At 41.5% G+C, this 144179-nt stretch overlaps 1 protein-coding gene across 2 annotated transcripts; it reads left to right on the top strand.

Moving 5' to 3' along the window:
• Positions 1–82079: 82079 nt before the first annotated feature.
• On the top strand, positions 82080–143028 carry CCDC68 (coiled-coil domain containing 68). Of its 2 annotated transcripts, none has more exons than XM_055417400.2 (11): positions 82080–82195; positions 102114–102242; positions 103985–104071; positions 105882–106022; positions 107229–107354; positions 109153–109281; positions 116284–116366; positions 126573–126678; positions 127977–128060; positions 137321–137397; positions 140245–143028. In XM_055417400.2, exons 2-11 carry the CDS (start codon positions 102123–102125, stop codon positions 140300–140302), a joined length of 1011 nt encoding a protein of 336 aa, XP_055273375.2. In that variant the 5' UTR covers positions 82080–82195; positions 102114–102122; the 3' UTR covers positions 140303–143028. The 2 variants fall into 2 exon arrangements, with proteins under 2 accessions (XP_055273375.2, XP_055273376.2); XM_055417401.2 differs by lacking the exon at positions 82080–82195 and adding an exon at positions 82214–82339.
• The last annotated feature ends 1151 nt before the right edge of the window (positions 143029–144179 follow it).

The following is a 144179-nucleotide window of genomic DNA, read 5'->3' as shown; positions in this document are numbered from 1 at the left end:
GAAAAAGCGGGCTAATCAGTGATGTGGCTCAGATGTTCTGATCCTCCAGTATATTATGTTGGTGGCTCTCCAGAGTCACATTTGAATTAAAAAAGAGCAAAGCAAAAACCAGAGCAAGTCAATTCTTTTTAAATACCATTTGTTCTCTTTTGCATTCAGTTTGATTCTTTCAGCAAGTACAGATCTAAGGATTTAATTTTACCATCTTCAGCTTCCCAGGAAGACAAATGAAAAGAGCGTATTTCTCTAAAAAAAAAAAAAATGGTTCAGGGGAAAGGATAACCTTTGAAGTCAAGTTGTAATTTTTCTATCAGAATAGGTCGTCCCATCTGGCTCCTAACTACTTGGGTGTATCCAGCCTCCTGGAACAACTGGTCCTTTAGTCAATAACTCACCATCTGTAGCATCTCGGGCCTTTGCCTGTTTTGCACCCTCAGAAGAGGCCCCTTGTCTTTCTGGAAAATTCTTAGTCATCCTTCAAGATGCAAATAAGATGCATCTCTTCAGGATGCTGTGCATCCTCACCTTTCTCTCTGCAAGGGCAGACTTAGCTTCTTCTCCTCTGAAGTTCACAGTCTTTGGGTATTTACACATCTGCTTGTGTCCCCAGCCCATTGTGTCCAACTGCTGATACATTTACCACTTCTACACAAGTGTACAAAATGGCCTGAATTAGCTATTTTAATCTTTTACTCTTGACTTTTGAAAACATTCTAGAGTCAGCAAGCATGCTCAAAAGATACTTGTTGAATGAATGGTTACCGAGAAGCTCCCAAATGGTATATGGAAAAGGGACAATTACGAAATTGTCAGCAGTGATGACCATCACAGCACATTGAAGACATAGTAGGAAAGCCAAGTGTGACGGGGATGTATTACCTTTTAGCTCAAAATATGCCCTTTTTTGTCTGCTACTCTATAATAATTGAGGTGGGATTTGTAAATGTTTCTCCTCTCCCAACTGGAAAAGTATGAAGAGTTTGTCATTAAAGAGGATGCTGGCAGGCCAGTGAAGGGAAAAGGAGTTTTGCGTCCACGATCTGGTGTGCCTTGCTCACCAGACCTTTGAAAAACATTTATTCGTTTTTAATTTGTTTATTTATTTGGCTGCGTCGGGTCTTAGTGGTGGCATGTGGGATCTAGTTTCCTGACCAGGGATCTGACCCAGACGCTCTGCATTGGGAGAGCAATCTTAGCCAGTGGATTACCAAGAAAGTCCCCCCCTTTTTTTTGGCTCACCAGGTTTTTCCAGGCACAGTGTCCCCAGTACTTCGCTCCTGGGGCGGAGGGCTATTCTAGATCTCAGTTCCTGAAGCTCCGAGTGACGCACAGCAGCCAGCAGCCCCGGGAGAACCTCCTCTAAGGCTTCAGAGTGGAGTGCTACTGGCAAGGCGCACACACATGCGTATCCTGTCGCGCCGCTTTTTCCTGGGTGACTTGACAGTGATTTCCGAGCCTTGGCGCCAGCCGGAGGATTGCTTTCCCCAGCACCTCAAGAGGACAGATTTCCAGCAAGTTCTGCCAGCGTGGCACCTCCGCTACTTCTTATTCCTGGAGTTGCAGCCAGATCCTCTTCCGTGGGGTCTGCATCTCAGCCGGGTTTGGGGAGGGGTCTTTCTCGGAGCTCCGCCTCTGTCGTGGGCACCGTGGCTGTTCCTGTCTGCTACCCTGTATTCGCTGTTGTTTGCTCTAACTCCTACTAACCCAGCCCCCGTCACTCCAACTCTGTGAGTCGTTCTGTAAATTACACTGCCCACAAAGGTTTACTGTATGGCACGGGGAACTTTAGTCAATATCTTGTAAATGACCTATAATGGAAAATAATTTAAAAAATAATATATGCATATATGTATCACGGAATCACCTTTCTGTGCCCCCGAAACACTGTAAGTCAATTATACTTCAATAAAATATATGTATTAAGAAAAAAATATTACCGTGTGGTTTTTGTCTCCTGCTTGGGTTGTGATTAATACAGCAATGGCTAAACACAGGCGTGAAGAAATTGTTTTTTATTTTGGAACTTTGGAACCAATGTCAAGGTATAGCAAAGTCTGTGGGTTTATCTGGGGCTTCCCAGGTGGCACAGTGGTAAAGAATCCACCTGCCAGTGAGGCGATCTGGGTTGGATCCTTTGGTGAGGAAGATCCCCCTGGAGGAGGAAATGGCAACCCTCCCCAGTATTCTTGTCTGGAGAGTTCCATGGACAGAGGAGCCTGGAGGGCTACAGTTCATGGGGTTGTAGAGTTGACCATGACCGAGCAACTGAGCATCAACACCACCTTAGGTATATCTATCTCTGCATAAGACATTTAATGTTTATTGTACTAAATATTGAATGCTGAATTTGGAAGTAGTCTCTGATCACACTTGGAAACTAGAGAGGAAAAAAATAATGAATTTAGACACTCTCAAATTTAAATTTCTAATAATTCGAAAATCTCCTTATGAAAAAAAAATTTCTTCTAATCATTATAAGTGAACAGCATGATCACATCTGCTGTTTTAAAATTGCAGTCTTACATTCAGATATAGCCAATATCTTAAGACATGCTGATGATACTACAACTGATGGGATGAATACGAGCAAATCTTTCAGTTCATTAAGGGAGTTTTTCTAGGATCTTCTTCTAAGATACATGTAGTCTTCCTAGCTGAGTTTACTGCTTCTACATGAAAGTCACATTCCTAATGTTTATAAAATAACCTCAGCCATAGTTACTTCAAGTTAGTGTTGTATTGCTATTTGTAACTTTTGTCATTGTTGATATTCTTTACAGTTTGTCAATGCTAATTTTAAGAATGCATTGAATGAATATAAATTTTACTGAAATAGCAGACAGAAGAAAAAATTAGTGGGAGTTAACCTATACACTCTAGCCTCTTCTGAGAAATCAGAGTCACATTAGAAAACTAAATATCATTTAGATTACATTACTGAGCTTGGGTTTCATATCTGAATCAATTAGTGGCATTAGTGAAGACATCCGCCATTATTAAAACCTGCTTAAGGATCTCATTCACTGCCAACTGCTACTCTGAGACTTCCAGGGGAGATGCCCATGTGATTGGGAATAATTTACCCTTATGTTGGTTTGGATGATACCATGCGTTTGCAATGGCTCATTCTGTTTTGGCTAAAGCATTGTTTGTGGACTTTTCTTCTTCATGTGCAATTCTCTTGTCTATAAAATCAAGCACGGGCTTGCTTACTTATGATGTGGACTTTTCACCTTTGATACAGTAATAGCATGCTTTTTGTTTATTTATTTTTTTCTCTTCACTTTTCCAAATCTTTTTCAGCACAGTTTCGGCTGCCCAGCCCAACCTTAAGGACTCTCTCTTTCTCTGATCTACTTATGCAACTTTATAATTTCTAGAAAGAGTCAGCAAACTTTTCTGAAGGCCCAGTAGTGAATATGTTAAGCTCTGAGCCCTATTCAGTCTCTGTTATAACTATTGAGTCATGAATTTGTGGTGTAAATGCAGCCATCTACAATACGTAAATGAATGACCATGGCTGTATTCCAATAACATTTTATTTACAAAAGCAGCCAGCAGGTCAGGTTTGGCCCATAGGCTACAGTTTTTTGGTCCCTCATCTAGAGTCTTCACTTCAGTTCAGTCGCTCAGTCGTGTCCGACTCTTTGCGACCCCATGAACCGCAGCACGCCAGGCCTCCCTGTCCATCACCAGCTCCCAGAGTCCACCCAAATCCATGTCCATTGAGTTGGTGATGCCATCCAACCATCTCATCCTCTGTTGTCCCCTTCTCCTCCTGCCCTCAATCTTTCCCAGGATCAGGGACTTTTCAAATGAGTCAGCTCTTTTCATCAGGTGGCCAAAGTATTGGAGTTTCAGCTTCAAAATCAGTCCTACCAATGAACACCCAGGACTGATCTCCTTTAGAGTCTTCAATGTGGGACGAAAGGCTTTCCAGAAAGTGTCTGGGGATGGCAACTTTCAGGGAATCACTCTTCTGATAATGAATTTCAATTGCATTGTCCCCTGCAGTTAATCTGCCTGAGGTCTGTGGTGGGGCAACACTCCTTTCCAGCTTCCTTTTTAGAAATTGTTCCACTTTATGAAAGAAATGCAAATTTCATCCATTCTAATCTTCTTGCCCCATTGTGAAAGCCTCTGGGTCACAAAAATCATTGCAAAGGATGTAAACACATGTGTAGCATAAAACAAAAGTGTTCCTTATGGATGTGTCACTCCTAAGAGACAGTTCTTTGAGATCCAAGCAAAAAGCTGCTTTAAGAAATCTTGAAGAATGCTACACCTTATTTCATCAAGGTAAAAAACTCAGGGCAAAACATCATGCCTTCTCTGTCATCTGTCTGTCCACCTATCTATCAACAAAACTATCTAGCTATCTCAGATATAGTTAAAGAGAGAATTCAGAAATAAAAAGATTGCCATGCGGACATTCATTAACATTTTATTTGAATTAGAAAAATAAAGTCAGATTTCCTTTTTCTAGCATACAGTAAATCTGATTGGCTGATTTTTTTTTTTTTTTTTGAGAATGAGGACTTACAGACTATTTGGTTATATGGCAAATATTTTCCACAAATTGAGTGAGCTAAATCTGTAATTTAATTTATATTCATAGCTCAAAATAAATATATTAATTAAGAGCACTTAGAGATTTTGCAGTATATTTCAAAACACAGTTTTGGAATTATAAATATATAATACAATGTATATATGCACATTTAAATTACTTAAAGGGGATACATATTTTTTTAAAATTTTAGCAGTAACATAAACAAAGTATTTGAATTTTCTGGTCTAGAAAAACCTCTGACAATCATTCACTCCTTCACTGTGCCTGTATATGTGTCTTGAAACTTACTGAAATTTTTTACTGTCGTGATATTTTCCTGTGTGTTGGGTATTATCCCCTAAATGAATCAGAAGCTTATCTGTATTACCATTTCTTGGATCTGTGATCTCATTTTCTTTTTCTTTCTTTCTTTTTTTTTGGCCACACCAAGTGGCTTGTGGAATCTTAGTTCTCCAATCAAGGATTGAAGCTGGGCCACCCAGTAAAAGTACTGAGCCCTAACCACTGGACCACCAGGGATTCCCTGTGATCTCATTTCTAAGTTTCCATCTAATAACAAATATCTGTTATTCCCCATCACCACCATGATTAATTTGGTATCTGACCCCAAATTTTTCTAAAATGTCTTCCAAAGGTCCTCAGTGGTCTCCTGTCCCATAAATCTCTCTCTCTTCTAATTGCTCATGCAACAGAGGAAATCAGATGTTAGTTAGCACTAGTAAGGTCTACCACAAGAAACTTTCCTAATTATGGATATGTGCAAAGGTTTATTTAAAATATTCAAGTATTACTTTAAATTTTCCCATAATATGAATAGTATAAGTATTCAGCAATGAGAATTGGTTAACTTTAGTTACACTGTATCTGCATGACAAAATACTTTGCAGTCATTAAAGGACATCCGCTTGGTAGGCTGCAGTTCATGGGGCCACTTCAAGTCAGACACGACTGAACGACTTCACTTTCACTTTTTACTTTCACACATTGGAGAAGGAAATGGCAACCTACTCCAGTGTTCTTGCCTGGAGAATCCCAGGGACGGGGAAGCCTGGTGGGCTGCCGTCTATGGGGTCACACAGAGTTGGACACGACTGAAGTGACTTAGCAGCAGCAGCAGCAGCAGAATAATATTTAGCAACATGGGAATATGTTCATGTTAAAACATTAAGTGGAAAAGAAGACTATAGAATAGTAAACTTAGTGTAATCATAATTTGGGAAGAAAAATACAGCCAGATAAGTGTGGGAGGCTAAGCATCAAAATGTCATTTTTGAATTATGGGATTATAGGAAATTTAATTTTTGCTGGTCCTTTCCTCTATTTTCTAAATCTTTTGTAATTAACATGTATTGATTACCAGTAAAAAATATTTTGAAAAAGTATTTTACATATATTTGTAAAAAACTCGTGCAATATTTTACTTTTTCTTTGTTTATCTCTTGTATGCCTCATTCTTCAGAACTACCGTTAAATCTCTTCTTTTTTTGCCATCCTACCTAGGGAGCCTAGGGCAAAACCAGCCACATAATCAGCTCTCAGTGGTGATTGATAATAGAGGGATTTTAAAATCCAGATTAGAAACAAAACCTCCAAAACGGCAACAATGACAAAATAAAAACCCATAACACCTTGAGAAAGTTCAGACTAGTCTCTATTTTCAAAGTATGATCATATATTTAAATAAACATAAATCAGAATCTAAGCTCAACATTCTTCTGAAAATGACCACAACATTATTTTTAGTAATCTACAGCTATTCCTGGAAGTTCCAGTCTCCTTTGGAAGAATTTTGAGGCAAAGATGGAAAGATATATAAATCTTACGAGTCAGTGTGCTCAGAATTTGGGACAGATGATTTATTTAGTTCTGAGATCAAGATAGATATTATAATATGGTGCAAATTAGAATGAAGATACTAAATAATTTACGCTAATGCTCTCAGTTATAAAGATAACTGCCTCACTTTGCAACTGATATAAATTAAGAGAATATATTTAAATGTATATTTTAATCAATCAAGAAAGCTCATCTGCCAGCCGGTGTCAGATGCTAATGCCTGCTCTCCATGAAACGGTCTGTTTATTAACTAATTAAATGCCAACTGAGTCACTGAATTCAGACACAGAAATGGCGACAGGGGACCGTTCTGGTCACTGGGTATGGCTTCACGACATGAAGTTCAGTCTCCACCCAACTCTGAAACTTAACTTATTGCTCATGACCTGGGCTGTCATTTATCCAAAGTATGAGGTGTGTGATGGAATTGGGACCTCCCAGGTGGCTCAGCAATAAAGACCCAGCCTGCCAATGCAGAAGATGCAGGTTGGATCCCTGGGTCGGGAAGATCCCCTGGAGGAGGAAATGGCAACCCACTCCAGTCTTCTTGCCTGGGAAATAACATGGACAGAGGAACCTGGTGGGCTACAGTCCGTAGGGGCACAGAGAGTCAGACACCATTGAGCGACTGAGCACTCACGCATGTGTTGGGGTTAAGAGATGTGAGACATCAGAAGTAAGAATATCCTGCTGGAAGAAGCATTAGGAAGAGCTTGCCTTAAAGGAGACCATGGATTCTCTGCTTTTGCTGACCAGCTGCCTAGCACATAGTAGGTTGCTCATCAAAGGTTTGCGGAATTGAAGCGAATGAAGCTGAATGTTCTATCCTAAAGAGCTGGAGGAAGAAAGACGTCTTTTCAGGAAAACTTGGGGACTTGATAAAAGCATACCTAAATAACTGCCAGCATCAAAAGATGCAGAGCAATAAAAGAGATGGAAAAGCACAGGTATAGGTACTGAATACTTGATTTGAAAGAAGAACCGATGAATCAGGATGCATTAACAGCTTGGGAGCGTAAAACGTGAAAGAAAAGGCTTTTGAAAAGGAAAGCCAGAAGAATGAGACCAACTAGAAACTCACAATCAGGACCATTTCCGTACTAATCAAAATCCATTTTTTCAGCTTTTGATTTTTTCTTCACTGGCATTTTTCTCTCACATCATGGGCATAGAAAATAAAATCAACCAGGAAAGTGGCGGCTTCTCCACAGAACCAAGGAGTTGCTATCAAACTTAGGTTTGCTTTCAGGTCTCTTCTTGTTTGTAAATTTGCCTGCTTTATTTTTGAAATGAAACAGAAAAACCCGAAGGTGGTCTATATTGAATCCAGCCTGCTCACACATGTATTAACTGAAGAAATTTCTCCTATCCAAATTTCATCCTCAAATGAATTGCCCTTTTCATGATATGTTAATCTTTTCGCATCTTAAGGGCTCACAAAACACTTTAAAATGAAGATTAGTATACTGACTAGAATGCGATTATGTGAAATGTGGTAGTCATTGAACTTAAAACAAATGTAAATACAATTTCAGATTGAAAGTAGCTAATATCTTTTTCAACCATATATTTGAAAGCTGGCTCGAGGCAGAAAACCCTAAGTGGCAGATACTTGACAGAATTCTTAATATCTATAATTTTTGATGTTTTAATTTTTGTCCTTTTATCTAGCTATGTTTGATTCTCTATACATCTTGGAAAAGCTTCCACAGAAGGATCACACCAAATTGGAAAACTTATGTAAAGATTCCTTTTTCATGAAATCTAGATTTAACTGTGTTCTTATCGTGTGGTCACTGGCCCTACTCTGATCACTGAGGCTGACTTGAGTAATACATATCTCTAGAATCTTAAATGGCGACTGAACTGGCTTCAAAAATTGCAGTGCTTTTAAAAATTTTTTATTTCTTTAATTTGTATTGTATTTTTGGCCATGCCATGTGGCATATGGGATCTCAGTTCCCTGACCAGGTATGGAACTTGCGCCCCCTGCATTGGAGGCATGGTGTCAACCTCTGGACCACCAGGGAAGTCCCTGCTGTGCTTTTTTTTTTAGGAATTTTTATTTAGTGAGAACCATAAGAAAGAGGACAAGTTGACAACACCTAATACTAGTACCTTAATTCTTCTAACCTTCAATAAATACCCAGCACAAATTTAGTTGTGTTTCTAGTAGCCTGTATGCAAGCTCAGTTGCTTTGATTGTGTCTGACTCTTTGCGATCCTATAGACTACAGCCCACTGGGTTCTTCTGTCCGTGGTATTCTCCAGGCAAGAACACTGGGGTGGGTTGCTGTGCCCGCCTCCAGGGAATCTTCCTGACTCAGGGATAGAACTTGAGTCTGCTGCATCTCCTGCATTGCAGGCAGATTCTTTATCACAGAACCACTGGGGAACTTGGAGTTATTCCCTATGTTAATGACAAGTCCTGGATTCCTGAAAGTCTAAGTGAATTATGTAAACAGTTGAACTTCAGTTGGGATACTCAGCACTCAAATTTACTTCTGTACATAAATGATGATAAAGTTGCTCTTTCCAAACCTGTTTCAGCTTAGGAAAACATGGAATTTCCAAGGGATGTGCATGCTTCTTTTGTGTCCTGTTGGTCCTGGGATGATAATGTTTAAGTCAACCAGAAGAGGGATCCTTAACAATGCATAGTAAGACTTAATCAGATCAAGATCAGTCACATTTTCTTCTGCAGTTCAAGGGTCTCTGAGCCCAGTCATACCAGCCAGAGCCACATTAATTTTGCTTTCGGAGTGGAGTCCCAGGGCATTGCCATTTGAGTTACTCAGCTTCTCTTTATTCCCTTCCAGGAGTACTAAAACTGCTGATAGTTCTTTGCAGGTTATAAATGGCACCAAGGATGAAATTGGTACAATCGATTTTTACTGATGAGGTGACAGCTAACAAGGAGCTGGATTCCAATGACTTTGGATGTTCTTAGCATTTTTGCCTTCTATGTCAAGTCTTATTTCCCAAGGATAAAAATGTGTGTGATTGAAAGGAAGGTTTGGTAGGAGATAGAAAAGCAGGACAATTTGTTTTATGTGCACGACATTAAAAGTTTATGTCAAATCTATCTTATTTACTTTCCCATTTTAGCCTTGTTTTCTCTTTTTATTGTCCGTTGAACAAGTCAGTGTAGCATCATGTCATTGGTGTATGAAGTAAAATATTGAATAGATATTTTGGGTACCCAGAGTTGCATCAGATGCTTTATATCCAGATGTTTCCTTTTGAGGGTAATAAATATTGCCTTTCATTTTGAACTGTAGGAAGAGCAAATTGTTTCTGTTTGTAAAATTAAATGCTATTATCACAGAGCTAGTGGTGTTGAGAAAAACTGCAGTTGAAAATTGGGAGCATCCTTACAAATTAGATCTCTCTCATCTTATTTGATCGATGAAGAAATTGAAACCCAGGGAAGGCAAGTCACTTGTTAAAAGTCACGTCATCTAGTGAGTGGATACGTGTATATGTTTGGTTGAGTCCCTTTGCTGTCCACCTGAAACTTCACAACATTGTTAATCGGCTGTGCTTCAACATAAAATAAAACAAGTTGTTTTTCTTTTTAAATCACCGCATCTAATTAGCGGTAGAGCAGGATTTGGTCCTCGATCTCCTGACAGTATGTGTCCCCTTTGTTTCACTGCTTCTTATAATAGTTATTTGAGGATATGTGAGATCCTTCGGAACCTTTGTCCCCCTCTATGAAAAAATATTCATAGGAAAGAGGTCTGCTTTGAGCTGAAGTTCTTCTTTCTATAGTTGTATTTAAGATCAGCACTTTATTTTGCCCTGAAATGAAAAGAACAAATGCAGAATATTACATGCTAACATTTCTAAAGCTCCATGGATCACTGGAAATGATACAGACGCGGCAACATCGATATAGTCTGTGCCAATTATCGCGCCTCTCATATGGGATAATTAGGAGATGCTCACTGAAATATGCTTTTCATTTCCATTCACTGGTAATGACCATGCACTCCTTCAGAGAAGATTTATTTTCTCTCCACCTCCGCTTCTACCAAGCTAAGCACTTATTCTGAACTCATGCAAATGAAAGGTGTGTATTTGATGCAAGAGAGTGTGTGTGTTTGTGTAATTAAGACGTACGTATTAACTTTTTAGCTGACACAAGGAGCTGCAGCTTCAAAATATTGGAAATTTGCTCCGGATAGAACACATCTTCATATCCTCTATTCTATATAAAACAAGCGATATTTACAGGAATAATTCTCTATGTAATTACACAATTATTAAAAACATAGTAGTGAAGTAGGAGCTTTTATCAAGTCATTCAAATTAGTGCTATTTCATACTAATCACCATCTACTTGAACGTGTATTGCTTGGATGTGACTGTAGAAAGCTCATTAAATAAATTTTCTTTAAAATTTAATTACTGGGAACTTCTTCAGATAATAATGATTATGGGTATAATTAGGATCTTTGTTCCTCTTTGTTGTTAGACTAAAAGGTACAAAGACTCAGAGAATAAGAGATCGAAATTGCATATCCCACACTTGGTGAAGTAGTTGTCACGGGCGTTGTAGAATATTAAAGAGCCCCATCCCGCAGTGGAGCAGCAATATCGAAGTATGGAAATTGTAACTCGGAATTTAGTTATTTTGTCTTTCATTTTCTTCCTAAATTGCCTGGCCTGCATTAGTGAACTATAAGAGAGAAACAATGAAAGCCCATTTCCTTTAATGTTGGTCCAGAGAAGATGTTGGAAATTTATAATGTCTTCACTTATAACCACCGTAGAACCCAGATCCTGGACTTTGGGAGTTTAATAAACGTACATGGGAGGTGCTATGTGTTACCTTTGCATGTCAAGCGAAACTAACATATGGGCTCCCTGGAGTTCAGGCCTTTGATCCTTGTCATTCAGCTAAAGGCGCAAACACTCTGAGTAGTGAAGTTTCAAGACCTTTTTAGAATGGTGATTGGACTTTTCTATGAACTGAGAGTTATAACAAAACATTTCCTAAGATCACTTCCTTTAGAAGTAATATACACTTTAAGAAGAATTACTGCATATAATTTCTGGGTTCAAATGCTGTAACGATACCCCAACTCTCCAGACAAAGACCATCCAGAGCGGTACACAGAAGCGTTCTCTCCTGTAGAACTCTGAGCTAAGAAATGAATCGTGACTATTTTGTCAGAGACTTCTAACAAACGTAAAAAGGGAATATGTGTCAGTTATCTAAACTTGATGCAAATTATGTTTGTAAAATACTCAGCAGAAGAAATGAGACAATACCTTGGCTAAATAAGGAAGCCTCTTATTAGAGTGAAGATGAAGGCTAGAGTCTCATTGCAATGTTAGTGCTAAAGCCCAGGATGAAGGGGGTTCCAAAGATATTAGCAAAAATAATGAATTTAGGTAGCAAGTTTCTGACCTAGAGTTTCCACATTGTCTGTCAGCTGGGACCTTTGTGACTAGGCTGCTGAGCTGGGAGTCTCATAAACCAGTTCAACTCACAGCCAATGGAAGGGTACAGAGAACCAAAGTGTCACCGGGCAGATCAAAGCAAGTCCAGAAAAACATAACTGGCTGTGCAAGAGAGAAACCAATCAATATTTGCATGGTGTCTGAGTTGTTCTTAGCTTCAGGAGTTACACAGTTCACTTAGGGTCCCTGGAATCAGGTGGACTGAATGACAGCTACTGTTTTCATTTGAATGAATCATAAGGAGGCATAGGAGGAGGAGGAAAGGAAGAAGGAGAAGGAGAAGGAAGAAGAGGAGGAGGGAGAGGAGGAGGGGGAGGAGGGGGCGGGAAAGAAGGGGGAGGGAGAGGAGGGAGAGGAGGAGGGAGAGGAGGAGGAGGGGGAGGAGGAGGGGGAGGAGGAGGGGGAGGAGGGAGAGGAGGGAGAGGAGGAGGGAGAGGAGGAGGAGGGGGAGGAGGAGGGGGAGGAGGGAGAGGAGGAGGGAGAGGAGGAGGGAGAGGAGGGGGCGGGAAAGAAGGGGGAGGGAGAGGAGGGAGAGGAGGGAGAGGAGGGAGAGGAGGAGGGAGAGGAGGAGGGAGAGGAGGGGGGCAGGAAAGAAGGGGGAGGGAGAGGAGGGAGAGGAGGGAGAGGAGGAGGAGGGAGAGGAGGGAGAGGAGGGAGAGGAGGAGGAGGGAGAGGAGGAGGAGGGGGAGGAGGAGGAGGAGGGGGAGGAGGAGGGAGAGGAGGAGGGAGAGGAGGGGGCGGGAAAGAAGGGGGAGGGAGAGGAGGGAGAGGAGGGAGAGGAGGAGGAGGGAGAGGAGGGAGAGGAGGGAGAGGAGGAGGAGGGAGAGGAGGAGGAGGGGGAGGAGGAGGAGGAGGGGGAGGAGGAGGGAGAGGAGGAGGGAGAGGAGGGGGCGGGAAAGAAGGGGGAGGGAGAGGAGGGAGAGGAGGGAGAGGAGGGAGAGGAGGAGGGAGAGGAGGAGGGAGAGGAGGAGGGAGAGGAGGGGGGCAGGAAAGGAGGGGGGCAGGAAAGAAGGGGGAGGGAGAGGAGGGAGAGGAGGAGGAGGGAGAGGAGGGAGAGGAGGAGGGAGAGGAGGAGGGAGAGGAGGAGGGAGAGGAGGAGGAGGGAGAGGAGGGAGAGGAGGAGGGAGAGGAGGAGGGAGAGGAGGAGGAGGGAGAGGAGGAGGGAGAGGAGGAGGAGGGAGAGGAGGGAGAGGAGGAGGGAGAGGAGGGGGGCAGGAAAGAAGGGGGAGGGAGAGGAGGGAGAGGAGGGAGAGGAGGAGGAGGGAGAGGAGGGAGAGGAGGAGGGAGAGAAGGGAGAGGAGGAGGGAGAGGAGGAGGGAGAGGAGGAGGGAGAGGAGGAGGGAGAGGAGGAGGGGCGACACCACCACTTTGCTTGCAGCCCCTCCACTATTCTTGCCTGGAGAATTCCATGGGCAGAGGAGCCTGCCAGGCCACAGTCCACAGGGCTACAAAGAGTCGGACACGACTGAGCAATTGAGCGTGCAGGCAGGTTATCACCTTGGACGGTTTGTGTGTTAATAGATGGTAGAGCATCAAAATAGTATTTTTGAAGAGATAATATTGTAAGTGGAAGAGAATGCATGAGATAATCTCTTAGATGTCTTCTGAATCCAATATTGCTTGGTTTGATCATGTTGAGTCTGCTACCACAGACTGGTACCTCCTCAGGGCAGTATATGATGCTGAGGGTAGCATCTTACTGTTGTAAGAACAGTAAATAAGGGGGAAATGCCAAGACAAAGGAAGCCTTAAGCAAAAATTAGGTGAGCATCCAATATTTAACAGATACGCCATTGGGAAATTTGTCCCTTCCTTCCTTCCTTCCTTCTCTTGATTCAGATTCTCAGCACTCGGCTCCATCTCTAAGTCTCACCTTTGCTGGGAGCCCCAGGCGAATATCATCTGTTGCTTCCAGGATGCCTCAAAGCTACATGTCTGTAACTAAACTTATCATGGTTCCAGCCCAAACCTTTTATTCTCCTGTTTCCAATTCTGGTTCTTGTAACACTGAACCACCAGGTTTCCTCTTCCCTACTCTTGTTCTCATCATATCAGCCCTCCCCTCTAAATCTGCCTGATCTTCAAACCTGATCACACTATTCTTCTTTTAAAATTCTTCATGGATCCCCTTTGCCTCCAGAATAAAGCCTGAACACCTTGGGATGCTGTCTGAGACTTTTCATCATTTGGTCTTCATTGACCTTTATGGGGGTTTGAATCAAGGGCACTCTTCAGAGTGAGTTCCCTCTCCATACTGGAAGTTTTATAAGGTTCAGAACTTCACCTGTTTTGTCCTGCTGTTGCCTGGTCCCTAGAAACCACTTCGTAAATATTTATTGAATAACCAGTGGAGTGGATGAATACATGAGTGTCACTCCTTACCTCATTTTTGTTACCTAGTAAAATCAATTGGTTTGATTTCTCAGAATTCACCTTCTGATCTTTGCTCCACACCTTAATATCTTTGCTCAACCTTTCTTTTCCTGGGTAATCAAGTTCATCTGTAAGAATTAGCTCAGAAAGTGTTTTTTATGAAGCATTCCCTGAACTCCTAGGTGAGACTAAAGGACAGAAATGGTATGGACCTAATAGAAGCAGAAGATATTAAGAAGAAGTGGCAAGAATACACAGAAGAATTGTACAAAAGAGATCTTCATGACCCAGATAACAATGATGGTGTGATCACTCACCTAGAGCCAGACATTCTGGAATGCAAAGTTAAGAGTGCCTTAGGAAGCATCACTACGAACAAAACTAGTGGAGCTGATGGAATTCCAGCTGAGCTATTTCAAATCCTGAAAGATGATGCTGTGAAAGTGCTGCACTCAATATGCCATCAAATTTGGAAAACTCAGCAGTGACCACAGGACTGAAAAATGTCAGTTTTCATTCCAATCCCAAAGCTAATGCCAAGGAATGCTCAAACTACCGCACAATTGCACTCATCTCACACGCTAGCAAAGTAATCCTCAAAATTCTCTAAGGCAGGCTTCAATAGTACATGAACCATGAACTTCCAGATGTTCAAGCTGGATGTAGAAAAGACAGAGGAACCAGAGATCAAATTTCCAACATTCATTGGATCATCGAAAAAGCAAGAGAGTTATAGAAAAACATCTACTTCTGCTTTATTGCCTGTGCCTAAGACTTTGATGGTGTGGATCACAACAAACTGTGGAAAATTCTTAAAGAAAGGAGAATGCCAGACCACCTAACCTGCCTCCTGAGAAATCTGTATGTGGTTCAGGAAGCAACAGTTAGAACTGGATATGGAACAATAGACTGGTTCCAAATCGGGAAAGGAGTACGTCAAGGCTGTATATTGTCACCCTGCTTATTTGACTTATATGCAGAGTACATCATGAGAAACGCTGGGTTGGATGAAGCACAAGCTCGAATCAAGATTGTCAGGAGAAATCTCAATAACCTCAGATATGCAGATGACACCACCCTTATGGCAGAAAGTGAAGAAGAACTAAAGAGACTCTTGATAAAAGTCAAAGAGGAGTGAAAAAGTTGGTTTAAAACTCAACATTCAGAAAACTAAGATCATGGCATTTGGTCCCATCACTTCATGGCAAATAGATGGGGAAACAATGGAAACAGTGACAAACTTTACTTTTTTGGCTCCAAAATCACTGTAGATGGTGACTGCCGCCATGAAATTAAAAGATGCTTGCTCCTTGGAAGAAAAGTTATGGCCAACCTAGTCAGCATATTAAAAAGCAGAGACATGACTTTGCCAACAAAGGTTTGTCTAGTCAAAGCTATGGTTTTTCCAGCAGTCACGTATGGATGTGAGAGTTGAACTATAAAGAAAGCTGAGTGCTGAAGAACTGATGCTTTTGAACTGTGGTGTTGGAGAAGACTCTTGAGAGTCCCTTGGACTGCAAAGAGATCCAACCAGTCCATCCTAAAGGAAATCAGTCCTGAATATTCGTCAGAAGGACTGATGCTGAAGCTGAAACTTCAATACTTTGGCCACCTTTTGCGGAGAACTGACTCATTAGAAAAGATCCTGATGCTGGGAAAGATTGAAGGTGGGAGGAGAAGGGATGACAGAGGATGAGATGGCTGGATGGTATCACCGACTCAATGGACATGAGTTTGAGTAAACTCTGGCAGTTGGTGATGGATAGGGAGGCCTGGCGTGCTGCAGTCCATGGGGTTGCAAAGAGTCAGACACAACTAAGTGACTGAACTGAACTGAACTGATATAACCACAAAATTAACACATCATCCATAACTTCTAATTGTTTTCTTGTGCTCTTTTTGTCTCTCATTGTATTCCCTTCCCCAATCACTGATTGCCTTTTTGTCACTACAGATTCATGTTCTAGAACTTTATACAAGCCGAATCATAAATATGTACTCTTTCCTTTTGTCTGCCATCTTTCACTAAGCATAGTTTGAGTCCATCCATGCTATTGGGTTATCGCTAATTCAATCCTTTTTATTGCCAAGTAGTATTCCATTGTACAGATACATCACAATTTGTTTATTCATTCAACAACTGATAGATTTTGAGTTCGCTATTACAAATAAAGCTACTATGAGCAGTTATATAATAATGCAAGTCTTTGTATGAACAAGTTTTCATTTCTCTTATATAACTGCATAGGAATTGAATGGCTGAATCATACCATTGTAGGTGTATCTCTAGCTTCTTAAGAAATGTACAGGTTGTTTCCAGAATGTGTGTGCTCAGTCCTGTCTGACTCTGAGATAGTAGCCTGCCAGGCCACTCTGTCCGTGGGATTTCCCAGACAGGAATACTGGAGTGGGTTGTCATTCCCTTCTCCAGGGGATCTTCCTGACCCAGGGATTGAACCCGAGTCTCCTGCATTGCAGGCAGATTCTTTACTCTCTGAGCACCAGGGAAGCTGCTTTTTCAGAGTGGTTGTATAAGCTAATATTCCCATCATAAGCGCACGAGAGTTTCAGTTGATCCACACCTTTGTTAACCCTTGGGGTGGTAAGTGTTTAAAAATTTCAGCCATTAAAATAGCTGTGCAATGATATTTCATTGTGATTTTAATTTGCATTTCCTAAGGATGCTAAAGCTGAAACTCCAATACTTTGGCCACCTCATGCGACGAGTTGACTCACTGGAAAAGACTCTAATGCTGGGAAGGATTGGGGGCAGGAGAAGACGGGGACGACAGAGAATGAGATGGCTGGATGGCATCAACAATTCGATAGATATGAGTTTGAGTGAACTCCAAGAGTTGGTGATGGACAGGGAGGCCTGGCGTGCTGTGATTCACGGGGTCACAAAGAGTCAGAGACGACTGAGCGACTGAACTGAACTGAAGGATGAATAATATCAAGTATCTTTTTAATATGCTTTTTTGCTCTCTGAGTATCTTTGGTGAAGTCAGTCCAAGTATTTTTCCCACTTTAAAAAATGTTGTTTTCATATTATTGAGTTTTGAGAATGCTTTATATATTTTGGATGCAAATCTTTCAGCTGATATATGATTTGCAAATATTTTTTCCCATTTGGTAATTTGCCTTTTCATTTCCTTAACAGTGATTTTAATGACAGAAAGTTTTAATCTTGACAAAGTGTGATGCATCAATTTATTCTTTTACAGACCATGCTTTTGATATTGATCTAAGATATTTTTATCTATCCCAAGGTCACAAAGATTTATTCCTCTATTTCCTTTTAATGTTTTAAAATACTAGATCTTACATTTACATCTGTGATGCATTTTGAATTAATATTTATATTGGTATAAATCAAAGTAAATTTTATTTTGCATTCAGAAATTCAATTGTTTGGCATCATTTGTTGAAAAGACTATCCTTTTTCCATCTAATGCTTTTGCACCTCTGTTGAAAATCATTGGTTCACATGTATATATATCTTAGTCTATTTCCTGACTCTGCTCTCTTCCATTGATCTCTTCTACTCTCTCCATTCTCTTATCTTTGTCCCAATTGCCACTTTTTCTTGATTACAACGGCTTTATAATAAGTCTTTAAATCACATAGTGCTTGTTATCCAATTTTGTTCTTTATCAAAGTTATTTTGGTCACTGTTTTTCCCAGTGTATTATTTTACCCTCGTTTTTGCAACAGAACTGTAAACTAAAAGAGCTGGCAATATTTTATTCTATCTTGACCACCCAAAAATATTTCACCATGCACATTAAGTACTTAGTTGGGTTTTTTTGTGTGTCTAGCAATTTTATCTGACATGCTTTTCCAATAAACTTAGATAGATGGCAGTCTTCCCCAGTTTCTTTGGAACTTGTTCTTCCCATTTGCCAGAATGCTTTGAGAATTTCTGAAGTGTGACAGTTTCCCCCAACTTTACTTAATCATACTTAAAGCACTCACATACTGAAAACCAGTGATTCTATAGGTCAGGAGGCATGTTTTTGCCATACAAGAAGAAAGAGGAAGAAAAAACCCACACACAGCAGTGACAATGCTACAGGAGGTATTTTCCTGAACTCCAGACAATGAACGCTAATGGATCATTTATGCTGTATGCCGAAGCCTTTTGAATTCACAACAAGAGAAATCATCTCTGATGATGCTTCGCTCAGCCAAGTTCTCCAATCAACCAAATTACAAAAACTGAAACTTCAAGGAATGAGACCATCTTTGGAAGGACAAAAAGTCTGCTTGGCAGCTTGACTACTGAATAGCATGTGCAACAAGCTGGGAAATTGTCTAGAAAGGTACACACGTACCCACTATTCTGTGTGTTAACATCATCTAGTCCTTTGTTTATTGTTAAATAAGTAGTCTTAACACTTCTTTTGTAATCCAGGAATAGTGAGTTTCTATGACGTATCTATCCCAAGCCATTGGTCCAGATTCTAGATGTGGGATATGACATGTGGAGGTTTCCAGAAATTGGTAGATGTTAAAGCATATTTTTGTTGTCCTAGTCAGTACCTCCTGCCACCAAATTGAAATCACCGCAACCAATTCAAGTGGTTTAGGAGCAGAAAATCCTCCTTCTCATTAAAACCAAAATGGAAACGTAAAATCTAAAACACCAGCTTTGTTTTAGAACCTAAGCAAGGATTGGTGAACCAGGGTCTTGCCTTAATCAGGCTACCACACAGATGATGGTAAACACTTTTGAAAGGTTCTTTGAACGGTATGTCTTGCAGATGGCTGGTGGATGGCTGACGGCCAGTCCTGTTCTGATTCTTTTGTTCATCTATAAAATGAGTCTTCCTTGCTATTACACACTGTCAGAGATCGAAGCAATTTTATCACAGATTTCATTTTATTGTGGTATGAAAAATTGCTTTTTGGAATCTCTTCTTTTAAAGTGCTAAAAACTTTAAATATTTTAAAAACCAGGATTCTCTAGCTTTTTTTCTTATACTTAATCCTAAAGTAAGGCCACTGAAAAATTAACTTATTTTTCAAAAAAATGGTTTTTCTTCAGTGTAAACTGACTCAGGCATCTATCAATTTTACGAATGTTTCATATCAATAGAAAGCTCTATCTTGAGGGGCTTATTTAATATTGCTTGCATTTTCTGTAACGGATAACTCACCCATTCAACAAATATTAATTGAACACGTATTGTGAACCACTGTTGGGCCACTAGGAATGCAATAACAGATAAAAGTTCATGGACAAGCATTTGTGTTGTTATTTGAGATGGAGGAAAACAGAGGAAGTTAAGAGCTTGTCAGTATTTTCTCTGTGAAGCTGCAGCACAGTTTTAAAGTTCTGATGGTCTCAGTGGCAGTAAATGGTTTACTGTTGTTTTGTGGTTTTGAATTCTAAGGTCTGCAAGGGAAGGCTCCTGCGATTTTCCTACAACTGGATGCTGTGCTGCGGTTAGGCACTCAGTCATGCCCGACTCTTAGCGACCCCATGGACTGACGGTAGCCCGCCAGGCTCCTCAGCCCATAGGGATTCTCCAGGCGTATTCTGCCCTGGGTTCAACACGTGTGTGTGCTCTGTTGCCCACTTGTGTCAGTCAGCTGTGTCTGACTCTTGGTGACCTCATGGACTGTAGCCCACCAGGCTCCTCTGTCCATGGTGTTTTTCAGGCATGAAAAACATACTGGAGTGGGTTTCCATTTCCTTCTCCAGGGGATCTTCCCAAGCCAGGGATCAAACCTGTGTCATGAGGATTCTTTATCTTTGAGTCACCTGGGAAGCCCCGTTCTCCACCTTACCATAACTTAAAAAAATCCCACTAAACACAGACACAATCACTCAATTATCTTATTGCTACACTTGGGAAGAGCTAGAGATTTGGGCTGGGACCCTGGTGGTGAGCCCATGGCCAGAGGTACAACCATGTTTAACGTGGTCCTTACTGTGTATTAAGGTGCCCTTTAAGTACTGAACAATATGAATAAAATAAAAATATTTCCTGAGGTCATGAAACATAAGGTAAGAAGCTGAGGGTTCTTAGAAGTTCAGTGTTTTGGTCTGTGTAGCCTGGGCAAGTGTCAGATAGTCTAATTTAACCTTATCCCATGCTTTTAATTTTTTAATTTGTTGGTGAAAATCTTTGACATAAAACCAACATTTGGGAACCGAGGGTCTATCTTTGAGTCCACAGTAGTAAAAGGATGGCCTTTTATTCTTGAGTATCTTCCCTAATAACACATCTTTATTAAAATACCTTTTATTATGGGTGAATCTGATCAACATTATTGTTGTTGCTCAGGCTAATGGTATTTGTAAAATCCAACTGTGTAAAACTCAGGCCTGATCTTGGATGGTGTGTTGGGAGAGAAAAAGCCAAAGCTCTTACTTGAGCATTTTTCATCTGGAGATGAATCATAGGCAATTAACAGGAACAATTCTAATTAACTGACATAATTAAGAAACTAATAATGTTTAACATTATTGTTTTATACAATGACATTAGCCTTAACCGCCTAGCAACACATCAAGGCCTCATTTCCATAGTCACAGAGTATATTATTTATCCTGGGTTTCTCTGGTAACCAGTTTGACAATAGTAATGGCAATGTGGGTTCCTAAATTGTTTTGCCATACAGCTTTATAATTTATGCCATTGGCAGTAATTGTAATGTCTGTATAATTTCCTTTTAATTATCAACTAATGAAATTTACATTCATTGGGGTAAAACAAATATTCACATTCAACTTCCAATCACCTGTCCATGCTTTAATTTAATTTTCTCAAGTTTGGTGCCTTTTATTTATATTTTTTAACATCAACCTGTGAGAAGAATATTAAAACTTATTTCCTGATTAGTGCTTAGGGAAATATTGATTATGTGGTTCTTTTCTCTTCTTTGCCTTTAAATTTTAGTGTGTGAGTTTTTTAATTCAAGAAGATACATACTTCCTAGTTTTTTTCACATTAAACTCCAAGAGTTTAAGTAGAATTAATTTAGTAAACTTTAATTGCAGAATAATCTCTGCCTGTTCCCTTATCTCTTGATTTATTACAGGCATTTATTTCTACTTTGAAAAATTCTCATCAGTTTCCCAGGGAATTAATTTAGATTTCTAAAAAGAAAAAAAAAAAAACAACAACCCAAATTGCATCTAAATTCAAATTAAGATGCTAATTACAATAATTATTTCATCACATTATATAGAAACTTTGTACATATGAGTATAGCAATTTTGAGGCAAAAAGTATTATTTTTTTCACAATCCTAATTCTTGCAACTTTGAACAGATGAGCTTCTTAGTTTAATTGGTTGTATACAAAGACACTGTCCCTCCAAAGAAGTTATGCTGAATGCTAATCAACTGCTAATCTGAAAAACTGATAATAAATCATCTTTATAAGTGAGCTGAGTGCCAATATGAACCCACTAAAGAAAGATGAGCTTGAGATTAGTAAACTATGGGGGTCGATCATTAACAGGCATGAACAGTATGCTTTGGACCATAGAGAGCCACACTCATGGACTGCGCTTTTCCAAATGTGGAAAAATTTATTGACAGAGTGATTATAACTTTATTATTATTATTAAAATGAAGAAGACTTTAGGAAGACCATTTGTTTATTCGGCACCTGGGCCCTCATCATCTGATACAGTCCCCTGTGTACCCAGTCCCTAGATGGCCACAGGCTCCACACGCAGGGTTTAATTCTGCAAAAGCAACTGCTGGGAAAACTGATGAAAGGGCATGTGCACCTCAGTACTTACAGAAGGAAGATTTTAGTAGTCCTGGCTTGTTCTATTGATTGGGGAAAATGTCAAGGATTTTTGACTCTGGTTATTGTTGTTGTTTTGATTAATTCAAATGATTCCTTTTTGTGCCTCCTAAGATAAATGTTGGAGAAGGCAATGGCAACCCACTCCAGTACTCTTGCCTGGAAAACCTCATGGGTGGAGGAGCCTGGTAGGCTGCAGTCCATGGGGTTGCTGAGAGTCGGACATGACCGAGAGGCTTCACTTTCACTTTTCACTTTCATGTATTGGAGAAGGCAATGGCAACCCCAGTGTTCTTGCCTGGAGAATCCCAGGGACGGGGGAGCCTGGTGGGCTGCCATCTATGGGGTCGCACAGAGTCGGACACGATTAAAGCGACTTAACAGCAGCAGCAGCAAGATAAATGTAGACTTGGTGCTTACCCACCCCCATAGATAATAGTCATGCATTGAGAGTAGAGTTAATAGATCTGTTCTTATGCATTCTTTTATTTTTTTTCCCACTAGACTGCTGACAAGTGCGTTTTAACATATTCGTGCAATGTTCCTATTAAAATTATCCTTCATTTCACCTTTCCTGTTCAGTTCAGTTCAGTCGCTCAGTCGTGTCCGACTCTCCGCGACCCCATGAATCACAGCACGCCAGGCCTCCCTGTCCATCACCAACTCCCGGAGTTCACTCAAACTCATGTCCATCGAGTCGGTGATGCCATCCAGCCATCTCATTCTCTGTCGTCCCCGTCTCCTCCCGCCCCCAATCCTTCCCAGCAGTCATATTATTAACTATCCATTTCCCCCACCAATTTGATTTTACTAGAGGCTGAGACTACACTGTGGCCTTTATAAACAGTGATTAATAAGTAGTTGTGTATTAATATACAAAATGAACCCCCACTTGCTAAAAGAGAAACATAGGCAATGAACATCTTGATGATTATGTGAATAATTGTTTTAATGTTTAGAATGTCTATGACAAATTGCATTGGTCATTGTAGTCTTGTAGGATTTATATTTGGGTTCCATATTATTTGTGCCATTTTCCTCTTATCCTAAGAAGGGGTGGTTGTTGTAGGGATTTCCCAGGCAAGAATACCGAAGTGAGCTGCCATTTTCATCTCCAGGGCATCTTCCTGACCCAGGAATTGAACCCACATCTCCTACACTGCAGGCAGATTCTTTACTGCTGAGCTGCCAGGGAAGCCCAAGAAACCTGGAAAATAAAAGCACTGTTAGCATCAGTGTCCTTTTTTGCTGTTGTCATACGTCATTTGCAAAGCTCTCTGACACAAAAACATCGTAAATAGAAACACTGTCTTTTGATGTTTGAAAAGTGTTTGGAGGACAAAGGTATACTATGTGGGATTCTGTTCCTTAAGATTCTTTTTTATTAAGTTTGGGGAAGTATCCTAGCAAGGTAAAAAAATATATGAAGTAGCTTATAGCAGTGTAAGATGAATGATAGAAGTAATAAGTTTATGGTGGCTTTTAGTAGGTTTGGGGCAGAAATATCAATTTTACTTTCTTACATCCTCAGAGAAGCAATACTTGTTGAAAACACAGGATGCCAACCTGTGCATCCTTACTGGCATCCCTTACTAATATCATGACTTTGAGCAATTCATTTTCTTTGTGTCTCAGTTTACTCATCTGAAAACAAAATTAATTATAGTATCTACTTGCTAAATTATCATTTTATGTAATATTATTATTTTTAACCATAATTATTTTCATCTTCCAGATGAGAAAACTGAAGGACAAGAAAGATAAGTAATTCACCTGGTAATATGCCTGGGATTTAAACCAAGCTCTTAAACTCCATGCTATTTTGCTTTCCAGGAACAAACTCTTGTATATATAAATGCACAGACCACCTCTGAAAAAAAAAAAGTGTATTTCCAATTTTAACCCAGGTGGTAAATGTATCCCTAAGTTATCACTGAGACTTGAAAATCTGGAATTCCTGGGTGAAACTCAACAATGGAAGAAGCTCCCAATTTAACTGAGAAAACAGGCTTAATCCATGGAAATAAACAAGTTGAATTGCAATTCATGCTTTAAATATGAGTTTAAAACAATGACAACAAAGCATCAAACGTTCTTAATGAATTGCAAATTAAGTGTTCTAGCTAATAAATATTATACTAGTCACTATTTAGAGAAATCAAGAGAGAGTCCCCCTCTTCCCTGATTAATGAGCATACTACAAAACCCAAGAGATTATTCCATCCTCTCCTCAATTCAGGTATGAGTAATAGAATAACTCTAAGTAAGAGTGACTTAAGCAAGTTAGAAGTTATTTCTTTGTTACCTCAGGAAATCATGAGGTCCAGAGCTGCTCTGGTAAGACACGGCATCATTTCCTTCTCTCTCTGGCTTTCATTTGCAGTAATCCTTATGGTTCACAGTGGCTGCTGGAGCTCCAGCTATAAAGTTCATATTTCAGCCGTGAGAATGGATAAGAGAGGGAGAGGAAGGAGGATCTTCCTCTTGTCTTTAAGGATGCTTCCTAGAAGCTGTACAGTCAACTTTTCCTCTATTGTACTGGACAGAAGTTAGTTGCCCGACTCAGCAGATTGCAAGAGGCTGAGAAATAGTCTTTTCTTTTTTTTTTCTGGATGGCTAAATGATCAGATAAAAACATGAGGGAAGTGGAGAAGACAATTGTTAGTTTCTGCCACACTGCTCCTAAATCACCATTTGTGGGCACCAGCCCCTATACTTTTTGACAGGCCAGTCCACATCCTGAAAAGATTTAAAGGTAAGAAAAATGGATGGAAACTCTGGCCATTTTCACACCGACCATCAGTTTTTTCTTGCCCTGGTTGGGTGACTAAATGGCTTGATGGAGCTACCATTACCCCGCGTTTACTTCTCTTCAAATTTGAAAGCGTCGATCAAGTACACTAGAGTTGCACTGAGAAGGACTAGTGAAATGACCCCAGATAAGCCTTTTTCAAACAATATACTGCGATCTCCAGGTTTACCAAGAAAACTGCGGAGAGATGAATTCTCCACTTTGTTCTCAAAAATTGAACACATTCCCACAGTCTTCTTGAGAAAGCTCGAAATGTGCAAAAAAGAAAAGACGTGCATGGATTTGCAAAGTATTTGCAGAGAAAATAATAATAGCACATATCATAGGCCATGTTCAGGCCTGTGTTTAAATAAGAGACTGATTACATGAACAGACTCTGGACTGAAACGGAGTCCCAGATCTCAACTTGTAGTTGTTTTTGCTTTACTGGTGTTCTGCGTGATCTTGAAAGATTTATTTAAGCTCTGTGAATGTCATTTTCCTCTTCTGCAAATGAGAGACCGAAATTAGTACCCTATTTCTTTCCTCACAAGGGAAGAAGCTAATTAGTATAAAGCTGGGGCAATTATTTGAGCTCTGTAGAGAAAGATATAAGCGATTTCTTATTGATTCCTACAGGGAAGACCATTATTATTAATCTATATGTTTTTCTCTACCTAGAAAGCTCTTCCAATCCACCTGTGCCATCCATCTTTCAGGATGACTTCACTGATATCCCCTGGTTATGTATAAATGTGCTTCTTCCTTCTGTAACACTCATGTGGTTCCTGACCCTTGGAGGATGTATTTGCACCTGTCACATGACTTTTTATGATCCTATCATGGCTTTTCCCTATGATCTATTGGCTGGTATAGGGATTAAGCACTCAGGCTTTGTGAGCAGAAAACAACTGAGTTCAAACTCCCGATCTGACACTTGCTAACTCTGTAAACTTCGGTAATTTAACTTCTTAAGGCTCAATTTCCTCAACTGTTAAGCAGATATAATTAATACCTGTTTCATGGGACTGTTTGAAGAATTAAGGTGATGCATATAAAGCATCAACCCAGCTCTACAGCAAGAGCCTAATAAATGAATGCTATGCTGAAGCTAAAGCTCTGATACTTTGGCCTCCTGATAAGAAGAGCCAACTCATTGGAAAAGACCCTGATGCTGGAAAAGACTGAAGGCAAAAGGAGAAGGGAGCGGCAGAGGTTGAGATGGTTGCATGGCATCGCTGACTCAATGGACATGAGTTTGAGCAAGCTCCAGGAGATAGTGGAGGACAGAGGAGCCTGGTGTGCTGCAGTCCATGGGGTCGCAAAGAGTTGGATAGACTGAGCAACAGTCATTGTTTTAGTGCAGTTTCAAAGATAGGGACTCTTCTTTATTGCTATGTCTCCTGAAACCTAAATATTAATTGGGCGGTAGTTAATGAAAATATGTATCTTTTGGTTGTGTATGATGACTGGCAATGATAAGATCATACAGTTTAGAAATGACAGGGCTGGAATTTGAACCCAGGTGGTCTGATTCCAGACTTCCTACAAGTAGTTGCCACTCTCTTCTGCAGACCACTGAAGCTCTTACACGGTAGCACGCAGGGACCTCCAAGAGTTCTTCCTCTGCGCTGGGATCGACAGCTAGTCTGTGGTATCTCCTGAACAGCTCTATGTGCGTATTCCGAACACCAGACTATGCCACTTCAACTTGACCCAACCTTTGACCCTTGGAACTGAGAGGTGGGGCTGGGCCTCCCCACTTCAGGTCTATGTTTTCTCCAACACACTGGGACAGTCATGGGGTCTAGCACATTGTGCCCTGCACTGCTGCAAGTCACAATTGCTGCCGGGACCCTGGCTCTGCCAACGCTCTATCAATAGTGCCCATGTGGCAATGCCTGCCTGTCCCCATGATGGGGGCTGACTGGTCTAGCCATTTTCTCCCCTATGGACTGGGACCTAAAATGTACTACTATTATTATTATTCCTATTATTTCTCAACTATCCATGCTATTAAGGGAGGCACACATATTCATTGAAAATATTACAACTGACTTGGTGTGTGCAGGATAAATAGACTTAAAATTATGCGATAGTGTTATGAATGTGCCAACACACAGACACACACACACGTATGCACATAGTGGATCCTTCTGGGACATCTCACTGCCCCTATTTCTATCTCACTCTCTAGGGAGCTGGGGCAGAGGAGTCGGGAGTAAGGGTTTCGAGAGATGGAGAAATCTTTTGAGTTCACTAGTTGTGTAATACACGTATATGTCATTAAATGGCTGTTACACAGGATGAGACATGCCTGGAGACTGAACTGAACGATCTTTGCCAAAACCGACCAGAATGCCTACAGGCATCCCTGAGTCTGCAGGACTCTAATCCTCCTTGGTGGTCTATGAAACTCTTTGAGCATTTTATCTTCATCTGAGTAATTTCTGTCTTCACAGAGAGAAACTGGGGGAATATATGCTGCCATCATTTTGCTGTTGGCCAAAACTGCTTAGAAATTCTTTATTAGAATCACAAAGCTGGGACACAAACTTTTATTGAATCAAAGAGTGCATTTTAAAGTTGATTTCTCAGTTTTAGAGACATCGTTTGAGATCTCTGGGAGGTAACTTTGGGAGACAGAGTAGTAGACCAGGCTGGACAGTAATATTTAAAATTAAAAATAACCAGGGAGGACAAAATCATGTCGTTTTTCTGCAATGCTCACCAGATTATTTTGAGGTCGGTCTTCAAAGATGAGTTAGAAAAATATGCCTCTGGTGATGGTGTCACTGTGGGAATAAAAGTATGTGAGTCTTTTAGAATATTTCATTTGAAGGGGATCAAACAAACCTGAATATACAAAATCTGAAGTTTGTTAAAAACTGACAGCTCTTCTTTAGAGATGTGCTTTATTCTCTTAATACTTCTTTGATTTTTCAAATCAGTGGATGACTCTCTTTTCTGGAGAGACTTAATGTGAGGACTTTTAAAAAGTAGCAACAGAGCAGGGATATTACACCAAGAGATGGAGAACATGTACTCTGCTGTTCTGCTCTCTCTCCAGAGTGTTAAACACCACTCTGGTTCAAGTCTCTGGCTTAAAATCATCTTTTCCCCAAAATCCAAGCCATTTGGTGGGGAAGCAGATATGAAGCAAGCAGCTTTAAAGGGACATGGTTTTCTGACATTTCTTCCCCTGATTATAGTATTATACTAAGACATAGCTTTTTTTTTTTTTTACTTTTTATTTTATATGAGTATAGTTGATTAATAGTATATATTGGAATATAGTTAATTTTATTTTATATTGGAGTACAGTTTCATGTACAAAGTGATTCATTTATACATATACCTGTATCTATTCTTTTTCAAATTCTTTCCCCATTTAGGTTGCTACATAATATTAAGCAGAGTTCCCTGTGCTATCCAGTACGTCCTTGTTGGTTATCCACATTAAATATAGCAGTTATAAACTCCCCAAGACAAAAATGATCAACTTTCATGAAAATCAGTCATAAACCCATTACCCTGTATGACATGAGGCCCACAGTCCCTTCTATAACTTAGCGGCAATATTAAAGTTAATTAGCACCATTTTGATAAGAAAAGATTTCTTAAAGGAACTTTACAATCATTACACACCCTGTTTTTCTGCAACATCTGATTCTTATCTTCTAGAAAACTATCAATTTTTTTAGTATCACTTCATAATATACCATGATTTGTTAATTATATTTTATTTCTATAAGACAGGGAAAAAATCATTGGCTGTACAATGAGCACGAGTGTGCGTGAGCTTCAAGTCTGCAAAGGGAAATTTGATTAAACGTCCCCCAGACTTCAGAGCTTCTCAAATTTAATGTGTGTAAGGATCACCTGAGGTTCTCATTCAGTTGGAGATTTGGATTCAGTTGGTTTGACTGGAGCCTTTGTTTTCCATTTCTAACAAGATCCCACAAGATGTCCATACTGTTGGTCTGAGGGCTGCTCTTTGGGTAGCTAAGATCTCAGAAAATGTTCGTTTCTGAGGAGTGCTTATTAAAAACAAATAACGAGAGGCACAACCTCCCAATTAAAACTTCGACACATGCCTGCAGTGATTCACGACATTCTAGGTTCTGGAAGTCATTAGGAGACTCAGTACAGCGATGTGCATATTTCTGTGTGTGCAGCGCGTGGGATCAATTAGCGGTGGCCGGGACCAGGTGTCGTCTGATTGGTGAATGTTTGGGGGAAGGGGCCTTTGTAGTTATTTCAGGTGTGAGTGTATTCTGTTTTTAAAACAATAAGGATCAAGGCTGGTGGTTTTGAGGATCCAAAAACTCAGGGGCATATGGTGCCTTTCGGTAAGCACATAAATCTTCTATGTGAGAAAGGAAAGGAACTCTTGGGTTTAATTAAGAAATTTGTTAAACACAGAAACCTTGTCAGATGTTTTGCTTTGATGTGAATTCTTCGACAAAAGTGGGGACTTAGGCATGATGAAGATCAAGGTGGTTGCAGAAAACAATGCAAACCATGAAAATAAGGACTTCTCCCTAGGGAGGCCATCAGGATTTTTCTCTACATTTGCTGTTTTACTTACTCTCCTATGTACTGGGTTTGACGATACTATACCAGGATTAGACTTTTGTATCCAAATGTGCTTCTCCTATCAGAGAAATTATCCAATCCTTGATCATTGTCTTAAGAATGGTAGATACAGGCTACCATGGCTAAATACTCTGAAAGCCCAGATACAAAAAATGCTATTTACACACTGCTGTAGAATCTGAGCAGGATGGTTTAAGAGCATGTTTAGAGAAGTGAAATGTCCAACATCAGTATGTAATAAGAGTAGAGATTAAAAAAAAAAACAATGTAGAGCTATAAGTTATTGCAAATTTCTACTCATATTTTCTAAAAACGCTCAGATTGACAAAGAACTTGAGTCGTGTTCTACATATTCTTTGAAGGATGGAGCTAATGTCCTAGAAGCTTCACAGGTTGGTCAAATCGTGTTTTGCTGGAACCCTAGTCCCACAAGTTTACTTCTGAAAACATGAGTCCCCTTTTCAAGTGTATTTGGGAAATAGTGCAGAATATATGTTCCTTATCAAGATTCACAATGCACTCTAATCAAGTGAATATGCTGAGACATCCTGTGATGTTAAGAGCCCTATTTACTCCTGTTTCTCACACTGGTAAACTATTAACATCCTGTGCAACACTTCTGAAAAACAAAGGGCTTCTGATCAAGTGTATCAGAGGGGTGATTTTTATATTTTAAAATATCTGTGATTTCTATTTGTTGTTTGCAGCTTTATTATGTTCACTATATTAAAGATTCTAGATCATTTTAGAGAGATGAAAAGACTAGTGGAAAGTTCCGGGAAATTTTCTTAGCTAATTCCATATACATACATAAGTAATTTCTAATCTCTAGCATATGGTTATACAATTTCAATCTCTTGTGAATATCACATTTGCTCACTTAGATAGAAATCCCTTTAGAGTGGAGTCAGGAGACTAATATAATCCTTCCTATAAAGGTGCAATTAATGTAATTTTATCAATTGATTGACTAAACGTGTCTGAGGCGTAGCAATTACTTTAGGTCTTGAGTTTTACTGGGTGCTTTGGAAAACACAAAGGACAAGATTTCTGACTTTTAAGAACTGACAGCTTAATTGGAGAGATCAGACCGCCACCCCCACCTTCAAAAGTTAAATATAAATAAAGATCACGTCTATTTATTTATTTTTTTCACTTTGATATAGTCCCGCTTCTCTGCTTTGCTTGGTTTATTGTGCTTTTTTAAAATCTTTTTTCTTTTTCAAATGTATTTATCTTTTAATTGAAGGATAATTGCTTCACAGAATTGTGTTGGTTTCTGCAAACATCAACATGAATCAACCATAGGTATCCATATGTCCCCTCCCTCAAAAGTAAAGATCACTATCTGTTTAAATGTCACATGCATGATAAAGATATTTGGGACACTGGATAGTTAGAGAAACAGGGTTTTGCACACTCCTGGAGAATGAGACAGCTTCTTTCTCATCCTTTACTTATCCTCAGAACTTCCTGCAGAGTTGTGTGGAGCTGCATTGGTTGGGTTGAAAGGTCAAAGAGAGCTTCATGGGGGACAGTGGGCTTGAGAACATGCTCATTTGAGGATCCTGTGATTATGGGCTCAAAAGACTTTCCTCCATTTAGGTTATAGGAGCAGCCTCATGGCAAAAAGAACTGGCGCAAGGGCAAGCAGGAATCTCAGAAGAAATCATAGGAGAAAATAAAGCTCAACCTTGCGAGGGCTCAACGTTTGACAGATGAGCTTAAGTCAGGGCTAGAATCCACAAATAAATTCCCTTATGCAGAATGCTGGGAAAGCTAACACACAGCTATTTTTCTCTCTCCCTCAAATAAATACTATCCTCAGCATCCACTTCCATAACCGTCAATCTTGTCAATCTTAAAGCTTCACCTTGCATTCCAAAAAATACACTGTACATCTGACAGACCCTCGTGCGTTCTCCACACATGTATCTGCCTTGTGTGGTATTTTCATTTTCTCTGAAAGGTAGGAACATCTTGCCTTGCTTTCTGTGGATTTAAAGTTATTTTTTATTTTTTTAAATTTTAATTTTTTTATTGAAGGATAATTGCTTAACAGAATTTTGTTGTTTTCTGTCAAACCTCAGCATGAATCAGCCATAGGTATACACATATCCCCTCCCTTTTGAACCTCCCTCCCATCTCCTGCCCCATCCCGCCCATCCCACCCTCTAGGTTGATACAGAGCTCCTGTCTGAGTTTTACTGCCACTGTGATTGTTTCGCTAACCTGGGACTCATTACAGAAGAGATCTCTGACAAGGAGAATAAGGGAGAAAGATGAAGAATTATCTGGGCCTAAATGAACTACATCTAGTCACCTATCTACTGATTAAAATGATCTGTTACTTGGGGGAATAATTGGTTTCTGTTGGGTTTTTTGCCTGTTGCTTCCATGCAGGTGTTCAAATTCCATTGCATCCATAGATCCACGGTGATGCCTTTGACTATATTTTCTCAGCTCTTGCCGAGTTAATAGACCATGGAGAAGAGCGTGCTGAATTGATGAGATGGGAGTGTGAGAAGAGGACCACAGTGCTGGTGGTGGGATTGCTATGGTGCAAGGGACTTGGAGGGGATGGTGCTTCAGGGATCAATTCCATTGACTCCCAGCTTCTTGTAGCTTCACTGTTCCCTGTGACTGGCCGTGGGATCTTTGAAAGTTATTTAACCTCTCCGAGCTTCTTTTTCACAATGGTGAGCTTGAAATGATGCTGTTTACTAGTTCAAAACAGGCTTTGGGATCCCTGTATGCTGTCAATTGCTTGATATTAACAATAATTGCCTACAGATTTTCCCAAACCATTTGCATGAAGAATATTTGCACTAGGAGGTTAAATTACAATATGCTAATAGTCAATCAAAGTGGAACAGGATACTTTCCTTCACTGAGCTGAGACACTTTGCTTGCTCAAAGCAAGTGCATTCCATTTCAGACTTGCATTTTCTATTTTTTTTCCTATTTCAAGCTTACAGCTGTCTTGGCATTCAGTTCAGTTCAGTTCAGTCGCTCAGTCGTGTCCGACTCTCCGCGACCCCATGAATCACAGCACGCCAGACCTCCCTGTCCATCACTGACCTAAGTTTTCTATACTTCCATTGTGCCGCGGTATTTCGGAAACCATGCCTGTATCTCCCTTCCTGAAGCAGTGATGGACACATTCCTACAGTCGTGTGCAGCTGCGGTGGGATGCTCTCGGAATTCTTGTGAACAAAGAGAGCTCTGTGCTGAAATGAAGCTTAAAGCAATGGCATGAAGTGTGAGGAAATGTGCAGGAATCTACCCAAAGCAGAAACTGTAGAAACTAAACGTCAACCAAGAACAATGTAAATAAATCCAACGTGTACAGGCTGAATAAACCAGGGCGCGAGCAGAGAGGACAGAAATGTGAGTGACCTGGTTCAGGTTTGTAACCTGCTTGGAAGGACACACGTGGTTGAAGGTGAGGGAGAGGCTGCTGGAAAGGTATTTTGGGCAAAATTTATAATTTCCCCTCTTTGGCCAAGAAACAAGTCAACAAACAGGACTTCATGATAAGATACCAAGTGAAAAAGTAAAGGCCTGAAAGAAGCACATCACATTCTCTTACCTTGAGAACCCTACACTTTAGTGGGTGAAATGAGATAATCCCTCAAAATGGACTCCCTAGTCAAGTTCCTCCCTTTGTTGGGAATCGGTGGATTTCACGAAATCATGCCTCTTGGATGAAGAGCAGGCTTATCGGGAGAAGTCCATGGCAGAGTCTGAGTTTCCCAGAGGTGGAATATCATTCCCAGTTGTTCAGGGACTTGATCAAGTTCATCACTATATTCCCTGCACCTGGAAGAGTTCCTGCTATATAACATTCAATATCTGTTGAATGAATGGATTAATGAATAAAAGTGTGACTGAGCAGTAAAAGTATGAAAAGTGAAAGTGTTAGTAGCTCAGTCGTGTCTGACTCTTTGTGACCCCATGGACTATAGCTCGCCAGGCTCCTCTGTGGGATTTCCCAGGCAAGAATACTGGGGTAGGTTGCCACTACCTTCTCCAGGGGATCTTCCCAACGCAGGGATTGAACCCACCATCTCTTGTGTCTCCTGCATTGGCAAGCAGATTCTTTACCACTGAGCCACCAGAGAAGCCCGTCTAGCTCTGTGGCAATGTGCAATTGGTTTACCACTTGTAAGACTTAGTGTCCTCTTTCTGTACAACAGGATAGTTATAAATTCACAGGCTTTTAAAAGATTTTACAAAATATTGTTTGTAAAATATTCAGCCACATACATATGTATGAAATGCACACAAAATTGAATGACCAACCTGTTGACATATGAAAGTCAGAGGTTTACATTGATACCAAAACCAGGTCAGATAAGCATTTGTGTAAGTGATAGAGTTGTTTTATTACAACTGCAAATTGATACAGATCTTCACTGGAGTCAACATACATGGCAAAATGTAGCTATTTCCCCTGAGATTGACAGTGTACTATTTGCTGGTCCCCAAAGCTGCAGCAGTGGTCATGAGTGTGGATATTAAGTCTGGATGAGTGAAGGTCATAGAAGGCTTTCTGGGAACACAACTAGCTCTTTCTGAATCCATCCTCCTATACCTAGGAGCTTTCTGCCTTTGTTAGCCTGTGTCCTGCCAGGCCAGCTTACCTGGGCCAGGAGCAAACCCTCAAACTTGGAGTTATGCAGCGGACTGTAGACTCCAGGGTTCTATAAAATGCAGGCATAAGCAAAGACCCTGCTTAAACCACACCAGGGACTCAGCAGTGAAGTGCAAGCCATGCCCAGGGCATCACTAACTCAGGCCACAAACTAAAACGAAAGCCCAGGCTTCAAAATTCAGTTCATTTTCTAAGAAAGTAGACTGACGGTGGTCGTATAGTAAGATGTGTTAGCGATTTCTTTTTAAACAAAAAGTATAGGAGGAGCAAACTGAAAAGTAGGATTTACAACATTAAACATAATTAGAGTGATGACTGATGGGCCACCTGTGTCTCCCAGTCTCCATAACTCACACACATAGACTTGACTTTCCGCTGCCAGAAACTCTTTCTTGACTACCAACTGTTTAAATATAAGGAGGGTTGTAAAGCTGTTCAAAGAACTAGATATTAAGACTACTTAGCAAGAAAACTCAGGTATTTGGTGAGGTCAGTCAGTGAGGACGCAGCCACGTCTGACTGTCTGCGACCCCAGGGATTGAAGCCCGCTAGGCTCCTCTGTCACGGGATTTTCCAAGCAAGAATACTGCAGTGGGTTGCCATTTCCTTCTGCAGGGGACCTTCCCGACCCAGGGATCAAACATTGCAGGCACACTCTTTACCATTTGAGCTACCAGGCAATCCCCGTATTTGGTAGGTATCAAGGTATTTGGTAGGTAGCTAATTTTTAAAGTTGCATATAGAACGTTTATCTTTTCTCTAATATGAAAAAAATAATGGTATTTTAGAAAAGGTGGAAAATATAGGAAAGAAAGAAGGCACCCAAAAGTCTATAATCGAAAAATTTACTAATTAGCAACATGTATACATATATATTGCTCTTTACAGCACCGGACCTTGCTTCTATCACCAGTCACATCCACAACTGGGTATTGGTTTTGCTTTTGCTCTATCCCTTCAACCTAGATAGCATATTAAAAAGCAGAGACATTACTTTGCCAACAAAGGTCCGTCTAGTCAAGGCTATGGTTTTTCCCGTGGTCATGTATGGATGTGAGAGTTGGACTATGAAGAAAGCTGTTCACTGAAGAATTGATGTTTTTGAACTGTGGTGCTGGAGAAGACTCTTGAGAATCCCTTGGACTGCAAGGAGATCCAACCAGTCCATTCTAAAGGAGATCAATCCTGGGTGTTCATTGGAGGGACTGATGCTAAAGCTGAAACTGCAATACTTTGGCCACCTCATGCGACGAGTTGACTCACTGGAAAAGACTCTGATGCTGGGAAAGGTTGGGGGCAGGAGGAGAAGGGGATGACAGAGAATGAGATGGCTGGATGGCATCGCCAACTCTATGGACATGAGTTTGAGTGAACTCCGGGAGTTGGTGATGGACAGGGAGGCCTGGTGTGCTGTGATTCATGGGGTCGCGGAGAGTCGGACATGACTGAGCGACTGAACTGAACTGAACTGAACTGATACATATATATATATATATATATATAAGCAATTACACTATTTATTTCTAAGTGCCTGCAATGGCTAACATAATAAAATGAACATTTTATTGTATTATTAAATACTTTTTACCAATTGCATCAATCAACATGCTGTCTAAATAAACTGACTACTAAAGCAAGGGAACCAATTCATAGTTCCACCTGAAATGTTAAAGTGTATTCACTATTTGTAAACCTGCAAGCACTAAAGATTTCATTTTAAACAAATAAAAATTGATACCAGTTTAATTCCCAGAAACCATTTATTTGATTAGTGGAGACTGAACATTTCTCCATGCACCTGTTGACTAATTATACATTACGTGTGTACTCTGTCGCTCAGGTGTAGCTAACTCTTTGTGACCCTGTGGACTGCAGCCCGCCAGACTCCTCTCTCCATGGGATTGATTCTCTCAGCGTGAAGACTGACTGGGTTATCAGTTTTACCTCCGGGGATCTTCCCAACCCAGGGATTGAACCTGCGTCTCCTGTGTTGGCATTTAGAATCTTTACCACTGAACCACCTGGGAAAACCAAGTATATATTACCTTTTGGACATTACCTGATCCTGACCTTTATGAAGTTTGAAGGGGAGGGTGAATCGGAGGTTTTATTGGCTCCTTACTGGTTGGTAAGACCTATTTCTGTAAAAGAATAATAAACTGTCTGTCATTTATTGTCAATATCTTTCTCGGTCTGTTATTTGGATTTCTTGTGGTCATTTCTCGGTCACAGAAATGTAATATTCTCTTGTGTTCAAATCTCAGAGACTTGGAAAGAATGACAAACGCGAATGCATAAGTAAATAAATCTTTCTAATCAGGACCTTCCTAAAAGAGTTCGGAAATGGGGGTGGGTATGTTTGTGGACACGGGTGGCTGCAGGCCGTCGTCAGTCCAGCCCCAGCCCTCTGATGCTGGCAGGGTGGCCAGGCTATAGTCGCGTTCCCTGCCACCGCTCCCGGGGATGGCACAGGCTAGGTGCCCTTCCTGCTGCTCGGAGATGGATAACCTCTCGAAGAACCCCGTCAGAGAGTTACTTAAAACAAAATGAGGGGAAGACTTTAAAGAGATGGAACATCTGCGATAAACTCATTTTCTGTGTGAGCACCCATGGAGACGCCTGTCTGGGTCGGCTGAACGGCATTTCTAGAGCAGTTGAAATTCATTTCATTTCATTATTGGAACTGTTCAAGCACCCCGGTTTGGATCAGGGAACGGCTTCTTAAACCGGCAGGAAGCTCATTTACCCCTGCTGAGGCTCCAGTTCCCTCTCTTATGGGAAGGTAGAGAGGACTCGCTTACAAATCCTGGCAGATACATATATAGAGAGATATGTCTCTCTATATCTTCCTTAATCATATAGACAGATAGACATATTTGTATTGAAGGAATGTGAACATTTCCATCTCAAGCAGCCTTAATACTATCCTTTTTCTGTTTGATTTGGGTCTGTTTCAAGATTACTTTCCCAACCCTCTCATCTGTTAAAAATACTGCTCTCGGAGCATTGATAAACAGAGAAGACACCTCTGAGGTGACACACAGCAGAACAAAGAACAGAGCGTCAATTCTCCAACAGCTAGCAATGAAGCAAGTTGGGGTATTTTTCAAGCAGCAAACACTGATAGAAAACTTTTAAAGAATCCCAGATGGCATTTACAGAGTCAGAACTAAATTAATAGAGGGAGGGGAAAAAAAATCCATATAGCTTGAAGCCTTTACAATGAGAGCCATGATTCTACCTCTTCTTCCGGTGTGAGGCTCCTGGCCTCAAAAGCTGTACCTACAAGCCTTTCACCCTCCGCATCAGAGAAGGAGCCCAAAGCCAGCAGACAGTGGGAAGAGGCGGTGAAGGGACCGAGCCCCGGAGGAGGGGGCGCGATGTTAAGGATGGGGGCGTGGCGATTGGGATAACAGGATGACAGAAGGCAGGCAGCCAGTTACAGCAATTCTGCGTCCACAGAGAGGACTGGCAAAGAGAGAGAGGCAGCAAAGAGAGTTGATCAGTGGGTACCAACATCCCCGAGATTGGGGAGCAGGCGCTGCTGCAGGGGGACTCCGGACAGCTGGGGCCCAGATCAGCGTGAGAGAGTTTAGAAAGTGAGTGAGTTTAGAAAGGGGAGTTTCCCAGGGGAAATGGAATAAGATCTCCATCCCTCTTGAAAGCAGAACCGGACAGGTCACTGAAGCATGGGACTAGGCTCAGGAGAAACAAGTCAGAACCCAGGAGAGATGGCTCCCAAAGACAGTAGCAGACCCACTGCTGAGTGTGGGCAGGGCAGCTCCACAGAGGGGTCCACCTGAGGCCCCCTCTGCACGTCTGGGTTTCCAGACCCTTCTCAGGTCCCTACTAAATATAGGATCAGTCTTATACCTCCAGACAGCTACATCTGCAGAAGAGACCGAGACAAACAGAGATGACAGAGAGACGAGAGTGTCCCGCTGGACTAAAGACGAATCCATATCGTAGTAATGTGGTCAAGTTCGATGACTCAGATGGTAAAGAATCTGCCTGAAATGCAAGAGACTTGGGTTCGATCCCTGGGTCGGGAAGATACCCTGGAGGCAGGCATGGCAACCCACTCCAGTATTCTTGCCTGGAGAATCCCATGGACAGAGGAGCCTGGTGGGCTACAGTCCATGGGGTTGCAAAGAGTCGGACATGACTGAGTGACTAACACTTTGTAGTTTAAATTGAAAATTTAAGAATATTTTTACTAATTTCAATGCCTGGTAGTAGGTGTGTGTGTGTGTTTAAAACTGGACTTTCACGTCAGAGTTGATTAACCTTTCCCAATGGAAAGACCAAATTGGGAATTAGTAGGCAAGGGAAATGGCAACCCACTCCAGTGTTCTTGCCTGGAGAATCCCAGGGATGGGGGAGCCTGGTGGGCTTCCGTCTATGGGGTCACACAGAGTCGGACACGACTGAAGTGACTTAGCAGCAGCAGCAGCAGCAGCAGGCAAGGGAAGGCGGGGAGGGTAGGAGGACTCAGAAGCCCAGTGTGCACTGGAAAGATTCTTGGTGTTAAAGGCTCTGTTAATGTTTACTTCACACCCCAAGCTATTTCCATCCTCTAAGTAGTTTATCTGTCCTGGCCCTGGGCGTACAGTGGGAGCCTTCTTAATGCACATTGCTGGACTGGAGGCATCACAGAAAATCAGGGAAGCTGGTCTTGTGGCTAAGCAACTGGAACCAGTTCTGGTCCAGAGAGAGCTCTGCCCTGCTTTGTGGGATAAAAGAGCAGGTCATGGACTGAAGGAGGGCCGCGTCAACAATGAAACCGAAGCCGACACCCATTGTGTGAAATGTTTCGTGAGCACTGGGCCCTTTGAGATGGGTACTGTTTACCATTTTAAGTGGTAGAGCTTGCACACCGATTTCTCTGGCTTGGAATCTTCTGGCACTGGATGCTGTAGAATGTCTTCTTGGTCTGGCAGTATTTGTTAGGTGGAGGGTCAGCCTGGTGGATTCATCGTGTTTCTGAAAGTACAGGATGATGAATCTGGCACAGGGTATTTGATCTGAATTCCCGACCTTCAACTGATTCACCTTTTGCCCGCGTGAAATTAGTAAAATGGCTACATTAACATTTCTTTCAATGCTTTCTTTTAAAGAGTACATTTTTAAGCACGGAAATAATGCATTTAAATGTGCTCTACAGAATGCGCCTTGTTTATAATAGACCAAGAAAATTGCAAGTGCAAAAGTACAAATTGTTTTAGACATGAGCAATTTTTGTACTTAGAGTACTTATAACAGCCTAAAATGCACATTTTAGTGTATAAGTGCTGAGAAATGTCTTTTTAAATGTTGACTTGTGATATAGACATATCAAACATTCTCATTAATTGCAAATACATCTCAGTTACTCTCTATTTCTTGAATTAGAATAATGCCTGCCTCATTTTGATGACCAATATAGGGTAATTCACACATATGTAATTTATGAGTAGGAAGCAAGATGGGAAACAAATGTATAAAATGCTAAGTCCTTTACCTCAGAAGACAAACACCTTTGTTTTATGTATTTGAACAACTGAGCTTGTTGTTAGATCTGAACCATAAAGGTGGAAACTAAAAGAGAAAGAAACTAAAGGAGAAAGAAAAATAGAAAGGAAGGAAACATAGAATAATGGTGCGAGTTTGGGGAAATGACAGTTATTTATCCATATGACAAATAAAAATGAATGATTTTTTGGCAGAAATATTTCATTAAGGTAGGGTTGTGCCTTTTTTACTCATTTATATTAGCCTCAAATGCCAGAAAAATGTTATTATTTTGCCTACTCTCATTTATTAAATCATTTAAAAATGTAGTTCCCAGACTTCCATCTGTCATATCAGGAAATAAGTTAATTTTCTCTTTCCTTTTTTTTTTTTCCAAACATACTAGAAGAAATTAGATAAACTAATCTAATGTAGTTTATTATATATATATATATGTATTTTTTTCTACTGTATAAGAATTCAAATCCTTGTTAGAAAACCCTGAAATATAGAAAAATTGAGGGAAAAAATTCATTATTCTCACCACCCAGAGGGAACAAATCTTAACATTTTAGTGAATTTCCGTCCCTCCAGTCTTTTTTCCCCCCATAACCACTTAAAGGCTTAAATCAGCAGTTTTGCAAACCACTAAAATATCCAGAGTTGAACGATGATTAGATACATTCTTCTTACTATTTTCTCCCAGATCGAAAAGAAACAACAAAACATTCATGCATCTTGCTCTGAGGCCCACAGAAATGATGCTTTAGTCTACACTGAGTTAATTTCAGCCTTGCATCCCTCACTGCTTTTGATGTATCCAACCATATGTGCCACAGAGCAGAGCCTCCGTATACTGTTCCCAAGCCTCTCTCCCCAGTGCCTCGTAATGATGATGGAACCATGAAAGCAGCGTCAGTGAAGAACTCGCACCATTCAGAGTGTCAATGTAGAATAAATCTAATGAACTGAACGTCTCAGGAGGTATCCAAGCGTTCTAAAATTGGAACATAATACATGGTAAGAATTTTCTTCCCAGGAGACGTTAGCCAGTAATAGGTCTGTTTTAATTCCATTAGTTTAAAGCGTAAGTTGCTCTTTGCATGGCTTAGTCTTTTACCAAAGATTGATGCGACGAGCAGTCGATGTCTTCCAAGTGAAGGGTGGTGTGGCTCATTCCGTGGGAAACTCAGGTTTCAGGAGCGGACTTGGCCCCTGACACACCTGAGCTCTGTGCGGTGTGGCTGCCTGAGCGAGGATCCAGGAGACCTCGGAAGCTCAGCTCGGACCACCGGTCCCTTGGCCGACTGACCTTTATTCTGTTGTCTCCAGTGGAGGCACAAGAGAAGTTATTCTAAATTTGCGAATGCAGATTTGATATTAACTATCACCCATGTGGTTTACAGACTCAAATTATGTATGCTTGTGTCAGTGTTGGCGTTGGGAGCCTTCATACATGAGTAGCCAACTCTACCTGAGAGAAGATGATTTTCTAGCTTCGGCAACTTTGTCCTGGAGTCAGAGGTTTCTTCCTCAGGAAAGCAGTTCTGGTCTGACCTCTCCTATGACTTTTTGTCTCGGGAAGGCTCTGCTGTCTCAATCTTTCTGAAGACTACGTAACGCAGCCCCGAACATCATCCAATTGTTGTCTCTGGAAGGCTGCTCTTGCATCATCTTCACATACTTCCCAAGAGGTTGACACCTGCTTTTACCGAATCAGAGAACTAGACTTTGGGGGAATACTCTACGTTCTATTTGCTCTGCCTAAGTTGTGTCATAGTGTCAACACTGTTAATGTACACACGTACCTTTTTAGGAGTTGTGTACATCACTGATTCATTTCTGTGTTTTATTATTGCCTTGGGATACAGAACTACTCAGCATGCAGATGGTATTCCTTGTTTGCCTTGGTTGATAACACGAAACTTTATTGTACTGTCTTCCTCATTTGTTCCCTGTTCCTTCAATGCGATCCTTACTCTTGCCCTCAGATAAGCCAGCTTCTGTTTATTCCTTGAGGTTATTCTGATCAGGTAATCACTGCTTCTCCCATGGTTACCACTACTGTTTTGCTTGCTAACTAGTGAACCAGGGTCATTGTCAGACCATCACTTCCTTTGGTATTTCTCTAAATACTGGATTTCCTTTAGCTCTAAAACATTCTTCCCAAATTCCTTGTATTCCCTTTTTAGTCTGGATAGGGAATTGTAATTTTATTTTTCCTGTGGAGGACCATGTAGTAAATATTTTAGGGTGTTCTGATGAAGCTGTCTCCGTAGCAACCACTCAACTCTGCCACAGCAGCACAAAAGCACCGCAGACAACATTTAGACAAATGGCTGCAGCCGTGGTCTAATAATACATTATTTACAAAAAGGGGCAGCAGACCGGATTTAGCCTGTGGGTCACAGTTTGCCCACCTCTGTTCTGGGCTATCACCTGTCGGGTCAGATTGGCTGGTCTCCTATCCCACTTTTGGCACATTCAGAAGTTATAAATATTTACAAGCACAGTTATGTTAATTATTAGCCATTGACAATCTAATAATCATAATAATGACAAATTTTTGGACACTCAGTAAGTCTTAGGCACCATGTTAAGCATAGGAGGTGAACTGCCTCATTTAATTAGCACCGTGACCTCATGCAGTCGATTCTAATACGAGTCTAATTTTTTCGATGGGGAAGTTGAGGCACAGAGAGGTTGAATATCTTGCTCAAAATCACCAGTTGAAAGGATTCCAACTGGTCGACCTCCAGACCCCATGCTGGTCACCACTGCTCAGGGCTGCCTCCAGCATATCCGAACACATGACTCCAGGCATGAGAACTATAAATCCAATGACATCACAGGGACAGCGGCTGGTCTGGTGTCTTTGAGCCAACTGTAACCACAGAGTAACGACGTCACCATCGGTGATCGCCCGTTCGCCGGTGATATTAAAAACTGAGTATCATGACCTCAGAAACCACTCTGACGTACTTTAGCCAAAGGTAACTGCTTTTCCGTCTGTCTTTTGATTCTCCACAGAGAATCCGAGGGGAGAGGGACTCGTAGGTGGAGAACCTCTTTATTCTATGGTGCGCTGACATCACTTGGATTTCCAGTCACTTGATCAACATCAGTCTCAGGTCAGATAACTTTTAAATTTTGGCAGAAATTTGGGGCTGGAGGAACACATCCTCAAGGATTTGCTCTGACTGAAGCCTGTAAACAGCACGTCCTTACTCAGCTTTGTAGAGTGCAGATACAAGGTGAGGGTCAGTTAGCCGTGTTATAGTGTCTGGCTATGGTTTTTCCAGTAGTCATGTGTGGATGTGAGAGTTGGACTATAAAGAAAACTGAGTGCAGGAGAATTGATGCTTTTGAACTGTGGTGTTGGAGAAGACTCTTGAGAGTCCCTTGGACTGCAAGGAGATCCAACCAGTCCATCCTAAAGGAGATCAGTCCTGGGTGTTCACTGGAAGGACTGATGTTGAGGCTGAAACTCCAATACTTTGGCCACCTGATGCAAAGAGCTGACTCATTTGAAAAGACCCTGATGCTGGGAAAGATTGAGAGCAGGAGGAGACAGGGTCAACAGAGAATGAGATGATTGGATGGCCTCACTGACACAATGGACATGGCTTTGGGTGCACTCTGGGAGTTGGTGATGGACAGGGAGGCCTGGCATGCTGTGGTTCATGGGGTCGGAAAGAGTCAGACATGACTGAGCAACTGAACTGAACTGAATGCCTTACGTCACTTACCCTCTATAATAAATGAGTGCCGATATATTTTTTTAAAAATCTTTGTGTATATAAGGAAGCTACCAAAAAGCTTTCTCCTTTCTTCTTTTTAGATTTTTTTTTAATGTGGACCATTTTTAAAAAGTTTCTATTGAATTTGTTACAATATTGCTTCTATATTATGTTTTGATTTTTTAGCTGGGAGGCATGTAGGTTCTTAGCTCCTTGACCAGGGATCAAACTTGTACCCTGTGCATTAGGAGGTGAAGTCTTAACCATTGGACTGCCAAAAAAAGTCCCTCCAAAAGCTTTCTCTTAAGTGAAATAGTTTAAAAGCAGCTTGTGTAGGGAAAGGTCCTCAGAATATTTGTGAGTGTCTTTATGTAAAAATAAATAAATGAATGAATGTTCTCTGAGCATCTATTACATAAAATATGTATTCATTACCTAATATAGGTATGGTTGAGTGGGCAGTAAGTAGTTCATCTATGATACAGTGTTTAAAAGCCCAACAACCTTAAAAAACCTGATCACAAAAAAAAAATGTTCGGTGTAGAAAATCTGAAGAAAAAAAGGAAAGAGGACAAAAATGAAAATCCTCTTCAATTGCCCATTCAATGAGAACCATGGACCAATTTCTAGTGTTTCCTACTTTTCTGGGTATAGTTTACATGTAGATCATTTTTAAAAAGCAGACCTAAAGATCTAATCTTCCCTGTACGCACTCCATCTGTAGATCATTACTGAAATAGTGCAGAATATAGATTTGCCTCTTTTCTGCCATTCACCATTATAAAGTGAGCATTTACCATATCAACGACTCAGCTTGGTAAAGAATCTACCTGCAATGCGGGAGACCTGGGGAGACCTAGGTTCGATCCCTGGGTTGGGAAGATTCCCTGGAGAAAGGAAAGGCTACCCACTCCAGCATTCTGGCCTGGAGAATTCCGTGGACTGTATAGTACATGAGGTCGCAAAGAGTCAGACACAACTGAGAGACTTTCACTGCACTTCACCGTGTCAATAAATGTCATGCAAAAGTATCATTTAAATTGGACCTTCTAATTCTTCTTCACCAGGTAACAGGATTCCTTCTCACAATTATCTGGTGCTCACTCGGCTTCCTCGTCAGAATGATTTATTTAAGATGTGAGGAACATTGGGATCTTCCCATTAAAATGATTAAAATAAAAACTTTATGGGTTTAATGTTGGTTATCTGGAAAACTTCCTTATGCCAAACTCATAATGGTAGATGAATGAGCTGTTAATGAATGCATATCATGTTTGGTCCAAAAATGTCTGTCTACATGACAGAATACGATCACTATTCCTTTAAATCAATGCAGAGCAGTCGAATCGGTGTCTCAATACAGGTGTATTTCTAAATGAAAATCCAAGAACTATGGATACCTAAGTCAAACAAAAAATAAAGTGATTACTTGGTAAAGCGAATTAATATGAATTATTACTGCAATTTAGACATCCAACAACTTCTTTTTCAGATAAACATTTTCAATCTTGCCACTTCCTCACCCTTCAAAATACATACACTCATCTGACACATACAACACACAACACACAAGCCACACAACAAACACACACACTTGCTCACAAAAACACGCTCCGATTCCTGGATTAGTCAACCGAGTCTCCGTTTTGCTGTCGAGTTTAATCGTAAGATTTAGTGACAGATATTTTTCATATCTTGTCATATCTAAACTTGTAGAATCACGTACATATGGTGAATTTTGGTACAGAGTCATGACCAGATTTTTTTCTAAAGCACAAATCAAAACATTTTGATCTTTCATTTAATATAAGCAATAAACCCCTTCACTTTACCTTTTTTTGTAACTTTGTAAAGCATGTGATTTGGGTGGGGGTGCTGGGGGCTGTTTCACTGTGTCAAAAAGCATCTTGAATCCCTCTGCCTTTTTTTCCCCTCCTCCTAGAAGGCTCTTCAAGCTTGGAATTCAGCTCCAAATTGGAGTCTAACTAAAATTTAATTCGGTTGTTAATCCCATAAGGGAATACAATAACTGCTACACATGCTGGCGGATTCAAAAATCTACAAATTTTTACTTTTAATAATGTTTTCCCTGTCTCTAATTTCCTGTGTAAGAAAACATTCTCTTGGACAATTACCCCCGTAATGGCCTTGCCAGAATCAATTTCAACTTTAGCTGTCTCAAAGAGTTCAGTAGCAGTCTGAGATTTTTTCCCCTACCATTTTCGTTTTGCTGCATAAGAAACCTGTTTCCTTTTTCCTTGCCTTCTCAAACACTCTCACATATCATTAAATACACATAGGAGGTATAAGTCTTAGCATTATGGAATAGTACAATATTCAAACTGTCTCCAACTCCCCAATTGGTTAAGTTCTAAAATCCCTTTAATCAGTCATTTAAAGCATGTTACACATCTTCCCCAGGTCTCCCTGGTGGCTCAGTGGTAAAAATCTGCCTGCAATGCAGGAGACAGGGAAGACTGTGAGTTTGATCCCTGGGTGGGGAAGATCCCCTGGAGAAGGGAATGGCAACGCACTCCTGTATTCTTGTCTGGAAAATTCCATGGAGAGAGGAGCCTGGTGGGCTACAGTCCGTGGGGTCACAAACAGTCGGACACGACTGAGCACTCACACACACATGCACGCACACATCTCCCCAGAGAAACAGTGGTAGCCTTAAAGGATAGAGTCCAAGAAAAACACACACAGAAATAATTTAAACCATAATGCATCGGTTTAAAACACTTTCAGCAATATTTTAATGGCACCGAGCCGCCGTGATGATAAGAAATTCATTCTGAATTCCAGTAACACACACCAGAAACACATCACTCCCCCACATTCAATGGTTTCTCTGCAGGGGACAGAAGAACCGGCACGCGGGGTTAGGGTGGATTGCGTGACAGAGGCGAACATGGTCCCTATGCCAATATCTTGTTAACACTCTACAGCTTCAAAAGGAAACACATTTCTCTGGATAAATCACACCCCAGGGGGATCCAAGCGGAGGGAAAAAAGGATAAATTTATCCAGAAAAAAAAAGGGAGCTCTAGTCTTCAGTATATTCACTGGCCTGGACTTTGTCTATCAGGCTCTTTTTTATTTTCACTGAGAAGAGGGTGAGTTTTTTTGGGAATAACCTTAAGATGTAATGACATGCAACTTGCGTAGTGTCGGGGGCTCATAAGCTCGTCTCCAGTCACTGTTGCATTTGCACGTAAGACTGTCATCAGCAGAAGTGACCGCCAAACTGACTGTAAGGGACCAAATGGCGACTTCATGGCTCGGAAGCAGCCTTTCCACCTCCTGTGCCCCGTTCAGACATCACTCATCAGTTGCTCTGTGTGACCTGCTGAATCTGAATGAGGCTTCAGAATCTTTTCCTACAATGGTGCCATATTTTCTTCATAAAAACATCCACTGAAAAACAAACAAACAATCAATATAATCTATCATATTATCATACCAAACCAGAAAAACCCTGTGATCACAATAAGAAATGCGTATGTAAATCTAACTCTAAATGGATCATGGACTTAAATGCAAAACCCAGGAGTATACAACTACTCGAAAAAAAATCATAAGAGAAAAACCTCTGTGACTTTAGGAACTTTATGTATGAGTCCAAAAACATAACCCATAAAGGAACAAGCTGATAAAACAGACTTCATCACACATAAAAACTTCTGCTCCAGAAAGACACTGGTTAAGAGAATGAAAATCTAACGAGAGACAAAATGTGACAAAATATTTGTGCATCATGTATTTGATAACGGATTTTTAGGTCTAGAATATATAAAGCACTCTTGAAAATTAATTATAGGAAACAAAAACCCTCATTTTAAAAATGGGAAAAAGATTTGTACACACTTTTTACCAAAGAAGACATACCAATGCAAATAAACTCATGGAAATATGCTCAACAGCCTAAGCCATGAAGGAAGCTCAAACTGGAACCATAGTGAGACAACACTAACCATCAAATAAGGTGGCTAAAATGAAAAAGTCTCACCGTGCCAAGGGTAGGGAGGAACTGGAAGTAACTTCCTGCTGGGAATATAAAACAGTGCCACTTTTTGGCAATTTCTTAAAAAGTTAAACATACACACATCATATGATTCAGCCATTTGGCTCCTAGGTATTTACCTAAAAGAAATTAAATATCCATACAAAGCCTCGTATATATGAATGTGTAAAGCAGCTTTATTTATCATAGCCAAATACTGAAATCAATGGAGATGTCTGCCAAAAGGTGAATGGATAAACATTCACCTGCATTATATCCATGCAGTGGGGTGCGGGTGCTGCTGCTGCTGCTGCTGAGTCACTTCAGTTGTGTCGACTCTGTGCGACCCCAGAGACGGCAGCCCACCAGGCTCCCCCGTCCCTGAGATTCTCAAAGCAAGAACACTGGAGTGGGCTGCCATTTCCTTCTCCAATGCGTGAGAGTAAAAAGTGAAAGTGAAGTCGCTCAGTCGTCCGGCTCTTAGCGACCCCATGTTAGTAACAAAAAGGAATGAACGACATGATGGACATGGAAGAATTTTAAAATGATTTTGCTGAGTGAAAGAAACAAGGCAAGGAGAGTATAGAATGTATGACTCCATTTACATAAAATTCTAGAAAATGCAAACCAATGGAGAGTGACAGAAGCAGATCTGTGGTTGCCTGGGGACCGCGGGGGCCAGAATAATAGAAAGAGTTTACAAAATGTTCAACAAAATTTCAATATTTCACCATTGCAGTCACATTCAGGGGCTTCCCTGGTGGCTCAGACTGTAAAGAATCTGCCTGCAACGTGGGAGACCTGGGTTCGATCCCCGGGTTGGAAAGATCCCCTGGAAAAGGGACCAGTTACCCCACTCCAGTATTCTTGCCTGGAGAATTCTATGGATAGAGGAGCTTGGTGGGCTACAGTCCATGGGGTCACAAACAGTAGGACACTACTCTGAGCGACCTTCACTTTCATTCATATGTCAAGTTGGAGCAAATTGACATTTTGAATATCTTCTGCTTACTGAATGTTAGTTGTACCTCCATAAGGTTGTTATCAGTTGAGTTCAGTCGCTCAGTCATGTCCCACTCTTTTTGATCCCATGGACTGTGGCACGCCAGGCTTCCCTGTCCATCACCAACTCCCGGAGCTTACTCCAACAAGGTTGAGGTGTTACAAGGTTATAAGACTTTGGGGGTGTTATAAGGTTTCTATAACATCCCAAAATAAAAATCGTCAGCTTTATAGACTAATTCAATCCTTTGGAGAGAATCCAACTGGATGGATAGTTCAGTTTCATGCAAGGAAAGAGTATTAGTTTTCAAGAATGGTTTCTAAACTGATTGGAGGTCAGAGATGGGCTTTATGGTGACTCAGTGGTAAAGAATTGCCTGCCAATGCAGGAGATGTAGGAGACTCGGATTTGACCCCTAGATCGGGAAGATCCCCTGGAGGAGGAAATGGCAACCCATTCCAGTATTCTTGCCCGGAGAATCCCACGGACAGAGGAGCCTGCAGGGTCATGAAGAGTCAAACAGGACTTAGCGACTGAGCATGCACATGTTAATCCTGTCTAACTTGGCTAAGCGATCAAATAACACTGATCATTTTTAAAATAAAAAATGCAAACGAGCTACTTATTAGCAAGAGTGGAGAGAAAGGCAAATGTTCGGATCTGCCTGAGCTTTCCCCACTGCTGCTCTCTGGGCTGAAGGCAATGGACTTCCAGGCATCCCCAGCTCAGAATCGACGTGACTGGCGATGGCCAGTCTTGGACCTTCAAGACTCCAGATGGGAAGACAGCATCTCTCATTCTGTATCTTTAAAGAGACAGCACAGCCCTCTCACTTCCAGACCCAAACCCAGCTCCTTCAATGCTCCTGTTAGTCTCTCTGGTCCTGCCAACACAGGCCACTCTGAGCTGTCCCTTCCTACCCACGCTCAGGGCTCAGGTCCTCGACTGACTCCCTCACAGAAAGCTTACAGGTTCTAGTAGCTTACCCTGAGCTGGGAGAAAGAATTTAATCTCATCACTACTACATTCAAGTCTTGCTGACCAGCTCAGATTGATAGCTAAACCACATTCTTTTTAAAAATTGTATTTATTTATTTGTGGCTGTGCTGTGCCTTTGTTTCTGCACGCGGCCTTTATTTAGTTGCAGCGAGGGGCGGTACTCTTTCTCGAGAAGCGGGGCTTCTCACTGCATTGGTCTGTCTTGCTGTGGAGTTGCTCCGCAGCATGTGGGAAATTCCCAGATCAGGGATTGAAGCCATGTCCCCTGCATCGGCAGATGGATTCTTAACCACTGGGCCACCAAGGAAGTGTTAATCCATGTTCTTAAAAAAAAAAAAAAATCTATAACCAAGCTACGGGCAGGTTTTTTACTACTCCTAAATTTCCAGGTGAGGAAATCCTAAGCAAGCAATATACTCTGTAACAAAGTCCTTAGAAATAGCGTCACTCATTCTTCTTCCCTTTGATTCATAAATGAAAGGGAGCGAAAAGAAAAGAATCTTAAGGAGTCTTCTAAACATGAAGAGTCCGTACGAGCTTTGGGTGAGTCACAACTTGTTAGTCTTTGATGTCCCCAGCTGTAGAAATGGAAAGATTATACAGAAAGATCTCGAAGGTCTCATTCAATTCTATGCAGACACATATGTTCGCAGGCCTTAGTGGGTTTGCAATCTGGTAAAAGTGGAAGACTAACCATCCTGAAAACACAGCAAAGATTGCTAGAAAAAAAAATACAATTAAGTATCCAATTATGTGGTACAAATTCTGGATATTCTAAGGATTGGGTGCACAGTCATCTCTGAGTTTGCAGAAGCAAGTCAAGGTTCATGGAGAAGTGGCAGCATCCTCTGGGTCTTAGACATGACTTGTTAACACTGTAATTCCAAAATCCACTGGGGCAGTGGCAAATTTTGTGGGCAGGAAGTGTGTCTTCCTAATGGCTGCACTTCTCCCGAGAGCTCCCAGTCTACACCATTGGATTTAGCTCCAAATCCAGTCTGTCTTGTCCTGTTTACTGTGGACTCATGCATGCTAGTCCAACTCTGTTGTAAGGTCTTTGAGAGCCAGGTCGAGTCTCTACTTTTCTGTAACCAGATTCACTGATTCTGTGGTTCAACACCAAAGGAAAGCCTATATTCATTAAGTCACAGCCCTTTCCAAACCCTTCTCACAGATTTAAAATAAATGTAAACTGTATGATAAAGGTACATTTCAAAGGAAAAGAAATTATTCAAGGAAAACCCAGGAGTCTGGAGAGAGGGAATGTGGATTGTAGATGCCTGTCTGGTGTATGCGTGTGGGGGTGCTATTCTCTTCAGTCATGTTTGACTCTAAGCCACCCCGTGGACTGTAGCCCGCCAGGCTCCTCCGTCCATGGGATTCTCCAGGCAAGGATACTGGAGTGGGTTGCCATGCCCTTCTCCAGGGGGTCTTCCCGACCCAGGGATCGAACCTGTGTCTCTTATGTCTCCTGCATTGGCAGGCGGGTTCTTTATCACCAATGCCACCTGGGAAGCCGTGTCTGGTATACACACACCACAAGAAGTGCATATATGCAATACATGAACCACCCTTTTGAGGCCATAGGTTGAAGGATATGAGCCTCAAGGTTTTCGGTTATTTGGCTTATGTTGTTTGTGTTTAGTTCTACTGTCTTCAATCCTGCTTGCTGTCTTTTAAAATCCTTCCTCCACACTATGTAATTTGGGTACATTATGCTGACGTCATTAGGGAATTATCGTCTTGTGAAAACCGTGTCAATATCCCTTCCCCAGCCTCCAGTATGGAGCTGGGCGTAGAGTGGTGCTTTATAAGGATATCAATTTCTTCATCTATTTATTTCTCCCTTATATTTGATTTTCCTTAGGTAATCGAAAAGTTCTTTGCTTCATTAAATTACTGTAGAGTCAAATTTCAGAGCATGGCTAATTCTGGCACAGCAGTTGGCTGAAGCCAGAGGCTCCCTTGAACCTAGACCTGCCTGAATAGTATAGAAATTTGAGACATGATGGTTTAGAGTACTTGAGTTAGAGTATGGCTTATGTGTAGTTTCTATGTACAGCATGGGCCAGGAGAGGTGTAGGAGATTATGTTAATGGCCCCAAGTTTTCTGTGATTGAAAAAAAAAAAAAGTTGGGGCCATTAACACCAGCTATTAAATCCCTCCTGTTGAAGCGGAAACTTTGGCCACCTGTTGAAAAGAGCCAACTCATTGAAAAGGACCCTGATGCTGGGAAAGATGGAGGGCAGGGGGAGAAGGGGACAATAGAGAATGAGATAGCTGGATGGCATCACCGACTCGATGGACATGAGTTTGAGTGAACTCCGGGAGATGGTGATGGGCAGGGAGGCCTGGCGTGCCGCAGTCTATGGGACTGCAAAGAGTCAGACACGACTGAGCAACACGCACTTTCAAACATTCCTGATTCCTTCCTGAACTTGTGCCCTCTGCCATGTGAAGCTGCACGTGCAGTCAAGGGGGAACTCTGTTCCTGCCCACCCACCTTGGGTTTGGGCCGAACTTGAGCTCGCTTTGGTAAACCGATGGCGGAAGTCACAGGGTGATGGTTCCAAGTCCAGGCCACAGGGGCCCAGGGTGTTTCCCCTTGTCCTGTCTTTCGTCCCATGCGATGTAGATGAGAACATACTTGGGGGAGCCTGCTAGAAGCTGTGATATAGGAATGTTTCTTTTAAAATCACACATGCAGGCCCAGAAATTCTTAAATTTCTGATTTTCTGGAAGCGTGGTGATTATTAATTTGTTTGCTTTAGTTTGACTTTTAAATTGCATTGCCATTTTACTGACCTAATTGCATACACAATTTAATTATTTCTCATCAGCATAGACCCAGCTACATTATTTGCAAATTATGAATTTTGCTTGGTTGACATAAATTACCAATCAATATTAAAAAAAAATCTCTCAAAGGATCCCCTACATCATTTTCAGGGCAAAGTAATAACTGAGCTGAGAAAACCAACACACCACCAAATTGCTTATCAAGTGTTTTAATTTTAGATATATCTAAATTTTTTTTAAATTTAATAAATTTAGTTAGTGACTTTCAGATATACCTAAATTTATTTTTATGGGGCTTCCCTGGTGGCTCAGGTGGTAAAGAATCTGCCTGCAATGCAGGAGGCGTGGGATTGATCCTTGAGTCGGGAGAAGAGAACAGCAACCCACTCCAGTATTCTTGCCTGAAGAATCCCATGGACAGAGGAGCCTGGGGGGGTTACAGTCCACGGGGTCGCAAAGAGTCAAGTCAGACACAACTGAGAGACTAACTGGGCAAATTTATTTTATTCATACAAAAAATGTATTAAATAAATACCACAAGTCTGGTATTGTGCTGGATACCAGAAGGTATGGTATTTTTTTGTTTGTTTGTTGCACTTAGGAGCCTGTGTGAGGCAGAGGTGTAGGTGATGGAAATATTCATTATAACAGAACCAAGTGCTGAAAGAAAAGGCTCACACAAGCTGCTGTGTGTTGGGGGAAAACACCGTTTCTCCCTCATTCCACATGCAAATTCCAGCCCCAGTAGGCAGACAATCCTTTGACTTCTTAGATTCAAAGTTTCCTCTCTTCTACTGCAGCAAGAGGGGCTGGTGGGGTTTAGAAAAACAGGCAAAACTGGGTTAACTCAATCAAATATTCACAGATTCTGGATTAGCTTCCCAGATAACGTCTTGGCTCCTAAAACGTGACCGCTCAGTGACTGGACAGCAAAAGTTTGAATTCGGGAGGTGCTTTGCTGCAAAGCGGTGAGGAGGGTGTGGCTACAGTGATCTGACTCCAGCGGGGCCGCCTTCTCTGCTCCAGTCCAAGGAACTCACTGCTTGAGGGCTTTTGGTTTTCTTTCTTGGAAGCCTAGAGCTACTCCAAGTATCATATTGTTGCTGCTGTTTTTCAGTCACTCAGTAGTGTCTGACTCTTTGCAACCCCATGGACTGCAGCACACCAGGCTTCCCTGCCCTCCACTGTCTCCCAGAGTTTGCTCAAACTCATGTCCATTGAGTCGGTGATGCCATCCAACTATCTCATCCTTTGTCACCCCCTTCTCCTCCTACCCTCAGTCTTTCCCAGCATCAGGGTCTTTTCCAATGAGTTGGCTCTTCACATCAGGTGGTCAAAGTATTAGAGCTTCAGCTTCAGCATCAGTCCTTCCAATGAATGTTCAGGGTTGATTTCCTTTAGGATGGACTGGTTTGATCTCCTTGAAGTCCAAGGGACTCTCAAGAATCTTCTCCAGCACCACAGTTCGAAAGAGTCATATACATTCAATAGGAAGCATGAAATCACCTCACCCTCAGCGTCGTGTTTTACTGATGGCCATTCCCTATCTTTTGTACAAGATAACCTGGGAGAGGGAGTGATCTCTGTTCAGTTGAGAAGCTGGGCTCTACGTTCAAACCACAGCTGCACAGCTTGGGACCAAGTGACTGGGGTGAGTTACATAATTCTCCTATGCTTTGGTTTCTTAATTTGTAAAATGTGGAGATAAGTATGTCAGATGATCTCATAATTGTATAAAATAACCCAGGTAAGCTTGGGACAAAGTAGCTGCTCAATAAACATTAGGCGTTTCTCATTTCTGTCTTCTAGAGTTGACACTTGATTTTCCAATGCAAATGTGGATGATTCTAGCGCCTATGACCATCCTGTGAAACCAGAGCACTGTTCAGGGCAGCGTGAAACGTTCTCCTGAGTCCTGGGTTTTATGATCCTGAGTATAATCATGACAACAGAAACCCGGATCTCTAGGCACTTTCTGAAATGTCCACTAGGTGGCGACATGTTGTCATATTTACTGTCTTCACTGTGAATTTGAAGCAGGAATCCTGAGTTTTGTACATTCTCCTCAACTGATAATTAAGAATCTTGTTATTAAAAAAAAATGCACTGGCTACAGTCATCATTAAAAGAAAAAAAAACCTCAAATTAATGACTTATTGTTTAAAAATAATATTTTTTTATTCACATGTTTGAATTAGTTATCCTTGTTTCATAAGAGCAAAATTATTACACTTTAGGATTGTCTATTTCCTAGTATTGGGCTCTTATTTATTTAAATTTTGAATGTTCTGTTTTAGATTGATGGTTTCCTGACAAAGGATGAAGAACTTAAGAGATGTTCTTATGCATGATTCAAAAAAATTCATTGCCTGCCCTTCCTTTTATTTGCCATGATATTGACAAGCTAGAGTGGCAAAGGATGAAAAAGTTACCTCTTCTCATGGACTTTATGATCTTTGATGAAAATATTAATGCAGACCAAAAAAAGTCAGAAACAGCACACGGATTTGATTGTGTGGTAAAACAAGGCTGGCACTTGCCCCCCCAGAAATATCAAAATAATCTTTCCGAAGTGACTTCTCCTTTACGTTCTTATGCAATCCCTTTGGGCTTCCCTGGTAGCTCAGCTGGTAAAGAATCCGCCTGCAACGTCAGAGACCCCAGGTCGATTCCTGGGTAGAAAAGATTCCTTGGAAATGGGATAGGATACCCACTCCAGTATTCTGGCCTGGAGAATTCCATGGACTAAATAGTCCATGGGGTTGCAAAGAGTCTGAAATGACTGAGCAACTTTCACTTACAATGTGTTTATGTGGAGAGGCACGGAAAAGCCACAAGGGAGAAGAAATAGATGAATCTGACCCGAAGCTTTGGGAAGCATCTATCAACATGAGAACAAAGATTAAATAAAAATGTTTGTGGATAAGATAGAAAACATTTCTAGTGATTCCAGTTGGCATTAAAAATTTATATCCAGAGGAAGGGCTTAGGTTTATAGGGAAAGCATAATTATATAACAAAACCATTATAAGAAGATGGTTGGAAAATGTTTGCATGATGAAACTGGTACTTTACATAATGTACCTTTGAGGACATTGTTGAGGGTGCTTTGCAAGTGCCGTGACACGTTTGACTGCTTACTTATATTTACTGTAAAGCATTAAGTGGATAAGGAGTAGTTGACCTTAATGAATGAAGTTCCAGAACAAGTGCTGTCTGTAGGCATTGCTTCTGAAATCTCAGAGCCTAGAATAAAAGAGTAATACATTCTTGATCAATACACATGCCAAGTCTTTGCTGCTGCTGCTAAGTTACTTCAGTCATGTCCGACTCTGTGCGACCCCATAGACGGCAGCCCACCAGGCTCCTCTGTCCCTGGGATTCTCCAGGCAAGAGTACTGGAGTGGGTTGGCACTTCCTTCTCCAAGTCTTTACTTTTTCATTAAAAGTCATTCATGATCCAACTATTGCTTGAAAATGAACCTCTTGGCCTGTTTAAAACTGTCGTTCTCAAACTCACATTTTTAAGCAGACTTTCAAAATTACTTTTGCCTTTATTACTGACGGTACAGGGGCCATAGTGGAAAGGGAGGTTTATTGATTACAACGTGTATTATTGAGGAAGGATTAGCTAGCATAAACTTCCAATTAAATTGAAAGTCATCCTGTGGTAATGTATATAAATATTTGCAAATGCTGTGAGGCAGGGCTTTATCTGTTTGTTTTGTACAGAACACCCAGTCAGTACCTGAATGGTTTAGAATTATCTAAAGCCATAGTTGCTGAGAACTGGAAACTTAGCCTTGGGACAAAGTAAAGGGTTGGCCAGAAGGTTCATTTGGGTTTTTCAAAAAGCATCTTATGGAAAAACCTGAACGAATTTTTTGGTCAACCCAATATATCATTGTTGATTAAACAAATACTGACTCTATGCTACAGGCTTAAGACGGTAATGCACATCAGTGTCACATAGTGGGGTTTCCCCCATTTGATTTGTACGGAATGCACTGTCGGTACTTGAGTGGTTCAGAACTACTGAACGTTGTAATTGCTGAGAGAAGGAAGCTTAGCCTTAGCAGGAACAAAGAACATCATTGTTCCTTCAACAAATATTTACTGACTTCCTGACTTAGGTGAGTCCAAACAGCCATAGCCTCTGCCCTCACAATTACTCACTGATTTTAACAGGGAAATGGGCAATAGGTAAACATTTGTAACACATGTAGCAATGGTGGGAAAGCAGACTGGTGGAGATCTGAAATCAAAGAAGGACGTTTGCCCAGAGTACAGACCTGTAGGGATATGGACGGACCTAGAGAGACTGTTAGAGTGAAGGAAGTCAGAAAGAGAAAAACAAGAATGGTATATTAACGTATACTCGCGGAACCTAGAAAAAAGGTACAGATGAACCTGTTTTCGAGGCAGTACTAGAGATGCAGATGCAGAGAACAAACGTGTAGACACAGGCTGGGGAGGTGAGGAGGGATGAATCGGAAGAGCAGGATGGACGTGGACACTCTGCAACGTGTAAGCTGGATACTGCTGCGAAGCCACTGTCACAGCCCAGGGAGCTCAGCTCGGCCTGGCGTGATGACTTAGAGGATGGGGAGAAGAGAGCCGAGGAAGGCCCGAGAGGGAGGGGGGTGTATGTGTGCACACAGCTGATCTGCTTTGCTGTGCAGCAGAAACTAACGCAATATTGTTAAGCAACTATACCCCACTGTAAAAAAGAAAAAAAGAACATAAGTCTACTAATGGATGGCATCACCGATTCAATGGACATGAACTTAGGCAAACTCCGGGAAATGGTGAGGGACAGGGAGGCCTGGCGTGCTGCAGTCCACGGGGTCGCAAAGAGCCAGACACCACTGGGTGACTGAACAACAGAGGCAAGTCCACTAAATCAACGACTCTTGAGCGTAAAACAAACAGCCCCTCACAAAACCCCGTGCCGTTTAATATAACCAATGATCTTTCAAATAATCAGTAAGGACGTCACATCACCAATTTGTTGGTACCTGCTATCCTTCAAGCTAGCACAGAATCTACAAAACAAAAAAGCAAAACTCTATCTGATACCCAGACTGCTGACTCATTGGGTTTAATTTCTAGTGTCCATCCCATTGATAAAATCTATGAATATTACTCCCTGACTCTGGAAACTGGCAGCTGGTGAGGTATGTCTCTAGAACCCCCAGACACTTCCACTTATACGAGTGAATTGTATGCTTATTGAGTAACAATTACATTTTCCCCAAACCTGTTTATGCCAGTTCTACACTACATTTTATTTTTTAAATGTATTTAAATAGTACGCAAACTGATAAAATAGCATTAAAAAAAGCTCTTAAGATAGGTACAGGTAAGAAAACTGATGCGTTAGGAGAAACAGTAAAAATCTAGAAGGGTCCTATCCTTAGATTGCTTCATAAGCAAGTTTAAGTCTCTGCTTTTTTAGAGGAACTGAATTTGGACATTCTAGGACATGACCTTTTGAGTATATGTATTTAGAATCAGGAAGGGGTGGCAAGAACACACAGAAGAACTGCATGAAAAGAGTCTTAATTACCACGATGGTGTGGTCACTGACCTAGAGCTGGACATCCTGGGGTGTGAAGTCAAGTGGGCCTTAGGAAGCATTACTACAAACAAAGCCAGCGGAGGTGATGGAATTCCAGCTGAGCTGTTAATAATCTTAAAAGAGAATGCTGTTAAAGTGCTGCTTTCAACATGCCATCAAATTTTGAAAACTCGGCAGGGTCACAGGACTGGAAAAAGTCAGTTTTCATTCTAATCCCAAAGAAGGGCAATTCCAAAGAATGTTCAAACTGCCTAACAATTGTACTCATTTCACATACTAGCAAGGTTATGCTCAAAATTGTTCAAGCTAGGCTTCAGCAGTATGTGAACTGGGAGCTTCCAGTTTTACAAGCTAGGTTTTGAAAAGGCAGAGGAACCAGAGATCAAATTGCCAATTAAATTGATCAAATTGATCAATCAGAGATCAAATTGATCAATGATTTGTTGGATCATGGAGAAAGCAAGGGAGTTCCAGGAAAACATCTACTTCCTGCTTCACTGACTACACTAAAACCTTTATGTGGATCACAACCAACTGTGAAAAGTTCTTAAAGAGATGGGAGTACCAGACCAGTTTACCTGTCTCCTGAGAAACCTGTATGGAGTCAACAAGCAACATCTGGAACCAGACATGGAACAACTTGCTGGTTCAAAATCAGGAAGGAGTACAACAAGCCTGTGTATTGTCACCCTGCCTACTTAACTTATCTGCCCAGTACATCATGGGAAATGCTGGGCTGGATGAATCACAAGCTTGAACAACATTGCCAGGAGAAATAATGACCTCAGATATGCAGATAGTGCCGCTCTAATGGCAGAAAGTGAAGAGGAACTAAAGAGCCTCTTGATGAGAGTCAAAGAGAAGAGTGAAAAAGCTGGCTTGAAACTCAACTTTTAAAAAAGACTAAAATCATGGCATCTGATCCCATCACTTCATGGCAAATAGATGGGGAAAAAGTGGAAACAGTGACAGACTTTATTTTCTTGGGCTCCAAAATCACTGTGGACGGTGACTGCACATGAAATTAAAAGATGCTTTTTCCTTGGAAGAAAAGCTATGACCAACCTAGACAGCGTATTAAAAAGCAGAGACATAACTTTGCCAACAAAGGTCTGTATAGTCAAAGCTATGGCTTTTCCAGTAGTCATGTATGGATGTGAGAACAGAAAGAAGGCTGAGCGCCTAAGAATTGACGCTTTTGAACTGTGGTGCTGCAAAAGATTCTTAAGAGTCCCTTGGAGATCAAACCAGTCGATCCTAAAGGAAATCAACCCTGAACGTTCATTGGAAGGACTGATGCTGAAGCTCCAATACTTAGAGCACATGATGAGAAGAGCCGACTCATTGGAAAAGACCCTGATGCTGGGAAAGATTGAAGGCAGGAGGAGAAGGGGGCGACAGAGGATGAGATGGTTGGATGGCATCACCGACTCAATGGACATGAGTTTGAGTGATCTCTGGGTAATAGCGGAGGACAGAAGAGCGTGGCGTGCTGTAGTCCTTAGGGTTGTGAAGAGTGGGACACGACTTAGTGACTAAAGAACAACAAAATTTAGAATCAAGATGCCCCGTGATGATTCAACTGAATTCAGTCCCTTACTCAAAGACTTGGACTCTGACTCAGAATACTGATGAATAAAGGTATACTTGCGTTTTAGTTAAAGTAAAATGTTTAAAGTACTTACAAACCATGTTTCGTGATTCTACTTTAACCCACTTTTTGCATCCCACTGTAATTTTTTTCACCAAAAATTCTTTAATGATAGTCCAATACCCACTGCTTCCATGTTTGAAAGCTTCTTCCTCCTTAAACCCTCAAATCAAGACTTCAGTGAAATCAAATGGTTCTCCTGACAGCCCAATACAAATCCAAGGGCCTGTGTCTTTCATTTCATTTTTATTCACTTTCCATTCCCTGTTCATTCCATGTTCAGATTCTCAGATTTTGTAGAAGGCTCCCAGCTAGCCTGCTGCCTCCAGTCTGCCCTACACGTGGTGGTCAGATTCCTGTCCCTAAAATACAGTTCTGTTCAGTTGCTCAAGTCCTTCTTGAAAGGTCTCTGGGGCTAGGCAGGAGTAGGTTTGATACTGGGGGGGCAGGTAGGGGTGAGAGAGGAGGACTGGAATAGGGGTGCATGGAGGGGATCCAGAGGCAAGCTGAATGGACCATGTAAAGCCAATCAGAAGAGTTTACGGGAAAAAATAATCCAAACTGTGATTGAGGAAGAGCCAGGAGAAAACGGTGCCAAATGTGAGGGCTGAAGGGTTGCAGGGGGAAAGCCATGAAGGGAAATAGGGTTGGAGAACCGGAACGTGGAATTTATATTGAATGTGGCCCGAGTAACAAGAAGGCTATGAAATAAGGAGTGTGTGGCTGGCTTTCTTTGAGCCATTTGAGCCAGTTGTTGAGCAATCCTAGGATTGTGTTGGGTCACCTGGTAGCTCCATTTTTAGTTTTTTTAAGGAACTTCCAAACTCTTCTCCAGAGTGGCTGTGGTTTAGCTGCTGAGTGGGATCCGCCTCTTTCGATCCCAGGGACCGTAGCCCTCAGGGCTTCTCAGTCCATGGGATTTTCACAATCCTATCAACAGTGTAGGGAGGTTCCCTTTTCTCCACACCCTCTCCAGTGTTTATTGTTTGCAGATTTTGTTGTTGCTGTTGATGGCCCTTCTGAACCCTGTGGGGTGATACTTCACAGTAGTTTTGATTTGCGTTTCTCTAACAACGAGTGATGTTGAGCATGTTTTCCTGTGCCTGTTAACGTCTTTTCGGTTGTTTGCTATTTTTGGAAATTCCTTGCAAAATTATCTGTCCCCACTGCTTGCATTCTTGTTGGGATTGTCCACCGGGATGCTGTTCCCAACTTTAGCGGGACAGTGAGCAATGACTCATAGAGACCCTTAGGGTTCTCTGTCGTGGAAGTTTGAATCTTGGGTGGAGAGAATCTTGGGTCCTAATTCATTTTAACAGTGTCTTGGAAACACTTCCTATTGAAAGTGCTAATTCACTTAATTCAGTTGCAGGCTGCCTGAGAGCACCGACTGATTCTTCGGATTAAAAGACTATCCTGGGGCTTCCCTGGTGGTCCAGCCTTGAAATGCAGGGGCCGCTGGTTTGATCCCTGGTCCGGGATGATACCACATGCCTGGGAGCTGCTAAGCTGTGTGCCACAACAACTAAGCCTGTGCTCTGGAGCCCAGAAGCTGCAGCCACTGAACCCTGAGCGCCTAGATCGTGTGCTCTAGAGAGAAGCCACCTCAATGAGAAGCCAGCCCACTGCATCCAAGTGTAGCCCCCGCTTAGCACAACTAGGGAAAGCCTGCGTGTAGCAACAAAGACCCACCAGAGTTAAAAAAAAAAAAAAAGACTATCCTGGCCTGTGCCTATGGAGCTTTTCTGTCCAAACAATCACTGATTCCCTCTGATCTGGCATGTTGCATTCATTTCTGGCATATTGCATCCATTCATATTGCATGAATTTCAAATAATCCATTTCTGAAGCTTTATTTCCTACAATTTTTCCTATTTATACTCTGCTCTCTAATCAATAAATTACCTGATATTAGCCAGCTGGGGTAAATTGTAATAATAAAGATCGACAGAGAAACACACCCCTGGTATCCATGCCGTTTTGGGGAGTCCCTCATACATTAACACTGGATTTGGTCGTGTGACTTACTTTGGCCAATGGGATGTTAGTAAACTCCCCGAAGCTGAGACTTATAAAGAAAGCCCCTGTGCACTGGGGTTTGTCCTCTTAGAACACTGCTGCCACCAGGTGATGAAATCCGGTCTAGCCTTTTTGAGGTGAAAGAGCAGGCAGTTCTGACCCCCATCAATCCTTCTGCTGAAGCCTCTGAGTGAGCAACTCACAGAAATACAGTTCTAAGACTTGATAAATGATGGTTATTTAAAACTAATAAATGCTAGCATAGTTTTTACATAGCAATAGATAACTATTCCCATCTCCTTAATCAGAGCCATAGTTCATTAGATACATTTAAAAATTGTTTTCTAAGTATTACTTTTTTATATTCCAACAGAAGAGCCTGGCGGGCTACAGTCCATGGGGTCGCGAAAGAATCCACGTGACTTAACAACTGAACAACAGCAGCATCGCCCTTACTGCTGCTCCAGCCTCTGCCTGCCCTCTGGTTCAAGAGTCAAGATCCCGTGTTTTACAAATGTTCATTTCCTTTCAAGGCAGCATTTTCAGGACCAGTTTTTATCTCTTACAAAATACTGCAGTCATGTTTTTTTTTAATGTACGACAGCATTTAAAAAATGCCACTTCTTCCATAAAGCCTTTCCTCCTGGGACAGATGTGGCTTCTCCCTTTTGAGACTCTCGCAGTCCGGTTACTTGGAACCTCTTCCCTGATGCGTGGTTGTCTTCCAGGCAGACACCTGGGTGGCATTGACCAGATGTCAAAGCGCTGGTCTCTGCACTCCTTCTGCTCTGCTTCTCAGACTGTGGTCCCCAGACCAGGAGCAGTGACATCACTTAGGAGTCTGTCAGGAAGGCCAAATCTCAGGCCCCACCCCCAAAATACTGCACCAGAATCTGTGTTTTACCAAGACCTCCAGATGATGTGAATGCATATTTAAGTTTGAAAGCATTATTTTGATGTAGGAGCATGCAGCTGAGCATTAGAATAACTTGGGATTAAAAAAAAAAAACTATCCCAATGCCTGGGGAGCATACCAGATGAGTTAAATTAATTTACAGTCTGGGTTGATACCCACTATTTTAAAGTAGAATCACCAGATTTAGCAAATAAAATACAGAAACATCCAGTTACATTTGAATTTTAGAACAACAGTAAAGCCAGTAAAGCTTTTCTATTTTTTAGTATAAATCTGTCTCTAATATTGCACGTGACATACTTACACTAAAAAATTCTTTTTAGTTGGTTTGAAATTCAAATGTAATGGAGCATCTAAATTTTATCTGGCAGCCCTAGTCTAATGTTTATTCCAGAGCACCAAATGATTTTCAAATCATTGTTCAGTCACTCTGTTGTGTCCAACTCTTTACAACCCCATGGACTGTAGCACACCAGGCTTCCCTGTCTTTCACTTTCTCCTGGAGTTTGCTCAAACTCATATCCATTGAGTCAATGATGCCATCCAACCATCTCATCCTCTGCCACTCACTTCTCCTTTTGCCTGCAATCTTTCTCAGCATCAGGGTCTTTTCCAATGAGCCGGCTCAAATATTAGACTGCAATAGAACCCCTTGGAAAGATTTATCAATAGAGTCCTAAGCTTTACTCTTCAGAGTTTCTGATTCACTGGATTTGGGATGAGGAAGAAGAATTTGTAGTTCTCACAAGTTTCTGGGGGAAAACTCTTGCTCTGGAAACCATATTTAAGAGCCACTGGTCTAGGACTTCCCTGGTGGTCCAGTGGCTAAGACTCTGCACGCCCAATGCCAGGTACCCAGGTTCAATCCCTGGTCAGAGAAGTGGATCCTGCACAGTGCCACTAAAACATTGAGCAGTCAAATAAATAGATTTTTTTTGTTGTTTTTTTAAACCACATTAAAAAAAAGGAACCGTTGGTCTCAATGGATGCTTTGGCTGGCTAGCTGGCTAGTCACTTCAGTCGTGTCCGACTCTGTGCGACCCCATAGACGGCAGCCCACCAGGCTCCCCCATCCCTGGGATTCTCCAGGCAAGAACACTGGAGTGGGTTGCCATTTCCTTCTCCAATGTGTGAAAGTGAAAAGTGAAAGTGAAGTCGTTCAGTTGTGTCCGACTAGTAGCGACCCCATGGACTGTAGCCCACCAGGCTCCTCTGTACATGAGATTTTCTAGGCAAGAGTCCTGGAGTGGCTTGCCATTGCCTTCTCCTCAATGGATGCTTTAAATGTATACAAATCGGTGATTACGAAAAAACCTCTGGGTAAATACCACAGTTACCTTCATCAGCAATGCTGAACATGAAAATATGTTTATACAGGATTATATAAAGATCAAGTGTGTGGGTAATAAAATCAGTTCCTTACTGGACACAATGAGTTTCAATGCAGACAAGCTCCCTTGCTCCAGGGCTATGAGAAGCTTAGCTTATCCCTGAGAAGATGGCTCTCAACCAGAGCCGACCCACAGAAACACCATGTGAGCCACAGATATAATTTTTAAAATTCTAGTAGCTACATGAAATAATTAAAGGCACAGATGTAATTAATTTTAATAACAGATTTTATTGAACCTAGTATATCCATCATCTTAATCTGTAATCATTATCAACAATTAGTGAAATCACTGACTTTTTTTTTCATACTAAGTCTTTGAAATCTGGTGTATATTTTACGCTTAACTTGTACCCAAATTAAGACCAGCCATATCCCAAATGTTCAATGGTCACATATGTGGCTCATGCCTGCCTTAACGAAAAGTGTAACTTGAAAGTGCTGCCTGACCCTGAACTTCAGGACGTGACTGACCTTGGATAGATCCCGGTCCTACCAACGACTGCATTCTTCTCTGACCACAGACTTGGGCTGGTTCCCAGGCCAGTTGTACCCTGTGATTTTTCCTTTTTCCAAATTCCTACCCCTGTCCTTCCCCTCCTCACTCCTGTGCCTTTGCTCAAGGGGAAACTGCATGAAAGAAAATTCCCATGTCAAAAATAGCTAGTGGGGCTTAAAGGAACCTTGCTGTCCATCCAGGGTCATGTTAAGTGTCTGAAATGTGGCGTGAGTCCATTGTGTCTTTGCTTTGGACAGATTTTTTTCATCACCCAGGAGGCTTAACAAGAATGGTAGTCCAGGAAGACCTTGTTTAATCTGGTTTTAAAAATTGTAAGTGCCAGAGAGAGTAACACTTACCTGGGATAGCAGGGAAAGAGTCCTAAAGCTTTCCTTTTAAGGAAATGGTTGCTGCTGCTGTTGTTTAGTTCCTCAGTCCTGTCTGACTCTTTTGTGACCTCACGGACTGTAGCCCGCCAGGATCCTCTGTCCTTGGGATTTCCCAGGTAAGAATACTAGAGTGGGTTGCCATTTCCTTCTCCAGGGCATCTTCCCGACCCAGGGATGGAACCTGTGTCTCCTGATTGGCAAGTGGATTCTTTACCATTGAGCCACCTATGAAACCCCTTCAAGGAAGTTGGCTCCATGGTAGCTCAGACTGTAAAGACTGCCTGCAGTGTGGGAGACTAAGGTTTCATCTGTGAGTCAGTAAGATCCCCTGGAGAAGGGAATGGCAACCCACTCCCTATTCCTGCCTGGGAAATCCCATGGACAGAGGAGCCTGGTGGAATATGCAGTACATGGGGTCACAAAGAGTCGGGCACGACTGAAAGACTAACACTCAACACACACAAGAAAGAGAATGAAGATCAGCAAAAGGTCATAGACCAAACGTCTTACGTTCCTGGGTAAAACATACATGGTATTGTAATTGAAATTACTGTTTATATTTTTTTTCACAGATTAGTGACATACTGATTTCATATTTCAGACTCTTCAAGTTGCAAAGTTGTCAGAGAATTTAATCATTTATGGTTAAAAGTCAGATTAAGTTATTTATCAAGCTACTGCTCTATGAGACAGAAAAGACAAATGCACAGATTTTCTGTGTATTAGTTCTGTTGTCATAGCCTCGGAAGGTTCAGATAAATTTTAGTCTGAGGTTCTGTGAGATTTGGAACTTGGCCACCTTGATACAGAAACAAAAAGGCACACAGGAGATTTGCAAGCTAGGATCACAGATACGATCTAGAATTAGGTGTGAGGTCCTGAGACACAGGTTAAATTTAACTTAGATGATTAACCAGATGAATTTTCGGCTAGGATTTCAACTGTAAACAATCTGACAGGGTGATTGGCAGACTCTCATTATAGAGGCGTAGTGATTAATTAACACAGAGCTTAATTAATTTTGTAAGGCAAGGAACAGTATTGCCTTGCAGTGAAAATCAATATTTGAATATTTGGAGCCCCTTCTCTGAGTCAATTTATTTAGCTCACTTTAAATTCCCAGCTCTTAGTAAATGTTATGTGCTTCCAACTATTAAGATAATTGGGAATATTTATGATATTCTACCTCAAGCTATTTTGGGAAAGATGTGAAATATAGATAAACACATTTTAAAATCCTAGTTTCAATTTCAAAAGCATATTTTTATTGTTGTACTCATCACGATGCTAAACTACATTGCTAAATGTAAAGAAGGATATAGAAATAAGTTGTGGAAAATCTCTCCCTGCTCTAGCCCTTCCTTTGCTGGGAATTATCTTAATGCTGTGCTCAACACACATTTAAGTCATTTTGCCACTGTCAAAGTCTAGAGAATTATTTCCTTACATATTGGAGTGAGTCTCAGGGGCTCCACAGAAAGGAGACTATTCCCTCGGCATATGACTTAGCAATAATCTTCATTCTGCAGAAAAATGGAGAATAGGGGATTTTCTTCAGCCTGGAAAAGTAATGTGCTGGGAGAAGCCAAAAATTGTTCAAAGGTTGGGAATTGGAAGGGCTGGATCCTTCCTCTGGCTGGGAAAGAGGGATGATGCCTGCCAAGCAGCGCAAGATGAAGACCGAGATACCAGGTGGTCACTTGGACCATCTGAAGCTGGACTCTGAACAAATAAAAATGCTCTCTTCCCAGTGGTGAAGGTGGGGTTGACCCGCGGTGCAAGGCAGAGACTAGGAGGGAGGTGGGATGAGGCAGGTGTGGCCCTCCAGAGTAGAGGCTCTCCAGGCATTCCTATAGAGAGACTGTGGAATCTTCTAGAAGCCTAGAAGCCCAGGGAAGGCTCAGAGGTGTGCGGGTGGGGGTCTTTTTTTTTTCCTTCGGCTAAACCAAGAGCCAGAGCAAAGCTTGAGGGGCCCTGGAAGGGAAGGGTGAAGAGAGCAGACAGGGAACAACTCTGCTCCGAAAAGGCCAGAGAGGACTGCGGGAAGGGATGGTCAGGAAACAATCCCAGCCTGTACACTGCGTGGGAATGCAACGTGATACAGTTACTGTGGAAAACACAGTAACTGCCTCAAAAAATTAAGAACAGAATTACTGTATGATCCAGTAATTCCACTTCTGGGCATACACTCAGAAGAATTAGAAGCAGGATCTCAAAGAGGTATTTGTACATCAGTATTCTGTAGCAACATTATTCACAGTAGTTGAAACACAGAAAGTAACCCAAATGCCCATCAGTGGATGACTGGATAAGCAGAATGGGGTCTATCCATTGCAATGGAATATCATCCAACCTTAAAAAAGAGAAATTCTAACAACTTCTACAACATGGATGACCCTTGAGTGGTGGTGTTTAGTTGTTGAGTTGTGTCCAGCTCTTTGCGACTCCATGGAATGTAGTTTGCATGGTTCCTCTGTCCATGGGATTTTCCAGGCAAGAATATTGGAGTGGATTGCCAGTTCCTTCTCCAGGGGATCCTCCCCATACATGGATCGAACTTGCATCTCCTGCATTGGCAGGTGGATTCTTTCCCATTGAGTCACCAGGGAAGCTCCCTTGAGAACATTTTACTGAGTGAAATAAGCCAATCATTCAAGGACAAACAACTTGTGATTCAACTTATATGAGGTACTTAGGCAATCAAAATCACAGAGACAGGAAGTCGCATGGTAGTTTTCAGGGGCTGGATGGGGAAGAGAATGCGGAGTTCCTGTTTAATGGGTACAGAGTTTCAGCTGTGCAAACTGAAAAGCATTCTGGAGGTGGATGGTGGATGGTGGTACAACAGTGTGAAGGTACTCAGTGCCACTGGATTGTAGACTTTAGAGGGCTTAAGGACTTCCCTGGTGATCCAGCGGTTAAGAATCTGCCTGTGAACGCAGATTTGATTCCTAGTCTGGGAACTAAGATCCTACATGACTCGGAGCAGCTAAGCCCGAGTACCACAGCTTCTGAAGCCTGTGTGCACAGAGCCGGTGCTCTGCAAAAGCGAAGCCACTGCAATGAGAAGCCCGTGCGCAGCTCACCGAAGTCCGAGCACAGCCGGGAAGACCCAGCGCAGCCAAAAATAAACGAATCAAATGTAGAAAGAATAAAAAGAGCGGTCAAGATACGTAAATTTTAAGTACATTTTATCACAAGAAAGAAAAGGTGGACAAACAAGCAAAAAGAAACTGCTTCCAGGACTCACGGAGCCTCCCACCACGCCTTAAACCCATGACCCTGGCACTTCACATCGGTGGGAACCCTTTTCCCCTTGAGTTTGCAGACAGTCCTCTCCAAGCAATGTAGTAGTTATTTGGTTTGTGTGTGTTTGGACACTCAGGTGTGTCCAACTCTTTGAGACCCCATGGGCTGTAGCCCGCCAGGCTCCTCCATCAATGGGATTCTCTAGGCAGGAACACTAGAGTGGGTTGCCATTTCCTCCTCCAGGGGATCTTCCTCACCCAGGGGTCAGATCCACGTCTCCTGCATTGGCAGGCAGATTCTTTACCAACTGAGTCACCTGGGAAGCCCAATTACTTGTTTAACTAAATTTTTGAGTAAACATCACTCCTTTGGGGTCTCTTTAAGGTTGTAGAGAGGGAAACAATGACTCCAACTCAAGTGTGGGGTGTCTGAGCCTAAAAACCAAGAGAGCAGCAGTGATGTGGGACAGGTGCAGATGAGGTACCACATAATTTCAGGGTCATCTGTGGACACTTGGGTCCTGAATGCCTGCTTGTTACCAAAGCCAGGCTCCTCCCCAGGCGGCTGTGACTGCTTGAAAACACATGTATAAATCATGTGCACAGAGGTGGCATTTATTTTCTAGTAAAGATAAGCTGTGACCTCTGGCCACTCTGTTTTCAGGAATAAGATACAAATTATTTTTCTTTACAGATTTTAAACTGACTCAACAGTCCTAAATAGCTTCCTATTTTATTTTGAATAAAATTTTAATTTTACAGTTTATCATCATGAAAACAAACATAGATAAGCTTTAAATGGTTACCTACTAGCCATTTTAATTCACTAATTGAACTTGTAATTAAACCCTATTTTTATGGCATCATGAAATTTACAAAGAAATCCAGGACTTTAAAGCTACATAGATCCAGTTTTTCTCCCAATTCACTGGCTTTTTTTTCAAATCAGTTTTTGGTGCATCATCCTCCTGTTTCTATGATCTCAATATTCCCTCTCTGTACTCATTCCCTTAATTCCTTCATCCAATTTTATATTTTCCCATGCCTTTAATACTTTAGATTTATTTTTATATATTTACATTCATTTCTGAATTCCAGACTCATTTGTTCAACTACTTCAGTGTTACCTGTCTTCATTGCATATCCAAACTGCACGTCAGTCCTTCAAGTTTGAAAACAAAACACTCAATTTTCTCTAAGACTTGTCCTTTCTTCTGTTTCTCCAATCTCAAAATTACTTTATTCAACAGATATTATTGATAATATAATATCAGATATTGCTCCAGATTCATCAGGGAATTTAAATAGGAGGGAGAAAATTAGCAACAAATAAAACAAATAAATTACCTAGTGTGTCAGAGCGATTTGTAAAAAATTAATAAGAAAATGAGATCGGGGTGCAGTGGGAAAAGGCCAGGATTGTTAAATACGGTGGTCAAGGGGACAGCACCAAGGTGTCATTGGGACTTGAAACTGGTGAGGGAGTTCAGCATTGGGAACTGGTTTAAGAGAGATAAGAAAAGAGACATCGAGATAATAACACTTTTTAGGGGTCGCAATCTTGATGCCAGCTTGTACTTCTTCCAGCCCAGCGTTCCTCATGATGTACTCTGCATATAAGTTAAATAAGCAAGGTGACAATATACAGCCTTGACGTACTCTCTTTCCTATTTGGAAACAGTCTGTTGTTCCATGTACAGTTCTGACTGTTGCTTCCTGACCTGCATACAGGTTTCTCAAGAGGCAGGTCAGGTGGTCTGTTATTCCCATCTCTTTCAGAATTTTCCACAGTTTACTGTGATCCACACAGTCAAAGGCTTTGGCTCAATCCTGGGTGTTCACTGGAGGGACTGATGCTAAAGCTGAAACTGCAATACTTTGGCCACCTCATGCGATGAGTTGACTCACTGGAAAAGACTGATGCAGGAGGAGAAGGGGACGACGGAGAATGAGATGGCTGGATGGCATCACCGACTCTGTGGACATGAGTTTGAGTGAACTCCGGGAGTTGGTGATAGACAAGGAGGCCTGGCGTGCTGTGATTCATGGGGTCGCGGAGAGTCCGACACGACTGAGCGACTGAACTGAACTGAACTACATGTTAGTCCAAAGGAATGAAGATCTAACAGGCAGAGCAAATGGAACCAAGACCATGCTTTTCCTTTGTTTTTATTAAAGATTTCAACAGAAATACAAAAACATAGAATGTGCAAAAATTTTAAGTGTAGATTGTGAAGTATTTTCATAAGGGCTTCCCTAGTAGCTCAGATGGTAAAGAATCAGCCTGTAGTACAAGAGACCTGGTTTCGATCCCTGGGTCAGGAAGACTCCCTGGAGAGGGAATGGCAATCCATATAAGGTGAACGACAGAGGATGAGATGCTTGGACGGCATCACAGACTTGATGGACATGAGTTTGAACAAGCTCCGAGAGCTGGTGATGGACAGGGAAGCAAGCTGGCGTGCTGCAGTCCATGGGGTCGCAGAGTCGGACCTGACTGAGCGACTGAACTGTTAAGGTGGAAGTGAAGTCGCTCAGTCGGGTCCGACTCTGTGAGACCCCATGGACTGCAGCACGCCAGGCTCCTCCATCCATGGGATTCTCCAGGCAAGAACACTGGAGTGGGTTGCCATTTCCTGCTCCAGGGGATCTTCCCGACCCAGGGATAGAACCCGGGTCTGCCGCGTTGTAGGCAGACGCTTTTCCGCCTGAGCCACCAGGTAAGTCCTAAGGACAACTGCTAAGGTGAACACTAGATCAGAAAATGGAATAGTGTCAGCACCCTGAAGATACCCTTGTACCCAACCCAGGCACTAGACACCCAAAGGTAGCCATTGCATTGACTTCCGATTCCACAGATACCTTTTTCCAGTTTTTGAGTTTTATGTAAGTGGAATAATTTAGTGTGTACACTTCGGAGATGGGCTTCTTTCCTTAAATTATGTTCGTGAGATTTATCCATGCTGTTGCATGCAGGCAGAAGGCATTTATTCTTATTTCTGTACAGTATTTAATTGTACAGACTTAATTGTGATGAAAATAATTTATTAATTTTAATTTATTAAATTGAATTAAATTTAATGTAGTCAGATTTATTAATTTTATTCTTTAGAGTGTGAAATTTTTGTGTTCTGTATAAAAAAGTTTGCCTTTGCCCAAGTTATAAAGATATTCTCCTATGTTAAATTCTAGAGCTTTGTTTACTTTTTTAAAATTTAGGTCTAGAATCCACTTGGGGGACTTTCCTGGTGATGTGGTGGGTAAGAATCCACCTGCCAAAGCAGGGAATACAGGTTCGATCCCTGATCCAGGAAGATTTCACATGCTGTGAAGCAACAAGGCTCATGCGCAACTACTGAGCCCTTGTGCCTAGAGCCTGTGCTCCACAGTGAAAGGCGGCACTGCAGTGAGGGGCCCGCGTCCTGTAACAAAGAGTAACCCCGCTCACCGCGGTTAGAGCACGCCTGCACACAGCGCCCAAGACCCGGTGCAGCCAACAATCAATAAATAAAATTTAAGAGACACCAATAAAATACAATCCATCTGTGATTAATTTTATGTGACGTGTGAGGGAGAGCACAAGATTCATCATTGACTATTGTTATTAAAGGCACCTTTTCCAATTTTTTCATTCCATAAATTAGTTCAGTTGCTCAGTTGTGTCCAATTATTTGTGACCCCGTGAACGGCAGCACACCAGCTTGCTCAAACTCGTGTCCATTAAGTCAGTGATGGCATCCAACCATCTCATCCTCTGTCGTCCCCTTCTTCTCCTGCCTTCCATCTTTCCCAGCATCAGGGTCTTTTCCAGTGAGTCAGTTCTTCACATCAGGTGGCCAAAGTATTGGAATTTCAACTTCAGCATCAGTCCTTCTAATGAATATTCAGGACTAATTTCCTTTAGGATGGACTGGTTGGATCTCTTTGCAGTCCAAGGGACTCTCAAGAGTCTTCTCCAACACCTCAGTTCAAAAGCATCAGTTCTTTGGTGCTCAGCTTTCTTTATAAGCCAATTTTCACATCCATACATGGCTACAGGGAAAACCATAGCTTTGATTGGATGGACCTTTGTCAGCAAAGTAATATCTCTGCTTTTTGATATGCTGTCTAGGTTTGTTCATAACTTTTCTTCCAAGGAGCAAGTGTCTTTTAATTTCATGGCTGCAGTCACCATCTGCAGTGATTTTGGATCCCCCCAAAATAAAGTCTGTCACTGTTTCCATTGTTTCCCCATCTATTTGCCATGAAATGATGGGGCTGGATGCCATGATCTTCGTTTTTTGAATGTTGACTTTTACTACATATATGCAATGTGTCTCTGGACTTTGTATTCTATCCAGTTTGGGTTACTGTCCATCTTTGGGCCTCTTGCAAAACTGATTACCATAGCTTTTTACCCAGTCTTGATATCTGATTGTATAAATCCTCCAACTCAGCTTGTCTTTGTTCAATTTGTGTTGACTATCTTTGTACCTTTAAGTTCCTAAATAAATTGATAAATAACTTGTCAACTTAAATTTTAAAATATCATTTTGATTGTTATTTCATTAAAACTAGAAAGATCAATATAAGTACAGCTAACATCTTTCGAATATATCTTCCCATTTACTAATTAGTCTCCCAAACTATGATCATAGTACAGCCTTCCTTTTCCTACAAACCTTCTTCAGTTTGGCTCAGTCTGTTTTGCTGTTTTCTGTGTAGAGGTCTTTCATTTTTGTTTTATTTATGTTCAGTGGTGCTATTGTAAATGGTATCTTTCTAAAATTCATCATCTTCTATGATAATTGTTGCTTTTATACAGAAATGAAATTGACTGATTTTCTTCATGTATTAGCCATGTATCTAGCAACATTGATGAGTTCACTTCTTAGTTGTAAGAGTTTATAGATTTTTGTGCATATTTCACATACCCAATCACATTATCTGTAAATAAGGACATAATTTTTCCTTTTCAATCTTCATATAATTGTTCCTTTTTTTTTGCCCCTTTCACTGGCTAATATCTCCAATATAACATTGCACAAAAACTGTCATGAAAACATCCTTACCTCATTTCTGCTCTCAGATTAGATGCTCTCAATTTCTCACCATTAAATATGACACTTTCTATAAATTTTGTGGATATTCATTGATAGAATTAAGAAAGTTCCTTTCTTAGCATTTCTAAGCATTTTGCTTGTTTTAAAGTCATGAACAGGGCCTGAACTTTAACAAAACTATTTTTTTCCATTTTAAAAAATTATCAGATATTTTTCTTCTTAATGTGGAGAATTTTATTGATGGATTTTAACAGTTAGGCCAGTCTTATAGCTCTGGAATAAACCTGACTTGGTTAGGATAGATGACATTTTTTTTGTAACTTCCTGGATTCAATTTGATAACATTTGCTTGAGCACATTATGTATGTGATCACAACGGACAGTGGCTTGTCATTTTCCTTTCTTGCAGTGGTCTTGTTACACTGTCTGGTGGTCTCGCTATGAGTACCAGGTCACTGCCTAGTGATGCCAAGGTCAGTTGATGGTATCGTGCTATCTCTTGGCTGTCAGGGCCTGCATTTCTCTTTTTTGGTCCCCACTTCTGGCTAAAGGTAAGTAATGTTATGCCACAGGGCGCTGATCTAGGATATGCAGCTTTTACCATTGCTATGAATTTACTGATCAGGAGCTTGTCCAGAATACGCTGTCTGTCTCTGGGGGAGGGCTTGTGTTTCCTTCTCTCTTTGTTGCGAGTTATTCCAACCTCTGGTTATCACAATAACTTCACAGTGTCTATGTGTGTGTGCATGAGTTGCTCAGTTGTGTCCAACTCTTTGCGAACCCACAGACCATAGCTCTCCAGGCTCTTCTGTCCATGAAATTCTCCAGGCAAGAATACTGGGTTGCATTCCCTTCTCCATGGCTGTGCAGTAGCATTTAACAATCAGGGGAAGATACATCCGCCAACCACAGCCCCAGTGATTACCAAAATCAAATTGACCATCTGTTCTTGTAATAGACTCTAGATTATCACCCCAGCGTATGAAAACATCTCCTGAAGTCCAGCTGGTCTTTTCTAGAGATGTGGGTGGTTTTCTTGTCTTTACAGGACTGAGGGAAGTGACGCTGTACTGCTAGGGCAGAGTGAACATGAAAACCATGGGAAAAAAGGTTATAAAAATCATGGCTTGTTAAGTCCAAAAAATACACCTAATTATATTCTTTGAAATGGGATATTCTAAAAAAGAAAACAAAAAGACATCTAGTTTTTCTAAATAAACAGCAATAGTTTTAAACAGTGATGTCTAGAGCTGATCTCCCACTGGTCCACACTGGTTCATCCATACCAGTTCATCACTGCTGACAGCTTTTCTGACTGGTTGTATTTGGAATATCAGCTTGGTTATGTCATGGTTTCTGTATCTTTTATACAAAAGGAGTCTTAGAAAAAGATCTGGTGTTTAGACAGACATGCAGGCAGTCATATATTGTTCATAAATATTTGCTAAGTGTTTTATTCATGAACTCAAAACAATCAGAGTTTCATTTCCTATGGTGACTTTTTCTTTTCTCTCTTACCTGAGATGAACAAGAAAAATATATTACCTGGACCTTTTATTTGTTTCACACAATGTGTTTCCACCTCTCTAATTTACCTCTCAATAGCTTGCCATGGTCCAGCTGGACTGGTCTACTGGGCAGGTCCCAAATCTGCCTGAATATTTACTTGTTTTTGTGTCTCTGTGTTTGTCTCATCTCAGAAGACTCCTTTGCTGCCCCAGTGTAACAGGGTACTTACACTCAACATCCCTTTCCAATCCTGCCTCCTCGTGAGGGTTTCCCTTGGCCACTATCTAAAATCATTTTTTCTGTCTTAATCTTCTAGTACTTACTAGCTCTCCTGCTACCCAGTGATAATTTGTTTGGGGCAATATTAATTTATTATGTAATTCCATGTGTGACTTATCCATGTCAAGTGTAAACTCACTGAACTTTAAAATTATAAAAACTGACCCCAGCACTCAGCATAGCAGGACTTCCCCTGTGGCACAGTGGTAAAGAACCCGCCTGCCAATGCAGGAGATGTGGGTTATATCCCTGGGCCGGGAAGATCCCCTAGAAGAGGAAATGGCAAGCCACTCCAGTATTCTTGCCTGGAGAATGCCATGGACAGAGGAGCCTGACGGGCTGCAGTCCATGGGGTTGCAGAGTCAGACACGACTGAACACCAGCAAAAACAAACAGCACCAACAGCTTACAAGGAGAAGGACTGTTGTCCCAAGCTGGTGAGAGACATCGAAACACTCACTTTCGCTAGCTCAGAGTTCCGTCTGCAAGACTCAGGGGGCCCAGAGACTTCAAGTTTGTTAAAATCAAATGCCTTCATTTCCACATTTGCATTCCCTTCTCCATTGAACAGGTCCTAGAAAGCCCAGGAAGACTTAGGTATGGGGTAAGGGGAAGAGCTTAGAAAATCTGCCAACTTCAGGTCCTCCTCAGGGCGGCACGGTGGGGATGGGGGTGGGGGTCGGTCGTGGGAAAGGGAGCGGAGAGAAGGGCAGGCAGAGGATCACTAGGGAGGAGACGGGAGCACGGCCCCCTTCACTGCTGTGCCAAGCCCCGTTCATTTGATACCTTTAGAAACTGAAACATTTAATGATGAAATCTAATTAATCTTTGAATTAGAAGGTGATTTAGGAGCATGGCTGTGATTAGTAGAATCATGACCTCAAAAAATATCCAATCTCTGGGACTCATAAATACGTTATTTTACTTTGTAGATGTTTTAAAGTTAAGGATCTTAAGATGGGGAGATTATCCTGAACTATCTAATTGGGCTGAATGGAATCTCAAGGGTTCTTATAAGTGGAAGAGGGAAATTCCAACTGAGAGCCAGAGATGGGGCTGGTCTTGAAGATTGGAGAAAGGGCCCAGAAACCAAGAAACGCAGGCAGCTTTTTGAAAAGAGAGGAAAAGGCAAAGGAACAGATTGTCCCCAAGAACTTCCGGAAGGAACACAGCACTGTTGATATACTGATTTTAGCCCAGCGAGGACTTCATCAGACTTCTAATTTACAGAACTGTAAAATAATATATGTGTAATTTTTTTTAAAGCAATCAAGTTTGTGGTAATTTGTCACAGCAGCCAAAGAAACTGACACAGTAGCAAAAGCAATATATCAAGCATTTTATGGGATGACCTCACTGGGAAGGCCAAGAGAAGCTGGAGAGTTCAGGGAAGGTTTCCCTGTGCGCAGCAAATAAAGGGAGAAGGAAGTTTCGACACTAAGAGAAGGGGGAAGGGCCTTGTAGTCTGCGAGGTCAAAATGTGTGTTGACCGATCAAGAGCAGAAGGGAAGAGGGTGAGAAATGAGAGGGAATTTGGAGCTCTACAAGCTGCCCCGCCTTGCTAGCAAGCAACGTGGGAAGAGAAGCAGCAGGAAGGATGGCGTGAGAGTATGGATAGGACGCCTCTGTGCTTTCATCAGGGGGGCATGTGGAGGGAATGAACTCTTTTACCTCTTTTAATGAATTGCGGTATGTGTGCCTATTGGGGGGTTGGAATGACATAGTAAAAATTTGGATGAAAAATATATCTTACATATCATACATACACACATATGGGACTTCCCAGAGAAGGCAATGGCAAGCCACTCCAGTACTCTTGCCTAGAAAATCCCATGGACAGAGGAGCCTGGTGGGCTACAGTCCATGGGGTCGCTACTAGTCAGACAAGACTGAGCGACTTCACGTTCACTTTTCACTTTCACACATTGGAGAAGGAAATGGCAACCTACTCTAGTGTTCTTGCCTGGAGAATCCCAGGCAGAGCCTGGTGGGCTGCCATCTATGGGGTCGCACAGAGTCGGACACGACTGAAGCGACTTAGCAGCAGCAGCAGCAGCATGGGACTTCCCGGGGGCGCTAGTGCTTAAGAATCCGCCTGCCAACGCAGGAGACATGAGATGAGGGTTCAATCCCTGTGTTGGGAAGCAGCAACCCACTCCAGCATTCGTGCCTGGAGAATTCCATGGACAGAGGAGTCTGGGGGCTACAGTGTATGGCGCTGCAAAGAGTCAGACGCAACTGAGTATACACACATGAAAGAGAAGGTGAAGGCGCTCAGTCGTGTCTGACTCTGCGACCCCAGGACTGCAGCCCCCAGGCTCCTCCATCCATGGGATTTTCCAGGCAAGAGCACTGGAGTGGGCTGCCATTCCCTTCTCCAGGGGATCTTCCCACATGTATATATACACATACACATAGATATGTACATATGGATCTGTGTGTATCAGTTCAGTTCAGCTCAGTTCAGTCGCTCAGTCGTATCTGACTCTTTGCGACCCCATGAATCACAGCACACCAGGCCTCCCTTTCCATCACCAACTCCCGGAGTTCACTCAAACTCACCTCCATCGAGTCGGTGATGCCATCCAGCCATCTCATTCTCTGTCGTTCCCGTCTCCTCCCGCCCCCAATCCCTCCCAGCATCAGAGTCTTTTCCAGTGAGTCAACTCGTCACATGAGGTGGCCAAAGTATTGGAGTTTCAGCTTTAGCATCAGTCCTTCCAGTGAACACCCAGGACTGATCTCCTTTAGAATGGACTTTTTGGATCTCCTTGCAGTCCAAGGGACTCTCAAGAGTCTTCTCCAACGCCACAGTTCAAAAGCATCAATTCTTTGGCATTCAGCTTTCTTCACACATATACACATACACACACCCATGGAGAAGGAAATGGTAATCCACTCCAGTTTTCCTGCTGGGAAGTCCCATGGAGAGAGGAGACTGACAGGCTACATACAGTCCATGGGGTCACAAGAGTCAGACACGACTTACTGACTAAACCACCACATACACATACATATAATATATATGTGTATATGTAATTCTTCCTGTTAGCAAACAACTTCCAAACAGAAATAAACAACAGTGATTTCCAATATAAACCCTGGTGGCTGAGTGTCGCGTGGCACAGCCTCTGAATCCGGGTGCTTGAATCACAGTCAGACCCTCTTTCCTCCTGGGCCACAATGTGCTCTGTGTTGGGCGAGGAGGCTGCACTTTCTTCTGCCCCCACGCCCCTCCTCCTCATGACCTCATGCCCCTCCTCCTTGGGGTACCCATTCAGGGAGGGCGCTGATGCAGGTTTGGAGATGCTTTGGTTCCTACACCATCTCCATCAGACCAACCCAAGCCATTCCAAAAAATACTAACACTAATACTTTTATAAAATTATGGACAATCTTATCAAGCTGATAAGGTTTGGAGCTTGGAGCTGGTGTGGAGGCCAGACTGCCTTCTGCTCAGCTTTCTGCCTCGGCCCGTGGCACCCTCATGCAGCCCCTACGGATTCTTCCATCACAGTCAGTAAACTACCACCATCGCCCTCATTCACTCCAGTCAGTGTGAAACTCCTGTGAGTCTGGAACCGCTTTAGGCAATGGAGGTAGAAAAACGAAAACAACAGACATTCCCTCCCTTTCTAACTAAGGTGCAGGTAGTAATTAGTGCCATGGAGAAAAACAAGTCTGAAAACAATTTAGAAGTTTGGAGTTGGAGGAATAAACTTCAAACAGGTTAGAGGAGATAGAGTTTATCTTCAGATGCTTTGCTCTTATCAGCTCAGCAGAGAAGGTTATCAGCTGAGCCTGCAGGAGGGGAGTTGTCGCTAAAAATCTGGCAAGAGAGGCGGAAACTTGAAACAGTCATGTGGGTGAATAGGAGAGAAACAAGTATGGGATGTTCGTGTGATCGCTGGGAAGCATCACAGCCCTCTTGAAGTAATGATGATAAATGTAAAGTGAAGCCAGATGACACCTCTCTCCCTCCCAAAAAGAAAAATAGATAATCTTAGGAAAAGTGTGAAGAAAACAAGCTTTAGAATATTTGGCTATTTATCGATTGGTTTGAAAATGTATTTATTTATGTCTGCACTGAGACATAAATAAATGTCTCATAAATAAATAAACAAATGACACTGAACAGTGCTGCCTGTGGGCTTTCTCCAGCTGTGGCGAAGTTGTGGGGTGCTGGCTTCTATTGCCATGGCTTCTCTTGTTGGAGAGTCTGGGCTTCAGAGAGCCGGCTCAGTAGTTGGGGTGCAGGGGCTGAGTTGTAGCATATGTGATCCTGGACCAGGGATCAAACCCTTGTCCCCTGAATTGGCAGGAGGATTCCCAACCAGTAGACCATGAGGGAAGTCCCTATTTGGCTACTTAAAATGGTTTGTATTTACTCGGTCATAATAACAGCAGCCAAATGCTAAAGCAATAAAAGAAATCTATACACATTTGATCTGTTTTTCCCCAATTTCCGACCTCTAAGACACACCACTGGCATTTTATATTTGTGGGTGATTCTCCTGAACTACATTATGTAGGTTGCCAATATTTTCTAACTGCACATACTTGTTAAGGAGTAGCTGTCCGTTCCCCTCCATGCAAGATATATTAAAATTACCTAGTGACTAGTACATTTGAAGAACTGTGAGATACAGTCCATGTTTCATACCGATTAGAATTGTTACTTTCAGTTAACATCTCCTCCCAGCAGAGTGCACAAAAAGTGCACCTTCTCCTCCCATCTTGTCCATTTCTTCTGGGATATAGTGGGAAGAGTCAGACACGAAAGCGTGACTGAACAAAAACACAGTGGGACTGAAATGTAAAATATTTTTCCTTAGTCATTATTATATTTAGTCACTTTGAGAAAATCAGTTCGCTCTGTCCTGCTGGATGCCGGGCCATCCATCCTGTATCCACCAGGAAAATCTTGGACTAATGGAGTAGATTTCCTTCCCCAATAAGAGTTAAGGAAAGGAGCAGAAGTGAGAGTGTCTCAGAACGCCAGGCAGCATCAGATTCTGAGCCAGACACAAATGCAGAAGAAGGAAGTGTCGTGCTTATGAGATCAACTTGCAAATGCAAACATGAGTCAGCCAAAGCAATATAACAAAGGATCTCAATAGCTGGACTTCTTCAGTGTTTAGAGCAGTAATAAACTTCCATGACTATCTTTGGAACATGATTTATCTCTACTTATACCTGTTTCATGGGGTCGCAAAGAGTCAGACACGACTGAGCGACTGAACTGAACTGAACTGATACCTGTTTCATAGAACCGTATGGATTGGTTAACCAAAACTTACCTAAGCACTCTCTACCTTCACTTCTCTAACTGGGTCCCAACCCACAAATTAATCTGTTGGGAATTTTTTTTTTATTTCCTATTACTGGAGTAGGAATCATTAGTTGTAAGGTTTCAAGGAAGACCCTGAAAAGCCCTCAGATTTGGGGGGATTTGGGCTGCAGTTTTCTGTTACATGAAAGGGAGGAGAGCAAATAATTAGTGAGTTTTTTTTTTGTCTTCCCAGCTCTAAAAGTTTATGAACTTTCAAAGGGATACAGGAGCCAGTCTGAAAGTGTTTCAGCCGAAGCTGTAACTATTCAAGAAACAAAAAATAATGTAATTATAGCTCAAAGAGCTATAACTCAATTCATCAGGGGCTTCCCTGATGGCTCAGCAGGTAAAGAATCCACCTGTAATTCAGGAGACACAGGAAACGTGGGTTCAATCCCCGGGTCAGAAGGTCCCCTGGAGAAGGGACTGGCAACCCACTTCAGTATTCTTGTCTGGAGAATTGCATGGACAGAGAAGCTTGGCAGGCTACAACCCCCCGGGCTGCAAAAAGTCGGACACAACTGAGCACACAAGGGCACAAAATAAACACGAATGAGTCCACACCGATGTAAGTAACTGAGTAAATAAATATTTAAGAGGGAAGGGACACATCTTCATTACAGGATAATTCCAAAAAACAAAGGAGATACTCTCCTCTCCAGGATGGAGTTTCATTCCCCCACCTCTACTCTCCCCTGAGTGTGGGCTGGACTTAGTGACTTTCATCCAAAAAAAGAGTATGAAAGAGAAATAGTAACTGCCTGGGAGAAACCGGGCAGACAGCTCTCTAACCAAGCAATGAAGGTCAACATTATCAGTAATAAGTCCTGCTGCTATCATGCAGCCCCTGACAGGACACTTTGCCTGTGTGGTCGCCTCTATCAAATCCATGTGCTGTGTTTAGCCGCTCAGTCCTGTCAGATTTCTTGTGACCCCACGGACTGTAGTCTGCCAGGCGCCTCTGTCCATAGGATTCTCCAGGCGAGAATACTGGAATGGGTTGCCATGCCCGCCTCCGGGGGATCTTTCTGACCCAGGGATCGAACCCAGATCTCCCTCATTGCAGGCAGACCACAGCCTAATCATGAGAAAAGCATCAAACGAAACCAAATGGTAGATATCCACAAAACAGCTTAGCAAAATCTTCCGAGACTGTCAAAGTTAAGAAAAAACTGAGAAGACCAAGAAACTGTCACAGGTAAGAGGAGATTAAAGAGATACAAAACTGAAATGGAACGTGGAGTCCTGAAGGCAATCCCGAAACAGGTCAGAAAGAAAACTAGATCAGCAGAAACAAAGATCAGCAGAAAACTAGGGAAATCTGCACTAGGTCGAGTTTAGTTAATAGTGACGGATCAATGTTCATTTCTTAGTTTTGACAGCTGTACCATGGTGATGTAAGATGTGACTACTATCAGCAAGGGAGGTTTAGGGAATTTTGTACTCTCTCTGCAACTTTTTCGTAAATCTAATGTGTGTCAGTCGCTCAGTTGTGTCCGACTCTTTGTGACCCCATGGACTGTAGCCCGCCAGGCTCCTTTGTCCATGGGATTCTCCAGGCAAGAATACTGGAGTGGGTTGCCATTTCCTCCTCCAAATTTGGTAAATCTAAATTTACTGCAAAATAGTCTTCAGTTCAGTCGCTCAGTCGTGTCCGACTCTGCGACCCCATGGACAGCAGCACTGCCAGGCCTCCCTGTCCATCACCAACTCCCAGAGCTTGCTCAAAATCACGTCCATTGAGTCGGTGATGCAGTCCAACGATCTCATCCTCTGTCGTCCCCTTCTCCTCCCGCCTTCAATTTTTCCCAGCATCAGGGGCTTTTCCAAGGAGTCAGTTCTTCGCATCAGGTGGCCAAAGCACAAAAAACAATAAGGATATGAGCTTGGAACTTAAACAAGACTTTTTTAAAAAAGCAGCAGGAACTATCCCCCCATCTCAACAGAACAACCCGGTTACTGAGCGGTGCGCAGGGCTGAGGACTTGAGTGTCGGGGCGCTCACAAGGCACCCGGGGGCGCCTGGAGCCGGGCGCGCGCGCTGGGGCGCGGGGAGCCCAGGCCCCGCCCCGGAGCCGCCCGGGCGCCCGCCTCTGCCCGGGGCGCGCCCTGCAGCGGGGCGGAGCTCCCTGGAGCGGCGGCGGAGCCACCGCGCCCCGCGGAGCCGACCCGCCCGAGGTGCTGAGCCAGGGGAGGAGCGGCGCCTGGACCCCGCGCTCGTAGAGCGCCCTCCAAGGTAGGCGAGCCCCGGCGATCTTCGCCCGGGTCACTCCCTCTCTCCCGGGCGAGCGGGGGTCCAGGCGCCCTTGGAGCGGGTCCCCTCCACCCTGCCCCGTGCCGCCTGGAGCCCCAAGGGCATTTCCCTGCGCACAGGTCCTAGGTGAGGACGGCATTCTCCCTGTAAACCTTTCTTCTGGACTCGGATTCCCTGGGCGAGAACTCTGTGATCCTCCAGGGTGGCATCACCCACTCGGTGGGCATGAACTTGGGCAGACTCCCGGAGGAGATGGTGAAGGACAGGGAAGCCTGGCGTGCTGCAGTCCGTGGGGTCGCAGAGAGTCGGACACGACTTGGTGACCGAACGACAAGGAACAGAGTTGCCTTCCCCAGAAAGGATACCCCACCCCCCCGCGCACGCCCGATTGTTTATTAGGTTGCTGTTAGGCAGTCCCTTGGCCGGGGGTCCTCCAGAGGCGGTGGAGAAAGCCTTCTGGAAAACTTAGCTATCACCTATGGACCCCCGCGGTACGGCTTTGACAGTTCCCTGTGCCCTGAATTTTTAAGAGCGCAGACATTCATCCGCGCCGGCTTCTGTTAGCTTCAGGTGTAGTGAAAGGAGAGCAACCTGTTGGATGACAGTTTTCTGCTGTCACGGGATTCTAGAGCTGAAAGTTACTTATCCCCCCGGCAGGTGTGCAAAGGAGCAGTGTCATCCTACCGAAGGGATAGCACATCACGGGACCGTGAAGGGGAGATTTAGATTGCAAGAATGGCATGGCTGTAAACTTCTAACCTTCTTGGAGAGCAAATACATTTACATATATAAAAAAAGCAGTTAGCTCCAAAGGTGCCTGCAACTGGGTCTGCCATTTTCACTATAGTTGTTTTATTTTTAGAAATAAAAAAAAATTTTTTTTCTTATTGCTATACATAGGCTAGATAAAGTGTTCAAAGGGAATTATTTCTCGCAACTGGGGAAAGATACTCTGTCCTTTTATGTACCTGATGGTATTAAATATTCAGCTCTGCAGAAGTCTGGCTTTTCCGAAATGTGATCTGAGCTGCAGTCTCAGGTACCCCTGCAAGACACAAAAGGTGCGATTGTTTCCTGCTGCTGGGCTGTCCCCCCTCCCTCCCACCCTACGCTGACCCTTTGAGTGTGAAGGTCCCTGACAGAGAGGAATCTGTGCCTAAGGCAGGGGCTTCCCAACTCACTACAGAAAAAACGAAAATGGTTTACACTTTCTGCGACCTCGGCAAGCTTCACAAGGTCTTCACCTTTTAATTTGCTAAATAAATTTAATAACCAAACCTGTACTAACTAAAGAGAGGCTTTTGAAATAAATGCAGATACTATTTCAGTGGTATTTTTCACATTTACGATTTCAGAAGATATTAACAAGCATGTTAATATATTTGTTAACATAGTGATTTATAATGTGCTGGAAAGTGGGCTTGAGTTGTAATCCAGATTCTGGACAAAGTTGGAAAAATCTAAGCTAGATTTTGTCAAAACTGAAAAGTGAGGCATATATTTATTTGTTTGGGATGATGACTGAAAAAGGAAACAAGTAAGACTTCTGAGGGCTTCCCAGATGGCTTTGATGGTAAAGAATCTGCTTTTAATGCAGGAGACCAGAGTTTGATCCCTGGGTTGGGAAGATCTCTCTCTTCTCCTGGAGGAGGGAATGGCTACCCACTCCAGTATGCTTGCCTGGAAAGTTCCTTGGAAGAATGTCAAAGTCTTTTACAGTAGTGGGCTTGAATCTTTGAGATTTTTACATTAAAATTAGATGGCCATTTATTGACTGAAAAGTATTTCAAAATAGCAACATGTTACTATCAATTTAATAGCATGTTTAAGTGAATTTACATTTTACTAAGCATTTAACATGGAAACAGTCACCCACTGAGTTTGGAAAACAAAAATATGTGAGTGTGTGTGCGCTCAGTTTTAGAAAATATTTGGTGAGCTTGGGGATTTTCAGGCCTGTTCATATATTAACTGAACCACTGAACCAACATTTATTGTATAGGGCACCATGGTCTGTCTTGGAGACACAAGGGGGTAAAAGTTGGTATAAAGGAGACACATTTCTGTCCTCTGGAATTTACACAGCTTTAGAATCCTCCAGAACACCCTGAGGCCATAATCAGGAACCATATCAGTCAACATCTATCATTTTTTGACACTGACTGAAACCAGATTAGTTTCAAATCACAGACTCTTTTCCACTGATTTAAATAGTCAAATTAAAAAATTACAAAGAAATTTATATGTTATTCAGGTCAGTTTCCTCTTTTGCTTAGGCTGGGAAAGAATTTAGGAATCCTGTGTTCTGAGTTTAATATTATGAAATATTAAGATCTTAAACCTGAAATAGCTAAAAAAAAAAACCCACATCAATTTCATGCAAATTCAATAAAATCTAAACTTGTAGTAGTAGTAGATGCCTATAATTTAGGGGTTGAAAAATTCAGATTGAGAAAATTGTATCCATCAAGTTATTTATTTTTCCTATAAATTTAGAAAAACATGACTACAATTATTTTTTAACCTCAGAGGAAAAAACAAGACTTTATGTGAGACATTCTTGCCTTTTTTTGGCTATTTAAAAAAAAATCAGCTCTATTGGAGATATAATTTATATACTATCAAATACATCACACTGTCCAATTCAATGATTCTTTGTAAATTTATGCAGTTATGCAACCTTTATCACAATCCAATTTTAGAACATTTTCATCTCCATCCCCCTCCCTCCCCTGCCTGTTTGTAGCACTCACCATTCTCACCCTCAGACCCAGGCAACCACTAATCTGTTTTCTGTCTCTTTAGATTTGACTTTTCTGGGAATTTCACATGATAAGACAATAGAATATATGGTATTTAGCATCTGACTTCTTTCACCTGGAATAATGCTTTTGAGGTGCATTCCGCTCGTAGCATGGTGGTTCCTTTTTATGGCTACTAATGTTCCTTCCATTAGATAGCTATGCCACGTTTTGCTTACCCTGATGGATGCTGCTGCAATCACATTGAAGTGGTAAGACAGATATTTTGGTCCAACTTCCATAATTTGAACATAACTGATAGGAGCCAAACACTTCTTTATATTTATGAAAAAATATATTTCTGATATGGAATACTGATACTTAGCAAATGTCATAACTGTGATCCTTCTGTGATACTCCATGAAAATAGTAAATAGTAAATTCCAAGCCAGCAGCAGAAAGCATCAATCATTTCACATTCTAGGCTGGACTTGGAAGACACTAACCCTTAATGTTAACATTTGGAAAGAGGCCAGGCTTCCCTGATGGCTCAGATGGTAAAGAATCCACCTGCAATGTGGGAGACCTGCGTTCAATCTCTGGGTTGGGAAGAGCCCCTGGAGAAGGACCTGGCAACTCATTTCAGTATTCTTGCCTGAAAAATTCCATGGGCATAGGAGCCTGGTGGACTACAGTCCATGGGGCTGCAAAGAGTCGGACACGACTGAGCGACTAAACACATACACACGTCTCCTTTGCTACGTTTCCTTCTCAAATAATATGCATTTAAATGGGGGAATTTTGATGCATGTTTGATCCAACAGTGATAACTGAACTACTCTTAAAAATATGAGCCCTTCTTAATAACATATTTTAGTGGCACACGTAACATAAAGCAAGAGTCATCTGTAGCCTTAAGCCAAAAAGTAGGAGGGAATGCATCTGAGTCTGCACGCTTTTCATTTTATTATTCTGTCGTTTCCATCACTGTGCTAAAGGGTGAAACTGATGCAACTGGTGCTGACTTACCAAATCAGGCACTAGTTTGAACTCTTAAAATCAAACAGAAGAAATGCTACTCTTTTTTTTTACTCTGGGGCATTTAGAGGAGCTAGACCAAATGGTAAATTATTCCAGGTTCCTATTAAATTTGATGTTTTCTGTGAACAAAGAAGAACTCTCTAACACTATGAACGCATTTTGGTATATACCTTTCTTAGGCATTCATTTAGAGATGTTTTCTTCTATACCCCCGTTCACCCTGTTTTGTGTCAATTCTTATAGCAAATGCTATATGTTTGACAACTTATGCTTAAAGATCCTCTTAGGGAGATTTCTCCAGTTGAGTGGAAAGTCTTCTATAAAGTCGGCCAATTCTGTGCAGCTAGATAGAAGACACTGTCTCTGAATGCCTGTAAGTTACTGCTGAAATTGCAAGTTCCTATGTGGAAAAAAGGCATTCAGATAACTTAAAGGTCTATTTTATTGACAACGTGGAGTGCAAAGAATTTTATGTTTGAAACTAAAGTAGTCTAAGTTGAATAGTACAGTTTTCCAAAGCTGGGTATGTTCATTTGGAGCTCAGTTTGTCTGCTACTATCAAAACAACTTGCTGGAACTCCTGGCTCAGACCACTGCTGTTTTACTGATCTGCGGTTAGATGAATTGATAAGTATCTGTTGGTAAGTCTTTTTTTAACTTGGTATTGATTTTAAAATTTCTAGAACAGTTTCATTTTCTAGTTAAACCGGTCATTTCAAATGTCTCCTGAGAGTGAAATGCCAATTATAGGAATCCATCTTCATCTTTTTCACTTTCTGGAAACCGAAGTGGACATGTTCCCCTGTCGTGTCTGCTCACCAACAGAAAGAAGGCTTGCTCAGCATTGAGCTATAAGCTTCTCCTAATTATTTTGGGGAATTCACTCACTCATCACTCATGTTCATGGGATTTGATACAACGAGCTTGGTTTCACCCAGAACCAGGAGTTGCTTCTCGCCCTTGTATCTTTCTGTCATCCCCTTGGTTTGGGTAGGATGCTGAAATCAGTCTGACCTCCTCCTGGTACAGGGCTGCAGCGGGAGGGTGGCGGGGGCGGGGAAGCACAGGGTCCCCGCTGCCTCAGGGGGTGGGCAACCTTCACAGACTTTGTCGTCACTGCCCCAGCAGTCCATGTGCTTTTGTTCTACTGTGAAGAAGGAAAACACGCATCTAGAAGATGCTCAGAAAGGGGATGGTCAGTTGTAGAGACCCTGATGGACCTAGAGTCTGTCACGCAGAGTGAAGCATAATAAGTCAGAAAGAAAAAAACAAGCTGTCTAATTGTGTATTAATGCATACAGGTGGAATCTAGAAAAATGGTGCACATGAGCCTATTTATACGGTGGGAACAGAGATGCAGATGTAGAGAACGGACGTGTGGGCAGTGGGATGAGGGGAAGGCGAGGGTGAGATGAACCGGGAGAATGGGGTGGACGTCTGTACACGAGCACGTTTGAAACAGACAGCTGTAACATTGTAAAGCAGCTGTACTCCAATTAAGAAAAAATTACAAAGAAAGAAAAAGAATGGGTAGGTGAAATAGGAGTTCTATTTCAGAATTAGATTTCAATCTTCTTGTTGCAAGTTTTCTTGTATATTTCCTATATATTTTTAGATACTTCTTCCTACTTTTCCACCTCAGTAAGTAATAATTATGAATAACTTTCATGAGATGTTTAAGATTTCCCTTGCTTTAGTCACATTATTGAATGTCAGGCTCCATGGACTATTCTTGTAAGAGCAATAGCTTTACCTGCCTGTCAGCAACTCAGTTACTTGCTTTTTAACAATTCTGACTCCATCGCTTTTTTTTTTTTGCCATTTACACTTTCGGAGGGCTCAACAGTTTGAATTAAGGAAATAAATTTAGTTAATTGTAGCTTGCAGTTAATTGTATTTTGAAATCTCCACTGTACTTAGCTTTTACTAGGGTACTGTTTAATTACTATTTAGAAAATAGAAGTATATACGTCCCTCTTTTTTAGTGTAGAGTTCTGAGTCATGGAACCACCATCACCATCAAGAGAGAGACCAGTTTCATCATCACTCCCGAGTCCCCTAAAATATTCCCAAGTGTCTCTTCTGTAGTCAATCCCTTCCCCACTCTTAATCCCCAGTTCAGTTTTCTGACCCTATAGTTTCAAATTTCTAGACTATCATGTAAATGGAACTATGGAATATGTAGCCTTTGGGATTTGGCTGTTTTCAGGCAGCATAATGCATCTGAGATTCACCTATATTGTATCAGTGTTGTTCAGTTGCTCACTTGTGTCCGACTCTTTGCGACCCCACGGGCTGCAGCACACTAGGCTTCCCCATCCTTCCCCGTCTCCCAGAGCTTGCTCAAACTCATGTCCGTTGAGTTGGTGATGCCATCCAAACATCTCATCCTGTTTCCCCTTCTACCCTGCCTGCAGTCTTTCCCAGCATCGGGGTCTTCTCCAGTGAGTCAGCTCTTCACATCGTATCAGTTGATCGTTCTTTTGTATTGATGAATAGGATTCACCTGTTGATGAATATTTGAGTTTTTTCCAGACTTTGGCCACTATAAATGTGTTTTATGGACATACAAACCCCCCTAGGAGCGGGACTGCTGGGTTGTACAGTCGGTGCTTAACTTTATAGGAAGCTGCCTAAGGGTTGATGTCTCGCATGGCTGTGAGTTTTGTTTTCCCACCAGCAACACCCAGGAGTTGCTGCTTCTCCCCGTCCTCATCTACAAGTGGGAGTGTCTGTCTTTCCCTCCTTCTCTGGATAACTTTTAAAATGATGTAGATGATGTTGAAGCTCAGATATCCCAAGACCAGTTTGGGAAGCCATAGCTATTTCATAAATCCCTGAGCCTTTTATTCTTAAAATATTTCAGGAAGCCAGAGAAGAAATTTTCCAAAAGGGCACCTTTCTTATCAATGTTGCAAATGACTGAGATATGTGTCAGTGACACCGGTTCTTTTCATATTTTTTCACTGATGAGTCATAGTGGCTTTAAAATAGACTGTTAGCCGAGAAGGTCAACGCAGCAGGTATAACTGACTGATGGGGTTGAGGGGTGGGAATAGAAAGGGGACACCTGGGTTTAGGCCTTGATACTTTCAAATGATGCTATGTAAGCAAATGTCCATTATAAGCTGTGAGCCTAAACATGATTATTTAATATTCTCTGAATGTGTGTTATAGTCAGATACCCCATTAAGCACTTTTCTGCATTATCCTATTTCAAGTCATCATATAACTCAATGGCTCCAGCAATAAGGAATCCGCCTGCAATGCAGGAGACACAGAGGGAGATGCAGGGGTCTGGAAGATCCCCTGGAGGAGGGAATGGCAGCCCGCTCCAGTGTTCTTGCCTGGGAGATCCCACGGACACAGGAGCCTGGCGGGCTACAGTCCAAGGGATTGCAAAGAGTCGGACACGACTAACGACTTAGCAGCAACTCCAGGAGGAAGTTAACAGTTTCATTGGTGTTTTTCAGTTGAGGAAGCTAAAGCCTCCGTTCCGTTCCGTTCCGTCGCTCAGTTGTGTCCGACTCTTTGCAACCTGGGGGATTAAAACTTTTCCAAGGAGGAGTTTGGGATTAACAGATACACACTACTTACTATACATAAAATAGATTATCAACAGAGACCTACTGCACAGCACAGGGAACTCTACTCAATACTCTGTCCCAAACTATATGGGAAAATAGTCAGAAGGAACAGATCCCTGTATGTGTGGAAGTGAATAACTGTGCTGTACGCCTGAAGTGAGCACAGCCATTGCAAATCAACTATACTCCAATATGAAATCAAGATTGAATTAAAAAATATGAGAAGAAAACACATCGAAAGAGATCAGAAGAGAATCCAGAAATGTTCTCCAAACACATAATCAATTGAAGATTTCCAAACCACTTGGTTTTTGACAAAGATAAAACTGTAATTCCATGTGTAAAAAAGAATAATTTCAATAAATGGTGATAAAGAATTGAAAACAAGTAACTTTTTGGGTTCAGGTGATGAGATTAACTTGTGGTTTTGAAAAACATATCACTTCTCTGTGACTTGGCTGCCTTATACATACATACAGATAGATACAAGTATAGAGGTCACTATTACTGTACACTGTGTTTTGATGATTAATTTTGACAACGCATGGGGAATAATTCCTTGGCAAATGGCACAGTGCTCTGTCAATAGTATGTATTTTCTATTGTGTTGGACTAGTATTTCAGTCCTTTTATCCCCCTAAATGAATTTGCCTTTGTTACATATCTAAGAGCTTTCTATAGCACTGGCTATGATACAAACATGTGTGTTGACAAATGAGTAGCATTTAGAGATGAATAGAAATTAATTCTACTTTAAAAATCTTAGATTATTGCCTCCAAACTGCATTGCTGTGACTTGGGCTCAGTGTGAACATGCATGTCTTTTGATGCACTGTGCATCATTTTCAGGTAAACTGCACAGTCACCTGAGGTTTAGCCAGCTGACACTGGATGTCACCATTGTGCTGTGTAATGTCACTGCAGAACAGGTGTGCTGTTCAGTATTCGGGACACGGCCAGTCTCTTCAAGAGTCTGGAGACACGTTAACTTTACTTTCCCCCTCATATAACCTCACTACCTTTGTAGCATCTTATTGTAACTTAACTCTCTCAGCTTCTAATTTCTAAGCTCCCTATCATAGTGACCAGGAATGATGAGACAATTGTCAATACCTTTAGCTCAGAACTGAGAAGCTGGAAACTCAGGCAGTGTGCCAAAGCAGGGCTCTCAGTTCCCAAGCCCTGAGTCTGGCTCCTCTAGGTAGGAAAGGAGTTTGTGCATGAGCGTGCTTTGCTACTCAGTCATGTCCTACTCTTTGTGACCCCATGGACTGTAGCCGCATAGGCTCCTCTGTCCATGGGATTCTCCAGTCAAGAATACTGGGGTGGGGAACCATTCCCTTCTCCAGGGGATCTTCCCCACCCAGGGACTGAACCCGTGTCTCCTGTATTGGCATGTGGATTCTTTACCACTGAGCCACCTGGGAAGCCTTGGGAAGGGAATTTACTGGAAGCAAATGTGGCATCCAGAATTGATGGGAAAACTAGATATGGAAATGGGAGAGTCCAGTGCTGGTACCTCAGCCAAGATCAGTAACAGGGCAGGGATACAATCCTCTGGGCATTGCCATTGGTCACTAGATACCAGGTGTTCCTGCTGCTGGATCTAAAGCACTGCTCTGTGCCAGAGTCCCTCCTCCCCAGAGCAAGAAGGGGATTTTCACTGCCTCTAGCACAACAAGCTGGAGGGCCAATCCTTTGATGACCTTTCCGGGAGGGAGCACTCAGGTGATGGAGTAGTACATGCTCTCCAGCACCAGGGCGTGAAGAGGAAGGAAGAGGTCTTCCCTGCAGAGGCTCCTGCAGAGGGTGACCCCACACACCTGGGGGGGAGCTAGGCACCCGCCGTCCAGCTGTGGTGTCAGCGCTCACGGAAGTGAGTCGAGAATGCACGGTGTGGTCAGCTGCTCGTGACCAAGTGCCCCTTCCACTGGGGGGCCTAGACTCAGTTGCATATGCCCTGTGGCACCTGACAGCACCCCAGACGTCACTGTCTCTGCCGTCAACCCTCAGGGAGCCTCACCAGCCAGGGCTAGACCTGTTTGTGCTTGCTTTTCACATTTTATTTTGTATTGGAGTAGAGCCGACTAACAGTGGTGTGCACAGCAGAGCCACCCAGCCGTACGCACACTTGTATCCATTCTCCCCCAAACTCCTCTCCCGTCCAAGCACCCGTGTTCATTGCAGCACTGTTTACAATAGTCTAGGGCTTCCCAGGGGGCTCAGCAGGTAAAGAATCAGCTTTCAGTGTGGGAGACATGGGTTTGATCCCTGGGTTGGGAAGTTCCCCTGGAGGATGGCATGGCGACCCACTCCTGTATTCTTGCCTGGGAAATCACATCGGCAGGAGAGCCTGGCGGGTTACATTTCATGGGGATGCAAAGAGTTGGACACGACTGGGCAAGATAAGACCTGTTTTAAGTGGGCTAAGGAGAAGACTCCTTAAGCAATTGAAAGTCTTATGTTTCAGTCTATTAAAAAAAATTTTTTCCTACCCATTTAAAGAAAAAGAAAAAGAAATGGTAGGCAACCCCTTGTACCCTGTTCTAAGAACAGGACTTCATGCAAGTTCCAGCCTGGGATCTTGCTCGCCGTTAGCCTGGAATCCTCTTCCCCCAGATGGTCACATGGCTTCACTTCCTTTATTCAAGTCTTTCGCTTAAATGCCGCATCTTCAGGTTGGCCATCTCTCTCCACCTATCCAAAGCAACACCGCTTTTTATTCTTTTACCTTCTTCTGCTCTTCTTCATGACACCACCTCTGATTATGTTCTCTGTGGAGTCGTTTTGTCCCCTTCTGTCCTGAAAGTCCCATGAAAGCAGGGTCTTGGAGTTGGTTCTGCAGTTGCAAGTTTCTAAAACAGCTGTATTCAATAAATATTTAATACACAAATGAATGAATCAAGGGTTAAATAAAGGACACTCTTGTTAAAATCTCTAGTCTGTAGACAGTTCCTGTATTCATTTTCTAAGGTTGCTAAAATAAAGTAGCACAGAGTGGCTTAACCATAGTACTTTCTCGTCTCTCAGTTCCAGAGGCTGGAAGTTAAAGATCAGAGATCAAAGTGTTATCAGGGTTGTTCCCTTCTGAAAATTGTAAAGAAGAATCTGTCCCCTGCTTCTCCTCCAGCTTCTGGTGGTTTTCTGGCAGTTTTTGGTGTTCCTTGTCATGTCGAAACATCACCGTGGTCTCTGCCTTCAGCTGAACATGGACTTTTCTTTGTGTGCATTTGGGTCCCAATTTCCCCCATTTATAAAGACATCAGATTGGATTAGGGTCCACCTCACTCTGGCTCAGCTGGTAATGAATCCACCTGCCATGTGGGAGACCTGGGTTCGATCCCTGGGTTCGGAAGATCCCCTGGAGAAGCGAAAGTCTACCCATTCCAGTATTCTTGCCTGGAAAATTCCACAGACTATACAGTCCACGGGGTCGCAAAGAGTTGGACACAATTGAGCGACTTTCACTCTACTCTGACCATATCTTTCTTTGGTTGTTCTTTTATTTATTTTTCTAATTTATTTTTACTGTGTTTGTTTCTGCCGTACAAGGACTTGAATAAGCCCTCAGTTCAGTTCAGTTCAGTCGCTCAGTCGTGTCCGACTCTCCACGACCCCATGAATCACAGCACGCCAGGCCTCCCTGTCCATCACCAACTCCCGAAGTTCACTCAAACTCATGTCCATTGAGTCGGTGATGCCATCCAGCCATCTCATTCTCGGTCGTCCCCTTCTCCTCCCGCCCCCAACCTTTCCCAGCATCAGAGTCTTTTCCAGTGAGTCAACTCGTCGCATGAGGTGGCCAAAGTATTGCAGTTTCAGCTTTAGCATCAGTCCCTCCAATGAACATCCAGGATTGATCTCCTCTAGAATGGACTGGTTGGATCTCCTTGCAGTATAAGGGACTCTCAAGAGTCTTCTCCAACACCACAGTTCAAAAGCATCGATTCTTCGGCGGTCAGCCTTCTTCACAGTCCAACTCTCACATCCATACATGACCACGGGAAAAACCATTGCCTTGACTAGACGGACCTTGGTTGGCAAAGTAATGTCTCTGCTTTTTAATATACTATCAAGGTTGGTCATAACTTTCCTTCCAAGGAGCAAGCGTCTTTTAATTTCATGGCTGCAATCAGCATCTGCAGTGATTTTGGAGCCCAAAAAAACAAAGTCTGACACTGTTTCCACTGTTTTTCCATCTATTTCCCATGAAGTGATGGGACCAGATGCCATGATCTTTGTTTTCTGAATGTTGAGCTTCAAGCCAACCTTTTCACTCTCCTCTTTCACTTTCATCAAGAGGCTTTTGAGTTCCTCTTCACTTTCTGCCATAAGGGTAGTGTCATCTGCATATCTGAGGTTATTGATATTTCTCCCAGCAATCTTGATTCCAGCTTGTGCTTCTTCCAGCCCAGCGTTCCTCATGATGTACTCTGCATATAAGTTAAATAAGCAAGGTGACAATATACAACCTTGACGTACACCTTTTCCTATTTGGAACCAGTCTGTTGTTCCATGTCCAGTTCTAACAGTTGCTTCCTGACCTGCATACAGGTTTCTCAAGAGGCAGGTCCTAATTATACATAAATCCCCACCCATCTTTAGCTTCTCTCCTCTTCCACCATCCCACCCCTTTAGGGCATCACAGAGCGCCTGAGTATGTTTGCAAATGATGAGTGCTCATTTGTGTTCAACTCTTTCTCGACCCTGTGGACTGTAGCCCGCTAGGCTCTTCTGTCCATGGAATTTTCCAGGCAGGAATATTGGAGCAGGTTGCCATTTCCTCCTCCAGAGGATCTTCCCAACCCAGGGATCGAACCCGCATCTCTTGCATTTCCTATGTTGGCAGGTGGATTCTTTATCACTAGCCCCACCGGGAAGACTCAGGTTTGCAAGGATTCTATTTCCAAGTAAGGTCACATTCTGAAGTACTGGGTGTCATGGCTTCAACATATAAATGGAACGGAGGACAAAATTCAGCCCATATAGTGCCTTATGTGTGTTTATTTTATAATAGCTGAGCCACTTGTATGTCATTAATCAGAGAAGTAGGTTTAGTTACATAATCCTGTGCACCCAGTGATGTGTTGGTTTGTCACATAGATTATAATTCAAAAAATGTGTGTGAATTGCTTTGTAAATAATAAACCATTCATTGGATGTTAGCATAATCAGCTGGGCATACTGACAAATCACTGATGCATTATCAAGAAAGAATCAATACTATGGATTTGCTGGTCTTAAAATTGCCCAAAGCAGATTTTCCTCTACAGCCCAGCTCGATCTGCAAACTGTTTAAAGTATTACTGGCTTCTTTTCTACCACTCAGACTACTTGTCAGCAGAAATTGTGGAAAATGGCTTTATTTTATTTACTTATCTGACAAAAATGTACAAGTCATTTTTTTTTATGTGCTAGGCACTATCCGTCCTGAATATTCCCTGGAAGGACTGATGCTGAAGCTGAAGCTCCAATACTTTGGCCACCTGGTGCGAAGAGCCTGATGATGGGAGAGATTGAGGGCAGGAGAAGGGGGTGACAGAGGATGAGATGGTTGGATGGCGTCGCCGACTCAGTGGACATGAGTTTGAGCAAACACGGGGAGATAGTGAAGGACAGGGAAGCCTGGGGTGCTACAGTTTTGAGGTCCCAAAGAGTTGGACACGACTGGCGACTGAACGACAAGCCCTATCATCCCTGCTTGGCAAATGTTAACTCACAAACAACCCCATGTTATTTGTTGTTTATACTGTCATTAATAATAATATTATCTGAATTTTACTGATAAAGAAACTGAGGCACGAATTGCTCAAGATCACACAGCTACTGAGTGGCAGAGTCAGGCCGTGAAACAAGGCAGTCTGCCTCCGGGTCTTTTAGTTATAGAAACTTCTTTCTCCACAGAAAGTCTCATGGAAAAATTCAGTGTGAGACAGAACAAAACGCAACTGCTTTGGTTCAAGTCCAGACAGCAAAGCCCTGTCTGCCCAGCACCGCCCCTTCCCTTGGGAGCCCTGCTTGAAAAGCCCAGATCTAGGAAATAATACCTCTTGGCATGGTGCCACTTGTAAGCTGCCTTCGGTCCACTCTAGCAGAAAACAAATAAAACTCTTTTCTCACTTTAATTAACTGATTGTGTTTTATTTTGAAAATTTTATCTGCCTAATCTACTTCTGGCAGAAATAAAATGCTAAGATGGATTTTCCCCTGGATGGTAATGCCATATGGCAATTTGCACTTTGCTGGCTTCAGTTCCTCTTGGGTTTCTTTATACAAACGAAGGTCTGTGGCCGTGGAAGTTTCCTGAACCAAGAGAAAGATGGGATTTGATTTCATGCAAATAGAGATGCGTATAAACTTTGCAACCAGATAGGCATGATCTACCCCCTCTCTTATGGACTGCTTATTTTCTGTGGTCCTATATAAAATCATCGAAGCAACAGTATTAACAGTTACTGTCCCTTGAGTGCCTTCTACAACCAGATATTTAAAAAATCGCTCATTTTCACAACTCTAGGGGTTATCACCCCTGTTTTACAGATGTGTAAGTTGAGGTTAAGATTTTATGGAACTTGTTTAAGATGGCCCAACCAGTGAGGGGAGAAGGTAGATGTTTTGAGAGGTATCAATAGAGCAGAATTTTTTTTATTGAAGTATAGTTAATTTACAATGTTGTGTTAGTTTCAAGTATACAGCAAAGTGATTCAGGTATGCATATATATGTGTGCATGTGTGTTCTCAGTCACATCAAACTCTTTGCGACCCCATGGACTATAGCCTGCCAAGATGCTTTGTCCAGGGAATTTTCTAGGCAAGAATACTGGGATGAGTTGCCATTTCCTCCTCCAGGGGTAGTACAGTGGTAAAAAAATTCTCCTGCCTCTCTCTCTCTCTCTCTCTCTATATATATATATATATACACACACATACATATTCTTCTTCATATATATATACACATATATATACCTATTCTTTTTCAGATTATTTTCTAGATTATCATGAGATGTTGAATATGGCTTCCTGTGTTATAAGTAGGTCTTTGTTGTTTTTCTATTTTATACAGAGCAGAGTGTATTCATGAGAAGCGAGGTTGCTCAGTCGTGTTGCAACCCTTTGCAATCCCATAGACTGTATAGCCTAGCAGGCTTCTCCATCCATGGAATTTTTCAGGCAAGAGGTCTGGAGTGGGTTGCCATTTCCTTCTCCAGGGGATCTTTCCGACCCGGGATCGAACCCAAGTCTCCTGCTTTGCAGGCAGACACTTTACCCTCTGCACCCCAGGGATGCCCCAGTAGTGTGTGAATGCTAATCCCAAACTCCGAATTTATCTACCCCGCCCCATCCCCACAACTGTCTCTTTTGGTAACCACAGGTTTGTTTTCTATGTCCATGAGTTTATTTCTATTTCGTGTGTGCAGGGCGAAGTCATAAATAAGTTCATTCGTTGAGCAGAATTTTTTTGATGTTAAGAATAAAAGGCATCTAAGAGAATATATTTTAGGATATATAATGAGAGGCCTGATGTGATTTTCAAATTATGAAAGACAGAATGCGGTGAGGCTCATTCTAAAGAGTGATTCATTCCCATGATGTAGAGACATTACTTTGCCAACCAAGGTCCGTCTAGTCAAGGCAATGGTTTTTCCTGTGGTCATGTATGGATGTGAGAGTTGGACTGTGAAGAAAGCTGATCGCCAAAGAATTGATGCTTTTGAACTGTGGTGTTGGAGAAGACTCTTGAGAGTCCCTTATACTGCAAGGAGATCCAACCAGTCCATTCTAAGGGAGATCAATCCTGGGTGTTCATTGGAGGGACTGATGCTAAAGCTGAAACTGCAATACTTTGGCCACCTCATGCGACAAGTTGACTCACTGGAAAAGACTCTGATTCTGGGAAAGGTTGGGGGCGGGAGGAGAAGGGGACGATGGAGAATGAGATGGCTGGATGGCATCACCGACTCAATGGACATGAGTTTGAGTGAACTCCGGGAGTTGGTGATGGACAGGGAGGCCTGGCGTGCTGTGATTCATGGGGTCGCAGAGAGTCGGACACGACTGAGCGACTGAACTGAACTGAACTGTCCCTTATCACTTGGTAATGTCCACAGTGAATAACTCACTGAAAAGAAAAGGGAAGGGAAATCACCAAAATGTGAGGGTAGAGCAGGGGAGACCGAACTGAAGAAAAACAGCAACAAAAAACTCAGGCCGAGGCTGTGTCTGCCTCTGTTTTCCTCCTTCTTTTGCTCCCATCTGCTGCATTCTTTACCCCACGGGAGTGCAAACATTTCCCCGTAAAGGACCAAATGGATAGTAAATATCTTAGACATTGTCATGTATTTTCTGTCTCGAATCTACTCAGCAGAGCTGTTACAGTGCTAAAGCAGTGCAATGACACATAAGTGCTTGGCCATGGTTATTTTAGACTACAGCTTCATCTGTGGACACTAAATTTGAATTTCATATAATTCATATAATTTTCATGTGTCATGAAATGTTATTTTTCTTTCGAATTTGTTTGGAACCATTAAAGGATGTAAGGACCATTCATAGACTGTCCTAACAGGTGGGAAGGCAGCCTGGGATCCTGGCCGTGAATGGATGACCACCCCACCAGCCTGACCACTCCTCTCTCATTTCCAGACACATTGTTTACTGTCTCTATGGGCATTTCTTTTACTTCCACCATTTAAATGTTGTTTTAGGCTAAGAACTTAATCCCGAAAGAGACTTCAGAGGACAAAATAACAGACGTAGTTCTGCTCAGATGCTGGAAAAAAAAAAGCTGACTTTGCAGAGCTGCTACGGCCAAATCAAGTTCCCCGGAAACAAATAGAAGTCACAGTGGCTGTCTAAGAGGATTTAACATAAAATGGAAAATTCTTGGCATACTCTGTTAATTTCATTGAAGATTAAAGGATAAATGAGGGACTTTGAATCATCCACAGAAGCTATTTAGTTCTAAATTGATGCTAGCAAATATGAAAATGCCTTGCGGGTTTCAACAGCATGGGTCATTGCTAAATTTTAATTTTTTTCTCACCAGGGAATCTGGCCTTAATGTGATAGAAAGACTGTTGATCTTGGTGTCCAAAAGACAAAGGTTTGAATTTCAGCTCTGTTAGTTTCACTGTGATCTTGGGTAAGGTAATATCACCTAAAAGAATCTTAACTTCTTTATTAGCAATATGAAATCAATAATACTACCTCACTGGGCTTTTATCTCATTTGTTTAGTTCTTAACTATTAATTAAAAAAATCTCCATCAGGAGCAAAATGGTAGGGAACTACAGGGAATCCCACTGTATAATTCACTGCATTTTATCAAAGTTCTTTCCTCTTTATCTCACCCCATTTTTCCCTCTCTTTAAATACTAGAGTAAAATATTCTCTTTAAAATTCCAAGTGTAATATTATTTCACCTTCAAATATTTCAGCATATATGACCAACAGATAAGATCTTTTAAAGGCATATCATAGCTCCATTATCACACCTGCAATGACAATAATTGGAATTAATGCTAAACTGCATTAATTCTTTAATAGCATCTGTTATCCAGTCAGCCCCCTAGTTTTAAAAAAAAATGTCTGTATAACTGGTTTATTTTAATCGGAGTCAAAGAAGACCCGGGGCTTCACAGGTGGCTCTGTGGTAAAGAATCCACCTGCAAATTCATGGGCTGGATCCCTGGGTCGGGAAGATCCCATGGAGTAGAAATGACACCTCACTCCAATATTCTTGCCTGGGAAATTCCCTGGACAGGGGAGCCTGGCAGGCTGCAGTCCATGGGGTCACAAAGAGTTGAACACGATTGGGTAACTGAGCACGCACGCACTCGCACAAAGATTCATGTATTGTATCTAGTCATATGTTTCTCAAAATTCATAATTTATGAACATTTCTCTTCTCATCTTTCTTCATATAATTTTTCTGTGGAAGGAATAGTAATTTGTCTCGTAGAACTTTATGTGATCTGGATTTGGCTGTTTGCAACCTTCACCCTTGTAGAGTCATTGGACGGTTTCTTCTTTTTCAGATATTTCCCGTTGGTAGATAGAGGGACTTCACACTTCACGGGTGCTGCTTCTACTTGTGATAGTACCACATCTAGAGAACACAATGTCTGGTTGTCTCTCTTCCACTTTTCTGTTACGATTGATTAGTGGAGCCCCTGGGGTTGGTGCATTCTTCATCAACCTCTTGCCTAGTGTTTTTAGCACTGGTTGATGACTGCTGCTTAGATCTATCACTTCATAAGGGGTTGCAAAAAGTAGGTTTTCTAATTCTATCAGTCCCTTTGGATTTATTGGCAGGAATTCTTTAGTACAATTGTCATAATCAACTATATGGTTACTATATGGTTAACTATAAGATTAAGAGATATAGGGTAAATTTGTATCATAAAGGCAAAATAAATGTCTGTTTGCATTCCCCCTTGCCCTCTTTTCTGGGCTAATTTTTAGTATAATGGTGGCCTGTCTCTGGTGAGTTTGAGGATTGTTGGTGATAGTGGTGGTTCTTCTCTTCACATAATTTCACGAATTAAAAACTCTTGATATGTTTTACTCAATCACAGTCACTCCTCTTCAGGTTGGCTCTTTGTGTCTTATGCGAGTAGTGTTTGATCACTTTTCCGCTTTCTGATATGACAAGATATCTCCGTCCCACCTTCTGCACTTCTTGCCTCGGATCTAAATCAGTCAGGAAGCCTTGGTTACATTTTCGTATTCATAGAAGATGGTGTACTAATACCACAGTCTGAACACTGGGAGTGTCCATTGCTTCTGTTTCTAAACTTTCAGTGGACAGACTTGGAATATACATTTTAAAATGAAGATAAATATTTTATACTCATGGTTTCAGTTTGGATTATAAGATTTTTACAGAACATTTTTGGTTCTAATTTAGAATTTTGTATTTTATGATAAAAATCTTGGCTCTTAAGACATTAAGACAGTGACTTCTTCATTCCGTGTTTTCTGTCATGTGGGTGACTCACATGCGTGCATGCACACACATATAATAGTTTCAAAATAGCAGTAGAAATATTTCCACTAACAATATTATTAGTGAGTACAGTTTAATATTGCTTTGTGATTCTTTTTGTTCTTAGGACAGAGCACACCTGGGAAAATCAGTCCCAGGATTCTCAGGTGACTCAGTGGTAAAGAACCCGCCTGCCAATGCAAGAGACGCCAGAGACTTGGGTTCGATCTCTGGGTCGGGAAGATGCCCTGGGGTAGGAAATGGCAACCCACTCCAGTGTTCTTCCCTGGGAAATTCCATGGACAGAGGAGGCTGGCGGTCTACAGTCCATGGGGTCGCAAAGAGTTGGACATGACTGAGTGAACACACATGTGTCACTTCAAATAGTTCATGTGGATATGCCACCAATTTGGTAGGCAAATGTATTTGTTTCTTGTTTTTTATTTTGGAAGACATTTTTCCTTTTAATTTAGTTATATTTTATAATTAGGTAAAATTACACTGTTCAATGTCAAAACTATAAATCACAGATTTTCTCCTTCCATCCTTCTTGCCTTAGAGAAATTATGATGCTGTGTATCCTTTTCTGTCCCATGCTTTTTCATTGAATAAGTGTATCCTAGAGAAGATGTAGGTAGTTCATTTAATCAGTCCTCTTTTTGTGGGCATTTGCACTTTTCTTGATATTTTCTTATTACAGATAGTTCTTTGGTAAATGGCCTTTACAGGCTTTTGAGAGTTAAATAAAATGCAGTATATTAAAGGTCTCTGTGAAGTATAAAATGATATACATACATGTTTGTAAGTTATATATGTCCTGTGTTCTCAGTCATGTCCGACTCTGGGACCCCATGGACTGTAGCCCACCAGGTTCCTCTGTCCATAGGATTCCCAGGCAAGGATACTGGAGTGGATTGTCATTTCTTTCTTCAGGGCCACTTCCCTGGCCCAGGGATTGAATCCAGGTCTCTTGTGTCTCCTGCGTTGGCAGGTGGATTCTTTACCACTAGTGTCATCTGGGAAGCCCTTATTATAAGTTATTTATATGTGTGTGTGTGCATTTTTATATACATATGATTTTATCTTATTTTAGCTCCATAGACATTTATTAAGCACTTACGATGTGCTAGAATATGAATATGAATAAGGCATAGTCTCTACTCTTGAGGTGTTATAGTCTAATTAATATGGCATAAGAAGAAAAATTTCATACTTTTCCATCTCAGTTTAATTTTTAAATTTCTAATCAGTGATTGTTTCAACTGGTGGTATTTTAATATTAAGTTAATTCCTGGATCTTAGATGCATGCAGATTTCAATAATTTATAATATTTTCTAGTATTACTATATTTACTATATTTGATTATGGTGCCAGTACAGAACTCTGCTCAGTTTACAACCACAGAATTATAACATCAAAGGAATTAGTTTTATCTGCAACCAAAGAAGCCGACACAAGGAGAAGCCCGCACACCACAGTGAAGAGTAGCACCCATTTGCCTGATTTATGTTTTAAATAAACACTGATTTATGTTTTCCTAAAGCTGGATGTCATGATGACAACAGTAACGGTGGCCGCGACAGTTCCCCAGAGGGGGAAGACGGAAGATGATTCTGCCTTGTACGAGTCCCCATCAGCTCACATTATTGAAGAAACCGAATACGTGAAAAAGGTATGTGGTCACTGGAAATCATGTTAGCACGATATGAGTTTTTACAGTAAAGTCTGCTGAAAATTAGCGGGCTTTGTTTCTCCCTAGAACATGTGAGGAAGAACAAACCTAGTTTGGCAAAGGACAGCCTTGATAGCTGACATGCAAACATGGTGCATTTCTCTTGCGTGTGTAACCATTCTCTTGAGGGTATGAGCCTCTGTTCTTCACTTGGAATAAAACTGAGTAAAGGACCAGGAGGCTTTGAACACCTGTCCCCTGCTGTTCACCCCTGCATCCTCCTGGGGTTTTTGTCGTTGTGGTTGCTGGTTTGTTTTGGCTGCTCTGGGCCTCCATTGCTGTGCATGGACTTTCCCTAGCTGTGGAGCAGATGGGCACTACTCTTCACTGTGGTATGCGGGCTTCTCCTTGTGTTGGCTTCTTTGGTTGTGGAGCACAGGCCCTGGAGCGCTGGGTCTGCAGTAGTTGCGGGCTCAGTAGTCGTGGCCCTTGGGCTCTAGAGCTCAGGCTCAGTACTTGTGGAGCACGGACTTAGTTGCTCTGCGGAATGTGAAATCTTCCTGCATCAGGGATCAAACCCGTGTCCCCTGCATTAGCAGGTGGATTCTTATCCAGTGCACCACCAGGGAAGTCCTGTCCTACTGTTTTATGTCATTTCTTAGTTCTTTCATGTGTTGATACTTGGTTGCCAACTAGATGTCTACCTTTCCAGCTAAGTTCCTGTCTCTCCTTACCTCACAAGGAACACCTTCTCAATAGTTCAGAGTAACCATCGCCAATGACTACATGTTGCACAAGATTAAAAATGTGAAATCTTAACCAGAATCTAGTGATAATGGCTGACAAAAGTATGTATTCTCATAAAATGTGTTTTAGAACAGATGGAAGAATTTGGACATAGCTAGTTTGTAACTTGGAGAAGGCGATGGCACCCCACTCCTGTACTCTCGCCTGGAAAATCCCATGGACAGAGGAGCCTGGTGGGCTGCAGTCTGTGGGTTGCTGAGGGTCGGACACGACTGAGCGACTTCACTTTCACTTTTCACTTTCATGCATTGGAGAAGGAAATGGCAACCCACTCCAGTGTTCTTGCCTGGAGAATCCCAGGGACGGGGGAGCCTGGTAGGCTGCCTTCATAACTTATTCAGGTCAAGTAATTCATCTTTGAGTGTCTTGCAGTTCCATAGATCACCAAGACATGAAGCTTATATTTCATGCATAAATTTGTACGATCTCCTCTGAGTAATTATTCTCTAGTAATTGCTAAATAGTAGTTATTCTCTAGTAATTACTAGAAAGTAATTATTTTGTAGTAATTATTGGATAGTAATTATTTTGTAGTAATTACTGAATAGTAATTATTTTGTAGTGATTACCAATAGTAATTGTTTTATAGTTATTACCAAATAGCAAATTAGTAGGAAATTACTATATAAAAAAATAGAACTAAATAGTATTAAACACTAATTACTAAATAGTAATTACTAATTACTTTGTGGTATAGCATTCATTTGGGTTATAGTTTAGGTTTGCCTAAGGAACAGTTTTAAAGACAAAAATGCTCATTTTCTGCAATCTAAACAATATTAGCATAAGTGTAAGTTAAGTTGATGGCAATTGTTTAAACATGATATCCGTATATACGCACAACTTTCAGATAAATTTGGTACCCTGTAACTGGTATAGAAAAAGAAAGTTTTGGTGATTAAATGCCTTTGAAAAAAAATTTTTTTTCCTTTTAGATTCGAACTACTCTGGAAAAGATCCGAAATCAAATATTTAGAGATGAAGCAAGACATAACAGTACAAATCACAAACTAGATGCAAAGGTAATGAATTTATTAAAATGTACCACTTCTATTCCTTCAGTAAGTAAACATAAAGCCATATAGACTTCATTTAAATGACTTTTGATATTATTAAATTATTCTTTGCATGTCAAGTATTAAATCTTTCATTGGTATCTAAAGATATGAATGAGCATATGTATGAAATATTTAACCACAGATGTCATTAGTAGGATTAGACTGGAGTGGCCAGATCTTACGTGAATATTTTAAACTTGACTTACTCATCTAAAGTATATGGGAAGATGTTGGCGCAGTTAGGATAAGTGGAAGCAACATGTTACAGTGACGGACAAAGGTACAGACTTTTAGATTCACCTGGGTCACGCCAGCTGACACCCAGTTGGAGCCATTAGGCTGAGTGATCAGACAGTCCTTCCCCCATGACCAGCCTTTTATTCATAATTTTAAGCACTCTGCACTTATCCTTATCTGGGTTATGCCAGGTTAAACCTCATCTGAACCACATGTACCTCATCAATGACAGTGTCATCTGCTCTGTAGAATGGCCACAGAGAATACTAGAAAGTACCATAAGATGATGCACAAACATAGTCTTTATCATCCTTGTCTCCCAAATGAACACAACTAGCTCCAATTATTTTCTTATGTACTCTAAAACTGGCAAAATGATTAATGTTGTGAATGACAGGAAAGATCAAACATTCAGTTCTGACTTTGCTGAGTTGCTTTGTAGACTGATGGTTGGAGAGCTGATTCTGGAGTTAAGGGCAGAGGTCTGTGCTAGAAGGCTCACACTAGTGGGTAGAGATTTGGGGAGTAAGGATGGTATTTAAAGTCCTGAAACTGGAGGAAACGACGAAACACATGAGTGTGGATAGGAGTGAGAGAAAACCTAAGCACGGAGTCCTGAGATTTCCAACATTTAGATACTGAGAAGAAGAGGACTCATCACAGAGGGGGAGAAGTGAGGCCAGGGGATGAAGAGGAAAGGTGGGAGAGAATGGAGCCACTGAAGATGAGCCAAAAGGGTTTCAGAAAGCGAGGAGGGACTGTTGTGCCATATACTGTTCATGAGTTGAGTAAATTGAGGGCTGGTTATCAACCCCTACAGCTTGCTAGGTGGTTCAGTGATGAAGAATCTGCCAGCCAATGCAGGAGACCCAAGAGATGCTGCTTCAATCCCTGGGTCGGGAAGATCCCATGGAGGAAGAAATGGAACCCACTCCAGTATCAATCATTGGCTAGAACAATGGGGAGGTTGTTGGAGCTATTCTTAATAGGAATAGCTTCGTGGGGATGTAGATGAACTGTGTTTCCAGTGGGTCTGCCTCGGGCATCTCAAACCACAGAAGGTCAGCAAACAACATGGATACAAAAAAGCCAACTGGCTTTGTGGATATCATCTATCTCCTCAAAGGTCTTAATAGTATATGTGAAACTGTAGAGAATGTAAAAGGCATGAAAGATGTACTTCTCTCCTTTCAATGTAAGAATCTATTCAAATTTGTACAAATATAGAGGCCAGCTGCTTCATCTAGAATTTCTCATTGATATTTTAGACTCAAAAGATTTATTTGTGTTGACCTGAATCTTCCTTGATACATGTAATGTGCTGTGCTGTGCTCAGTGGTATCTGGCTCTTTGTGACCCCATGGGTGGTAGCCCACCAGACTACTCTGTCCATGGGATTTTCCAGGCAAGAATACTGGGGTGGGTTGCCATTTCCTACTCCATTGACATATGTAATACTGAGTGATAATTATTGTTATCAAAGTTAGTAGAGTGAAAGAAAAGTAAGGTGTGTGATTTTCTTGTTTGTTCATTTCAGCGCTGTCGAAACGTTCAAAATGGTTGTGACTCTGCAGTGGATCCCTCTTGTGGCAGTTTGGATCTGCTCATGGAAAGGATAAAAGGAAAAGACCTGCAACTCTTAGAAATGAACAAAGAGAATGAAGTGTTGAAAATCAAGGTATGACCAGTAGGAGGATGTTCTCATTTTGTACTTTGAGCCTTTGAGCCAATAAGATAGATTCATGCTTCTGAGAAAGCAGATAGACATCCACATATATCCATAAATCCACACAATGTGCTCACAAACTTAGTAAAGCGGTTTTACACTTGATAAATTTAATCTCGCTGTTTTATTTTGAAGATAATTTTTATTATTAAAATGATTTTACAAAGTTCAATGGATATAGTTTTTCAAGATGTACAAGATGAGTGAATTCTAGAGATTTACTGTGTAATATTGTGCCTATAGTTAACACCGTATTGTACACTTAAAAATCTGTTAATGGGGAAAGTCTCATGTTAAGTGTTTTTGCTGCAATAAAATTTGAAAACTTTACATATACAATAGTTAAATATTAATAATTGCATATAAGTTAGAGCACTCATAGTCAAATGTCTCATTGTTCTGTTTAGCTAATCTATTTTTGGTGCCTTTTAGTTTCCTTTATAAACAGTTTTATGGGGCTTCCCAGGTGGTACTACTGGTAAAGAACCCACCTGCCAATGCAGGAGACGTAAGAAACACGGGTTCAATCCCTGGGTCGGGATTCGATCCCTGAAGGAGGGCATGGCAATCCACTCTAGTATTCTTGCCTGGAGAATCCCATGGACAGAAGAGCCTGACAGGCTACAGTCCATAGGGTCACAAAGAGTCGGACATGACTGAAGCGACTTGGCACATTTACAGTCTTACAGTGATGTAGTAGGTAAATCCTTGATTATTTCTTAGGTGAAATCCTTGAAAGATTCATGACACTTTATCTTTATTGCCCCTAGTACTTCAATCTTGTCCAACTTCTATTTCAGGAAATACATTTTTAGTACTGTCGTGGCCACTGATGGTAAAATGCTTGCAAATTCATGTATAAGCCAATGGGGCACCAGGGAACACTTTACAGGGGTGTGGTCTTTAATACAGGGTGTTGTTCTTAGCTCTTGCTTGGCTCCCAAGTGCTAATCACCTTCATGACAGCCCCAATAAATAGGGCCTTCTCATTTTATGTTTTCTTTTTATCAGGTAACAGCATCTTTCCTCCTAGCCATTGTCTATGAAGGTGCAAATGTATGGTTACAGACTGTGTTTTTGGTCGCCCATCAAACTGCCCTGTCTTTAACCCTTCTTATTGTACATGTCAGAGAGTATACAGTGACCTTCTGTTTCTAGCTCGAAGCCTCCAGAGAAGCCGGAGCAGCGGCTCTGAGAAATGTGACCCAGAGATTATTGGAAAACTATCAAACACGGTCTGAAGAAGATAGAAAGAAGCATGAGGACAGGAGGCACCTCCTCCAGGTACTGAGCTAGCAGCTTTCACACTGATGAACTGACCTCCAAGTTGTCCGAGTCTCCCTTTTAGGGAGGAGCTAGACGTGAAACAGGCAATGGCCACGTGACTAGGCAGGCCCTGGGAAGGGCAGTGTGCCCGTCTTTTGCCCTGATCTCCCCCCAGCCCTGGAACTTGGTACCTGGATGTCACCAAGCTGCTCTGTTGCCCCCCCTTGCCCAGAGCCCTGCAGAGCGCCGGCGGGAGAGAGGGCATGCCACTCAGCCTAGAAATCAGGGATGGCCCCATGACGCTAGCCAGTGGCTTCTCTTCTGACTCTGCCTTTGACTAACTGGGTGACCCAGTTTGAGTCATTCTGTCTCTCTGGACTTGACTCTAAAATGAAAAAGTTGGGGGACTTCCCTGGGGGTCCAGTGGCTAAGACTCTGCACTTCCAATACAGGGGGCCCAGGTTCGATCCCTGGTCAGGGAACTAGATCCCAAGTGCTCACACGCAGCTAAGAGTCCACGTGCCATAACTAAACATCTTGCACTAAGACCTGGCACAACCAAATTAATTAATTAGTTAAAAAAATTAAAAAAAAAATTTTTTTAATGAAAAAGTTGGGCTTGATAAATAGGTTCAAAATTTTTTTGGTTCTGGAAAGATTCTTCATAGGAAACAAACAAAAATTATGTATATGTACATATATATTTCATATTAAATTATATTTTATATCTCTATATTTTAATATATGCTTTTATACGTTAAAATCATATAATATTATATGAATGTCTGTATATCGTACACATACACTTTTTGTTTGTTTTTGAACCTGAACTGTGTATCCTAAGACCAATAAAACTGTATCTGGAGAATGTATCCAGGACTGGGGAAGAGGGGAAATGTGTGTATGTGTGTTTGTCAAAACTCAAAACAGGAAAGCCCATTCAGGCTTGGGTGGGGCATCTGAGTCTCTGCCAGCTCCGGCATTAGGAAGGTCCCCGGGGAGCACGGTAGGAAACCTACTGCCTGGGTGACATTCCCTCAAGCTTCTAGCTCTGGGTGCGATGGTCACAAACTTGTTGGTATGCAGGGTGCAGGTGAAGTACCTAAGTGAACGAGTGAGCAGGTGGACGGGAAGTGCCCGTGTCCCTGCAAAAGGGACTCTGCCCAGCCTGGCGTTCCAGGGCAGGAGTGCCCACCTAGTGTGTTCAAGGGAAATCAGACACTCTTTTTTTTTACACCGAAAAATCTCAAGTCCTGTTAAATACAGAAGCAGATGTGTGTGCTCACGTCAGTTGCATGTCAGTTGAAACACTCCCACGTGTGGCCTAGGGCCTGCCTGCTAAAGACCTCTCTCCTGTCTGTTAGTATAACTCCTAGGCTCAATGGCTCAGAGATAACCCCCTGACACAGGAGATAAATATTCTGCTTTTATGACAATTTCTGATTAAAAATAGAACATTTTTTACTTGAATACATAAGATCTTGGTTTTGTTCTATGTAAGTTTTGTTGAGAAAAATTCAAAAGTTTTGCTTTTTTAGAATTACTGTCTTTTCTTTCTGTCCCTCTTTCAGAGAAGATGCTTTTTAGTAACAAATATCAACTTCTAGAAATAATATTTATGTATTATAAATTCTCCATTGATTTAGTGCTGTTGTAGTCTATCAGGTTTATTTTAAAGGAAGACTGAATTCACAGAAGTAATTCTAAACATGTGTAAATTATTAATTTATATATAGATATATAAAACATAGCAAGAGATAATACCTGTATAAGTTTAGTTAAAACAGTGGTCTGACAACTGCTTTTCTAACCAAAGGTTGACAAACTTGAAAAAGAACAGAAATTGAAACAACATGTTGAGAATCTGGATCAAATTGCTGAAATGCTTGAAGAAAAACATAATCAAATCACAGAGTTGGAGAATCTTGTACAAAGAATGGAAAAGGTAGGTCCTTGGAGAATTAAAGGCACTTTTTCCTGACATGGTTAGGATGAGAATGAATGAAAATAATATGAAAATAAGTAGCTTTAAGTGAAAGTACTCTTTGTAGCTGAAGATCTTAGAATGTGCTCAATAATGTTCGTCTCTTGCCTTACACATTTATATGATGTGAGTTGTAGTTACTGATTTACCTTTTTACAAACACTGCAGTCGTATTATCCATCACTTTATATTTTCCCTAGTAAAAGTATGAGAAAAGGGAACTAGGTGAGGCTATGAATAGAAATAATGGAAAAGATCACAAAGTCCATCTACCGCTAGCAATAGTGTAGTGAATCCCTGCAATCGGAGCACGATGTAGTGGTCAATGGAGTGTTTATTTTTGGCCAACCATGTTCCCTTTAGGTTTGTAAAAACCTATGCCTGCCGTAGGACAGACATAGTTCACAAATAAAAAAAAGACCTTCTGTAGAAATTGTAACTTTCAAAAGAGACAATTTAGGGAAAAAGAATAATAGAACAAAAAGTGTTGAAAGTTTCATGCAGCACTCCTTTAAGTAGCTGGCCCTCCAAATACACACAAAAAGTGAACATGTACATTTCATTTGGCATGCCTTAGAACTCAGAATTCAGACAAACCAAGGAATATTTTTTAATAATAAACAGACAGCTGGCGTCTTTGAAACTGAGTTGGAGTAGTTAATACTGACTTTCTAAACTTCTCGTCATACTGCCCAGGGTTGCTGCCGTTGTTTTCCAGTCGAGACTCTGACCCCACGGCCGGCAGGGCGCCAGGCTCCTCCGTCCTTCATCCAGAGTTTGCTCAGATTCATGCGCACTGAGTCTCTGTCCTTCCGCTCTCCTGGAATTGGCAGATTCATGTCCATCGATGGTGGTGCTGTCTCATCATCTCATCCTCTGCTGCCCTCTTCTCAGTGCATTTTTATATTTGTTATATGAATTTGCCGATTTGCCTCTACTCTTCTCAGCCTTATTTTGTTTTATGAATCTGCTTGAATTGGGGCTATTTTAGAAATGTCAAAGCTTCCCTGGGGGCTTGGTAAAGAATCCGCCTGCAATACGGGAGACCTGGGCTCAATCCCTGGGTTGGGAGGATCCCCTGGAGAAGGGAACGGCTACCCACTCCCATATTCTTGCCTGGAGAATTCCATGGATAGAGGAGCCTGGCAGGCTACAGTCCATGGGGTTGCAAAGAGTCGGACACAACTGAAAGACTTTCCCTTTCCTAGAAATGTCACTTCCAAAGCATCACATTTCAACATTCAGGATATTTGCCTGAGAAAATTTGATCAATTTTTTACATATTTCCTAAGAATTTAATTTATAATTGTGAGTTTGGCTGAATTTGTGATCTTAATGAAGGTCCTATGAGGCAATCGTGAAAATTAAAGAAGCCTAAGCTTAACTGACAGAGAAGGCAATGGCACTCCACTCCAGTACTCTTGCCTGGAAATTCCCACGGATGGAGGAGCCTGGTAGGCTGCAGTCCATGGGGTCGTGAAGAGTCGGATACGGCTAAGCAACTTCATTTTCACTTTTCACTTTCATGCATTGGAGAAGGAAATGGCAACCCACTCCAGTGTTCTTGCCTGGAGAACCCCAGGGACGGCAGAGCCTGGTGGGCTGTCTGTGGGGTCGCACAGAGTCGGACACGACTGAAGCGACTTAGCAGCAGCAGCAGCAAGCTTAACTGAACCTAGTAATAATAATATACAGCTATATTTGTGTTGTATGGTGGACGATGTTCAGTGTTTCACTTTAGCCAAAATCACAGGGCTAGAATGTCCTCAAGTTGCAGGTTTGCCCACATGTAGCAGTTTATAAATTAGATGTTTGGGGAAAACTGTAATATTTGGATGAATACTTTGCAGTGTTAGAGTATTTATCCTGCAAATAGATAAAGAAGATGTGGTACAATGGAGTATTACTCAGACTTTAAAAAGAACGAAATAAACCATTTGCAGCAACATGGATGGACCTAGAGACTGTCCTGCTGAGTGAAGTAAGTCAGAGAAGGAGGAATAGCGTATGGCGTCCCTTACATACAGAACCTACAGAGAAATGGTACCAGTGAGCTTATTCACAGAACAGAAACGGACTCATAGACTTAAAGAATGAACTTATGGTCGCAAGAGGGAGAGAGGACGGGGAAGGGATGATTAGGGGGTTTGGAACTGACATATACACACTGCTATATATTCAAAATGGAAAACTAACAAGGACCTATGGTAAAGCATAAGGAACTCTGCTCAGTGTCATGTGGCAGGCTGGATGGGAAGGGAGTTTGGGGAGAATGGACAGACATATATATATGGCTGATTCCCTTTACTGTCCACCCGAAACTATCACAGCATTGTTAATTGGCTGTAGTGCAATACAAAATAGAAAGGTTCTTTTAAAAAGAATATTTACCCTGTAATAAAATCCCATGGACAGAGGAGCCTGACAGTCTACAATCCATGGGGTCACAAAGAGTTGGACATGACTTAGCGACTAAACAACAACAACAAAATTGTTTGGCAAACTAAGATAGCACAAGGAACATTTGCAATGAGGAAGGGAGGACAATTCCTTTCCTCAATTCAGATAGAGTTGCTTAATTAAACTACTTGATTAACCAGCTTGACATTTAAATTTAGATTTGCAGTCACCTCAGACTCAGTAACACTGGGTCATGTTTAGTGGCCAGCTGTCAGTCCCTGAAAACTAACAAAAAATAATGGAATGTAATTTCTATCTTCTAGAAACTTGAGGAAATCTGCCCTGGATGTGAGTTCATCTCAGGATTCTGGGGTATATTCACTGGACTATATATTCAACAAATATTTGAGCTCCTACCATGTACCAGGCAGAGCTAGAGGCCAGATATCCATTTGGAGTGGACCAGATATAGTCTCTTTGTGGAGATTGCAATGTAATGTATCTGGGTAGTGTGAGACTCCAGGAACTTCCCAGCCCTCCTTTCAGGCATTCTCACAGGGGTCCTCAGGGAAGCTGACATCCTACCGAAGTCAGGGGAATGGACCGCAGAATAAGGTTAAGCAGCTTAGACCCTGGCAGATTTTGAGAAGTGATGGCCTGGCATTCGTCTTGATATTGACCCTTAATGGAGCGCTCTCTCGAGGAGCTTTGTAACACAGTAAGTGGACCGGACACTCAAAGTTCATCAAGGTCATGCAGGACCCCTCTAGAACATTCTAGTTCAGTGACTTCCTAAAGTGGAGTCTTTGGGGAATCTCTGGGAAGTGGAGGTAGAAGGGGATGCAGTGGAAAGAAAATGTGAAGGAATTTTTTTTAACATAGTTTAAGGATACGTTATATTTGTAAAATGATCAAACAAATATAAGAAGAAAAGTTTGGTAACATCTTGTTTTAAGGAGATACTGAGCATACAGGCCATGATGAAGGGTTTCTCAGGAGCTGGGTGTGTATCAGAATGAGGAGGGGTTACTCTTAATACCTTAGTATTAATAAGAAAAAGACATGAGTTCAAAAAGAAATGACAATTAAAAATGAACATCCCAACAGAGGTTGATAAATACTGCCCTGATGGTGAGTACGCCCCTGGAGAAGGATTCATTTTCTACTCGCTTGCACGAGCCACTGCTCCAGTAAATAGCCATTAGTGGTATGAGGTCTGGTAATGAACACATTACTTAAAACCTTCACCATCTGTCCCACTTTAATCAGGAATGCAGTGAGAATGAATTCCATAAACACCATGATAAGCCAGCAAAAGCACCCAATAAGAGCGTTTTAATATGGCATATGTTCCTTTGGCTAGCAGTGCACTACTGTTGCATCGTATTTGTTTTCCAGTGTCATTGATTTAGCTCTATTAGAATTTTAGAGCTCAGAGGCGCTTTTGAGCCCACCTAATTCCTCATCTTCATTTTATAAACGAGGACCCTGTGAACAAGGAACTATTCCACAGTCCTCCAGTTAGCAGTTTACAGTCCTTTCTGTTATGCCCCCAGCTTTTCTGATGTGGGATAAAAAGAATGTGATTCCTGAATCATTTAGATATTAACATATGGCAGTGATTTACACTGGTGTCCACTTCACCTTGATCAATAAATGAAGTGGTGAAGTGAAAGTCGCTCAGCCGTGTCTGACATTCTGTGATCCCATGGACTGTATAGACCATGGAATTCTCCAGGCCAGAATAGAGTGGGTAGCCTTTCCCTTCTCCAGGGGATCTTCCCAACCCAGGGTTGGAACCCAGGTCTCCCTCATTGCAGGCAGATTCTTTACCAGCTGAGCCATCAGGGAAGCCCAAGAATACTGGAGTGGGTAGTCTATCCATTCTCCAGGGGATCTTCCCAACCCAGGAATCGAATCAGAGTCTCCTGCTTTGCAAGTGGATTCTTTACCAACTGAACTATCAGGGAAGCCGTCTTCAGTAAATAGGGTGAGGAAACGCAAGCTCTTGAAATGTGGTTTGGGCAAGAGTGTATTGTCCACTGGGTGGCGCTGTGAATGCTTTTTCCTTTCCAGAAGATACTGTCCCTGAAAGTGAAAAGTGTTAACTGGTGTAGTGTGATCTTCCCTGTTGTCAGAGAGGAAACATTAAGAGTCCAAGCTTCAAAGACATACTGTATAGCACAGGGAATTCTACTCACTATTCCATAATAACCTACCCAGGAAAAGAATATGAAAAAGAATGGATATATGTATAACTGAACCACTATACACCTGAAACTGACACAACATTGTGAATCAACTATACTCAAATATAAAATAAATATTAAATTGAAAAAAAGTTCAAGCTAAATACTGGAGCCTTGGCCAAGGCAGACTATTTGCTTGTCCCGCAGTGTGGTCTCCTTAAACCCTTGTTATAAAGATCCATGAATGGAGAGTAAGTCCATTAGGAAAAATGTTTGTTAAAACACCATTTTTTTCCTATAAATTCAAAATATAAGTGATATGTTTCTTTGGTGATCATAATATCATGATAAACTTTCAGAGTATCTTGTTCTGTCAGCTCAACTAGGACTACAGCAGAAAAATGTATATGTATATAAAACCAGAATGCCACAGAAAAGTTTTGAAAAATTTAGTATAAATTTTAATATTAACGGCACACATAAGATATGACATACATGGAATCTTCAAATTATTATATATTGAGGTTCTAATATGTTCTAGAGAAGCATGTCGACCTTTCACATACATCCCCAATCATCCCAGCTTTTCAGTGTAGGTAGTATTATCCCCATTTTCAGTTCAGTTCAGTTCCGTTGCTCAGTCGTGGCCGACTCTTTGAGACCCCATGAATCACAGCACACCAGGCCTCCCTGTCCATCACCAACTCCCGGAGTTCACTCAAACTCATGTCCATCGAGTCGGTGATGCCATCCAGCCATCTCATTCTCTGTCGTCCCCGTTTCCTCCTGCCCCCAATCCCTCCTAGCATCAGAGTCTTTTCCAGTGAGTCAACTCGTCGCGTGAGGTGGCCAAAGTATTGGAGTTTCCCCATTTTAGGGATGTTCAAAAAGTCAAAAAAAATGACTCTGATATAGAATGAATACATGTCAGATGTTTTATTCAACTCCTTAAGTAATGAAGGAACCAGCAAGATGGTAAAGCTGATTTAAATAAAATATTTTTTGAAATTGGCTGTTGACCTGCATTTTGAAAAAAGGAACATAGGATAGGATTACTGGGTTAGATACAAAGGTAGTTAATATTCTTCAAGTCAAGAAACCATAACCTTTGGGATTACTTTTCTATGAGGCAGAAACCCACAAATTAACAAGCAACTGCACAAAATCAGGGCTCTAATCAAATAATAAATAATAAAGTCAAACAAAAAGAAATTCTCCAAGAGAATTTAAAAAAATTCCTTGGGTCAGGTTATTAAACAACTACCCAATATGATATTAAAATCATGTAGTTTGAATCATAAGCTTTGGTTAATTTTTCTTAACAGTGATAAGAGCTAGAGTCACCAAGTTTCAAAACCAGGTCAGTCCATGTCCAAAGACATTCTGATATTTTACTACAATGGCACTGTCTTGTATTTTACCATAAATTCTGCAGAAGGTATGATTTCAACCAGCATTGCAAATAGTGTCAAAACATCTATTTCCATCAAATATAAAAAAGAGTACAATTATGACAGCTTAGTTTTTCATGGATGTGTCTGTTTTCCTCTTGGATGGAAAGAGTTTGGTTTAATAATGACTCTAAGACATTTCTTTAGGTATTCTTTCAAAATGTCAAAATTTCTGTTCCATCCTAATTAGGAAGTGACTTTATCACTTGTGGCTTTGAGCTTTCACTGAAAACACATTTACTACTTTTCTACCTTCTGACAGTTGCCATGTGACAGCTGGGTATCAAGACCAGCGCCACAGCGTCCTTGGAGACCAATGGCTGAGACCAATGTAGGAGAAGCAGGGGAATGATGGGAGAAGCAGTGCCTAGCGAGAGATGAGCAGTTAGCGCTTGCGGTGGGGCGGAGGGACGCAGGAGTCCGGCCGAGAAGTGAGCGCTTGCGGTGGGGCGGAGGGACGCAGGAGTCTGGCCGAGAAGTGGGCTAGGGAAGGAGCCAAGGTCTCTGGACGAGGGAGGGTGGTGAAGACACCTAGTCTTGACCTGTCATTCAGCTAAATGTAAAGGGACAGCAGAGGATGAGACAGTTGGATGGCATCACTGACTCAATGGACATGAGTTTGAGCAAGCTCCGGGAGTTGGTGATGGACAGGGAGGCCTGGCGTGCTGCAGTCCATGGGGTGGCAAAGAGTCGGGCACGACTGAGCGACTGAACTGTACTGAGCTGAAACCACGCAGGAGAATGCCTGTCTGGGCCACTGGGATGGACTGTAAGCTCCCTATGAAATTAACTCTTGAGCTCAAAACGTATTTCTGGTATTACAAGAAGCATCTTTAGTGAACAGTTTGCAAGAATGCCTTGCGAAACACACACATACTCTGAGGACAAGAAATAAACAAAAATTGTGTCTTATTTTCTCCTAGGAAAAGAGAACACTGCTAGAAAAGAAACTGTCTTTGGAAAACAAGCTGCTGCATCTCAAATCCAACGCTACAAATGCTAAAAGGTTTGCAAATCTGCCTATGAAGTAAAAGCAGTTCCTGGTGTATTTGCCCTTCTCTGGCCCACTGAGCAGAGGATAGTAGGCGTCTATCCCACAAGAGAAAGGAAGCCATGTGTCTCTTCCTTTCTAGCTATGGGGGATCAGGAAGGAAGCAGAGGTCACTGTGGGTACCGGGAGAAGGCTGTGTGTGTGGGAAGGGGGCAGTTAATCCTTTTGAAGAGTAAACGAGCCTGTCCCCTCCCTTGGTGCTGAACAGGTTGCTGTTGAGGTCTCCCTTCCCCTGATACTTCTGATTTGGTTAATAGACCTCTGCTTCAGCTGGCATTAAATTAGCTAGCCCACAGTGGAATTATAAGACAGTTTTGTCGTGCTCCCAACTTTGTCGAGAGTGAAGGAAATACTGTGGAAAGCATCCTTAGTTCTTGGGACTCACTTCCAAATACTCATTTGGTGTGCTGGTCCTTGGTGTGCTAGGGGTGGAGGTGGATTTGTGGGTTTATGGATATCAAATGGCTTGAGTGCTCGGCTGCAATTTGAAAAATTCTCCGAAATGTGATAGAATAAATGGTGTTATATGAAATTTCCTGAACTTTTTTTTTTCATTTCTTTTCTTTTAATTCTAAGCCTTTCACAGTCATCATATATTCTGATATAGCATTCAAAGTTCAATCTGTTTCAAGATCTTAGTTCATCCATCTAGAACTATTGCTCTGAGTACTATTATGAATCTCAAAATGTGCACATTCTTATTCTCATTTAATAACTTACACTCAAACATCAGTTTCCCTTGGTCCTTTGATTTTTTTCTATTTCCCTTTGTTTCCCTGTTATCTCTTTCTCTTCACTGGACCACAGAAGCCAAAGTCTAGAACTGGACTGACCCCGACAATTTTGAACTGACCCTGTACCTACATGTGTGAAACACACAGGGATACCGCTAATATTAGCTTCCCTGAATGCCTGTGAACAGGTGTATAGCCCCAGAAGGGGGGTTTCTAAGTTCTGTAGCACTGCACATCTCAAACTTATAGGTGGGTCTTCCCCAGGTGGCACAGTGGTAAAAACTCTGCCTGCCAGTACAGAAGACGCAAGGGATATGGGTTCAGTCCCCAGGTTGGGAAGATCCCCTGGAATAGGAAATGGCAACTCATTCCAGTATTCTTGCCTGGGAAATCCCATGGACAGAGGAGCCTGGCGGGCTACAGTCCATGGGGTTGCAAAGAGTCAGACATGATTGAGTACACACAGCAACCTACACACATCTCTGTAGATAAGGAAAAAAATACTATGGAAAATATCCACAAACCTTTGAAAATACTTGTATTTACTCATAATTTGACTCTAAGTAAATTTTTGGCTTACCTCTTTTTTTTTCCTAAAGAGAGCTTTTCCATGCAGTAAAACTACAGTTGGTACAATGTGCCTTCCATTAAGAGTATAGACAATTTGTTTGATTTTTTTCTTTAAAAATAGCTTTTTTTTTTTTTTATGGATAATAGGTTTTGTCAGTGTTTGAGCCAAAAATATAACCATTTTAGAAACCAAACTGATCTGTTCCTTCAGTTCTATTGTATATGAGCTGTCATGATGAAAAACTCTCAAAAAGCTCTTGACGTTTTAAAAATGTCTTGAGGGAAATGGATGTTTTGTGTTTCCAGAAAGGTATTTGAACATCCTGGCTTGTGCAGTTTTCATAAATTGTAGGTATCACAAATATTTGTTTTACTTGTTACTTTGAGCTGTGTGTGGAGGTATTCACTTTGCTAAGTGACAAGAAAATGCAGTCAGTATGAGTCAGATTCTTTTGGTTAAAGCAACAGACTTGGTTAAGCTAGCATAAAGGATTTTTGTTCAAGATTAAGACTGGATAGATATGGCTGTAAAGAAGACGTACTCATGGGAAGACAGGAGGACCATACTTTAGCACCAAATGTGATTTGAAAAATCAGGTTATTTTGTTGACCCTGCTTAGCAATGTGCTATTCATGCAGTTTCACTCTTTTGTTGTTCTGTGTTCTTCCTGGATGATTCATTACCTTTTCTCACCATCTCTTCCTTTCAAATTCCAGAGAAAAGATTCTGATTGGCCTACTACTACTTCCTGTTTTGGTCAGATTGAACACGCTGACCATCACCTACATGGACATTCAACCAGTAGTCTGTGGCAGGTGCCCCCCCCCTCAATCTTGTGGGTGATCTCCGTTTATTCAAGGAATAGCCTAGGCCTGCTTCCCTAGGGGGCAGGGAAGCAGCAATGGGCGATTTGGTGGCTTGGGTGATTTAATTTCCCTTAAACATAGAGAGTGAGTTAGTTAGGTGCCATGGCTTTCTTGAATTGCAGTGAGCTTCATTCTATCATTTTGATAAAGAGATAAAAGACTTAATATATTGTAACTTGGCATTTCTAATATTAGAAAGCATCTCAGAGGATGATAAATTTAAAGTTTTTATAATTCAGAAGAAAAAGCTTTTTCTTGCATGAAAGAAAGAAGTCATGTCTGACTCTGCAACCCCATGGGTTGCTACACGCCAGACTTCCCTGTCCTTCGCTACCTCTAGGAGTTTGCTCAAATTCATGTGCATTTAGCCAATGATGCCATCCAACCATGTCATCCTTTATTGCCCCCTTCTCCTGCCTTCAATCTTTCCCATCATCAGAGTCTTTTCCAAGGAGTAGGCTCTTTTCATCAGGTGGCCAAAGTACTGAAGCTTTAGCTTCAGTATCAGTCCTTCCAATGAATATTCAGGGCTGATTTCCTTTAGGACTGACTGGTTTGATCTCCTTGTCCAAGAGACTCTCAAGAGTCTTCTCCAGCAGTGCAATTCAAAAGCATCAATTCTTCAGCGCTCAGCCTTATGTGGATATGTATATATCATTATATTAAGCTAATGCTCACAATTACTTATAACAAGAGTTAAAAGATTTGGCAGAAAGATCTTAAAAACAAGGTTGACCCCATATTTCTACTACTGTCAGTACTCACTGACACGTGGATGTGCCTTTCAGTTTTTAAAGTAACCTCAGTTACCTTATTTAATCTTTCCATTTTCCTTTCAGAAGTAAACAGAGCTTCCAATTGGTTGCTTGATGTGTCAAGATTACTCTGCCTTCCAGAACTTGCAGGGCTGGGAGTTAGGCTCTAGCATTGGCATAGCAAACCCTGTGGCTCCTTCTTCCACAGAGGAGAACTGGCTTTCTCAGGAGTCTCCAGAGACCTTCTCTCAGCCTGGTTTCCTGGATCTTCTGTGTGGCTGTGAGTAGAAGGCAGTTTTCCAACTTCTCTCTCTGCCCTGTAACATCTCAGACAAACACACAGGCCCATTTTAGAGTTATCCTTCAGGGAAACAGGTTCGGAGTTTGTAAAGATAAGGAGTGTGTTGGCTTCTCCGTATCTACAGGAGTTGCTCAGGGATGGCACATTCGTTAGAGGAGGAAATGGAGTGTCTTGAAGATGTGGTTACATATTTTTTAACCGAATTTATTTACTTAGCTGAATCGGGTCTTGGTGGCAGCACCCAAAATCTTCGTTGTGTCATGCCAGACCTTTCCCTGGGGCTCACAGGCCTGGTTAGATGCATGTGGGAGCTTAGTTTCCAGACCAGAGGTTGAACATGCATCGCATGCTTTGCAAGGCAGAGTCTTAACCGCTGGACCACCAGGGAAGTCCCGTGGTTGAGTGTCAAAGCATACTTTTGTTTCTAACAGTAGTTTTGAGGGTTCTTTTAAGCCTCCCCACCCCACTTAGTGCCATCACGGAAAATGACAATGGGGAAGATTTTGACCAGCAATAGAAATTCCTGAGTTTGGCTGAAATGTGAGCAGAGCGATACCCGCGTCTTAGCTTATTCTAAGATCACTGTGGTCTGGCCTGGGACAGGTAAGGACCTGGCCTCTCCTGTGCTTCTGGTTGTGATCCTCTCTTTTATTGAGGACTCTCATTTCGTGATGGCCTCCATAAACGTGTGAAGAAACATCAGACCCTGAACAGCAGGAAACCTGAGTAGATTCTAGTGTGATTCTTTCACAGTTTCAAAGAAGCTCCAGGATGCCACCGATCTCACTATCTTCTCTGTCTGGCGGGAATTCCATGTTGGATTATTCATGTTGCCAATGTTTGGATATGTGGCGTGTGCCCAGAAGCAGCAGCATCTTGATATATGCAACGTAATTGCAGTTGCCACTTTCCCTGCGTTCTGCTTACATCTCAGCACTTAGCTCTTCATGTGTCCTCTGGAATTTTCATTCCTCTAACTATCATAATGTATTAATCCCTGGTAATAAATGTGCTTTCAGTTCAGTTGCTCAGTCATGTCCAACTCTTTGGGACCCCATGGTCTGTAGCACGCCAGGCCTCCCTGTCCATCACCAACTCCTGGAGTTCACTCAAACTCATGCCCATTGAGTCAGTGATGCCATCCAACCATCTCATCCTCTGTCGTCCCCTTCTCCTCCTGCCCTCAATCTTTCCCAGCATCAGGGTCTTTTCCAATGAGTCAGTTCTTTGCATCAGATGGACAAAGTATTGGAGTTTCAGCTTCACCATCAGTCCCTCCAGTGAATATTCAGGACTGATTTCCTTTAGGATGGACTGGTTGGATCTCCTTGCAGTCCAAGGGAGTCTTAAGAGTCTTCTCCAACATCACAGTTCAAAAACATTAATTCTTCGGCACTCAGCTTTCTTTATAGTCCAACTCTCACATCCATACATGACCACTGGAAAAACCATAGCCTTGACTAGACAGACCTTTATGTGCTGTACGAGGATTTAAAAGTGTTTTATTCTGAGACTATGTAAATGTGGCCACTATCATGCTCTTCATACTCTTTGTAATTATATATTTATGTCCCCTGAATTCTAAGAAATGTAAGATTGTGTACAAAAACTACATAACATAACAATCCTTTAACTGAATGTAAATTAGATGAGGAAATCAGGCTGATACAAGAGCATATAATGAGGTTAGTCCACAAAATGTGTACCATGAAGCACTATACACCTCCTCACAAAGTTTAAATTTTCTAGCAGCCAACCCAGTGAGGAAACTGTGATTAGTTTTGTGGTTCACAATGTCCATGTGACTAAAACCAACCAGTTCTTTGGGAGAAGTCTGTTTTTTAAAAACTATGTCTCTAAGAGAAGAGAGAACAGTTTCTAGGATTGGCTCATAGAAAGCACCATGAACAATGTGTTCACCTGAGTCCTTACAGTCAACACAGAAGCTGTGCCTCACCGGAAGCTTTTAAAAAGGATAGCATGATGTCAGAGAATAATCCGATCAAAGCCATACTCACAGTGAGCCGCGGAAGACGCATGAGAAGGTTCAGTAACGCTACCTCGGATGGTGGAAGTTAACCCCTGAATAGATTTTAAAGTATCCTAACAATTGGACGGAGAGACAGTCCTCCATGAACTCAGTTTCCTTTGACCAAATCTTTGGCAGACATTGGCCAACAGAGAGGCTGAGGGTTTGCTTCTCACCTAGTACTTATTATATGGTCATCCCACGTTACTAAAGATAAAACTGTTTGTTTTCATGTTTCTGCAAGTTAAAGAGAGGGGTAACTTCCTTTCTTGCATAGTAAGGACATGAAGAAGACCAGAAATGGTTCTCTGTTCACCCTCTCTCCATGGTACATTGAGAGTGCATCCTCAGTTCCCTTTTTCATTAGGATAGAGCCAAGAGTTTCCTCTCTTTTAACTGGGGCTTTTTAGTCTGTTGCCATTGCCATTCCCAGGCTGTGGACTTTCTCAGCTCCAAGTCTGGAATCTTCAAAGAGAAAACCCTGGGGACTCATCCTTATGTTATTCCCTGGATCCCAGGGTCCCGAGCCAGTCTTCCCTTTTCTTTCCATCTTTCTTACTTACACATGTGCTCAGTTGTGTCCAGCTGTATGCAACTCCATGGGCTGTAGCCCACCAGGCTCCTCTGTCCATGGGATTGTCCCAGCAAGAATACTGGAGTGGGTTGCCATTTCCTCCTCCAGGAGATCTTCTTGACCCAGGGATTGAACGTGTGTCTCCTGTGACACCTGCATGGCTGGCAGATTCTTTACCATTGAGCCACCTGGGAAGCCCTATCTTTCTTCTTGCTTTTGATCATATATAATGTTCAGGTTTGGGGTTGTACTTACTGGGAAGAATGGGGAAAAACCACATCTTTTGAATCTTCCTGGAAGTGGGAAGTTTCTCGATTTTGTTTTAATTTCAACACTGAGTTTGTATTTTTATTGAGTCATTGGGAGGCAGCATAAATCCTGGATACAGACATTTGTCCTCGTTTCCTAGCCCTCGTCTATGTTAGATTTCTTCTTGATATTTTGCTTTAGTACATCTTAATATTAAGACTGAGTGCTTCAACTGAATGATAAATAACAGTGATTAAAGGGAGCTCAAATGGTGGCTTATTTAGTATATTCTCACATTTAAAGACCTTAAATGGATGACTGGTTTTTATATTTATTGAACAAGCTTAAGGGAGATTTTTTTTTCCAATATCCTTTGATCACTGTTCTAGTGTATGACGCAGATAATTCTGAAAGGCCTACACTTTCAAGAGTGCTTCCAGAAACACTTTTCTTCCATCTTAAGACCTATTTTTTATTTTTATTTATATGTGATGAGCTTGATAGTAATATTCTTGTGAAATACACAGGGAAATTTCCCGAGTTTTATATTTTGGGGAGCATATCTACCTACCCCCATCCTTCTAAACACTTTTTGCGTTTGGTCCTCAAGTTCTGGGTCATCATAAGACAAAATCAGACCATTTTGAATACTTACCAATATACAGTATTTTCCTATTTTATGAATTTTTAAAGCCAGCCAGGCTGTGCAAACATCCAAGTTCTTTCTCACTGTCACCCAGAAAAGACCCAAGTCTGACTGCTCTTTCCCTCTTTTCTTTTCTCTTTTTTTCTCTTCTCTCTGGAGCAGTTTTGAACCTTAGCACCAGCTATCAGCCAGATTTCTGTTTGCCTTCTGTGCCTCTTTGATCTGTATATCCACAACTCATCTTTTTTGTGAAGTGCTTCAAGTCAATTTCGAATTTTTCTGCTGAGTTCCCATGCCCTTGATTTATAGATGCTCTTTATATATTCTGGATACCGTGCCTTTATTAGTCATTTATGTTACTGAGATTCTGAGGCTATATGATTAACTTTCATTTGATGATCAGCAGTTTTAAGTTTTTGTCTAGTCAAACTTACTAGTCTTTTCCTTTGCAGTTAATACTGTTCTGAGTCCTGTTGGGTTGGCCAAAAATTTCATATGGAAAAACCCAAATGAACTTTTTTGCCAATCCAGGATTTTAACTATCTTTCTCTATTCCAAATTCATTAAAATACTCTTCTATATTATCTTCTGAAATATTGTTTTCCCCAGTTTTATCTTACATAGAATTTTTTTTTTTTTATGAGGTGTTCATTTCACCTTACTTCCCTGATGGCTCAGAGGTTAAAGCATCTGCCTCCAATGTGGGATACCCGGATTCGATCCCTGGGTTGGGAAGATCCCTGGAGAAGGAAATGGCAACCCACTCTAGTACTCTTGCCTGAAGAGTCCCATGGACAGAGGAGCCTGGTAGGTTACAGTCCACAGGGTCACAAAGAGTCAGATACAGCTGAGCAACTTCACTTTCACTTTCTTTCAGTTCAGTTCAGTCGCTCAGTCGTGTCCAACTCTTTGCAACCCCATGAATCACAGCACGCCAGGCCTCCCTGTCCATCACCAACTCCCGGAGTTTACCCAAACTCATGTCCATCGAGTTGGTGATGCCATCCAGCAATCTCATTCTCTGTCATCCTGTTCTCCTCCCGCCCCCAATCCCTCCCAGCATCAGAGTCTTTTCCAGTGAGGCAACTCGTTGCATGAGGTGGCCAAAGGATTGCAGTTTCAGCTTTAGCATCAGTCCTTTCAGTGAACACCCAGGATTGATCTCCTCCAGAATGGACTGGTTGGATCTCCTTGCAGTCCAAGGGACTCTCAAGAGTCTTCTCCAGCACCACAGTTTAAAAGCATCAATTCTTCGGCGATCAGTTTTCTTCACAGTCCAACTCTCACATCCATACATGACTACTGGAAAAACCATAGCCTTGACTAGATGGACCTTTGTTGACAAAGTAATGTCTCTGCTTTTTAATATGCTGTCTAGGTTGATCATAACTTTCCTTCCAAGGAGTAAGCATCTTTTAATTTCATGGCTGCAATCACCATCCGCAGTGATTTTGGAGTCCCAAAAAATAAAGTCAGCCACTTTTTCCACTGTTTCCCCATCTATTTCACATGAAGTGATGGGACTGGATGCCATGATCTTAGTTTTCTGAATGTTGAGCTTAAAGCCAGCTTTTTCACTCTCTTCTTTCACTTTCATCAAGAGGTTCTTTAGTTCTTCTTCACTTTCTAATGAGGTGAGGTTAGGATTAATCTCCTTTTTCTTTTTTTCCTGTGAGTATCCAGTTATCACAATATCATTTGTTGAAAATACCATCTTTTTTTTATCATATTCTGTACCATCATCTTTGATATAAATTGTCTGTTGGTCTATCTCTGCTGTATATATGTAAATGTAAAATAAAAGTGGTGTGGTTATAGCATAATTAGTTTTATCAATCTTCCATAGATGAACATTTAGACTGTTTCCATTTTTAATGTTGTGGACAATAATGAACTATATTTTATGTATATTTTATGACATATATATGGTATGTAATTGTACAGTACTTTATAGTAGAAATTATTTCATTCTATAGGATAAATAATGATGGCTATCTTTATACATCATTTGTACTTATGCAAACATTATATAGGTTTTTTCTACAGTGAAACAAACTCTTTTTAAAGCTCTCTTAAATAAGACTGAACAAGGGGAAAATTAAGATTGTCTTAAATATTGCAAGTTGTATGAAAGCTACTTGGTTTTAAGCAACTTTATTATATATTAAACATTATTGAGCGAACCGTAGTGTTTAGTACTGTCCTACTCAGAGCACTCCAAACCTGGCTCATGTACCATCAAAATCATTGGAACACCTAGAGCATGTTGTAACTGCATTCTCAGACCCTGCTCCAGCCTGTTGGATCAGAGTATGCATTTAGTAAGATTCCTGACAATTTAATAAGATCTTCCAATACATATTAAGTTTGAGAAGCAATGTTTTAGTACCGGATGTAAAACAATGGAAACTCTTTTTTTAAAAATAAGAACAAGTTCTGTAGTGTCACATGAATTTCCATGACTTTTGTCATATTTGTAGACAGAAAAAAGTCAGAATTGTGATTGCATTGGATCTTGGCTACTAACTGTAAAAGTAAGCTAAAATAAAATAGTGCTTTATAAAAATTCATTTTCCAAAAGCACATTCACTTTACCTCTTAAAGTGTACCATACAATCTTGAAGTGCTATAAAGGTAAGGATTATTATATCTGTTGTCCTGAGGCTTAGAAAGATTGTGTGGTTCCAAAGACACAATGCTCCCAAGTTTGGTGGCCTTGCCACAAGGCTTTTTGCCTCAAACTCTCATAATAGTGAAAAGAAGATAAATAGTCAAAAGCTGAATAATCAATACCAGTTACCTAAATGGAGCTTTGGGAAAGGATGAATAATCTAAAGTCAAATTTCACTCATCTTTCTTTACCAATGTTGATAGGCACTCAAAATATTAGCCAGGATTTAATGTTTTTCCTGTCTTATTTATAGGTAGTTAAACTAACAAAAGAAACTCCCCCCTCTCCCAAAAAAGGCAAACACAGGGAATTCACTACATATATTAAACCCTGTATCCTTGAAAACTGGTTTCTGATATATATGAAAATTCCTGGCCCTATGCTCTAATCCTACTATCCCATGTAATTACCTGTGAGTTATGGCTGCTAGGTCTATGGGTGCTCCCATAGGTGAGACAGATTAGTTTTGTAAGTGCTTCGTCTGGCTCAGTCCAACTTGACTCAGCTACCTCCTGGAAGGAGGGAAGTCACAGGGGCCACAGAGGAACTTTTGACATGAACTGATCTGCTCATTCAAGTTCACGTCTGAGCTAATCAGAAGCTGCTTCGTAGCTGTTTGTCTTCATGTGTCTTGTTTGGCGTAAGGCATCCTACCCACACGTTGCCCAGTAGTAGAGCAGTGTAGGAGGAGAGCTAGGTAGCCTAGCTGTAAAAATAGCTGTACAATGCATTAGCAAACCTTTCTTTTTTCCTTTGCATTTCCAGTTGCCAGGATCTTCAAAAGGAGATTTCCCTCCTCCAGGAGCAGATCTCACATCTGCAGTTTGTGATTCACTCCCAGCATCAGAACCTGCGCAGTGTCATCCAGGAGGTCAGGTTAATCAAGTGTGTTTCTCTGGCAGATGGTATGTTTACAGCGAGCAGACCAAATACACGCACCTTGTCCGGACTCAGCAACTGAGATTCTTCTTCCCACTGACGTTTCCTTTTTATTCCCATGAGACATGGCTCTGTTTTCAGTGTCCCCTTTTGTCTCCTTGCCCACACCTGTGATGTTCTCAATGAACATATTTGGGAAATTATATTTATCCTTTAGAGGTTTCAGTGATTTTTTTTTACAGTGTTCTGAGCCAGGTAATGTACACTGTTCTTTACAAGATTTTTTAGATTAAGAGATTCAGCCTTGTTAGGGAAGAAATGATCTGTTTTCATTACTTCATGAAAAACAGTTAATTTACATAGGGGGTGTGTTAGCACAGGGATGCGTTCTGGCCCTTCTTCACTGTAAATGTCTCCGCAGATAAAAAGAGGTCATTGTGATGGCAGCCAGATGGATGGTGAATTGCACACTCAATTTACATCAGTATTTATATTGATCTGACTCGGGAATTTTCTTTGGACTTAAAACCAGACCTTCATTTTTGTTTGCTGTATAATATTCCTTTCTAAATGGAGTCCTTCCAGATAATGCAAATGCCTTTCTAACACAATTGAAACATTTGTATTTGGTTGGTTAGATCTCACCAGAAGGTCAGAGAGTTGAGTCGTGGCAACTTGAGAGCCAGGGAGGCTGGAGGGGGCATCCCATTTTACAGATAAGAAGGCTGAGGTCCACAGTAGCTAAATGGCAGAGGTGGCCTTGGAATCCACGTGCTTCCTCTCTCATGGCATCATCCTGGACTTCGTCACCCCACCTCCCCATGACCCCCATGTTGCCTCTTAGCAGATGTTGTTCCTCCAAAGCAAAGTGGGCTTACCTTAACGTGCTGCTGGTTGACCAGATCTCCGCTGCAGGGAGTCGCCCTGAGCCAGGCTGTGGCTTTCCACCATGTCCACTGGCCTCTGCTGCTGCAGGAGGAAAGCATTATGGGGCTAAGTCACAGACAAGGACCCGTGTTGCTTCCTACAGGATGCATCCTGCTGAGCTTGGCTTAGACAGGTTTTCTAAAGATTAGAATGTTTAATTGCACCAGCTGTGTGCTTTCTTGTCCCCAGGTGCCAATTTGTCCTGCTATTTTCTGTAGCCTGCTGAGTCTGCTAATGCTCAGGATTTAATTTTGTTTATTTGATAAACATTATGTGACTACAGAAACCTGAACAATTTCTGACTTAAGGAACTATTCTCCGTTGTCTGGCAAGATTTTTTCATTTCTATTTCTCAATTCTTAGATGGAGGCCTTAAAAAATAATTTAAAAGAACAAGATAAGAGAATTGAAGATCTGCAAGAAAAAGTTAACATACTGGAAGCCCAGGTAAGGAGGCCATCTATTGTATATTTCAGTGTGAATGTGAGTGTGTGTATGTTCAGTGTATCTGTGAGTCTGTATATGACTGTGTCCTCTGTGTGTGTGTGACATGCCTGCATGTGAGTTCCTTGTGTGACGGTGTACCAGTGTGACACTATGTCCAAGTATGTCTGTATGTGAATGTGTCTCTGTGTGATTCTGTGTGACTGTGTCTGTGTCTATGTGTGAATGCAGGTGTATGTGTCTGTCTATGAGTGTCTTTTTATGAATGTGTGTACACCTTCTATGTATAAGAATTATAGCTTTGCCGGGGAGGTACTCTTAATAATTATTTATTATCAATACTAGGGGCTTTCCTGGTGGCTCCAATGGTAAGGAATCTGCCTGCAATGCAGAAGACCCAGGTTCAATCCCTGTGTTGGGAAAATCCCCTAGAGAAGGAAATGGCAAACCACTCCAGTATTCTTGCTTGGAAAATCCCATGGATAGAGGAGCCTGGTGGGCTACAGTCCATGGAGTTGCAGAGTTGGACACAACTGAGTGACTGAACACACATCAATATTAAGTCATCGTTAAAGGTTCATTCAAATTTTCAGAAATACTTTCTCTATCGGGGAGACCAATGATACTGTCTCTCCATGTGGACTTGAATTAGAAGCTTGGTCAAGGCCCCTCTTGTGTGAAATCAGCTCAGCCAGAGAGCCAGGTTTGCTGTCTCCTTTCCCCACATCCTGAGATGTTTTCTCTCCTCCTCTTTCTTCATCCACATCCATCAGGGCATGCAAGCTTTGCCTCAGGGCTCACTGACTTCAAGAGCCTAATTGAAATTTTCTTATGTTTCAGTGCTTTAAAACTTATCATGAATCTATAATTGACTGTGATACACCATGATTTTCTGCCCACTCATCCCGTCTTGAGCTGGCTTCCCTGGTGGCTCAGACGGTAAAGCGTCTGACTGCAGTGTGGGAGACCTGGGTCCCATCCCTGGGTCGGGAAGATCCCCTGGAGAAGGAAATGGCAACCCACTCCAGTATTCTTGCCTGGAGAATCCCATGGATGGAGAAGCCTGGTAGGCTACAGTCCATGGGGTCACAAAGAGTCAGACACGACTGAGCAACTTCACTGCATCCCCTCTTGATGGGGAAGCCCTTTTCAGGCGTTCAGCTGCAGTCCTAGGCTGGTGTGTTCCCTCACCGCCCCACCGCTTATAGGAAGCACAGCAAAGCCTCATGGTTGTTGGAGCGCGTGAGGACGCCTGTGCCTCCAGCCCAGCTTCGCTTGCTGCACAGTGTCACCCCTCCTGTCTCTGTTGAATGACTCTTCACGGGCTGCCTAGGCCTGCTCACCTTTTCTACTTCGTCCCTCGGTATTGTGGACCCTGTGTGTCATGCTGTGCTATTCTGTGAAAAACGGAGATGCTCTGCCTTCCGTGGAAATCTCCTCGCCTTTTGGAGCTGTGCTGCTCCCCCGGACAGACCAGAGAGGAGCACCGTGATCCGACTCCCAGCACACACCTCACTGTTCTTCCCACTTCACATTCTTTCTGCTTTCCTCAAACAGAAGAAAAAAAGTCATCGTAACGTAGAGAGGCTGTAAATACTTTGCATCTTCAGTTTTGTAACCATCCCCTTGTTTTTCTATTTCTGCCTTCCTAGAGGACCACTGTTGTCTTTATTCTAGAGGGTAAGTAAGCTCATGGAATCTTGGATTTTCCTTAGATTCTCACCTAATCTAAGTTATCAGAGACTGTTTGTTTGATGAGAGCCAGGCTTATAGCTCCGTCGAGCTGAAAAATGTAGTGATTGTAGAACAGTTGGCTCAGATCTATGTCCACTCAAGCACCCGTAATCGCTTGTCAGTTTACATCAGGTGATGTGATTCAGGTCACATTACAGCCTCTTCCTCAGGAGAAATGTCTCTGAAGGCATTTCCTCACAGCTTTTGTTACATAGTAGCCTTTGGCAAATGTTATTTATAAAATATTTTCTCTTAACATATTTTAATAACTATTTTTCTCTTTTTACATAACTAACATATGTTCATTCATCCTGTACAAAGTAGGAAAGATGGATAAGCAAATATAATAAGAAAATCTCTCAAATATACTGCCCATGGGCAGTTATTCAGCACGGTTTTAGATATATCTCTATTTCTGTGGGAATTTTGTGCCTGTTACATACTTGTGTGCATATATTAAAGATACAGACTATATATGGCACCATTTTATTGTAAACTTTTATTTGTTTCATCAACTTTTTCTGTATCGTTAATTATGTAATTAAGTCTGTAAATTCTTAATGAGTGGGTACTGTGGTGTTGGCACTAAGTTTGGGAAAACAGTGTTAAACAAAGTAGACATGAGCCTTGCTCTCTGGAATGTACTATCTAGTGAGGGAGACAGACAGACAGACATTAGCATGTAACTACAGTATCATGGAAAGGCTCTGCAGGAAAAGGATAAGATGCTCTGGGCAATGACACCTGGGTGGAGGAGTGTATGTGGACCATTCAGATTGGTGGGTGGGAAGAACCGCTCTAGAAAAATGAATTTCAGCATGAACTTTGTGGAAACTGGGTGGTTGGGCATGTCAGGTAGCCAGACAGGAGGCCATTGTGGGTGCTTCCAAGGGGCTAGATCATGAAAGGCCTTTAGGCCATTCTAAGGTATAACAAGAAGGTCTTTGCTTACCAGTCAAATTAAATTAACATTATCCATATAATTAGCCACCAAAGGTTCCTACTGTACTGTTATGAAATAATCTAATTAACTTAATCCTTACTGTTGGATTGCTTTCCAGTATAGCTTTTGTAAAGAGCAATGAACTCAACGTACCTGTATAAGTATTACTGATTATTTGTATAATTGCTTCCTTCCTCAAGATAAAGTTTTAGAAACAGAACTGATAACTCGAAGACCAGATCCATTTTTAAGATTGTTGATACGCGCTCCAGTTTGTCCATGTCTGCTGGATCAGACATCTCCTTTGGCTGCCACAGCTGCACCTTCAGCTCACTTTCTGTCTTTCAGTTCTGACATTTCTGACCTGCTAACAGCCCTCTTTTTAACCCTCTTTATTATTAAGGGATTTCAATTTTAAAACTCCTTTGCTGTTGTGTTAATGAAATCTAAGAAAGCTGAGATGAAAAGCACAGGTGCTGAGATTCCCATTTTGAGCTGGGATTCTCCTTCAGATCCAGGTTTATCTGTAATTCAAAGCAGTCGGGTGTGAGGTAGGGATCTGACTTCTTAGCTGTTTCCCTATTGAGCAGTCTGGCCCTCCGTCATGAATTTGAAATGCCTGTGTATCCTAGGCTGAAGTTTTAGACTGGAAATCAGTTCCCGAGGTGTCCCTGCCTGTCTGGCTCCTGCTTTAATGATCATAATCTGTCCCTCTCAGTGACAACCCGGCCGTGTCTGACTCTGCGACTCCACGACTGTAGCTTGCCAGGCTCTTCCCTCCATGGGATTCTCCAGGCAAGAATACTGGAGTGGGTGGCCATTTCCTTCTCCAGGGGAACTTCCCAACTCAGGGATTGAACCTGGGTCTTCCGCATTGCAGGCAGACTCTTTACCATTTGAGCTACCAGGGAATCCTGTCATAATCTGTAGTACATTTCAGTTGGAGAGGTTGTCGTCTTTCTCTGATCTTTCATTATGGTCTTAGGCGCTGGTCATCCCTAATTAAGTGCCAGCCCTCTTCACAGAGTCAGGGCATCAATGGTGCTACTGCTTCTAAGTCAATCTTATGTTTTTTAGTTGTGTCTCTATTTGCATCATCCCCAAAGCTAGTTTTATTGTCCTAAGTAACCTGGCAACCCATACACTACTAAGGCCAATTGACCTTTTGGTGTAATAGTTAAACCAGAAAAACGTATTGCTCTCATTGTATTGCTTCTGTGTCCTCAAATTTAGCAAATAATTGCTGACTAGCCATTCAGTGTAATAGGAGGAAGCAACAGATGCCATTCCCTTCATGAAACTTCTTCGTTGCGTGCAGTCCATCTATACAATGCTGCAATTCCTATAGCCTCTTCACTAAAAAAAAAACCCACAGTGATGGGACAGCATCTCTCAGTACTGCCTAAGATTCTCTGTATGAGGCCGAGTCAAACTACTATTTTTTAACACTTTTTTATGTAAAAAGTCTTCAAATTATAGCGGTATTGATGAATGTCTTTATGATTTTGAAATGTATTATCTTCAGCAGACAAATAGTTTCCCGTCCTGTAGGGAATGTTATAATGCCCATTTCAGCTTTAATAAAACTCATCCAAGCTACATTAATTTATTTATTCAGCAGATAGTTTTGTGTGTTTATGATGTACCAGGAAATGTTCCAAGAGGTAAATATATGGCATAAACAGGACAGACTGTCCTGATCTCATCTAGCTGTATTTTAATTGAAGACGTGTACAATAAATACGTGAACAAATAAATGCACAGCTTAATTAGGGAAGAGTAACTGCTCCAAGAAGAGCAAAACAGTGTGACAGTTACAAAGTGATGGGAGTCAGGAAGGGCCTCTCTGAGCCTGTGATCTTGAACTAGGTACCTGAACTGAGTGAGTACTTGAGCTGGAGTGAGCCTGTTTCTAGTCTAGCCCTGGTCAGTGCTTTGTTAAGAAGGTCTTAAACTGCAGTGACATGTGCAGGGGTGTACTGTCTTGCATTGCAAACTTAAGACCGTGACCTATTTTGAAATAACAGTGTGAGCTGATTCTGTTTATGAAAAATTGATCACTAGAGCTGAACAACCCTTTTAAAGACGTCAACTTTCTAAACCATATAGACAGCATCTTTTTCTCATCCATAATCAACACACGTGTCTCTTTGAAGCCATGCTGCATATTTCATTTTGTTTAATCCTTAAAGCTACTTTGGGTGAAAGTTATTAATTACTACATTCCCTAAGGGAGTAAACTGAGATTCGGAGAAATTAAGACCCTTGTTCCAAATGACTCAGCTGCATTCAAGTCTTCCTGGCTTGAAGCACATGCTTTTCTTCCCCCACTATCTACTTATCTGGGTGATCAAATAAGTGTATGTATGTGAGAATATGCATGTGTGTCAATATACACATAGGTATATAAATTTAGGAATTATATTTATTTCTATACACTTAGCATATATATTTAGAAGTGAATAGTTATAATGTTAAAGTTTCAGGTCATTTATATGTATTTGAGCCATTGTCACAGCTATTACATTAACTTTTTTTCTATTTTCTAGAGTTTTGAATCATGAAAAAAAGTACTTTTTTTCTAACCAGCAGGGATTTTTTTCCTCCCTCCACGAGGGGAGTAAAAATTCACTCATCTAAAGCTGCTCTCTTTTTTCTTTTCAATCTTTGAGGATTTTAAACCTCTTTTAAGTCTCACCAGGAAATTTCTGCTTAACTCTGCCAAAATTATTTACTTTTCTTTCTACTTGGCATATCTTCATCATCTTAATTTACAGCTCTGAAATTTATCTTACATTTCATGCATTTCTAACATCTTCACTAATGACCTGCTCATATGGAGATGCATCTTCAGAAATTACTCCATTTTCTAGACTTTGAAGAGTATCCTACTTTATGTAATCACCACCATCCCTAAAATTTAATTTACTTCCAAGACTGTTTTGCTAGCAGTTTAAGTATGCAAAAATTCAGTTCTTTTGGAAAATTGTGTCAGTGAACTATCCTTTGGTAGACTCAATATGGTGGACTTCAGTTCAGTTCAGTTCAGTTCAGTCGCTCAGTCGTGTCCGACTCTCCGCGACCCCATGAATCACAGCACGCCAGGCCTCCCTGTCCATCACCAACTCCCGGAGTTCACTCAAACTCATGTCCACAGAGTCGGTGATGCCATCCAGCCATCTCATTCTCCGTCGTCCCCTTCTCCTCCCGCCCCCAACCTTTCCCAGCATCAGAGTCTTTTCCAGTGAGTCAACTTGTCGCATGAGGTGGCCAAAGTATTGCAGTTTCAGCTTTAGCATCAGTCCCTCCAATGAACATCCAGGATTGATCTCCTCTAGAATGGACTGGTTGGATCTCCTTGCAGTATAAGGGACTCTCAAGAGTCTTCTCCAACACCACAGTTCAAAAGCATCGATTCTTCGGCGGTCAGCCTTCTTCACAGTCCAACTCTCACATCCATACATGACCACGGGAAAAACCATTGCCTTGACTAGACGGACCTTTGTTGGCAAAGTAATGTCTCTGCTTTTTAATATACTATCAAGGTTGGTCATAACTTTCCTTCCAAGGAGCAAGCGTCTTTTAATTTCATGGCTGCAATCAGCATCTGCAGTGATTTTGGAGCCCAAAAAAACAAAGTCTGACACTGTTACTCTGGCCATTAATTTATAATTTTGTAAAGTAATGATGTAATAAAACTCATACCTTTAGTTGGTCTAATTAAAACATATGAAAGTCCATGAATAAAAATTAAAGACCTAATTTTATCTGATGAAATAAATCACCACAGAAGTTGAAATATGTGAAAATAAAGACAGTCTAAGATGATAACACTTACACTTATTTTTTGGAACCTAACAACTTGAGAAAGTAGGAGTTTATTTGGAAAAACTCCCAATAATTTCTACATACCTGTCCAGCCACAACGATATTTTTGTTCCAGTGCTAGTTGTCATCATGATATTGAGTTTCAAGTTGTGCTTCATGACTTATAAAGTATTGTACAGAAAGGAGTTTTTCTCAGTCTTGTACTTGACCCTGATAAATGCATGCACTTGTTTGGAATGTATATTCAATTTATCTCCATTATACAAGGAACTGCTTTATCATCAGTTTGTCAAATCCGAAATACCTTTCCTGGGTGAGATTTAGGCACTTAACTCTTAAATATCACAGTGAAATGATTCATGTAGGAAGAATTTTGCTCCATCTTTTAATTATTATTCCATGTAGATGCTGAGGGATGAGAAGGTACAAAGTTCATATCTTGTCTTGGCTTTTCTTAGTTCAGTGGGTCTTCATCTTAAATGCACATTAGTATCACCTGTGGAGTTTTGAGACCTCCAGAACCCTGACTGCAACCAAATGAAACAGAAACTTTGGGTGTAGGACCCAAGCATCAATAGGTTGGAAATCTCCCAGGTAATCCCAATATATAACCAACACTGAAAATCACTCCTTCAGTCCAATAGGCTCTCCTATGTGAGCAAATATCTTAAAGCCTATCGCTTGTCCACCCTGGGTTTTAGATTCAATGCTTTGGTTGGGAATTGAGGATGTGCAGTCCTAATAGGTTCCGAGGGGCTATTAAAACTGTTGATCTCAGGCTTACGCTTTCAGAACTGTGCCTCCATCCTTTTTCTCTCCCTTTTTTTCCACCTAGCCCATTTCACCTTGTCTTCCAGGTAAACCCAAGGAAGTCCCAGGGTGCATCCAGATTTGAAATATTATGATCATATGATATGTTTCTTCCACTGATATATGATAGACAGGCTGTGTATCATTTACCACTAGTATAGGAAGAAAGACACAGAGGCTTCGATGAGAAAATTGAGACTAAGGATTCCATGAACCGAAAGAACAGATGGCGCCTGTGTTCATGGAGTGTCTAATCAAGAGATTGCACCAGAAAGACAAACGTGTAATCAATATTGTGGATATCTTTCAAAAGGTTCTTTAATAAAGTTCTTTCATGAAGTTCTTTGCGTCTGTCCATATAAAAGAAACTGTAAAATGAAACAGAGTTCAGCTGTTGAATTTCAGAAGCTAAGCCGAAATACTAAATTTGAATCCCTTGGTAAATTAGGCACCTTTCAAGGTGTGTGGCTTTGGAAGTGATATTTAGGGACTCTCAACTAGCTTACATTCTGTGTTCTAACAGAATGACTGGAACAGCAAATTGACTGCTAAGGAGGGATGTAGGTGGTGGGTCAACCAGGATTACTGAGCGTGGGACCAGTAAAGGTGCTGCCTGTGTGATCTCTGCACGTTTTTTTTTTTTCAATTTTTTTCAATTATTTTTTTTAATATATTCGCAACAGAATATGATTCCGCCTTTATTTTTTTTTTGAATCTATATATATTTTGTTGTTGTTGTTCTTAATTTTTTTTTTATTGGAGGCTAATTACTTTACAATATTATATTGGTTGGTTTTGCCATACATTGACATGAATCCACCCCGGGTGTACATGTGTTCCCCTTCTTGAATCCCCCTCCCACCTCCCTCCTCCCCTTATCCTCCCTCTGGGTCATCCCCGTGCACCAGCCCCGAGCATCCTGTATCATACGTCAAACCTGGACTGATGATTCGTTTCACATATGATAATATACATGTTTCAATGCCATTCTCCCAAATTATCCCACCCTCACCCTCTCCCACAGAGTCCCAAAGACTGTTCTATACACCTGTGTCTCTTTTGCTGTCTCGTATACAGGGTTATCATTTCCATCTTTCTAAATTCCATATATATGCGTTAGTATTCTGTATTGGTGTTTTTCTTTCTGGCTTTCTTCACTCTGTATAATAGGCTCTGTATAATAGTTTCATCCATCTCATTAGAACTGGTTCAAATGCATTCTTTTTAATGGCTGAGTAATACTCCATTGTGTATATGTACCAAAGCTTTCTTATCCATTTGTCTGCAGATGGACATCTAGGTTGCTTCCATGTCCTGGCTATTATAAACAGTGCTGCCATGAACACTGGAGTACATGTGTCTCTTTCAATTCTGGTTTCCTTGGTGTGTATTCTCAGGAGTGTGATTGCTGGATCATATGGCAGTTCTATTTCCAGTTTTTTGAGGAATCTCCACACTGTTTTCCATAGTGGCTGTACTAGTTTGCACTCCCACCAACAGTGTAAGAGGGTTCCCTTTTCTCCACACCCTCTCCAGTATTTATTGCATGTGGACTTTTGGATAGCAGCCATTCTGACTGGTGTGAAATGGTATCTCATTGTGGTTTTGATTTGCATTTCTCTGATTATGAGGGATGTTGAGCATTTTTTCATGTGTTTGTTAGCCATCTGTATGTCTTCTTTGGAGAAATGTCTGTTTAGTTCTTTGGCCCATTTTTTGATTGGGTCGTTTATTTTTCTGGAATTGGGCTTCAGGAGCTGCTTGTATATTTTGGAGATTAATTCTTTGTCAGTTGTTTCATCTGAGAAGACAGCCTTCAGAATGGGAGAAAATAGCAATTCCTTCGATAACTCAGTTGGTAGAGTGGAGGACTGTAGTGTGAAGTTTCTCAGAATGGGAGAAAATAATAGCAAGTGAAACAACTGACAGAATTTTTTTTCAATTTTAGAACAAAGAACTAAAATCCAAGGTGGCACTCTGGCCTGAAACTCCTAGGACGAAGGTATCTAAGGCTGTCTCTACAAGGTAAGGCCTTTCTTCCCCCACCACCTTCTCGCTGCATGACCCCTGTTGAACGTGTTTGACATTCATCCTACTTGAGTAAGAATCCAATCCGTGAATACTTATGTAATCCTGTGTTTCCTGTCTGTCTCCCAGTTCTTTGAGAATGGGAACTGTATTGATCTTGCTTACCACTGACTGAATCCCTGAAATCTGATGTATGAATACTTACTTTATGAGTAAATGAATGAATAAATTTAGGTATCTTTTCCCTCCTCTTCAGTATAAAACAAGCCCAGTCTTAGCTTCAACGCTTACTCCAAACAGTACAGATCATCTCCTCCGCCATTCTTGTTCCTCCATTGCTCGTATTTTCTGTGCCATTGATAGGCATTTTAATCATAAAAAGTGTGTATTTAGTTAAATTTCCATGTCTGTATCTCAAATCAAAGAGATTGTAAATGTCAAGAGGGCAAGAATAGTTCTTTATTTTCCACTTTATTTCCTGTATTGTTAAGGACAAGTATCTTTAATAACTACCTAATAATGAGTGAGTGAGTCAGTGATAATGACCCCTAAAGCAGTGGAAATGATAGTTGAAACCATCAAATCACTTTCTAATGCTGACAGAATCTGAAGTGACAGGTTGGTGAAAAAAAAGACTTCTGAGTTCAAATCTCATTTCCATAATACTCCATGAAATTATCACTTAAAGGAAAACATAGTCTGTAATTACATGAATCATTTTGAAAGTGATTAAAAACTTCCTGTTCTGGCAGCTTTTAAATGTCCCCGTCTGTTCTCTCTAGGGCAGAAACCCATTTTCTGAAAGTCTTTTGCACGGTGCCTGATGTGAAGAAATCAGGTCCCCTATGATTAGCATCAGTCTAGAAATTCAGGCAGATCCATCGCCCTTTTCAAAACATACTGCAACAATGCTTCACTTTGCTAGTGATGTATGTAATTAGAGACTAGAGATGCAGCCATTAAGGATCAAGCTTTCTAAAATCTCTGGGCCCCCAGATGCTAAGTTATTAACTTTTTTTGGTCAGTAGCCCTGCAACATCTAATAAAGAAAAATTAAGCCTCAGAAGTGTAATATTAGGTGAAATGTGTACATTTTAGAATCAAGGAAAAAAAGTCATTTCATGAGGGGAAGAGATGAAGAGTTTAGACTAGAAAGGCAAACATGGTGACTTCCTTGGTGGTCTGGTGGTTAAGACTTCACCTTTCAATGGAGGGGATGTAGGTTCGCTCCCTGGTTGAGGAGCTAAGATACCGTATACATCATGGCCAAAAATCCAAAGCATAAAGGACAGAAGCAATATTGGAACAAATTCAATAAAGACTTTTTAAATGGTCCATATTAAAAAAAATCTTAAAACAGCAAGCCAAACTTTCCAAGGGAAGGGAGGATGGTCAACTTTAGCCCCCTTATTGGGTTCATCCTCTTGGAGTCATGGAGCATCATGGCCAGTCTCAGCAGTTCTGACCCAAGAGGGAATGGAATCAAGAGGGGAGCAAAGGAGGGAGCACCAAGTGGTCTCTGTATTGACTGTATTGAGTGCTGAGACTCGGGCTTGTACAAGGAGGATGAATTTGAGACAGTGACTTCTATGGCCAGTGCTTTAGCTGCAGTTAATTAATAAAGGTAGTTTTAAAGACTTTTTTCCTCCTATGACTTGGGAAAGGCCAAATGGGAAAATCTAATTGAAGCAGGGAAACTGGATTGAATATGACCTTTGGTTTTATGATTTTTTATAAAGTTCTAATAGTAATGATATACCTATAATGGTAGCTTTCATATTTGCAAAATGAAATCTGACCAATTGGTTGTTTGAGAATGTAAGTGGTAGTATGGTTTGGTCAATCTAGAGTCACCAAAAGAAAATGGAATTATAACTTTAGGGAGGAACTGGAATATAAAAGTGGCCATTCTTGCAAGGAAAAAAAGAATCACATACATTTAAAATTTATCTTGGCACATCTCTTAAATCACTTATGAAATAGAGTTCTGTGCTATTTTTCAATAAGTACAAAAAGCAAGGATTTTTTTTCAAACATTAAAACATATAGATGTTTCTCGAATTGAACACCAGAGAAATGGTCTTCTGGATATTAAAGATCAGGTTGTTTAAAAATAGCAAAAGAGCAACAATAAAATACGCATGTATATATATGTGTGTATATATATATGTATGTATACATGTGCACACAGATATCAATGTGTGTGCATATAAATATGCATATATATTTATACATACATTGAACTAGATTCACACACTGAGGAGAGAAGTTTAGGCTATGATAAACCCACTGAACTAAAACATTCCGAGGGAACAGTTGATTTATGTGTTCCATCTCAAGTCACTCTGGTGCGTGTCTTCACTGAGTAGAAGGGCAAATACACTCTCGCTCCTGTTCTCTTACAGCTGGAGGCATTTACATAAGGTAATGCGTCCATGGGGCTTCCCTAGTGGATCAGTGGTAAAAAATCCACCTGCAGTGCAACAGGTGTGGGTTGGTCCCTGGGTCGGGGAGATTCCCTGGAGGAGGGCATGGCAACCCACTCCAGTACTCTTGCCTGGGAAATCCCATGGACAGAGGAGCCTGGTGGGCTGCAGTCTGTGGGGTCACAAAGAGTCAGACACAAGTTAGCAACTAAACAACAGCAAGGCTTCCACAGCATGCTTTCTGCTGTGTCTCATGGGGAACTAGAATCAATCAATTAACCATCATGTCTTAGGTTGAAGCAGTTAATAAAGACTTGGTAGTACTGCAGTAGTGGTGATGATAATGGTGGTGTTACTCCAACTACATCAATAAAGTTTTATGTGCCCGATTTTGATAATTGTGTGGTCTTTTCGACAGTGAACTGAAGACTGAAGGAACAACCCCATATTTGATGTTGGTTAGACTACGGAAATGAACGGCTGGCTGGAGATCTGAATGCGAAAGACTACTGCTTGGATCTTATTTGTTCCTTGAAACAATCTAAATACATATTAAAATGGTTCAGTGCCAGTATTTAATGGAATTCGTTGTATTGTATTCAATGTATACATCAAAGCTTTGCAGGAAGATGTTTCATAAAATCAAACAAAGGAAATATATATTCAAGGAAAGGAACTCTTTCTTCAAAACTTACTAAACGGATGAAGAAACTGGATGCTTTCCCACGATGGAAGATAAATTTTGCTTGCACTTAAAAAAAAAATTGAATCTTTTTATTTTTTGCAAATATTTGCTGAAGGGACTGGTTAATGTTGTCTACTTTGACCCTTTGATGGTGGTTTCTATGTACAGTCATCATCCCTTGATATCCATGGGGGTTGGTTCCAGGAGCCCAGACAGGTTCCAAAACCCATGTGGATGTGGATGGTCAAGTCCTGTATATAAAATGGTGAAGTACAGTTTGCCCTCTGTACCATAGTTTCCACATCTGTGGATTGAGTCAGTCATTGGTGTGGATCCTGCAGGTACAGAGGGCTGACTGTGTGTAAATATAAGGACGACTGTACAGGCATACTTCCTTTTATTGTGCTTCCCAGACACTCTGTATTTTTTTTTTTTCCTTATAAATTGAAGGTTCATGGCAACCCTGCATTGTCAAATGATGGTTAGCATTTTTTGACAATAAAGTGTTTTTAAGTTAAGGCATGTATATATTTTTTAGACATAACTCCAATACTTTGGCCACCTCATGCGACGAGTTGACTCACTGGAAAAGACTCTGATGCTGGGAGGGATTGGGGGGCGGGAGGAGAAGGGGACAACAGAGAGTGAGATGGCTGGATGGCATCACCGACTTGATGGACATGAGTTTGAGTGAACTCTGGGAGTTGGTGATGGACAGGGAGGCCTGGCGTGCTGTGGTTCATGGGGTCGCGGAGAGTCGGACACAACTGAGCGACTGAACTGAACTGAATGCTATTGCATACTTAGCAGGCTATGGTATAATGTAAATATAACTTTTACATGCTCTGGGAAAGCAGAAATTTCATGTGACTCACTTTATTGTGATATTTTTATTATTTTGGTGTTCTGGAATCAAAGCTGCAATAGCTCTGGGTGTGTGTGTGCATGTGTGTGCATGTGTGTGAGTGTGTGTGTGTTTGTGTGTGTGTGTGAATAAATGATATACTTTAAAGTTGACTTTTGGATAATAAGTAATATTTTACCATGCTGTAAATTTATCTCCTAACCCATGGTTAGTGGGAAAATTATTTTCTACTGGATTAAGGGCAGAAGAAGGAGTAAGATTTTTTAACTAATTCCCCCACCCATGCAACCCTCCAAAGCTGAGAATCCTGGCTGCTTCACCACAGTTTAGGAGGTTACTGCTCTTCACTTTGGTTACTAGAGACAACTCACATGTCAGCACAAAGAAATGCACTTTGTGATTCTACCTTTGTGACTAATTTTCTTTTTGATCTTCGTTAATACTATCTAAGTAAAATGTTTAGGGGGATGAATAGAACATAGTGCTCTGAGTTCATACCTCTATAAATAGGTATTTATTGATGCTGTGGATTCAAAGGAACAGTGGTTGTTGTCAGCAGTAAGGAAGAATCTGAATTCATGAACTTGGAATGATGTGTCTATTGCTTTTGTGAATACACGCACAGGTGGAATTTGTGGTTATATAAATAAAACAAAAGTCTAAATGCAAACACACCGACGCTCAGGAAAGCAGAACACACTTCAGCTAAAGGCATAATGAGAGAACTTCTTCACCCTCAAAGGTGAATCACCTGTAGGCTTTTTGATCCCTTTCTTTGGTGTATAACTCTGAGCATTTTCTTAGTAAAGATGCTGCATGCCTTTCAAAGTAGAATGGGAAACATCTAATGTCTTTGTAAGTTCAGTAAAGTACTGTAATCCTTGCAGTGCTGCCTAACGCTATTTCTGAGTTTCATAACTTCTTGTTTTGATTGCTTTCTAGTTTTTAAGGTGTAGTTCTCTTAGGACACAGTCACCCTCTCCATCATTCGCCTCAGTTGTGTCCGACTCTTTGTGACCCCGTGGACTGTAGCCTGTCAGGCTCCTCTGTCCATGGGATTCTCCAGGCAATACTGGAGTGAGTTGCCAAGACCTCCTCCAAGGGATCTTCCCAACCCAGGGATCAAACCCAGGTCTCCTGCTTTGCAAGCATATTCTTTACCATCTGAGCCACCACGGAAGCCCGGTCACCCTATGCCAGGAACAATTCTAAGTACTCACCTATATTAATTGCTTTAATCCTCCCAACAAGCCTCCAAAATGGGTCATATTATTATCCCCATGATTCAGAGGAGGATACTGTGAATGAGCAAATAATTTTTCTAACAGCTGACTATGGAGTAAACATTTGGACCTTTTGATTTGGCTTCTGATACATCTACCTGCTCACTATTTGTTCTGATACTTTCCGCCATAGAAATGTCTCTCTTCTTGCTATTTAAACAGAAACAGCTCTTTTGTTGGCTTTCATCACCCTGTGGATGACACTGGAGAAACAGCATGTCAAGTAAATATATTGCTGAGAAGAATTGGTCTTTTACCTGTTGGTCTACCTTGCAAGTACTTGGTTCTGAAAAACTTCCCTGCTAAAACTACCTGTTTTAACTTTATTATTCATGCCTTTATGCCACATTGAGGATTTTTGGTCATACATTTCCTGGCACATGGGTAGGGATATTGGGATCATGAATTCTGCTTTAAGCATCTGCAGAGTGGTAGGAAATTTCACTTTTCACTTGGAGGTCACTTAGGTTCCTCTTGTACCCCAACCATTATGCTGGGTTGCAATAAATCTGGGTTGTAATAAATGTGAATTTTTAAAATGGATTCATTTAACTGACCTAACAACCTTGATGATTTACATGAAAATAATGTATTCTAAACTCAAAAATGATAAAACATTGTTGGGTTTTGTTTGAGTTCCACCATACTCATTTTTGAACATGAAAGTATAGTTCAATAAAATAAAGGTAGGACCTGCTCACATGATCTTCATCTCCACTTTGAAACGGTATTTGGATCTCTTGAGAATAAGAATAAGCAGCTTCAAAAGCCTAAAAAGATCTGCTCTTCAAGTACAAAAGTATTATTTTACTAGCATAAGTAGATTATTTATTTGTCGTGTGAATTATTTCCTATATCCTCATCATTTCAGCTTTATCATTTGAATTGTTTCTTTAAATAAACACTTCTGAGTGACAAAACAAATCATTACAATGGAGAATGAAATTTAATAGTCTAAAAGCAGTGCCACACAGAAAATACAAAAACAGAAAACCAAACCATTAACTAATTGGTTGTCAAAATATTTGTACTATAATTATACTAATCGATATATTGGATCAGAAGGTCTGAGGTGGGCTTTGAAATAAATACATGAAGATGGGAAATGAAAAGTTTCATTTTACTTTGATTATATATAGTTATAAATTATCATTAAGAAGTGTTTAAAAAATTGGTATAGTGTATACTATTTGAATAATTGCTTATGATATGCCTTAAAATAAAGAAAGTTGATATCATCTTGTGGGTTTTGTTTCTTTTTACATTAAAATTATTATACATAAATGAATCAATCAGTTGTTACCTGACTGTTCATGACAATATAATCCATAATAATAGTTTTTGTCAATGAGCAGGTATTTAGAATGCACCTTGGATTTTTCTCCTAATTTTCTCTGAATCCAAATTAATAGCAAAACTAATCTATTAAATTTTTATTCTAAATTTGAGAAAATGGTAGCATTATAAAATTAAGAACATACAGACACTTATCAGATTCTTTCATAGTGTTTCACTTTGAA

Source organism: Moschus berezovskii, chromosome 28 (genome assembly GCF_049115385.1).
Source record: "Moschus berezovskii isolate FMDL1 chromosome 28, NW_MosBer_1.0, whole genome shotgun sequence".
Classification (NCBI taxonomy): Eukaryota; Metazoa; Chordata; class Mammalia; order Artiodactyla; family Moschidae; genus Moschus; species Moschus berezovskii.
This window is presented reverse-complemented; position numbering and strand designations above follow the sequence as displayed.

Coding starts and splice junctions, on each gene's coding strand:
- CCDC68 (XM_055417400.2), top strand. CDS start 102,123: ATGATGACAACAGTAACGGTGGCCGCGACAGTTCCCCAGAGGGGGAAG. Junction 102,243..103,984: donor AAACCGAATACGTGAAAAAG/GTATGTGGTCAC, acceptor TTTTCCTTTTAG/ATTCGAACTACTCTGGAAAA. Junction 116,367..126,572: donor AACGCTACAAATGCTAAAAG/GTTTGCAAATCT, acceptor TTGCATTTCCAG/TTGCCAGGATCTTCAAAAGG.